Source organism: Artibeus jamaicensis, unplaced genomic scaffold, assembly GCF_021234435.1.
Source record: "Artibeus jamaicensis isolate MK-2021 breed Jamaican fruit bat unplaced genomic scaffold, CSHL_Jam_final contig_467, whole genome shotgun sequence".
In the NCBI taxonomy this organism is placed as follows: Eukaryota; Metazoa; Chordata; class Mammalia; order Chiroptera; family Phyllostomidae; genus Artibeus; species Artibeus jamaicensis.
In genome coordinates this window covers 10,489,538-10,608,492 of record NW_026521845.1, presented here as the reverse complement: position 1 = coordinate 10,608,492, position 118,955 = coordinate 10,489,538, and the positions used below count along the sequence as shown (strand labels likewise).

The 118,955-nt window shown below is 45.8% G+C and overlaps 2 protein-coding genes across 3 annotated transcripts; both read right to left on the bottom strand.

Moving 5' to 3' along the window:
* Window positions 1-11,017: 11,017 nt before the first annotated feature.
* On the bottom strand, window positions 11,018-21,265 carry CUNH1orf115 (chromosome unknown C1orf115 homolog). Its single transcript, XM_037128337.2, has 2 exons — window positions 20,929-21,265; window positions 11,018-13,428 (listed from the first exon to the last, which is right to left on the bottom strand). Exons 1-2 carry the CDS (start codon window positions 21,205-21,207, stop codon window positions 13,309-13,311), a joined length of 399 nt encoding a protein of 132 aa, XP_036984232.1. The 5' UTR covers window positions 21,208-21,265; the 3' UTR covers window positions 11,018-13,308.
* Window positions 21,266-25,423: 4,158 nt separating this feature from the next.
* MARK1 (microtubule affinity regulating kinase 1) lies at window positions 25,424-98,762 on the bottom strand. Of its 2 annotated transcripts, XM_037128348.2 has the most exons (18): window positions 98,320-98,762; window positions 68,863-69,066; window positions 67,630-67,683; window positions 63,345-63,393; window positions 61,713-61,778; window positions 57,832-57,902; window positions 53,871-53,927; window positions 51,663-51,899; window positions 51,449-51,568; window positions 45,339-45,438; window positions 44,222-44,334; window positions 41,598-41,751; window positions 41,082-41,275; window positions 39,684-39,784; window positions 38,334-38,498; window positions 36,709-36,960; window positions 30,768-30,812; window positions 25,424-27,498 (listed from the first exon to the last, which is right to left on the bottom strand). In XM_037128348.2, exons 1-18 carry the CDS (start codon window positions 98,368-98,370, stop codon window positions 27,144-27,146), a joined length of 2,388 nt encoding a protein of 795 aa, XP_036984243.2. In that variant the 5' UTR covers window positions 98,371-98,762; the 3' UTR covers window positions 25,424-27,143. The 2 variants fall into 2 exon arrangements, with proteins under 2 accessions (XP_036984243.2, XP_053523288.1); XM_053667313.1 differs by lacking the exons at window positions 67,630-67,683; window positions 68,863-69,066; window positions 98,320-98,762 and adding an exon at window positions 30,360-30,413.
* Between the last annotated feature and the right edge of the window lie 20,193 nt (window positions 98,763-118,955).

The following is a 118,955-nucleotide window of genomic DNA, read 5'->3' as shown; positions in this document are numbered from 1 at the left end:
TAACATGGGCTTCCCTCTTCCTTCCCGTGGACATGGGAAGAAATACCCCGACTGCCTTGCTTAGAGCATTTACCAGGAAGGACTGACAGTGCCGAGTCCGTGCCTCCTCCCTCGGAGATACGTGTGTATGGCCTGCAACTCGGGAATGGCCTGTCTCAAGGACCTGAAGCAACATCAGCGAGAAGGACGGGGCCTGTTTCCCCATCTCTGTGGGAGGACAGTTGTCCCTTCAGGAATTGCCACCTAGCAGACACAGCTGGCCTTGTGCCTTTTCACAGAGCCCCCGCTCTCTCCTCCTCCTTACTCCCTGATCCTCCTTCTGAAAGGCCCAGTCGTGCCCTGGGCAGTGGTTCAGTTGGTTGAAGCATCTTCTTGTACTCCAAAAGGTTGTGGGTTCAATCCCCAGTCAGGGCACAGACGTAGGTTCCAGGGTATCGATGTTTCTCTCTCAGCACTGATGTCTCTCTCTCTCTCTCACCTCATCTCACCCTCACTTCCCCTCTGTCTCTAAAATCAATAAATACATATCCTTGGGTGAGGATTAAAAAGAAGGCCTGTCACCCGTGAAGAAGGTGGATGGAGCTCAATTACTGTTAGTAATCGCTGAATAAAAAGATTTCACTAATGTCTGGCCCGTTTATCCATTCAGACAGGCTATTTGGTGAACAAGCTAAGGTGCGAGCTCATTTGCTTTGTCATTCTTCAAACAGTGTCCCTTATGTTGTGGCAAAGTTCTTGGAGAGCTTAAGGAAGCAGCCAGAGGGCCACCCTCAAATCCTGATTGGCCCCCGTCCAGATGAGGGGTCTGTCCTCCAGGGGGAAAAGGGACCAGGGGGTGAAGCTCCCTGAGTTTGTTCTTCTATAACGTGGAAGTCAAAACAGGCCTGAGTTTCCCCCGCACGGTTCCATTGGAAAGCCCAGGCCAGTGAAATCTGCCTCTTCAATAAGCACTCGTCCTCCTCACACTCAGTGGTCAAGACTGGGCATTGAATTGAGGTGTGTACGGAGCCCCCTGGGCTCAGGGACAGGAGCGTGGCTCACCATGTTGACCAGAGATTGATGAGAAAGGTGCCCTGGCCGTTTTCCTCATCCACAGTCAGAAGCAACTCTGCACACCCACGCGCTCCTGCGTCTCTGTGACCACTGCCTCCGCTTCCCTGAGCTTTCCTTGAGCTCAGAGGGGGCTCAAGGAGAAAGGTGCAATGGCTGACGACTGTCAACGGGGAGGGCCATGGTCACCCCAGGCCTGCCGTGTGCTGGGTCTTCAGTCTTGAACATTGATTGAGGGACAGTCTCTGATCTCAAGGAGCCTGTGGAGAACCCCATCAGTAAACAGTTAGGTTACAAGGAGAAAAGAGCTGGAGGAGGTAGGGGTGGGAGGGTTCCTGGTACTCACTGGACACTGGGCACCCACTGCGGACAGAGCCACTGAGGCCAGACTGATGAGGGCCATTTGCTAAGTGAAGAGAGAGTGGGGGAGAGGGTGGCCGAGCATGTAGTTAAATGCTGGGCAGACTCAGAAGCAGAGGGCAAAGTCTGGGTGCAGGGTGAGGGCTGGGAAGATAAACAAGCCCAGAGGGGAGGAAGAATTACGCAAAGGAGAAAGGAATGTGGACTTCATCCAGGGGATACAAGAAATAAAATGAGTAACATTATTTACAGATAAGGAGAGACTCTGGGTAGCTGGAAACAGGGGGGAGATGGGCACTATTCAGTCTTACACACATTCATGCCTTTTGCATTTTGAACCATGAAAATTATTATATGTTCCATAAATTCAAAATTAACATTATTTTAAAGTATATTTTTTAATGATCCTATTCAATCCGTCTTGCTAGGTAACTAGGCTCTGGGTGAGCAAAACAAACAGCAAGCATGCCTACCAGCTTCCAATCTACGAGGTGTTTTCAAAGCTTTATATCTTTGGGTAGATTTCAAAAGATGTACAAAGAAATAAATATAACACATGCAAACTGATTGTTATACTAGAGATACCGGCTTAAAACTATGAAAGCACAGGTTGGGGGTGGGTGGTGTGCTATGCCCCCACACTTGGTGGGGGAGGGATTATGTCAGCCAGGTTTTGGTGGGAGGTGACCTGCAAACTGGGAGTTGAAGAACGCATAGTTCGTTTGTTTGTTTTTAATGGAGAAGTGAGGAAGAGCACTTTAAAGGGAAATAGGCTTTTCTGAAAAAATGCTGAGGTGTTCTTGGAAGAAAAGAGTTTAGAATGATAGTCAGGGCAGCCTCGGAAGTTGTAGGAGGCGAGACTATCAGCACCAGGACACCAAACCATCCAGGCCTTGCATGTTGGATTAGGAAATATGAATTTCTTCCCTAAGAAGTTCAAATACACCCATGTGGACATTGGTATTCTGGAAGCTGATGAATGTATACCTTTAGGGTAACTGATTTATTTTTCCAAACAGTGGGGAGGGGGTTGCTGAAACTTAAATAAAAAGAATGTTTTCTATTTTGAGTTTTTCTTCCCATAATTTTTACCAAAACTTCCTAATGTCTGCTGGTTAATATAAGAAATAAAAATATATATCAGTATAACAAGCAAATAAAAATGGGACAATTCAGAGGTGAGTGAATAAGCTTCTTTTTTCTCGTCCACTATGTTTATAGTTGTGACTTTTACGTTTTATATAACATATTTCTGGTCCCAAGACAGTTCCTCATTTATGTGCTGGAATTAACTGTTATTACTGCTTCGTTTCTTCCCCAGAGCAGAAGGCTTGCTGACAGTTCACGCCCTAAACTGTGGACTGTCTTGTTTTCTTTGGCTTGTACTGTTGGTTTTATTTTATTCAACAGGGAAGTTTCTAGCTTGACTTGAAAAACCAAAATATCTGATGAAGCGAGATCTGATTCTACACCACAACCACCAGCTGGAGGGGACAGGAGCATGTCCCCTTTGGGCATCACCCACCCCCACCCTCACGTGACAGCGGGGTTCCTGCTCTACCTGAGTTCAACCCCATCCCTCTCTCTGGGCCTTTCCCAGGCAGTTGCTCCAGGTGTTCACCAGGGGGCGCTGTCACCAGCCTTTTGGAAAGTAGGGCGGGGAGGAAGCGCTTTCTGCTAGTTCATTGGATCCGAGAAAGGAAGCACTCTTTTCCTTCCTGGAGAGTAAATCCTAAGGCACAACTTCCCTTAACCCAGCTCAGTGCAGAGTGGGGAGTAAGGGTCGCAGGGAGGCCGAATATATTGAAAATACACTGGGGAGAAATAAAGCCACACTTTATTCTACTTCCTACATTTGAGGAATTTGTGGTTGCCGCCCCTAAAGGTCTAGGAGACAATGTTATTCGGTCCTCATGGCAATCCTGTGTCAGAAGTAAGATAAGGTGTCTATTCCTGTCTCGGCTGAGACACTTAGAGGCCCTTGTCTCGACTAAAAGCCCCCACCCAGCAAGAAATAGGCAGGTCCTCACCACGGTGGCTTCCTCACACTTGCCCCTTGGGGAAGGAAGGACAGATAAAGCCCTGGCCCACCTAGGGTGCCGAGACCTGTGCCTTGAGGAAGGAAGCAAGAAAGGGACAGGCCAGAAGAAAGAAGCCGATGTGTGTCTGTCGCAGCAAACCTCCTCCCTACAAGGTGACCTCCACCAGCTGGGATCCGTGGGTGCACCTGTGTATCCTCGAACACAGAGAATCTCAGTTTATACTTGATCAACAAACGGATGCTCCAGGGAATTTGTTGGCATGGGAAGGTCACCTAGTGCCCTTTGACAGCAAGGACCAAGTTATGGGGGGCTGAATTTGACAGCCCCGAGGGCCAGGGACCTTCTCAGGCCTTCTTACTGCTGGCCAACTCACCGGGTCCCCCAGGCTCCTTCGATGACCGATGACCGATGACGGTGACCGCCTATCTCTCCAGCTTGACTTTGAGGATGTTATCAGCCAGGATGCAGATTTCTGCTTCCTCTCTCCTTTCAGTTGCTTTTTCTGGGCGATTGTTTTCTTTGGCTGCTGCGGGAGAGGCGCTTTTCATCTTAGCAGTGTGTGCCCTGCTCCGGGGGAAGGAGGGAGGGCTGGGGCTGGATCCCGTGTCTGAGAAGGGAGAGAGTGTCTTTGCCCCACGCAAATATTATACAAAGTGTCCCCTCCCCCAGGCTTACTCACAAAATAACATCCATTGCCCCCGCTCATTTCATTCTATTTATTTTAGCATCTGCCAAAGCCTTGCCCGTATTTCTAAAGGAGGGGGAATTCCATGGAGCCCTCTGAAGAGTTTGGGCCAATTGTCACTGTGGAAGGCACACCAAGTCTAGCGCAGCGACCACCTGGATGCCCAGCATTAGCTACCTGGCGGTGGGGGGGAGGGGTGTTGGGAGTGGGGGGAGGGTTGTGTGAAGGAGGCGGGTCAGAGCAGCAAAAGCAAGTGTGTCGGGTCCACCTAGAAGAAAAGTAAAACCACGGTGGGGCTTGGGATCTTCAGGACTGAGCTGGTCCCTGGAAGGCCCAATGCAGCCAGGAGGCCACTCTGTCTCCGTCTCCACGTGTCAGGAATGGGGACAATGACATCCATGTTGTCGTGGTGTTCGGTGGATCAAACCGCATGCGGGACAGAACAGGGCCTGGATTTTCCCGCAGCAAGTGGGTCCCCCCCCTCCCCACAGCCCTCCTACCTCCCAGGCCCCACCCCCTGACGCCTGGAATGTGCCTTTGAGGGACTCCACTGCCAGCAGAGACAAAGGGGGAGTGTACAGTAAGTTCCCGCCTCCCCCTCCCCCCCAGACCAAGGTCATGGACTGGGCGGGCCACAGAACTGCCCAGGCTCCAAGGTGAAAATGACAACAGCTCAGGAAATACTGTGGCTGCAGCAGAAAACCTGAGGCCTCGGTTTTGTACATTGTATTTCTGGCCAAGCAGAGAGGCATTGTACAAATCAAGTAAACAGCAGTCTTGGCCTGGGACTCAGAAGACTTTTGGCATTCTTCTCCCCACCGTCACCCCCCCACCCCCACTCCCTAGCTCAGGCCGGAATCTGAGGGAATGCTTCGATTCCTCTCTTTCCCTCACCCTGGCACCCTCCTAGGCAAATCCCCTGTCGCCTGGGGTTTTCTCATAGGCTCCAGCAACCCCCCACCCCAGGCCCGGCCTGTCCCCTCTGCAGCTGGGGGTGGTCTTTTCACACCGTGGAATGGATCCCATCGCCACCCCTCCTCCAAGATCCCATCAGAAGGTCCCCCTCACTCTCCCTCATTGCAGGGCGTCTTCTTCTGACCCCATGCGAGGCCTCTGCCTGCACTGAGGCTCCTCCGTGGTGGTGGGGACTGCGACGGCCTGACCACCCACTGGAGGCCCCACGGCACTTGACTCCTGTGTCTTTTCCCTTGGGGGCACTTGACTCCTGTGTCTTTTCCCTTGGGTTCGCCCCTCAGCAGGAGGCAAGCGGGCAGGCCCCGGAACTGGTGACTGTGGACTGTCCCAGCTCAGTGTCAGCACAGAGCGCGTGCTCCGGGAGCACTTGCTGGACTGTCTGAGTGATGGAACTGATCAGGAGGAACTGATAAGGGAATGGCACTGGGTCACCGAGCGTTCACCAAGCGTTCTTCGCTGACACTCCAAGGCACAGCGCCAAGGTGGGGCGGGGACCAGCCCAGGCAGGCTACCCACATATCAGACCTCAAGTCCGCTTAGGGCCCCAGGAATTCCTGGGAACCTTGCGTGCTGAGTGAGCCTTCATGGAGGACGGATGTGGCCTGCAGGGCTGGAGCATCTCCTTCTGGGCTGTCCACTCATCGGAGGTCCACTGAGTTGCTACCATGCGCCAGGCATTGAGGCCGTGCACTGAACGGTCCGTGCTGTCACCAAGCTTACATTCCCATGGGGGAGTGAGGCCCGGAACAAGTGAGGATGGGACTGAGAAGGCAGTGCACAGGGGCACAGAGGGCGCTGGGAGGGAGAACCTTGTGCTCTCGTGGGGGGCGGGGCTGGGCAGGCTCCGCCCCTCCTCTGCTCCAGTCTCCTCCTCTGTGAAATGGGCTGAGGACAGTTCCTCACCATAGGGCACTGATAACACACAACACAGGCAGTGCCCAGGGTGGTGTCACCACTCAATCTGTGTAAGAGCACACAGGCCTGCATGACAGCTGTCCCCAGCCTCATGTCCCCCAGCCCTCAGCTCCCTGAATTTGTCCCCTCCCCACTCTGTCCCCAAACTCCCCCTGGGCAACCTGCTTCTCCTCAGTCAGGCCAGGCAGCACCCAGGACAACCCCCTCCCTTCCAGATGACACCTCGGGCAGCCCCATGGCCAACTGGGCCTCAGAGCTGCCTGGTCAGGGTCCTGCCCTCCCGACCACCCCCACACCCTGTCCATCCCTTCCAGACAGGGGCAGCCAAGGGCAGCAGCAGGTTCATTTCCAGTGACCTTTCTAGTGCTGCCAGTAATCACGCAGGGAGACCTCGCTCACACACCTTCCTGTGTGGCCCTGACCTGTGGAAGTGGCCGGAGCCCACGTGCCGTCCACAGGTGTTTGTTTTCTCTTGGCCGTGAAACAATAAACAGGGACCGATTGTGCCCTAGAAGCACCGCCCAGCTTCCTACAGAAATCTGCAGTTTCTTTTCTTTCTTCTTTGTCGCCCTTGCTTCCTGCCACAGCACCTGCCCCATGCAAACCTCAGGCTGGGGAAGGTATAGAGGGATCTAATTCTAACACAGAGCAGAACAAAAGGAGGCCGGGACTCAGGACATGCATGAGGCCGATCTTTTCCAGGGGCTGAGATCAGGGAAGGGCTCCTGGAGAAGGTGGCCTTGAGCTGAGTCTTGAGAGAGAAGCCTCGTTCCAGGCACGGGGGCTGGGGCACAGGCGGGGGGGTGGACGGTCCTGGCCACTCCTTCTGCCGCGGGGAACCTCGGTCAGGATGGGCAGCAGGGCTGAGGGTGGGAAAAGCAGCAGCTTTGCCAGAAAAGCAGCTTCATGCCTCTGCTGGCCAAGGACAGAGGGCGGAAGGGACTCCTATTGTTCCTGTTTCCTCCCGGGGCCGCTGACCGCCAGTGTCGTGACCTTGAGAGCCCGTGGAGATCAAGAGGGAGGCTGCTAGGAAATTCCTCAGACTCCACAGCAGAGCAAGAAGAGATGAATGCACATCCACCTCCTTGTTTTACAGAAGATGCTGGGCCCAGAGAGGCCGTGTGATTGCGTCAAGGCCACCCAGCGAGGGGCTTTCCTGAGTCCCTGTGTTGTGCTCAGACGGCTTCCGGAGCTGAGAGCCCTTCCCTCTCTGTCCTGTGTTGGCAGAAGTTGGTTCTCGACTCCCCACCAGGCGGGGCAGCCCTGCCCTGCCCCCTACGAAAGTCTCAGGGCCTGGCCTCAGTGGGGCTCCAGGGCAGGGGATCCCAACTGATCTGGTGAGTAAATGAATGAGCACAGATTGAGGTGCCTGGGGTGATTAAAGGAAGGGCAGATGGGCCCTCCTGGATGTCACTGCTGTTATGGTGGAGTCAGCAGGTCCCCCGCATGTTTGCAGGGAGTGAGGGCTGAGCCCCCTGTCAGCCCTCCCAGGAGACCCCGGGGCCTTCCCTTTGGTCCTCAGGCTGCCTGTTGGTCCTCTGGACATTCTGTGCACCAGCAAATGGACAGGACGTCTGAATCCCTATGTCACAGATGAGACACTTCAGGTGCTGGGAAACCAGCCGCCCCAGCAACCTGAGTTCAGGGTAACAGTTCAGAGCCCTTTGGAAGAGACAAAAAGCTACAAACCCTTTCCTGACCCTCCAGCCAAGCCCCGGGGCTAACCTCTTCATCCTCAGTCCTCTCTGCCACCTGGATGCCCCCTCCCTGCTGCTCTCCAGCCCCTCCCCCTGCCCCAGCTCCCCTGCAACAAAGGTACAAGTGCGGTTATTACCCTGACCCTGAACCTGGAAGCCACTCTCAGCAGGTACGGGGTGAATTAGGGGAAGAGGGAAAAGCGTCCATGGGGGATGGTGAGCCTGTTATATCTCCTCTCCTCCCCCACCCGCACCTCTGCCTGGTCCAGTCCTCCCTCTCTCTCCCACACCCTGCTCTCCCAGGGGCAAAGAAAGACTTGACTTTCAGCTACTGTGCAGCTGCGGAAGAAGGGCTCTTGATACCCCCCTGCTGGGCTTTTAGTGCAATCCATATATAATCTTCCAAATAACCCCGGGGGAGCAGGTCCTATTTACTGTGCACACGAAACCAAGCCAGACCTGAAATCCGAAGGGCTTGGGGAACGTGGTCCCAGCCACAGGGCCGGAGGAGTTGACGCCAGGGTATGCCGGCACCCTCCCTATCACCCAGGGTGGCTTCCTGCTCGCCTTGGGGCCTTGGCTTGAGGCTCCTGGGTGCTGGGGTGAGAGGTGGCCCCTTGGGACACAGTCACCAGTCAACGGGCAGAGGAATCACACCAAGGACGTGTGTCAAAATAAATTCGAGTGCAGCGGCTCGGGGGTCACAGGTCCCTTCCCCAGCTCAGGCCTGTGTCCTCCCCTCACACCTTGATCTTGTCAAATCAGCAGCTCAGCAGTCTCGGCATCTCAAACATCCAAAGTATGATGGGCTGGTAAGCACCTCACCTCTTTTTTTTTCTGGAGCGTTTCTAAGTACTCAGATCCCATACTGGAACCAAGAATGCGGCTGGATGCCATTCCACACTCAGCTTCCCTCTTCCTCAGTCCCTGCACTAACGGGGCCTGGGGGTGGGGAACAGAAATGGGAGGGGCTGGAGCCAGCAGGAGAGCGCAGTGGAGGGCTGGTCCCACAGGCCCGGGCCAGAGCCTCGGAGGGGAACCCCCTGCCCTCCCTGCGCTCCAGCTTTCCCGTGCAACCCAGAGAATAAGAACAGCATCTATGGAGGAAAGAGGGAGGAAATCAAAGAGTCCCAGTGGTCACACTGGCAAGTTACTAGAATCAAATAGGTAGGCTGAGGCCTGAGGACATCATTCTACGTTCTCTTGAACTAGCATGGGAACTTAAACTTTTGAACTTGCCAGTTATGTCTGGAGCTATACATACACCTTATAGGTAAAACCTCTGATTAGCCCTGGAAGGGCTAAGGAAGGAACGTTCCTGTGTCCAGACTGCTGCACATCCATTATCCAGGCCAACCTGACATCTGGAAGGTGAACGCCTTGGACCGATTCCGAGGCTAAGAATACGGGACTGAGTCTTCCCAAGAATGTCTGTTTTATCATAAGAACTCTTAGGTTTTCTTCCTTCTTTGGAACACTCTGGGTATGGCCTTGTTATTGATAACAAGATTAAATAATCCAGGCTTCCATCAGCGGATGAATGAATAAAGAAGTTGTGGTACAAATAGACAATGGCCTATTACTCATGAAAGAGAAGGGGGTCATGTCATTGGCGACAGCATGGATGGACCTGGAGCATATCATGCTAAGAGAAATAAGCCAGTCAAAGAAAGACAAAACTTCACTTATCTGTGGACTCTAACGAGTGAAATAAGTGAACAAACAGAACAGGAAAGAAAAAAAAAATGAAGGAGTCTCTGATGCATCGCCATGACAACACTGAAAGAGAAATTCAAGCCTGATTTTGTATGGAAAAATGATGATACTAAAGAAAGTTTGTAAATAACTTACAGGCTTTTTTTCCCCTCAAGTCTGAAGATCTCAAAATCAGCAACTCATCACCTACAACATCAGCCGTCTGTTTCCCAGCTCTGAGCGTGGGTCTGACGAGGACACCCAACTCAGGGTCCTTTTAGTGGTGAAAGATAAGCAAGCCAGTCAGAGAAAGACAAATACCGTACGATCTCACTTATATGTGCAACTTAGTGAACCAAACAAACTCACACGCAAAACAGAAGCAGGAGCACAGACAGCAGGGAACAGGACTGAGAGCTGCGTCTCAGAGGGCAGGGCGGTGGAGTAGGGGCTGGGTGAAAAGAGGAAGGGATGAAGCCCAAACAAAAACAGAAAACAAACACAGACCACAGTAAGGGGATTGCCAGAGGGAAAGGAGGTTTGGGGGGGGAGTGGAAGAGGGCAAAGGGTGGATAAATGGTGGTGGGAAGAGACTTGAGTTTGGTTGGGGAGTGGCCAAGTGCAGACGGCAGATGTGCTGGAGATATGTACGCCTGAGACCTGTATGCTTTTATTAACCAATGTCACCCCAATAAATTCAATTTTTAAAAAGTGAAAAAAAAAAAAACAAAGATAAACGCCTGTAGTGTTTTTCCTCATGGGTGAGTCCCTTGCAAAAAAAAAAAAAAAAGTGTTATCTCACACTTTCTACTTCGGCAGTAATTCTAAACATTTCCCTCAGGAAGGACAGTGAAAGGAGACACAAGCTTTCTCTCCACTGCAGATGGAGAGTAAGCGGTGGAGAAAGCAGCTCTGGATGGAGGCAGTTCACTCTGGAATGCGGAGCCCTGTCGGGAAGGGCCGCCCGCTGGCTCTGCCCGCACTTCCGCCCTCATTTTTATGGCTGCTGTGAACCACACACATTTGTTTCTCGAGCCTGGTCAACATGTTCTGCAAGAGGAGTCACCTGAGAAACGCCTTGAACAAAAGCACTGCCAGTCCTGGGGGTGTTGAATTCCTATCCCAATTCGAGCTTCTAGAGGGAGTTGCGGGGTGCCAGAGCCCTGGGTCCCACCTTGGCGCCCCCTGGCCCTTGAAGAGGGCAGCAGTCCCTAGGGGCCAGCATTTCCCAGCTCGGGGAGAGCAGTACCTCCTTCAGAAGCTACTAGTGAAAAATCTCCCATTCCAAATCAGAGGGGTGTGGAAATTTCCATTCTTAACACAGGGGGAGCTGAGGCTCCTGCACACCAAAACCTCTTCTGGGGGGCTGCTGGGAACTGACCCCACCTGGAACCCCCAAACAGAGTTCTAGGTGAGTCAGGGCCGCTCTCCCTGCCCCTGGGCCTCAGACCAGGACTGGGCCCCTCCTGGCTTGTCCCGCGGAGGTCTCTTGCCTGGCCTTCACCTGCTCTGTGAAGTCCTCAGGGTTGGCTGAACACCACAGACATCTAAGGCAAGGCTAGAACGGGAGGTGGCAAAAGAGCTTCACACACAGAAAATTCAACCAATTGTGGTTTTATTTACCTCATTGGGCAAGGAAGGGATACAAAAGAAGCCTCAAAATCACACACACAGAAAAAAGAAGAAAAAAACCTTTAAATTTCAGTGCTCAGTAGGGTGTGCACCTGGATGTTGAGACGAAATTGAAGAGCCTCCAAGGTCACCTGCAACACGGGTGGCCCATCCTGCAGTCAGTGACCACTCAGGCTGAGCCTCGGTCTGGGGTTCATCGTCTGTCCCATGAATCTGGCTCCCAGGACAATTCCTGTCTGGCTTCGACTTTTGAAATTTCTGGGTTAATTCTTAACCAGGCTTCAAGAAATTCAGAGCCAAATGAACTTGGCCTGATGGTGTCTCCCACATGGGGGGCAGGGTGGAGAAGGTCTCCTCACACGGGTCTCAGTAGGTCTTGTCCCTTCCTGGGCTGACGTTTTCATCCCCCCAGAAACTCAGTGGGCATCTCTGGGGCAGCTCAGCATCTCAGTACCGGGGAGGGGCAGCAGGCTCAGCACTCCCACTAAACTATACTTCACTTCTTCTTCCCCCTACATCTCCCTTCCCCCGACTCCCAGTGTGGCCAGGCAAGCTATAATTATCTCACATGTGTGAAAATGTCCCATTATCAACTTTCATCATTCGAGCTAAAACAAGAACATTTGTTTTCTCTTTTCCTCACAAATATTAATGATGCAGAAACTGGATCCAAATTTTGTCTCCCCACGAGCCTCCGAGACAGGAAGCTGAGTCTAGCTCTACCACTACAGCTTTCTCCTCCACCCATTCCTTTTTCTGTCCATCTGTCTGTCTTCCCACCTTCTCCACGCTCCAGTGCCACTTGGTTGGGCTTGATTTGTGAAACGTGAGTATTGAGGCCTCCTTGGCATGGCCTGGACACTTCTAAGGCTAACAGGTGGGTGCTGCCACTGACCCCACAGACTGGTCAACGATAACTAGGGGGGGCTTTTGGACATTCTGGAAACAAAGTCAGAACAGTGGCCAATCATGGGGCTTGGCAGAGGGCGAGGGATGAGGGGCTTCCTCTTTCTTCCACCTTCCTGTCCAATAGTCCAAAGGTAGTCGATGGCTCATCCTGGGGGAGTGTGAGGACCAGCTCAGCCTGACCTTTGAATCCAGGTGAGACACAGTCAGGGCAGGCAGCACAGAAGAGGAAAGGATGCTACAAAGGCAGACAATGTGAGCTCATGGGCTGCAGACGGTGTCCACCCAGCACCCACAGCACCTCTGGCCATCAAGCTGCCCCAGGCTCCCTCCTGGAGCTAAAGTCCCAGCCCACCGAAGATTCCCAACACTCAGAACCCAGATCTGGGTCCTGTACCTCCACTTCTCTCCTCTAACCGCCCTCTTGTCCCATTTCTACTTCCTTTGCACCTGTCTCCTACTTCCTGGTCCGTTCTGTAAATCACACACTTTCATTTCCAGATGTCGTACCTCCCTTGCACCCAACACAAAGCACCCTTCGGTGGCCTTGGTGTAGGGATGCTGAGCCGAGGCTCCAACATGTGTCTGGGCCAGACTGGGCTGGACCGGGCACATCAGCCTCAGGAGCCCACCCCGACCCAACCTTTCTCACCAAGCAGCCTGCACTTGAACTTGCCCTTCTTCCTCTCCTCACTCCCACCGCACATTCATGTCAGACAAAGGTGACAATGACAAGCTTTTATCTACTTTAAACAGTCACGACACATTGTCAACACAGCTTCAAAGTGTCAGCCTTCAAAGAGAGTTTTCTTCCTTCCTTCTTCTCAAGCCTGTAATTAAACTCCTGGTAACAAAGGGTGGAGGAGGAGGTGGGGGCATATGACTTCAGAAGCAAACTGCTCCTTGGGCACCTTCAGAACTGAGGCTGGGAAGGGCTGTGAGTACCAGTCAGCCTGTGACCTTTCCGGGAGAAGGTCTGAAGTCATCTCTCTCCAGGTATAATTCCTCTTCCCCCCACCGTGATCACCACTCTGCTGCCCACTCAGAGTGCTCACCCCTGGTGGGGTTTGCCTTCCCGTTCACACAGTCTTCAGCGTGAGCAAACTTGACCATGGCCCCAAAGGCAACATCAGCCTCATCCTCTGTGGGATTGTCCGTCACAGCGCCCCGTGTCCAGGAAATGTGAAAACACTCAGCAGATGGGAGAGATGTCCCATTCACAACAGTTGTCCGATTCAACAGAGAAAGACAGTTTGTTCTTCCAAGTGTTTTGTGGCTTCAAGTCTGAAATGCTTCTGGATTTGCACGGCTCCCATCGTTCAGGAGGCATCTGCCCCGGGGGCAGCTGCCACTAGCGGACAAATGACACCACGCTGCTGGCCACTCCGAACGGGGCGGCGTAGGCCGCGGCGAAGCCCTGCAGGCCGAGGACCATGTAGCGGCACCCTTTGACGATGACCTTCCCCACGTTCTGTTTGTAGGAATGAAGACAGAAGCAAACAGTTCAGTTAGGTGACTTCTGCTCCGGGGCGATGCACTCTCCCAGGGCAAACGAGCAAGTAAGTCACCAAGTTCCCACGTTTGTCTCTCACCGACCCCGCCCCCCACTAGGAACATATGGGGGCTCAGGACCGATGTCACTGCTGTGCACAGTGCTCTCAAACACATTTCCAGATACTTCAGAGATTCTGGAGAGAGCCAAGACCCTGCTACCACAAAAACCAGACTGGATTTTTTTACTTTTTAACCAAAGCTGATGCCTCTTCTCTGTCCCAGCTACGTAACAGGTCACCTGAGGGCTGGGCCTGGTTTTCCTTGATTCCCCTTATCCAGAAACCCACCCTGTCTGCTCTCTACCTCTGGGACATGTTCCTGTCCCAGCCACACATTTGTCTCTTTAAACCCTCTGATTGCAGACGCAGTGACAAACTCCTGAAGGGCACGGACGGGCCATGCGTTCCTGACCTCCACTCCCGCTCCGCCTGCCTTCTGCAGGACTTGGTGCCAGACGGGGGCACCCAAGGCCGCAAATCCACAACGGCAAAGGTCCGTCCACTGCCAACGGACCAACACTGACCGTGTGGTTGGCCCCAACCCCCCTCTCCTCATCCCCAACGTCCCTCATCATTCTCGATGATGTCACATTCATGTAGGTGACCTGGACCTCATCACCCACTCCCTCTCTCAGCCCTGTGACCTGTGAAGCTCCAATGACCAAGTGCCCTGGTGTCACTTGGTTAAAATCCCTGATCACAATCGCAAGCCTTGCTCGGACTTCCAACTCGGCCCGGCACGCCTAGCTATCTGCCCAATGGGCCGACCTTCCCTCTCTGCCAGGTAATACTTCTTACCCTTTTCTGTCTCCGCAGGCCCCCCACCTCCAGCAAACACACACACACAGTCTCCACGCCCACAGTGGGTGACCCCACTTTATCTCTCACTGAAAAGGTCAAGGTTACAAGGAACTCTCTCACCTTCCCACCACTGACCTGGCCTCTCCCACCTTGCCTGTGTTCCCCTGCAGAAAGCGGCTCTTGTCCCCCAGGGCCACTCCTGTGACACTTGCTCTCAGTGCCCTCTGTCACCCAGGCCCTGGCTTTTCCTTCTCCAGAATCGTCACCCTCTTCCTCCCATGATCTAGACTCCACATCCTGCCCGGTCTCCGCTGTCCTTCACGCCAAAGCCCCGGGAAAAGTGGTCCTCACATAGGCCTCCCTGTGGCCTCCCACTCCACTCGTGCAGGATGCTGGGCCACGGCCACCTGCCACTGCCACGTTGCCCGACCCAACGGCCCTTCTCTCCCCACCTCGCAGCAGCTTCGGACGCTTCGTGCACAATCGTTTTGCCTCTTTGACGCCCTAGTCCCTGAGTTTCCCCCAACCTGGTGCTCAGCCTTCTTGACTGGATTGTCCCTTCTGCCAACCTGTGTCCTGAGTTATCCGGGACTCAGTCCCAGGTCCCCTCCCTCCCTCTCTTCCTTTCCTTATTTGCCGATACTCTCTCCTTAAGTGGTCTCGTCCACGTGCAGTGACAAGTATTTCCTGAACGCTGAGAACTCCCTTGCATGAGGCTCAACTATTCACTCTCCACGTGAGGTCCCCACTTTCAGAGACGTCCTGATCCCCCTGGCACGCTGTTGCTGCACTGAGCAACTGGACCCAACTTGCTATGGCTACCATGTTCCTGCACCAATATGCTCCCGGCGGCCCTTGGCCAAGAGGCTTCAACAAGCGGACAGTGCAGAGGAGTTAAATTCATCTGTGGTCATACAGCTGGTAAGAGGAGGAGCTGACGCTCAGTCCTGAAGAATCATCTCAGGTCCTGTCCTTAACACCGATGTGGGAGAGAAGCATCGGCTGGCTGCGTCCAGTCTGTGCCCAGACTGGGGATCATACACACCCGGACCTGGGACCGAACCCACCACCTACATGTGTGCTCTGACTGGGAATCAAACCCACTTCCTCTCAGTTATGGGATGATACTCCAACCAACTGAGCCCCACCAGCCAGGGCTGTACTTCCTTCTTAATGAAGGCAGAGTGTAACCTTGTAATTCACTGCTGCAGTCTGGGCTTAAATTCCAGCTCCATTACTGCCTTAAGTTTGCTTGGCCTCAGTTTCCACACCTATAAAATGGGAGTAGGAAATAACCACCCCCTCCTTAAGTTGTTAAGAGGACTAAATGGGCCTGTACCACGAAAGCACTTGGAACGATGCCGGGCACACTGGTGGGCAGTTTATCTGGTCGTAAACTATCATTTGCCTCTTTTTATTCCGTAGTAATTAGGTTTATGGGGCTAATAATAAGATGTATCCGTGTCTGTTCAGGAAAGTTTCTGAAGCGTATACTTCCCTACGACAGTCCACATGACAACGGGACGAAGGTGGGGAGGTCACACTGTGTCCCCCGCACTCAGAAGGGGTTAGAGTGTCTCCCCTGCTCCCTCCGGGGCTAAAGGAGCAGCCGTGGGGGAGAGCCAGGTCACATCAGTGGGTTCTGTATGCATTGATCCCCTCGGGACACTGCCCAGTCGGCTTCTCAATGAGAACCTGGGCTGTGTGCGCATGCGTCTGTGTGTGTGTTAGGGGTGACGTCGCCGAGAGACACAGGTCTACAAAGGTGTGGTAAGGCTCAGCGGGAGAATTTTGCTTACCTGTTTGAAATGACGACAACACAGAATTGTCCCCTGGGAACAAGTCTAATGGCCAAGAGCACCCTGTGTCCGTGATGCCGCTGGCGTTGCAGGCAGCCCGAGTTAACCTCGACATTTGGGGTACTTGTACCCCCATTTCCCTCAACCTGCTATTTTGAAAAACTGCTTGTCACTTCATCTTTGCCACTTAGAAGAAAAGAAAAGCTACTAAAATAGCTCATTAGCGGGAACACTGTCAAAGTGCAGAGCTGAGAAAACGGGAGGAAAAAAATGTAAAACATCTATCCGCGGCCTTTTTTTGTGGCATTTGAGAGACATTGGGAGGTCTCTGATCTGACTAGAGCTTTCGACCCAAATAATGTCAGAGGGGCAGAGGGGCGTGGGGGAACACGGGAGGGTGTGGCTGGTGGAATAACAACCCCCCTGCCCCCGAAGGTGTCCTGTCCTAACTCCCAGAGTAAGGGAATGTGTTCCCTTATATGGAAAAGGGACTTTGCTGATGTGATTAAATTAAAGGTCTTGAGATGAGATTACCCTGGATTATCCAGCCGGGCTCCATCGCTGTAAGGATCCCTTATATCCCTATAAGACTCTGCATAAGGACCATGGTCCTTATCAGAGGGATGTAGGGGAGTCAGATGAGGCAGAGGAACAGGAGTTTGCGGATGCTGTGCCGCTGGCTGTGAAGATGGGGGAAGGGGCCCCTGGAAGCTGGAAATGGCGAAGAAATGGGTTCTCCCCCGGAGCTTCCAGAAGGAAGTGGCCCAGCCAAGGCTGCAGCTCAGGGAGACTGGTTTTGGACTTCTGGCCTCCAGAGTGGGAGAGAGGAAACGTGTGTGGTCAGGACCCGCAGCGTCTATGGTCACTGATGAAGAGACCATCTCCCAGCAAAGCTCACACGCCCCGAAATACAAATATGGAGGGTTCGGTTGTGACGTTTTGTCGGGACTCAGGCACAAAGCCGAGGCGGGCAGTCGGCCACAGAAGCTGACGGTTTCTGAGTCAGAGCTCATGAAAAACAGATCAGAAAAGAAACAGGCCCCTGAGGCCTCTCCTCCACCCCCTGCGCCAAAGCTGCGAGACCCTCATCACTTGCCACATGGGCTCTAAGACAGCCATGCACGTTCCCTCATGTATCCCTCACCAAAGCCCTAGTATTGGCCCCTGTGACAGATGAGGAAACTGAGGCAGAGAGGTGAGCGCAGCCCAAGGTGGCAGGGCAGTCTGGCTTCACGGCCCAAGTCCTGACCGGCTGCTCAGAACATGGGGACATTTGTCTCCCTCTTGAGCTAAAGACTGTTCCACACCCTATGTGTTCCTTCTCCACCTCTCTCCTAACGGCTCAATTAACAAAATTTAATCCCTTTCCTTATCCACGCCTCTTCTGTGGGTCTCCGAGGTGCCCAGGAAAGTCACCTCTTATCTTAAGCTAAGTTTTGGGGTTACTCCCCTCACCCCAACTGCTTCTGCTGCTCTCTGGCTGTGCAGCCCTGAACAACAAGCTTCACTTGCATCAACTTCCTTTGCTGCCAAGTGAGGTCCACAGTTCTCCAAGGTTTTTGTGAGGATTTGGAGATGCCACCAGTGACCAGTGCACACTGCAGGAGGCAGGCACCCTGGGGTGAGGGCACAGCACAAGCACCTCCCTTCCCCCTCCCGGAGCCCAGAAAACAGTCCTGCAACCATGAATTCACCCTGTGAATACCTAAAATCAACGGGGGACACCATCCCACACTACCTCCCTGGGAGGGGCCACAGGGAAGCGTGGGTGTGCGAGCCAGTCCTTTCATAGGTTACAAAGGCCATTTTCTTTACATAGAAGCAGGAAGGGACTTGGGTGAAGGCGTGGAGCAGTTCCACGAATGGGAATTTTAATCACCCTTCCTTGAAGGAAAAGCCAGCCCTCCATGGTAACAACGGAAATACGTCATGTATTCTTAGGGGAGCAACATGCATTCTTAGGGGAGCTCACCCTTGTGCAGACATCCGAGCGTGCACTCGCACACCCTGCATGGTCTAGCCTACTGCACACCTCCGCTACAAGCCTGCACAGAGTGTGATGTACTGCACACTGCGGCGGTTGTTACCCAGTGGTAAGTAAAATACTTTTACAGGCAGCAATCTCTGGGGACCTCCAGTGCTACAATGTAACCACGGCTAGGACCTCTCGAGGTGACTTTTTCAGCTGTTATCATCTTATGGGACCACCATCGTCTACGCAACCTGTGGTTTGCTGAAACGTCATTATGGAGTACAAGGCTGTCATGTGGAACTGTCTGCAGGTCACTCCCTATTCCGCTGGGCCCAAGTACGGTGACGTTTCACCAAGTGATGAAAGCAGGGAAAATCCCCTGCCCACATTTCTAGCTGAGCCGTGGCTGGTCTCGTGTTCTCAGCAAAGATGGGTCAGCTATCATCTCCTTCCTCCAGGTTGGAACTGAACCAGTTACCTTCTTGGTTGCTTTAGGGGGGAAAAACGAAAGGAGAAGCTGCTCTTTTGAAAAACAGAAAGGGCACCAACTCTGGCGTGACAGTGCTGTCTCACCTGGGCTCATCTGCTGAGCTAGTTGGTGTGTGACCCTTTAGGGCTTTCACACACCCTTGTCTCTGCTTGCACTGGTCGCTCCCCCTTGAAGGTCATCCCTTGTCTACCTGGTGAATTTCTTTCCCTTTTCCTTAATGGAGGTGAAATCCACACACCAAAATGTAACCACCGTAAAGTGGACAATTCAGTGGCATCGAGCACATTCACAGTGTTGTGTGCCCAGCACTCCTATCTACTTCCGGGGCATTTGCATCACCCCCAAAGAACACCCACACCCATGAGACAGCTGCTGTCCTGCCCACACCCCCAGACCTTGGCAACCACCAGTCTGTGATCTGCCTCCTTGGATTTACCGATTCTGGATCTTTTACACAAATGGGATCGTGAATACCTGCCACATGTGACCTTGTGTGTGTCTGGCTTCTTTCACTTAGCGCAGTGTTTTAGAGGTTCATCTGTGTTATCCATGTATTAGTGCCTCATTCTTTTTATAGCCAAATAATATTGCATTGTATGTATGCACCACATTTTGTTTATTCATTGATCAGCTGATGAACACTTGGGTTGCTTCTACTTTCTGGCTATTGTAGATACTGTTGCTATGAGTGTGTGTGCATTTGTTTAGTCACCTGTTCTCCAACCTTTGGGGTACACACCTGTACGTGGAATTACTGCATCGTGTGGCAGATCTATACTTAATTTTTCGAGGGACTGCCAAATGGTTTCCCGCAGCACCTGCGTCATTTACCATTTCCACAAGCAATTCACAAGAATTCCAGTTGCTCCACATCCTCGACAACACTTGGTATTTTCTGTGTTGTGTGTGTATGTATGTGTGTGTGTGTGTGTCGATAACATCCATCCTGGTGTGAAGTAGGACCTTGTGGTTAACCTGTGAAACCTTTACTCATCCTTCTGTGTGCAGTTGGTGTGTCACCATGGATTTGAAAATCTCCCCGACTTTACATCCTCATCTCTGAGGACCACCTGCCTGGGCTCTGGACCACCCAGCCCCAGCCATGTGTAGAGGGGCTGTGGAATTCACTAGGACCCCGCTGCATCGTACCCATTTTTATGTCCCTAGTTTTTAGCACAATGCCTGGTGCATAACAAGGACCCCTGAAAGCATCTTCTGAGGCAGCCTCTGAGCTGAGAGTTCCACATGACCGGTTCACCCTTTGCTGAGAGGCAGATGCTGGCTTCCCTCTGCTCACCTGGGACCAGGAGAAAGGATGCTCAGCCCTAGCATGACTCAGCCGGCAGGTCCCAGCCTTATCGTTTTTATTCATGTGTTTTACAGCTGTGCTAATGTGTTTTACAGCTTGTCTACCGCTCCCGAAGCTGCTGACGTACCTTTACAGAGGTTCATTGCAGGTACGGAGACTGGCTGTTTTCAGGTATGATAAGGGCCACTCAAGGACACAGATAATGGGACAATCAGTCAGATGAGGCCCTTGTCCTTTGGCCCCGACACAATTAATTTTGAGATTTTCTTCTGGGCGGCAGAGCCCAGCCCCGGGAGCCGGGCTGCCATAACTTCAAATGCTTCCAGGCGGGTCTCTGAGGAGAAAACTGTCCTTTTTATCCCACAGTCACGTCTACATCTCTTTCTTCTTGTCTGTCTGTCTCTCCACTTCCACACCCCCAATGCAAGCAAATGGCAGTGTGTCTACAGACCTTTGAACACACGGATAACTGTGCATATTTGTGTACATAGGGACCTCCCAGGCCTTTAAAATAGCCTTGGGGACACTTAGGGCAGTAACAATTCTCTGCTGTGTCTGGAAACAGATAAACTGGGCTGCAACTCAGTACTTTACAACTGGGTCACCTTCTACAAGTCACCTGACCATGCCCAGGCCTCAGTGTTCCCATCCGTGAACTGGGGGCACTGAGTTTTGTCTTGCCCACCACACACAAGGGAGTGTAAGACACACCAAGACTAAGAGAGCCACCGTACTGAGCGACCCTTAGGACTGTCGTTAACTAGCCAGCAGCAGGGTAGCAGGTGGCCCGGTGCCCAGAGACACCTCTGCTTCAGTTTCTGTCCCCGAAACTTTCCCCTCACCTTCCAGAACACAGAACAGTCTGGGGGCTTCAGTGCTGGACAGCGGGTGGTTGTGGGGCCTGACTGGGACACCGGGGGAGCTCAGAGAGGCTGAGCGCCGTCACAGGCTGGGGACAGGACTCCAGCGCTCCCTCGGGACAATTGGGAAGCCCGGGCCCCCGGCGCCCCTCACAGCCGACCCGCAGGGCAGTGGGCGGGGGCCTACCTTGCCGTACTTCTTCAGCTTCCGCCGGTACTTCTTCTTGGGCTTGTCGCCGGGAGCGGGCTCCTCCAGCGGCTCGTAGGGCTCGGGGAGGACGGCCAGGTGCACCCGCCGCGCGCTCCGGGCCCCCGGGCGCCCCGCGCTCGCTGCGCTCTCGGCCACCTCGTCTTCCAGCTCCAGGTGCTCCAGGATCGCCGCGGCCTCCTCGACCCCCTGCCCCCGGGGCCCGCGGCGCGGGAGGCTGCGGGCAGCCTTGCTCCGGAGCCTGGATCCCACCGCCATGACGCCGTGGCCCCTCGGGCGAAACTCGGGGTGTGAAGGCACCAACCTTTGCTCCCCGCCCACGGCGCCGCCCCAGCCCGGACGGGGCGGGGGACTTGAGGTCGCAGCGCCCCCTGGCAGTGGGGCCCGGGGTTGCCGCGGCTCCGACGGGGCCCGGCCTCCAGGTGGCCAGTGCGCTCAGCCCCACCCGCCCTAAGTCCCCACCTTGTGGGCGAAGGGGACACCGGAAAAGGGCAATGCACCACGAATTTCTAAACCACGTTCAACCGCACTTGACACGCAATAGATGAACCTCAAATGATGGGACTTCCCGTGCCCACGTGCAAACTGGCAGGGACGATGACGATCAAGACGATCATACTGAATGCTGTCAACGGTACAGCGACATGGTCGTGACAATGCAATATTCATGGGGTGCAAACCGGTGACAAGCTTCTGGGAAGGCCGCCAGAAAATAGTTATCCAGAGTCCTGAAAAACGGCCATACTTTTCCAGGCACCTTTTCTAAGGAGATCGTCAGAAAGGCACCGCAGTGTCTGTGGTGTTAAGCGCAGCTGGACTTCTGTGAAAAAGCGGATCGGACCGAGGCGGTGGGGCAGCCCATTCGAGGAGATGCGCACCCTCTGTGCCTGCGATGTCCACCTGTTCAGGAGGCCTGATTCCGTCTGTGGGCAAATATCTTAGACTTCTTGGCGACTTAGAGTTAAGTACAAAATAGCGAGTTATTATTTCAGTACTATTTAAATATTTTTTAAATGTACGATACATGTAAGAATGATTTGTGTATTGCTATAAATACATAAGACATTTATACTTTGGCATACTAGAATATTAAAAAGTAGCTTTGTGGTTACAATTCTAAAATGTATCATCAATTCATTAATAAGTTAAATCGAAAATACAAAAATGTTTAATGTACTATATTTGTAAGAATTGGTCTTGAATGTAGTTGAAGTACTTGAAAAAAAATCAAATATATATAAAGTCCGTAAAAGCCACTTAAAGTATTTCAGATAATTAAATTAAGTGAATGGTAAAAGCCCCTTGTAGTGATGGCTAAACTTCACTGGATTTGTAAATACAATAGAATCATATACGAGTTGAATTCCAAAGGTTACTGGAAGCTAGATTTGTAGATCTGTGACTTTACTAATGTAACCATCAATTTATAAACTAAAGCCGACCCTGGTGGTCCCTTTTCTGGTTACAAAACTGTGACATTTTGATTGCCGTAAACACATCCATGACAACAAACAATGGAAACTAATTGAGTCCACGAAAAGCCATTGGTCCATCCCAGCATTCTAAGAGAAATAAGTGTGCAGCGAAAAAAGAACAGGGCTATAAAAGATTGTATCATTTCAGAGAGTCATTTTGATTATCTCCATGTTTTTTGGCCCTGCCAGATTTGCACAATATGAAAAAAAAGGCAGAATTTCATCGAGTTCTAGAAAATGAATCAAAGCACTACATTTGGATATGAGGAATACAATGGAACGGAACTAGGTGCCTTTGTAGCCAAATGGAAATACATTTAAATAACCCACGTGGAGGGAAAACAACCGGTAAAATCCACCTGAAGGGATGAAGGATGTTATCCTCCTATCTGTGAGTAGACAGAACGTGACGTGCTGTTCATTCAGGCTCGGGAAGGCGGGCCAAGAGAGCGGGTGCTTTTGTGGGGTGATGGGGTGTCTGTCATAGAGACAGGTCCCGGGGTTTCCACTGTTGTGGGTGGTAGGATCCAGCAATGCTTCCTGAACAGGGTTTTTTCCTGCTCCCCCCGCCCCCCAGTGGTCCTGTCTGGTAATAACAGGAACCAACAATTGCAACGTGTCCAAACGTTTTTAAGAAATGGTAGGGCCCACGAGTGGAACTGTTGGAGCACATGGTAATTCTATTTTTTCCTTTTTTCAGCTTTATTGAGATGTAATGGACAAGTTATAACCCATTTTAAGTTTTCAACCCAGGATTTCATATAAGTATACTTATACTTCATCAATTTATATGTATACCTCATGAGAGTATTCCTACCACGAGTTAATGAACACATCCATCATCTGGTATACTTTTATTGTTGGTGAGAACACTCAGGATCTATTCTCTTAGCAAATCTCAGTCACACAACACAGTGTTACCAATGGCAGTCGCCACGCTGTACATTAGATCCCCAGATCTAACTAATCTTACATATAAAACTTTGTTCCCTTTTACCAACCTCTCCCTCTTTTCCCCACCTCCCAGCCCCTGGACACCATGATTCTGTTTCTCTGAGTTTGACTTTCTTCCCTCCTCACCCCCACCCTTTCTTTTTTTCTTTAATTTCACATATAAGTGATACCCTGCAGTAGTTAGTTGTCTACCTGGCTTATTTCACTTAGCATAGTGCCCCCCAGATTCATTCACATTGTCACAATGGCAAGATTTCTTTTAAGGCTGACTAATATTCCATTGTATGTATAAATGCCAACATCCTTCCTTCCTTCATTCATTGTTGGACACAGCTTGTTTTCCTAGCTTGGCTATTGTAACACTGCAGTGAACACGGGGGTGCAGATCTGCCTTTGAGGTGATCATTTTGTGTCCTTTGGATCTATGTACCCACAAGTGGGATTGCTAGAGCATATGGTAGGTCTATTTCTCGTTTCTTGAGGACAGAAACAGTTTTCTCGAGAGTCTGCACCACTTTACATTCTCAGCAGCAGGGCACAGGGATCGCCTTTCTCCCCATTCCTGTAAGCACTTGTTCTCTCTTCTTTTTTGATGAGTCATTCGAACGATAGGAGGTGGTATCTCACTGAGGTTTTGATTTGCATTTCCCTGATGATTAGTGATGTTCATGTACCTGTTGGCCATTTCCATGCCTTCTTTGAAAAGACGTATGCGAGTCCTGAGCCCATTTTTAAATCGGGTTATGTTATGTGCTGTTGAGCAAAAGGAGTTCCTTGTATATTTTGGACAGGACCCTCTTTTTCAGGTCTGTGCTTGGCAGTATTTGCTCCCGTCTATAGATTGACCTTTCATTTTGTTGATAGTTTCCTCTGCGGGGCAGAAACGTTTCAGGTTGATGTGGTCCCACTGATTTATTTTGGCTTTTGTTTCCTTTGCTTTTGGTGTCAAATTCAGAGTATCATTGTCAAGACCAATGTTAAGGAGCTTACCTCTGTTTGGTTTCTCCAAGAGTTTTAGTTTCAGGTCCTTTTGTCCTTTTTGCATAGATGTGTGTGTGTGTGTGTGTGGTGTGTAAGGTAGAGGTCTACTTTCATGCTTGCGCGTGTGGCTGTCAACACCATTTACTGAGAAGACTGTCCTGTCTCCCCCATGTATTCCGGTCAAAAAATCAATTGACCATGAGTGCATGGGTTTATTACTGGGCTGTCTATTCTGTTCCGTTGATACATGTGTCTGTTTTCATTCCAGTACCAGACTGTTTTGATCACTATTGCTTTGTAATATAGCCTGAAATCCAGGTGTGTGTTGCCTCCAGCTTTGTTCTTCTTTCTGAACTGTTTTAGCTACTTAGGTCTTTTGTGGTTCCATTCTATGTTCAAATTGCTTTTTCTATTTCCGTAAAAAAATGCCATTGGAATTCTGACAGAGATTGCATCGACTCATTGGGTCACCTGGGGCAGTATGGACCTTTTGACAATATTAATTCTTCCAATTCATGTACATGGAACATCTTTCCATTTATTTGCGCCTCCTAATTGCCCCTCAAATAATATTTAAACAGAGACCCAGGACATCCTGATGTCACACAGCCAGTGAACATAAACTGGAATTTCTGTAAACGTATTATAAAATTCTTTTAAATCTTCAAGAACACTTATATGCTGGTGTGAATATATAAACCCGGAAATCTACAACGACTATCAAGATTTCATTTTTAGTTCATAAAAAATATTGAAGTAAATTTCCATGCCACAAACTCTGAAGAGTTGATTGAGTGAGCACAGGTAAAAAAAAAAACAACCAGCTTCTACCTTGGAAAAGGCACGATGTCTGTTTTTATAAAACAACCTCAAAGAGAGGAACTCCTCCAAAAAGATGAACATTTTTTTTGTCATGACGACATCCTGAAAACCTATGTAACTTCACCCGCTGCCAGCTAAATTTAGAATGTGCAACATAAACTCCCCATAGAGAGAACACCTTTGTAGCAGAAAACAGGTAATTCGCATTCTGATAAAGAGCAACAGACAAGCACTTTATTATGAGAACGGTTCAAGTAAAATTTCAGTGTGCACCAGTGAGAGTGAGATTTGCATCAAGTTTTGAGGATGAACACTCGGGGAAAAGGGGGCTACACAGTTGTTCTTGTTTTCCAAACACCACCCTCTGCCAAGGCAAAACGACACTTTGTTTGTGGACAGAACGGGTACAGGAGAGCGCAACGTCACAGCAGAGTACAGAACGCAAGATCCCCCCTCGTCTGGAAGCCCTGGGAACGACCCGGCACCTACACCGAGAGTTCTCCGCCGGAATCATGGGAGTCACCACAGCTTCAGCTTTCTTTACACGGGTAGTATTTGAGTACACTTTCTATTTCCCAGGAGTGTGCAGATGAGGCCCGTATGTAGATATTACAGTAATTACGACGTTAAATAACATGGCACAGCCAGCTTCCGAGGCTAGTTCAGCATAAAATACCAAGTATTAAAATGTACCTTTACTAGTGGCTTTACATCGCAAAGATCACTAATTCTGAGAGGAAAGCGGGCAAACGCCCAATTACAAAGCTGCACCGTAGAGGCATAAATAAATACAGGGGATAAACACAGGAGATCTGGCAAAATAGTCAAAACAAACAGGTTGCATGGGAACCAATCACGTAAGCATTAACCAACCGTATATACTGTTATAAATAGTTACGTTTTGCTCAACCGTCTCTGAAGTACTTACAGATATGACTGGGGTGGGCGTGGATGAAGAGGATGGGAGGAGGAAGAGGAGAACCTTCCCAAGGCCAGCTGATTCCTGAGGGGACATGATTTCCTAACTGCTGGACTGACCAGCACTGTCAAGATGAGTGTGTGCTATGAAACGGTCCTGATATTGTTCTTTTCCCACGATGACACCGAGGTGTCAGTGAACGGAAGTGACAGTGTACATGATCATAGCCAAATAGAGAATTGATTCTTTTTTATTTTGCTGCTACAGTTAGCAGGGGGGTCAGAAAACACGTTCAAGTTCAAAAGAAACTGGATGTAGGTTTCACTCCCCCCGACCCCCAGTGCTTCTTAGCTAGCTCAAGGCAAAGCTGTAATTTGTTTTCATGTACTTTCTTTTAAAATGTCTTAAGTGCCAACACTGTAAACATTGCGTATCTTCCCTACTAAAATCTTGTCTGGTAACAAGGAGAAGAGCAAAGATAAGCAGAAATAATTCTGTGTGTAATAAAGCCGATCTATTCATCGGCTTCTGTTTTTAATTTAAATATGATTTGAAAATCAATTTTGAAAGTCCGTGCTATGATCATAAAGACTATTTCTGTGCACTCTTAATTCTGGACACAATTTTCAAAATCGCATGATGGAGGTAAGAATTGAAAAAACTCACCTGAATGTCAATAACAGGGAAGAATACTTTCAACTCAAAGCATCAAAGGTACATTTATGTGCAGAAATCTAGACAACTATACAAGTTTTTAAGCAATCATCTGTTTTATTATACAACTCTATGAACAGAAAATGAACAGAAATACACAATATACTTACCTGTACATGTGAACCTACTTTTTGTACCTACAGATATTTATTATAGTTCATATTGACTTTAATTTTACAGTTCATAACTATGTATAACCTTATTGCATTAAGGGCAAATTCTACATTGGGGGGGGATTCACAGGCCAATGACGTTGGGCGTTACCAGTACATTCAAAATCTGTACCACATACGGATGTATCTTCCCTGATCCTGCAAATCTGAGCTTCTTTACAGTTTGAGCTCATTTGCTATTTTAGATGCAATGTTCTTAAAGGCAATAGACGTTCCTGATATTCTCTTGAAGCGGACCCCGTTCAGGGACAGCCGTGGCAGTTTGCAGACTTCCATCTCCCACTGCACCAGGCTGTCCTGCCGGGCGTCTCCGTGCACGCAGAAGAGCAAGAACCTCTCTTTCTGTTCATAATCACAGTTGTTGGCATCCAGCACTTTGCGGATCTCTCGCATCATGTCATTGGGGTCCATGGAGCTGGTGGTCTTCATGCTCCAGGTGAAGCGCAAGGAACGTGGCTTGGCGTCTTTCCCTTCTTCCCTGTCTCTTTCTTTCGGTTCCCCTGATGTGCTTCTGGAAGGGGGGGCGCAGGGGAAAAGAAGGCAAACAAGAATTCCACTCAGCAAAGTAGAGACTCGGGTGTACTCTCAGTGGTTATCATGCAGCGCTTAAACAAGCGACCTAATTTGCAGACTACCTTCAGGCAGATACAAAGGTTTACGGCCTCTTGCTAATACAAAAACAGACCCCAGGACACCATCTGTTTTCATTTTCATTAATAAAATCTTCCATCTAACAGAGCATGTTTTCTCTGGGGTGGGGGGTGGGCTGGGATGGGAGTAAAAGACAGAAAGAAAACTATACTTGAACAACAATTAAATTTTAACAATTTTTAAAAAGAGCATGTTTTCTTAACTGTATTTGTTTGTGGGAAACAAGTTTGCAGCCCTAAGTGAAGAACTTAATACTTCTTCGGGTCTCTGTATATTTTTTTTTTAAGTTTGCAAAAGTGGATTCTCCATTTTCTGTGCATTTGCAACACACACAAAAAGCCCACTAGCATTCTGCTTGTAAATACACACTTTTGAAATATAAAGAAAAGTTTCCCCCTTTTCTATCGTTTTTAGGTAGGAGAAAGACTGGGGACAGTGTAGCAGTAACTGCTACAGAGAGGTCATTTATACCTGGTAAGGCTGAAAAACAAAAGGTTGCATTGCGATGAGGCTGCACCACACACAGGGGTGTAGACATCGGGCTTCTCGTGGGGTCAGTGTTCTGCTGCAGACACCCTTAAAATGACCTCCAAGGCTCCACGCGACCTCACCCCAAGCCCCAGCCGTAGCCCCAGCCCCTCTCCACCTACGACTGGCCTACTTGTCACTGCCGTAGATGCACCGCCCCCCTCACTGTTCCTGAACCTACAGTCTGGTCGGGCTGTTCTTCTGGCACAGTGGATGAGAACACATATTTCTTAAATGCATCAGCCTTGCCGAGTTTTCCTCCCACAAATAATACAGAACCTGAGAACCTATTTCACATAATCACATAAAGGCACAATTAAGATTTTATGATTCAGAAGACCCTGTAATTAAATTTAATGAGCAATTACTCAAATGTAGATGTTAAAACTTGAACTGGTTCACCAATCTCACGTAAATGTGATTTAAAGAAATGAAACGCTTTGAAAGGGGTTTATAATCTACTGTATGTATATTTTTAAAACATTTAATATCCATAGTATCCTATAATGTATACTTGGGTATATGTTTATATATGAATTTTCATGGGTACATGTTTCCTTGTTCTCCCCCCCAATCCTAGGTGTGAGCTCTTAAAGCTCTTAAATGCAGGCCTGAAGAAATGAGGAAGGAGAGAAGTAGAGGAAGTACATCTCCAAAGACGAATAGCTGACTATGGAGAGTGTGTATTCAGATGTCTTCCGTCTCACTGTCTTTCCTCCCTGACTCTCAGCCACAGGTCCTGGGAGTGCAGGTCCAGCCAGGGTCACTTATCAGGACCACCGGTACAACGCCGTCCTGGAGTCGTCATGCAAGGGCTGGCAGGGACCCGAAAGGTCACCTGATCCCACACTCACTTTAAAAACAAAACTGATGGCTAGGAAACGTAAATTAGCTTTTTATGGTCATGTGGCTAATGAACTAAAAGAAAGGCTAGAAATTGAGTGTCCTATTCTAAGTCTGATTGACCTTGTATTCCACCAAGGACACCTGGTGACCACAGGCACACACAAGATGTTTTTCTATATGTAGCTCAGAGGCATCGCTGATGACAACATTAATTGCAGAAAGCTCCCGGAAATGCTGATAGTGACCACAGCATCTAACATTCACTGAGCACTTACTCAGTGCCAGGAACTGGGTTATTTCCTTGTTCACCTCTCATAACAACCCTGGGAGGCGGTCTGAGGGAGGAATTGGGGGCCCAGGGTTTGCATCGCTTCCCTGAAGCCACAGAGCTACGGGAGGGACCCACGGTCTGGGCTCAGGAGCCTGGCCGTCATACACAGTCATGCCTGCCATCTGTCTGCGGTGACAGAACCTCATTAAAACTGGTCCCTCCTGTGCTCCTCACTGCTTCTTCTGCAAAATGGGCTACTTTTCTCCCGATGGCTGTGTGGATTAAATGGTGAGCAAGTTGAGAGACAGGAGGGAGTCAATATGTTCGTTCAAAAAACATAAGGGACAAGTAGTCACATTAAAAGGATAGGATGCGTGCAAATGAACCACAATCTTAGCAGCCACGCCACAGGGGGAAATTTAGAAAAGAGAGAGGAGGAGACCCAAGGAGGGGGGCGGAGAGTGATGCTCAGGGAGAGAGGGGCCAACCACAGAAGTCCTTCGTGTTTATTTCACAGGCAGAAATGAGTTACAAATATCTGTCCTGCCTGCCGCTGGCTCCCTTCCACAGTGTGACTCGGGCACCCGACTCAGCACAGAGACACTCCAGCTGCTGTGATGAAGCATAAACGCAGCTCAGTCCGTAGGGAGAGCTAACCACGTGGGAACGCTCTGTAAAGCTCTCCCAAAGCTCATGGCGTTTTACATGTCAAGTCATGTCAAAAAGTAGAAATTAAAATTTGAGGCTTGTGTTCAGTTGTCACAAACCATTCCAGAAGGAACCAGGGCATCTCTCTGCATGCAAAGTAACTGCATGTCCTGTTTCTTAAATTTCCCCCTTGTACATACAAACACAAGCAGTAGCCTGTTATTAACGTGGCCCCAGACCCCCCAGGCTGCCCATCACAAACCACGGGGATGCGGCTCAGCCATCTGCTTTATCAAGTTCAACTGTGCTCAAGTTGGAGACCCATCACACAAGATCCAACACACGACCAGCATTCCATGTCAACAAACCCCGTAAATGTAGCAGGGTGAGCATTTCCAAATGTGGTCAGTCCATCACCGAATACTCACCTAAAATGTATTACCAATATCCACTCTGCCTGCCTGCTCAGGTACCCCGGTATTCTGGGTTATTTAAGACTAATTTCAGTTACAACGTTTTAGTGAGAAAGGGAATGATACATTTTTATCTCTTCATTCTTTTGCCAACGCATCTATTATTACAGGACAGAAAGGCTATTTCTCTACAAAGCATACAATTCAAAGTAACGTTTAGAAAGTACAAACTTACAGTTCATGAACTTGCATGTAACCCAGCGCTAGGCAACATGAGGAAAACCCGTCCCGATACGAAAATCGAAAAGGCACATACTAGCTAGTTATTAGCTCTGTTCGGGCGTGTTAAGTGCTGTCGGTCTTTCAAGGGCACATCTGCGCACACGGGGACCGTGCAGCGAAGGGTTAATAGTGGCTCCTCACCTGGAGGTGTCTGTTCTGCCACTGGCTTCGCCTTCGCTTGGGTCCCTCAAAACAAAGTGAAGGTTGAGATTTAATGATGAGAGGGAAAAAGAGATTGAGAAAACCTACATCTAAAAGGACTTTAAAATTAACTTGTTATGCACAACGTCTATCGCGACCATTTTCCATACTAGTCGGTCTAACACGACGTCTCCTGTTTTTTAACATCACCACACTTGACCGTCACTTATTGAGCGTCTACTGGGTATTGTCACAGAGGAGATGCTAGGTAATGGGTTAGGATTTTTTTTTAATGTGATCTTCCAATTCTCAGATATGATTTCCATGTTATAATTTGTCTTTTGGTTTCATTGAGTTCAATCTCCCACTAAAACTATTTAAGGATGATCAACAGCAAGATTCAAGTTCCCATTTGTTTTGAAACAGAATTCTAGTAGTCGCTCAATTTAGAAGACATATACATGAACCTTGCAGTTAGAAATAAAGCTCATCACACATAATCAGTGTTTCTTAAAATGAATACCAGTTTTTAAATAAGCAATTAACTTACTTCAGAAGTTACACCAAAGCTTCATGCACATGATAAAGTAAACAAACAGCCTCTCCAAACAGATGAGTCTCAAAACATGAACTTAATCTTAAACAGAAACATTCATCTTACCTGGGTATCCACCTGTGAAATAAAACCAGAAAACTCGACTAATTGTCCTTTTGTTGAACGTGATTAACATTTCTAAAGTCTACCCAAATTTTAGCTACTCTGTCATTTTCAAAGGTAATTAAATATCAACACAGAAGTATCAGGTTCTAAACCAGTTTGAATATTTGAAGAGATGGCTTATCATAGAAAAATACTAAGAGATAGCTGGGGAAAATGATAAACTTGAACCTTGAAGTCACTGTTCGTGTTTTAATCATCTCCGAAATGCATGAAATGACTGCAGTAAGGAGAAAATGGGTGCCCCTTTCCTTCCCTGCAAATTTATAAAACATGTCCATCCATCAAGCTCTGAAACCTTACCTGGTGGTTAAAAGTACATCTTTTCAAAATAAATAAATTTTTAAAAGCTATGACTGTCTTTTGCTTCCCAGGGTCTTTACCTACAAGCCTTTCTTGACAAACACACTGTGTAAAAATCGTTTTCCTGTCTGAATTAGAAAGGATAAAAGATGTATCCTCACATTCAAATGCGGTTTCATAACTTCCTATTTTTCGTACCTGCCATTTTCATTGAGACACAGAAAAGTCAATCTCCCCTGCACACACCTACGTTTACGACAGCGCAGGGACACAAATAAGACATGTTTTGAGTGGGCGCTATGTGCGATGTCCGTGTTTGGGAGCATGGGGTTGTGCTGATTGATCCCCAGGGAAGGGCCGTCCGCTGACTTGGCAAGAGTCACGCTGTTGATTCGTGCTGCCAAGCACAACTCCTTTACCAGGAAGGGACCTATGTCTCCCTGAGCTATTGTCCTCTTTCTGTTTTGCCTGACAAATCGCTGTGAGCAGAAACCAATTCCTAGTGTGGGACGTCCCCAGGCTATGGCTGGGGCCAGAGCAACTGGCCTGTCACAGTCTTCCTGTGTTCCTGCCTTTCCCAGATGCCACCAGCAACACCAGGAACAGCGACTGGAAGAACTTCTGCCCTTGGCAATGATCTCAAATAGTCCAGGAAGGCAGCTGTAGGGAGGAGCCATGGTGGGGCAGCTGGGGAGGCAGAGAGCAGGGCTGGCTCGGTAATGGCACCTGAAGTGCCGATGGCTCTCCAACACCTAATGTTTGAGGAAGCTGAAGACTGTATACACAGCAACATGGGGTCAAATAATTAATCAGCTTATTCTCTATGTACGAGTGAGCTAGGGGTAAAAAAAATTCATCAGGGGTGATATAATCCAGCCTACAGAGTAGTTATCTAGAACCTACCCAAAGCAAATGGCTATTTAAATAGTCTAAAGGCTATTTTACAGATTGTTGAAATAATACATGTACATCCTTCCTTGATAGATGATTCTAGAGTAAATCACTTTCCTAAGACCAGAAACCAACTTTCTCCTGTGGTTATTTGAGTGAACAGTCTTCTTACTGGCCAAGAAGAACCACTATCTGGCTGGCTCTTTGTAATAACAGTGTCTGAGTACATGAATGATGAACTTTCAATTAGTCTTCATTCTTCCCTTCTTAAAGCTTAGCAACCCAAATTCCTTTATTTTTTCCCTAATAAAAAGCCCCACTTCTTCATCTTTTTAATCATTTAGTGGCACATCCACTTGTTTGGTCCCAAAGTTTGTGAGCTCTCTCGGCTCCCTAGTCGTACTCTGAGTCAGTCCTGGCCCCGGGCATACTCTGTCCTCAGGGGTCACACAAAGGTGTCAGCATGTGGGTCCCCTTTTCAGGCCTGAGACACAGGGAAGTGAAAAGGGCAGAAGGAACAGAGAGAGGAATAGGACTTGAGCCCATAATGGACTTAAGAAGAAGGGACAAGTGGGAAGAATGGATAACCTGAGAGATGAGTTGAGAATATGAAATACTAAGGCTAGACTACATTCTGAACCTTGAGAAATTCTCTAGTTTCTAATCTGCCAGCCTCCAGCCTTCCACTCCCAACGTTCCATGTGCTGTGAATGCAGCAAGAACAACTGGATGTCTGTCACTTGCTACAGGACGTGGCGGATTCATTCCTGGGACTGAAAACAATGCTTTGATGGTCTTCCTGCACCAAACCACTGGTGGCAGAGGGCACGGCCCAATCTCCAGCTACGAAACACGACAGAAGGGCAGACCTCGCACACTGCAGTGAACCCAGACACACAGTGCAAAGCCGAAGCTGGCCGTCACACAGAGATGCGGGACCTTGGAGGAGAACTGAGAATTTTTCTCTTCTCTAACCGAATCCAGAACGGATGGTAATGTGTACAATAAAGACACCGAAAAACCCTACCAAACTGCTAACAAAGGATGGCAGAGCCCCCCAAATTTCTACTAAAGGACAGAGTTCACAATTCAAGAGCATTGTGGAACTACAGGAACTTTTATGCCAGCTCACATCAGCGGGGGCTCCGAACACTTACTTTTAGTCCCTCAACCTTATCCTCCATTTCAGAGCCTGCCTCCTTTAAGCATTTACTAGAATTTACTATAACCTTATTTTTTCATGTGCTTTTTAAATCGCCTTCCACAGTATTCACCCATTCATTCAGTAACATGTATCGAATACCATATTATGTGTTGCGGTAGGCAGCAGAAGATTTGGCATAAAGGAAAGCAAAGAGACAAGGCCCTGTTCTCCTGGAGCTCATCTTCTGGGAGAGACAGACAGTGAACAAATAAATAAAGCGGATCTATCACTTCAGGGAGCACTGGTGCTACGAAGAGGAATACAGCAGGGGACAGCCGCAGCGCTGGGAGGAAGGGACTGTGATTTTGAACAGGGTGGGTGGAGAAGGCCTCACTGGGGAAGAGGCATTGCAGCAAGGACCTGGAGTGGGTGCAGACGAAGCCAGCCCTGCAGGTATCAGGGGGAGGGGACTGCAGGTAGAAGGAACAGCTGTGTTTGAGGATAGTCAGTGGCCCTTGTGGCTGGTGCAGACTTAGCAAGCAAAGAGCGGGCCCAGGTGAGAAGTCAGAGCAGAAAAGGGAGGCCACCCTCAGGGCTTTGAGTTGTATTCTGAGCAACCTGAAAATGAGCAGAGGGCTTCCAGTCTTGGCCTTACATCTTTGAAAACAGAACAGGAGGGGAGGGCAGGAGCTAGGAGACCTGTTAGGTAGGAGGCGCTAGACTAAACTTCTGGAAATACTGTGCAGCAGCACCAACACGCTCTGCTGATGGAGTCAATGTGCGTTTGAGACAGAGTCAAGGCCAAGTCAAGGCTCATGGCCTAAGCAACTGGCAGGATGGTGTTGCAGTCTCCTACAAGGTGGGGCAAGGAGGAGGGACAGGCTGGGGGAAGAGGAGAGGCAGGTGGCTTTTGGGACGAGTTCTGTTTGAGAGTCTATTATAGATCCCAGTGGAGAGGCTAAGTACGTGACTGGATAGATGGGTCTGTAGTTCAGAGGAGAGATCTGGGCTAAACACACACATTTGGCAGATGGAATGCAGTGCCGTGGGCCTGAACGGGATCCCCAAGAGACTGAGCAGGACCAGAGAAGACAACCAGTCCAGTGATGATGAGCCCTGATATTAGAGGTCAAGAGGTAAAGCCAGGGGACCTGACAATGAGCCACAGAGGAGCCTGGGAAGAATCAGCTTGTTTGAGAGGCAGGAGGAAAACCAGAAGCCGAGTGAGAAAAATGTTTCCACTGTGGAATGCTGTGAGACAGCAAGTTGCTCACAGGGAGGGAGGGAGCATGTCAGTCTCACTGCTGATCAGTAGCATCTGGAGGGCTGAGCACGCAGTAGGTCTTCACCTATCTGTGATATGACTGTATGGCGATCCTCTATCCTAACCTCCCAGCTCTCTGAGCACTTCAGTGCCCTGACACTGTCCCGAATTCTAGTCCACCGCTCCTTGCTGCGTTCTCTCTAGAATCCACATTTGTACTGCAAAGTTAAACATTTTGTACGATGCTCAATGTACGATTACTAATGAAGCATTAAACTCAAAATCTATTTCATTTGCACTTCCCAACTGATCCTGGCTTAACTATGAGGAAGTACTGGCTTTTAAAAATGCCTCTGAACAGTCAGCCATATTCCAGCAACAGAAACAACTGATATTCTCATTGGGGCTCCGCAGATGGTCACCCCGCACTCTGTCTGTGCTGCCGACTCTGTCGCTGAGCTTCTAGCTCTTTCTCTAGCAAGCTGTCATGTTACCAGGGGACGGCCCGAATGGCACAAAAATCACTGATTGATCTGGTTAGAAATGGATGTTGCATTTGAGTGTTTCAATATTGAAATTCTGCCATGTGATCCTGGGCAAACTGACCCATCACCTGAGTCCATAAAGCTCCAGGAACAGGCACGAGACTGAGATCACCTCCTCTCTTGCACCCATTCACTGAAACCCTACGAACACTAGTAACACTAAAGATGAAGTATTTAACTAACATTTTTGAAAACGAGTGTAGTAATTTTACACTCATAATTTCTTACTATATGGTCTGGAGCCTTAACTTTCTCCCTGAGCAGAATGGTGTGCCTTTCTCTGGACACCCCAGCATGGCGCCCGCACGCCCACCTCATACCCATTCTGCTGAAGGCCATGGCTAATGGTCTGCAGGCCTTTTTTTTTTCCTGGTTGGTACGAATCTGGAGGAAACGAATGCTGCCTCACTCGTGTCTGGATCCTGCCGGGCTCCAGCCCCGTGCTTTGCACTCACAGGACTTTGGAAGGCTTTCAGGGGGACCTAATAACAGACAGCATTTGCATCCACCTGCGCTGTGTTCACCAACTTGTGTCATCTGTGGGTACTGCACCTGCATGACTGCTTTCAGGAGAAGAGCACAACCTTACTGTTTTATTAGATTAGAAGTTTGCCGTTCACGTGTCTTGACCGTGTTCTGAGGTTCAGATTTTGTGATGTGAAATTTCATCAGTAATCTATGCGGTTGTAGTGTATTGACTTTTTTCAAGGGAGGAAAAAAAGGGAATGTTATTAGTGAGAAATTTCAAAGTATTCTGAAGATAAAAAATATTTAAAGGATGAATGTAAACTACATAATTGCTTTCCTTAAATCCAGGCTTTTAAGCAGGGGAGAGAGCCTTTTTGTTTAAAACACATTTTGATGTCAGGTTTTGCCCTTCTCACGCTAGAAAAATTTTAAATTCTCATTTTGTCCATTTTCCTTCTTTCTCTAAAAGGAAGAGACTTGACCGCTTCCTGCAAACGTCTGTAGAAGAGCAGTTCTAACAACACAAAATCACTACAGAGACGAAATAATCAAACACACGCATTCCCTTCACAAGCCCTGAGGCCCCGGGGACGTGCGGTGGTACTGACCTGCGGACGAACCTGGAGGTGATCTTGCTTATGATCCCCGTGGACGTGCCCCGCCGGGCGTGGGCAAAGGCCCCCGTCTCGTGGGACGGCGAGGCGGGCGGGCCGGCGTAGGCGGTGCTGCGCCGCTCCCGGAGCTGCTCCCCGTGGAAGGTGCTTCGGCTCGAGCTGCCCCGGGGAAACCGGGTCCGGTCAGGGGTGCTGGCACTAATACTGTGGGCAGATGGGGACGCAGCAGGCACTCTCTGGGTGGCCCTGTGGGACAGGTCACCATACACGATTCAGAATAATGACCAACTCCAGAAGTAGACAAAACTTGCTGTGGCCACTTTTTTTTTAAGGGCAGTAAGACCTTTTATTCCTACTCCTTTTTTTAAAATATATTTTTTCTTTTTTTTAAGCTTTTCTTTCTTTAGTTATTTTTCAAGTACAGTTTTTTTTGTCTATTTCTCCCATCCCAGCCTCCCCCCACCCCATGCTCCCCACCTCCCTCCCATTTCCCACCCCCCCAGTCCTCATCCCTGTGTCCTTCATACTTGTTCCTCCAAATCCCTCCCCCTTTCCCCCTTAAATTCCCTTCCCTCTCCCCTCTGGTCACTGCCCCCTTGTTCTCTATTTCAGTGTCCCTATTCCTTTTCTAAAAATGAAATTTGAGTGACACTAGTTAATAACATTGCATGTGTTTCATGTACAATTCTATAATGCAGCGCCTGTATGTTTGCTGATGGTGCTGTGTGCTCAGCCATGGTGGCTGCTATTCCGCCCGTCCTGTGTTTTACAAGCCCGGTGGGGCAGCGTTTACTGGACGTGTTACTAAACCATCACAGGTAGAGGGATAACATTTCAGTGTGGCGCTGAATGCCCTTTATAAAAACGTAGCTACAAAAGATGAAGATATTACCGATACAAGGATACAAAGAATAGTAGTTTTTAGTGTCAGAAATGCCAAACCCAGGCTGGTGGGGCTGGCTACTGCATATACTTTTTCTTTTTTTAAATTATTACCTTAACCTAATCCATTTGGGAACACAGAATGTGATTTTTACTGGAACTGAATTACTTCCTACCTACAATTCAGGCCTCAGTAACAGCGGAGGCCCCCACGCCACCAGCAGCAAACAAGCCTGCCTGTCACAGATGTTCCAGATTCGAGAGATCCTAACATGGGCACAAACTAGAAACACAGTCACATAATTTTCTGCCTCAAAGGGCTTGTTGAGATCACCAGTTTCACTGACGCGGAAACTAAAAGGCCAGTTTTACTGAGAAGGAGTAACCGGCAGGAGCCGGGACCATGGCCCGGGGATCTCAACCCCCAAGTCTCAGGATGCTTTTGTTTTTAGATCGTGAAATCAATTTGCCTAAATGACCAATCAGGCAGCAATGCTTTTCTCTTAAGAATGGATCTAAAATAAAACCCTTCCAGAAAATGCCGCTAGAAACTGATCTAAATGATCGACAGTGTTCTCAGCGAGGAGGGGGTTGTAAGCTCATGTTCCAGTTCTGCGGTTCACAACTGCACCTTTTCACTGCGCTACCCCTGCCCTGGGGCCCCTCATGGCTCCTCACAGGTGCCCTGTTGTTAAAAACTCCTCTACAAACACAAGGAAACGGCCCCTGCGCCTTACCCGGGTCGGTAAGCTTCAGAGCCGTCTTTAATGGTTGGCAGTGTGACTTTGATAGGGTGGCCAGAAGCGGACATGGACTTCTGGTGGCGAGGTCGTGCGGAGGGGACACCGGAGGCCCCAGCGGAGCCCGTGGAAGAGATGCTGCTGGCCGACATCTCCGAGAGGCTTTTCGCGTAAAGCAGAAACGTGGAAAGGAGAGGAAACCGCAGTTGAGTAGCATTTAAGAATTAGACATTTCGAAGGAAATGGATGAACACCTTTCAAATTAAAACACTTAAAAGAAACTAACATCACTGGCGTTATTAGTGACGGAGAAATCAACGGTCTTGAGAAAGACGTGCAGGGTGACTTCACCGCCACCGTCCACGGGAAACATCTACCCACACCTGCCCTCGTATATATGTGGTTCTGAGGTGGGATGGAATGATTTTTACGGATAGAATGACTGTGACTGGGGACCCTTTTCACTCTCTGCAAATCAGTCTGGTGTGTGATCCATCATTACCGCAAACACACTGTTGCTGAAAACACCATTAAAATATCCCTCAGCTCCTATCCCTGAATCGACAAGGTAACTGTGTAGATTAAAGGAACTCCCGAGTAGGACTTAGGACTAGAAAAATACTAAGCCGGAAATCAATCCCCCACTATTTTAATATCTAGTCTAAAGCATTTTATGTCCAAGGAAGACACCTTTCTATGACTTACAGTCAGTGGGACACAATCTCAATGCGTCTGTCAGCTGAGAGGAAACAAATGTAAGGACAGTCTGTCCAGTCGACCGAAATGACCGGGGGTGAAACCCAGCACACAGTTTTGTTAGAACCAGCTCCCTGCCCTTCTGTGCTACACTGAGGAACGGCCCTGCATTGTCACTCATGATGAAAAGCAGCTCAATTTTTAAAATAAAACTAACGCGGTCGATCATTATTGAAAACGAAACACTCTGAGAACTGGGCTGTTCTCGGCGATTGGTGGAGACGCCCCACTTCTTCAGAGGAAGAAGGGAGCGGCAGGTGTGTGGAGAGAATAAGGTCCGAAGGATGAAGATCCGATGAGGATGGGACCATTGGCTTTGTTACAGGCAAAGAGCAAATAGTTGTAGAAAAGATTTTGCTCAGAAATTCTCAGGGTGAGAGATGCACCTCCTGTTTTCCCTAAATATTTTCCCACCTTTCCCCTCCGGCACAGAAGAGAAGACCACCCCCCCCCGCCCCCCCGTTAGAACGGTTGGCGGAGATCTTTCTGTTCTGTATTTCCTCTCCACTCGACCCATCAGCACAGGGCTTCTGGCGAGAGCACTAATGCAGGACCATCCCCCGGGAGGTCGCCTGGCACTGCGACCTTTACCTGCTGTCTTTGCCGTTCTGCAGGGCCATGTACCGGTCTGTGGTCCTTTCACAGACGTATGTATTCCTCCTTGCCATGCTACCACCAGCATACACGTTGTTCTTTAAGAAACGGGGAAAAAAGGCATTTTAAAATTCCGACTGCAGGTGTGGAAAGTCAAAGAAATAACTGAAGCTGCAGAGGCCTCTGGAAAAAACGCATGTCGATTTTAATTGACCAGAACCTGGTATGAGTGAGCTCTCTGTCATCTCTCTCTCTCTCTCTCTCCTATAGGCTGTAGGAGTAAAAGGCAGAGCACATAAGGTCATTATCGTTTCAGCTCACTGTTCTACAGCAGTAGCGAGCAGTTGCTTGGAAGCAACCAGAAAGATGGGTGTTATTCTCTTCTCTGTGAGCCTGGGGTGGGGACAGGTCGACAGAGCAGCGAGTGGTACAGGAAGCTACATGGAACTAGAAGCTAGAGATGAGTCCATGTAAATATTATCAGAAACTGGAACCCCGAGGCGGTGAAGATGGGGGGGCAGCCAAGGGTAATAATGCTAAGAAGAATAAGGTATATGGTCAAAGGCATGAAGCCACCAAGAAAGGGATGAGCAGGTGCCACTCTGAGAATATTTCCTCATTTCAGGTTTGAGCCGGGAGGCAGGCCAACTCTGAGAAGCTCGGAGAACAAAGAAAGACTAACTGAAAAGCAGCTGGTTCTCCTTACTGTGGGCCAGACCCTCCTCACCCCTCACAGCACCCCCGCCACGCCCTTGATTCATGACTGGCACCAAACTGCATACGAATACTTTTCAAAAGGGATGAATACTCTTCTGTTTAATCCCTACTCCTACAGACAAACATTTCCCTGTTTTTTCCATAATCCAGCTTTCACGATTCTTTAAAAATACTCACTAGCTTAAAATGTGTTCAATCATGAGGCCTAGAAAGTTAACAGATAGATATGTTTTAGTACTCTTTTATATTTTAGTCTCTTTACTCTTTCCTGCTGCCATGGAGAAGATCACAATCTCCTAACTCCCTTTACACAATTTCTTGAGTTTGCCGTTGTAAGTGAATAATGTGAGCTACACTTATAAAGTAATGAACAGTCTGCCCTCACAGAACACCCCATTCGTAAACATACAATTAAATGCACTACTAGAATATTAAGTAAATATTACAGAGGAAAGTTTAATGCACCATTCTGTGGTGAGGTTCAGTGCAATTTAAAGAATTCATATTGTATTCTGTTTTGTCCCTACACTGCATTTATGAGAAAGAGAATCCCTTTTGCATGTTCTCAAAATGCATGACTTATTTTAAGATTTTGCCACACTGAAACAACTCTTCTGACGGAAACTCCTGACGATGGATAACCACCACAAATTGCAGCGGACCGGAGCAGGTACTCACACTTGGAATAGCCGAGGACTTCTTCCTCTCTGGCCCCACGAGCGGGCTGGCGGCCATCTCGCTCTTTGAGCCGACCGTGGTACTGCCAAGTTTACGCACGGTCACACTGTCCCACTCCTCCTTCTGGTCACTTTCCACACTGTTGGCCTGAGACCTCTTTGTATAGGACACAGCAGGGGGAATGGATGGACCAGCTATCATTTAAAAAAAAAAGGAAAAAAAGAGCTTAATGAGCTATAAAACAACTGATATATTTTCTTTTTACGTACAAAACCTCTGTATTAAAAATAGCCTTCTTTGCATGTGTTACACTGTGAAGTCAGCTGAAGGTGTTTCATTACAAAAAATGAGGTCAGTCTCTGAGAAAGGGATTCTGCGTGCCATTCGGTGATAGAATCCGTGGGGACCGGGATGACACAGGCACGTGAAGGGGTGAGTGTATGATGCTGAGAACACGCGGGTTCGAGGGGCGGGGGAAATCGGTCTGGGAGTTCGCTTATCTGACTTGCCCCCCACCATGGTCACTAAAACGCCGCTGCTTCTGGTTGGCGGAGATGCTCCTCTGGACCTTCAGGTGAGCTGGGGACTGCAGGGCGCTGCTGTTTAAGTCACTACTGGGCCGCGACCTCTGACTCAAGTGTCCGCCGGATAATGACTCACCGCCTTCAAACTATAAGAAGAAGAGAGACCACCGGGGTTTCAAAACACAACGGTGTTTATGCAGACAACGCACATTTCCTGACCTGCTCATCTATTCCGAGCTATACAAGGAGTCATCTGAGCTCAGAAAGGATTACTTTGCACCCAGAACTGCAAGTTGGCAAACAGGAAGCGAAGGCAATGGATGTAACGGTTTCCACGAGCACGTGGGATCCTTGCTATCTTGTCCCAATGGCTCTGGTGCCTTAGTTTGCACAAAACACCCAATAACTGCTGCCAACCACCAAGTGGCTGTTATATCCCGTGCGAAGCTTTATACAGGTGACGCTGTTTAATAATCATGACCAAATAACCTGTGACTTGTTCATCCACACTTTACAGATGGACCGCTGAGGTTAAGAGGGTCAAGGGACATCTCTGGATTCAAAGTCAAGACCAAATCTAAAGGTTGACCTTGATACTACATGTGTGCGCACGCATTTTGTTTCGTTTTCTCCACCACACTTACAGAACCACATTGCGTTTATTGGCTCTGATCAAGAAATTGCGTCTCTTTAGAACTAAGCAAGGTACATTGGAGATCAGTACACTATCCCTTGCTCTGTAACATAAAAGATATTTTTTGCCAGCAAACTTTCTACCATATCACTGACGTCCCAATGGGTCATCTGAATTCCTACGCAAAGATGCGGGTAACATTGATGACGAAAACTGTAATAGATAACAGCTTACACAGAACACACAGGAACTGCTCCTAGGACTGCAGAAGTATTAACTCATTGAACCCTCAGTGACCCTACCAGGTAGTAGGTACTATGATTAGCCTCATTGTGTAGACAGGACACCAAGGCACAGAGAAATGAAGTGAATCGCCCTAGTCCCACAGTTAAGCAGCTGGCTGGGGTGGGGGTTCAAGACCAATGGGCCTGGCTCCCAAGTTCAGGCTCTGACCACTTGCAGTAGCCTCATTAGTCTATACTCAGCATAGTTCAAGGTTCCTTTTAATTCACACGTGGGCTGGGCTGTATATTTGTCAAATCAGCGCTTCCTTTATACTTAAATTAATTGGAAAATTAAAGAGCTCATGAGTGAAACCTAAAATCTAAGTAGAAACGGTTCGAAGACTTCAGAAATAAGCATTTGTACTATTTCCCCTTTCTTAAAATTCCCTGGACTTCGCTCCTCTGACACCACCTGCCCAGCAAGCCAAGGCCCCTCCCCTCCACTGTGATGGCGGCGCCTACCCGGTGGGGCCGTTGAGAGGACTGGATGGATTAATACTTGTCCCCACAGCAGTTCCTGGCACGTGGCTGAGGATGATGCCCAAATCTTCAAGTCACGCCCTCTGGACCCAGCTCCCCATGTCCCATCGTCTACAAGACAGCTCCCTGCCCCAGAGACCTCCAATTCAACCTCCCCAAGCGGAATGAACTTTCCATCTTCCCCTGAAACCTACTCTCTTCCTATCTTGGCAAATGCACCACAGAAACCAGTCGCTTGTGCTGGAAATCTGAGGGCCTCTCATCCCTCGTTTCCAGCTGGGGTCCGAGTATTGTTAATCTACCTCTGGCGCATCTTGGCTCACTGTCGGTGCCCATCCTCCGAGAAGCTCCCAGAGCCCCTAGTACCCTCCCCGGATCACACACTGCCCCACACTGTTGGCTGCTCATGTGCCCGCCGGACTGAGGGCTCCCGAGGGCAGACACCCCCACGCCTTTCCATTCACAGTATTGAGCACAGTTTCTGATGCCGAGTAGGTTTGATATATGTCGGCTGAATACACTGCTTCACTATTGGGTACTATCTAATTATTAATAATTTCAGCCTATTCTATAAGACGCTTCCCACAGATGTCAGATTTTCAACACACCGTCAGTGCTCCGGGCTCTGTTCCTGCCTCTCCGTTGATGCTGTGATGGTTCAACTGGCATTTGCAGACAGTGATTTTCCTAAACCTGTCTCACGACAGACCTGGCCTGGCCTTGAGAATCCCAAGTGAATGCATCAAAGCCACTTAACACTCTACAAGGTAAAAAAATACTGCAAACTTTTGCCTGGGTCCCCACCTGTACCAATCTCTGAAGATATACACTTTGTTCTGAACGCTGTCACTTCCTCTTGTTTTGGTCACTGTCTTTTCGGCACACCTGGAACAAGCACACTGGCTTCGGCAGGGCTGTTGCATTTGGGATGCACAACTCTAGGGGGCGCCATTCTCAAAGCCTAGACCATGAATGGTACCTCTTGGAACTCAGGCACCAGGCCTGCTTTTGAGTACTAGAGTCTCTTGGTACTCGGCAATGAAATCAGTGTATAACTTAGCATCTTGAATTTTGAATTCGAATACATAACGATGTTGGGGTTTTTATGTTATTTCTGATTACACCCAGGATCTATTTGCTAACATTGTATCTTAGACTTAGCCATTGCTAGCTCAAGAAATGACTCAGGTGACAAAGCGACAAAGGTGAGAAACTTACTTCAGGTGGTTTTCTACCTAGGAGAATATAAGTAGCCATCACTTCGTCATATTTCTGATTTATTAAGGCGTCATTGATCTCATCTCGCGCAAAACCCATGGTCACCATGACATCTGAAAAGGAAAAAAAATGCACATTTCCTGAAAATGGGTTTTAGGGAACACACGGACAAAAAACAGGCCAAGTCTGCCCACATTATATATGAAAACGAACTTCTGGAATTTTAAAGTGCAGTATCAATCATAAACACTTGTGGATTGCTAACAGATACGGTGTGTCCGGATGCCGTGTGGTCACAGCTTCTCGCGCAGAGATTATCCCCAGCGTGGGCTCGACGTGACCGGGCCTGTTCTGTTCACTGCCCAGCGCATTCCTGAGCTGAATTCCTGCGTCCACCCAGAGACTCAGTATCTATCTGCGTGTGTGTGTGTGTGTGTGTGTGTGAGAGAGAGAGACACACACACACTCCTTTCTCTATCAGCACACCCTCAGCCGCTCACAGAGTAATTTCACAATTTCTGCTTTCTGATCTGGAGGCAGGTTGATGCCTCTCTGGAAGGCTTGGATTCCACAGTTGTTCCGATCAGGTTCCTAACACCCTAGAACGTTCCCCCGTCCGCTCCTAAGCCAGGCAGGAGCACAGTGGAGAGGATCCCGTTTTGAGGTGGTAAAGGCTGTGGATGCAGAATGGGGCTGGGCATGGGAGGATGGACCCCGCTGAGTCGCAGAAAACAGAGAGGAGGAGGCCCTCGTCACTCGAGGCCCCCGCATTTTTGGTTGACATACATGCAATGTCTGGCTGATGTTTATCAGTCTGGTCCCTGCTGATACCTCAGTCATTCTTCCTGCTAGAAATTGCTGAAAAGAAGGAATGAGGCTTGTCTACATTACTTTAGTTTTTATATCACTGTTGCCAACAATCGAATTAGACTATAACATGCATGAGAATAAACTAAGGAACTTGAAATTTGCAATGTTTAGTATACAATCGGGGAAAGAAAAGGTGGTAACTCGGGCACCTGTCAAATAAAACTTGCTTCCTGTTTGCATTCTTGAGCATTACGGGACCCTTGCTTACTGCCTAGGGAGGCACCTCTCAATGTATTTAAATACTTACCTATTCTTTTTGTGTCATTGAAGTCTGGTTCAGGCTCAGAATACGGCTTCAGCTCCTCTTCTTCGTGACCGACATTCATCCACCGATCTTTCATTATTTGCTAGGAAATAAATTCTACATTACGTTTGGCCAACCAGAGCATCCCACCACTTGTTTCAGCTCTATTTTAGCGAACAGGGACCAAGTCATGATGGCGTCTTTCAACCGTGTCAGGAATGTCTTGCCAGAGTGCGCTTTTGAAAGGCCTCCCTGGACAGGAGGGGGTTCGAGACCAGAGGGGTAGGATCCATGAAGGGGCTTTGGCTGGGATGCAGGGGACAGACAATGCTGCTCTGAATGAAAGGGAGGCAGGGGCAACAGAAAACAAGAATTTTCAATGTATAAAAATCAACAAAACCCCATGACGGGCTACTGGGGAAGAAGAGACAGGGCCAGGGCCACAAGAAATGGAAGGCGACGCCCAGAGATGTAGGACTCAGCTCACAGATAAATAGTAACAGCCGATCGATTCTCCAAGAGGAGTGCAGAGAGTGAGAACGCAGGGCAGAGAGCCCAAGGGAGAGCCCCAAGGAACGCGGGCACCTCGGGCCAGGAGGAGAAGGCCTCCGACGAAAGTAAATGGAGGAGGGAAATCTGCTCTGCAGAGAGCAACGTGGAAGATGGCGAGACAGGAGTTTTTCAAAGAGGACGAAGGGGTGACCTGTCAAATAAGGTGATAACTAAAAAAGGAACCAACTGTGTTTAGCAACCCTTTAGTGAGGGCTGTTTCAGTGGGGTGGTGGCCAGAGGGCAAGGCATGCGGGTGGATGGTGACGACCTGGGCCCGTGTCTGAGACGCCTGCCAGCAAGGGAGGTGGCTAGAGGTGGCTCTGGATGGGGGCTGGGGGGGGGGCGGACGCCTGTTTTTCAACGGAGGGTATTTCGGCGTCTGGAAAGGCCGAGGGGAAAGGGGTCAGTAGAGTGGAGCGGGGGCTTGGATGGCACAGAGGAAAGAGCTTCACCGCAGGGTCACGTGTGCTGAATCTGGCACAGGAATGGATGGGTAAGTCTTGGACCGGAGACAAGGCAACTCTCTCCACCATGACCAGGGAAACGAGACGGGGGCCCAAGCAGCAATGTTCAGAGGATGTCCGTGGGAAATGAAGAACTCGTGACCATTGGTGTCTATTTTCCCAGTGGATTACAAGACAAGGACATCTGTCTGGAATGTCCTTTGTTTCCCATCTAAGTTCTTTGTTTTTTCAAGCTCACAAGGTCCATACAGGCTCCAGCTCCTTTTGTTACTGTTTCGGGTGCTCTGATCTTTGCCGGCAATTCAGCGCAAAGTGTCTTCGGCAAATATTTTGTGTTTACCCGTTAATGATCTATGTCCCACCTGACCAGGAAGCCAAACAAAGAATGCCCTGTGTCTGACTTGTTCGATAGGCAGATGCAGCACCAATATATACCCAGTGCTTCAACGCTCAAATTGCGTCTGCAGACTGAATGAAGAGCACGTCTGGTCCGTATTACTCGTCCGCCCTTCCTTTGGGTTCCCCTGGAGCTCTGCTTCCACCCTATTGTTCCTGTTATCACAGTCCTCCTTCCATCACAGCTAGTCGGACAGCGGCCCCTCTCCTTTACTACACTTAACGGCCCGGAGGATCAAGACTGTGCCTCATGCTAGCTTTCTCGGAACAAGGCTTGTTGCCTTTGAACCAGGCGGTGTTTACAAATAGGGCCTGGGTAAAGGAAAAGGCAGAGATTAGTAACATAGGACAGCTGAGGAAGTGGGTGAAACGTCCGGGAGACAGACCGCAGAGGACTGAACTGGACGTGAGGGAATGGAAGGAAGAAGGACCGTAGAGAGATAATCTAAACCACCTAGTGATAAAATTCATTTAAGGAACGAGAGCAAGGATGGAATCCAGCGGGTTTTTAAGGCTTCTAACTCAGGTGCCTGGCAGAACTGGGAATCCGAATTAAGTAAGAAATGCAGGAGCAATACCAGATCTGAGAGTTGGAAGATAAACAATTATAAGCAAACTTACAGTGATAATCTGAATTTTCTAAAATTTCTCAATCAAACTGTGTTTATTTGGTGCTCATTTTGTAACCATTGTCTCTCTGTGCACATGAAGGAAAAACCCCACGCCTATACAAAATTCCTCTGCGGGGACCACAGAGTTAATATTCAAAACCAGAGAAGAAGTGTCCCCAGGAAAAGCAGGTGCTGTGTGATGGGGGGTGGGGGTGGGGGGGTGCTCTCATGTGACCCCGGCTGGGAGGCTTCGGGCAGGGTCGAAATTGCTGGGCCAAAACCCGCCCAGGGCCCGCTGACTGACCTAATCCACTTCGATTTCATCTGAGATCCCAGAACAAGAAACAGTGAAGTCAAACAAGATTCCAAACTTAACAAAAGAAGGTTTGCTCCAGCCACCACTGCCAACCAACGTGAATGACTCCTTCCTGGCAAATTCCAACCAAATAACTGATTCAGACGAATGGTAAGGAATTAAATTAACAACAGAGAGCCACACCTTCCACTCAGGTGCACATAAAAAAATGACGGACTTTAGGATGGCCGGACGGAAAGAATTCGTCTTAGATGGTTTCAACCTTTGTAAAATGACATCATGTGCTTCTGAGTTTGTCCTTAGAAATCTTGGCATTTTTTAAAAAGGCGATTGTTGTCAGCAGGATCATTGGCAGTACTGTCGCTTGTACGGGCCAAACATAAATGAACTGCTGAAGATGATCAGAGCTGAGCCAAGAAAAGGTATTTTTCAGGGGGACCGAAGAGCACAGAGAAAGAGCAGAACGTAGGAGCTTGACTTTAGCTCAAATTCTGCATTATTTTAAAGGTGACACAGTCCATCCTGGTCAAGAACTGGAAATAAAAGAAAAAATAGACATATAGTTTTTCGTGTGTGTGTGTGTGTGTGTGTATGTGTGGAATAGCACAAAAGTTTTGCAGTTTCTTTCTAATAAAAACATCTAGATGCATCAATATTTACATAAACAGGAGATAAAAACTTGGTGCACAACATAAAAACACAAATCCTTTAAAAATCAGGTGATACTATCCCTCCCATTATCAGTGCGATTCGGAAGAGCTGGCAGCATTCATACACACAACCTAAAAAAATTATGTAGCAGTTTCAGATCTAGAAACAACCATGTAAGTCATGCAGACCGACTCTGAAACTAATTTCATTACTTCTATTTTCATGGAGGCAGTTCATTTATAAGGCTTTAAGAAATACTTCAGTGATGTTTGCAGTCATATCTGAGAAGCAACTGGAAGGTGTTAAATAAGTTAAAATAGGTAGCTTAGTAAGAAAATAAGTAGCCACCCAAAATTGTCTAAATCAAATTTCGATGTTAGTAAATTATATGCCGAAGAAAGACTAGCATTTAAGAAATAACTCACGACACACAAGAAACACCAAAAAGAAATACATGAAGTTTCATTTTTTAGAAATATGGGAGATATTTCCTATTAAAATGTACAGAGCAACTACAAATCTCCAAGGCTGATCAGACCTGTTTAGACAAGCAGGAGGAATGGTTAATCTAGTCATTAAAAATATTGAGTGTTATCCTTAGTGAAATAAATAAAAGTTAAAGCAGTTATGGCGAACAACAGTATTACCACAAAGGCATCAAACAGCAGAAATTTTGACAGCCCCTGCTGAATCAGGCTGTGGACAACGGGCACCTTCAAATGCCCCGGCTCGCACAGGGTCTTTGGGCACCAACACACGGAACTGTCGGACCGTTAGCACCCTTTGACCCCATAATTACATTCTGGAGAATTCATCTAAGTATGTATCTCGAAGGGAAATTAGTATATCACCTTAATTTTTAGCAAAAACAATGAAAGCAACGCAAATGTGCAAAAGCAGGGAATAGTTAAATAAAACATGATGCATGATCCAAGAAAGACAACATCGCAATCAACAAGGAACTCACACTCAGGATAAGGCAAAAGCTAGGTACCCAAAGCCTTTGAGTTAAAGAGAAAAAAGACTGCAGCATGATACGCAAAGGGTACAACTCTATAAAAATTTATGTTTACCCACTGTAATTAGTGTTTTGAAAATAGCAGCTTTTTATAGTTTATGGGGTTCTTTTGGTTATAAAATTGACAATAAAATTGGTATGAAAAAATAAAAGTGAAGACTAATTTTTGACATCACTGTCATTTCGAGTTGCTTAAGGTATGGTGTCAGAAATATTTTTTTCTTTAAGTGTCAGGTTTCTCTGGAAAGTCATTTCTGGGACACTCTGAAGCATACCAGGCTTCGTAGGGTGATTTCTGCAATATTCTAATATTTCCAATGTAGACTCCTGGTTCTGTGGCTGGGAAACTTAGTTTTGATAAACTGGAACAGGTTCCAAGTATACATCAATATACTTGATGTATATTCAAATACATCAAGTTGAGTTTCTGATGATCAAATGTTTGCATAATAATGATTCGGCTTTTTAAATTCAACTCAGAGAATTCTAATACTTTAATACTTTGAATTTTAATGCTAAGAATAGATTTAATATTTGGCCACTGGAAATTAATCCTGTTTAAAATACTAAGTATATCTTACATCTTCTCAACTATCCGCGAATATATATATTTGTGACATCTGTCCTACCAAGTAATTTTTGTGTGATCCTTTGCTTGGCTAATGCGCTGGGCCGATGCATCAACTCTGGGCATTTTATGAAGTGACACTCAGGTAAATGAGACTCCTATGATAAAAGTGAGTCATAAAGCAAGATTAGGAGGGACTTACGTTCCCATACCATTTTAGAATGGGAATATGAGCCTCAACCAGTTTAACTGGTTAACAATGTCCCATAACTTTCTATGAATGATGGTTGAAAGGAAGTTTACAAAGGCAGTATGTGGAAGTAGCTTTTCTACCGCACACATTTCTCTATTAAAACATTAACATATTTTTTTACCCCCAAAGGAAAAAAATCACAGGAAGAAACTCATTAGATTTAAACAAATAATTCAGTAAAAAATATCTGATAATTGATTCACTGACAAAGCATTTAAAAATAATCTGGCAATGGAAGTCACCATCTCTTAACTTCCATCAAAACATACTGTATCTTGTAATGAAAAATACTTGTGAAAATAAAATCACAAAGCCCAAACTAATCTGAGATCTCTGTACCCAGAGATGGCTCTCTGAAGGCACGGAGTCCGTGCCAGAAAGTCCCATGGCTACTCCAAAAAAAGTACAGTTTAAAGAGGTTATTTGTTTGAACTGTCTACCCTATCTGCTAAGGCAAATAAATGAAGACAAAAGTATTCTAGTGAACAATACATGCTGAATTAAGTCAGTACAGGTAAAACATCACTCTTGAAAAAAAAAAACACCAGGCAAAATACTTCAGAAATAAGTTGTTCTAAAAATTTTTTTAAATAAAAAAGAAGTAAATTGTTTTGATTTCAGTATCAGAAGGAACAAAGGGGAGACATTTCGGTTAAGAGTCTCTGATGTTCTGCCACTATAACAAACAGTATATTTATAATATCATCTATCATAAATAACCTCACAGGCGGAATGTGAGTAGGTAACACACCAGTCCATTAAGAAATGAAATACCTGTTTCCAATGTTCTACTTGAATATGTGTCAATTTTCTGTACTGATGCTGCGATTTCTATATAAACCTTAAGATACTAATTTCAGATATAGCCACAAAGTATTTACCGGATTCGAATTCCCACTGTCTCCTTTTATCTTCAGAATATTTGTACTTACTAAATACAAGGTTTCTGTATTGGATTGAGCAACATGTGACAAGGCTTAGGTTTGCCTGCTGCTCCAACTAAAACTCCATTTCCTCCTGATTCCTGTTGTGTTAATTTCATACTTCATTTCCGGACAAAGAAGAAACAACAGCCTTTGTAGACACCTACTGTGATACCTCAAATAGTGAAAGAATCACGTTACTCTTCTAGCTCAAAACAAAAGACGAATTAGACGATTTGGCAATTTTCTTTAAGGAAAAAAAAAAAAACACCGCAGGGAAAAAATTATTTGAAAATGCTCTTCAGTTCCCAGACTATTTTAACTGTTGCACGAAAATCCGCAGCACCAAAACCGGACTCACTTCCAAGCTGCCTCTTTTGATGGGATTCAGCACTAGTAACTTCTTCAGAAGGTTTTCACAGTCGGTGGACATATAGAAGGGAATACGGTACTTCCCTCGTAAGACTCGCTCCCGCAGTTCCTGAAAAGAGCGAAAGAAAAGCCCTTGTTCTCAGCTGTCATTCAAACGCACGTGCGCAAGGAGAACCCGGGACTCTCTCGGGGTTAGCGGGTACCTTTAAATTCTGGCCATCGAAAGGCAAGGAGCCACTGACTAACGTGTAGAGGATGACGCCAAGACTCCACACGTCCACCTCGGGCCCGTCGTATTTCTTCCCTTGGAAGAGCTCCGGAGCCGCGTAAGGGGGGCTGCCGCAGAACGTGTCCAATTTGTTCCCGACTGTAAATTCGTTACTAAAACCAAAGTCAGCAATTTTAATATTCATGTCAGCATCAAGGAGAAGGTTTTCAGCCTAAGAGGAAAATAATAAAAAGGAGAATGTAAAGAGCCTACATCACATCAAATCTCCGTTAGAACTGTTTCTGATCCCAACCACCTCTCTTCTGCCTCTCGTTTGTCAGTGGGATAGCTGGTCAGTGGGACCAGCAGGGCGGGTTCAAGTGTATCTGGTCCGAGTTACATCAGCAAAGGACTGATTCAAGCACAACACAAGTGACAGCTCTTGTTTTTATGTGTGTCTGCAACTGTTTAAGAAAGGCTATTTTAAACCCACTTTTCTTCAAGGTCGGTGACATCCTGGTACTGTATTTTAATGTGTTCTTAGCCGGAAGAACATTGGTCATCATAACACAAATCCATTTTGGGCTTAGAGCAACAAAGTTTATCCAACAGTGCCCTATTTTAATAGAGGATCATTGCTTAATGCAAAGCTAATGCCTACAATAACTGCCCATTGGGGCTTCTGGGACTACTGAGTTCAATCCTTTGTCCTCTCCTACGAAATGCTTCCTCAACAAAGTTCTGTGCTTTCACTAAAGCAATGCGATACAATACAGGCTCCATTAGATCTTGTCTGTTAAAGCTTCCTTTTGCTGGTTTGAAACTAGATTCTCTCCTGGAGGTCTATTCTGGGAGAAAGCAGTGATTCGCCGCTCCCTCCCTCCACGTTCTGAGACCCTAGTTTTCCAAAATCCTAAATCAGAATCACTCCAAGAAAAAGTCTAAAATGTGCCCTTGGTAAATGCAAGTGAGTCAAGAAAGTTATTTGCTTTTGTACATTTTTAAAAATCAAACTCTGTTACAACTGATAAGCTAAGAAAGTTTTAGGTTACTTTGTAGATGTGTTTTATCAGGTTCCAAAAAGGAGTAATACTTTGAGCATTAAAAGGCAACCATGGATTATGAGATGGTATCTGTAAGCCACATGCCTGATAAAGGGCTAGTATGCAAAATCCAGGGTGGGGAAAAAATAGGTTTACGTTGTTCGTATGGAAAATAACACAGTACCTAAAAAATAATAACGTAAGACTAAACTCTTGTGTTCTGCATACTCACAACTGTAAACCTACTTTTGCCTATGCTATCTGTAAGGAAGTCACAGAGCTCAATAGGAAGAAAACAAAACAAAACAAAAAACAACTAAAAAACTGGTCAAAGCACCTCAATAGACATTTTTACAAAGCATACAAGTGGCCAACAGGTACAGGAAAAGGTGCTCAACACCCCTCGTTGTCAGGGAAACGCAAATCAGAAATCACAATGAGACAGCAAACACCTGTCAGGATGGCATCAACAGTGTAAGTGCTGGGGAGGATGTGGAGAAAAGGGAACCCTTGAACACTCTCGATGGAAATGTAAATCGGCACAGACAGTATGGAAAATTGTATGGAGGTCCTTGAATGATTAAAATGAGAACTCCTCTGGGATCCAGCAGTCCCTCTTTGGGATACACGCCCCATGGGAACGAAATCGGTGCCCCCAAGAGGGATGGCTGCTCCCATGTTTGTTGCCACAAATGTTTCCTATCATACATGTGTTACATCAAAATACCTCACTTGATACTAATCAGATACATGTGATGTTCACAAAAAAGTTTAACATTTTCCCTTATTTCTTTGAGCCTTAACGTAAAGAATGAGAATTGGCTCTTAAATCTGATCAAACTGGATCTGTGCCCAGACCTTGCTTCTGACTGAATAGGACCTTAAGGCATTTTCACTTTGACACCAAGTCCCACAACTATCTGTCACAATGAGCTTATTAATGGCGAATCAAATCCTCTCGCCTTGAATGCTAGATAACTACTTGCATATTTTCATTTTCTCAGTGAAATATTGCCTTTTATAAAGTTGCTGTGAAGAATAAATGAAAACTAGTTTCCTTGTATGGGGGCCTGGCACAATCAGGCAACCAGAGATGGTTCTAATGTTGTAAACTATCAGTTAAGAATTTACAATTTTCCGTTACAAAACCGGTGGCTTACCTTAAGATCACGGTGAACAATGCACTTTTGATGGCAATACTGCACAGCAGATACAATCTGAAATAAATATTTGGGAAAAAGATTTTTAAAAAGCACCATTTCCCCCAAGTATCAGCTCCACTTTAGATAAATCGCTAACTTGAAGTTTAAAGTAATATTTAATAGCTTCACTGTTCCTTTACTTCACAAAATTATATGTATCGAAGTCAAAGTGCTGAAAACTCACTCTTAAATGCAGAAAATGTGGAAAAGTAGTATTTGCTTGAAACAATATACCAAAATGTTTCTTTGTCGGAGTGGTAAAGATTTTTATGGGCGGTTATATTTCTCTGTTTATACGATCGAATGTGTACAATTTGCAGCTTTGGTTAAATAGTTTGTTTATTCCAGTGTTGGAGTAAGAACTTTGGCAAACGTAAATCAGTATTCCAAAATAGTTGGTTCAAGTTCAAAGAGCAGAACCCTATTTTAGGAATTACATCAAATGTGTTCAACACATGTTTCTTTAGTGAGGCCAACTGACTCAGAACTTATCGGTGGGGTATTTAGCAATATCTTTCATGTGTTCAAGTATGAAAAAGTGGGGAAAAATTGTGCCTTAACAATAGACACCCTTATTAAAAGAAAAGAATAAAAAATAAAATTTCATTTTAAACCTGTCTCTAAGTCAGGTGGGCAAATCTGTCACTAGATTTTAGATGCAATTTCAACCATTACTTCAGGCTCATTGGGGACAAAGTCGAAACTGGGAAAACCCCAGCAGATTAAGAGCCAAAGACACAAATTAGAAATAGGGTGTAGCAATGCTTTCATAATAATGTACCACGGTGAACAGAGAATTGGAAAGAGTTTCCAATTCTTATAGCAATCGAGTGAGAGCTATTGGGTACAAACAGTTATATCTGATGTCTAGGAGGACAACCACTTTAATGCACAACAGAACATTCAATTCTGTGGATTCAGTTAAATGCAAACACAGTCTGGATATTAAATATTGGTTACGCATTGACAAATGGAGAGAGTAATGAGGTTTCTGAAAGCCCAATGATGACATGAGGGATGAACATGTTAAGAGGAGTATGGGTTAAAACAAAACTCCTGGGTTCTCAGGGGTGAAACAGGCAGTTTGGTACTCTAAAATCATCCTGATGTATATTAAAATGGTTCAAAGGACAAAGAAGACATGGATTCAAAACAAAATCAACACATGATGAGTAACACGTAATTCGATTACATTTATTTTGAGTCAATAGTCAGTTTATTGAGTACCTGCTATGTGCAAGAAAATGGGCTGGGGCAAACACCAAAATTAACACTACAGGGAATCTGCCCCTAAGGAGCCGGCAGTTTGATCAGGAGGAGAGGACATGTGTGCGAGGAACCACAACACAAGGCAGAGCTATAGAAGCGGAAGTACAAAGAAGGGAGGAAATACAGAAAACTACACAACTGATTCAGTCCGCAGTGCTTCCTGGAGTGGGCGATACTTGATCTAGGCCATCCTTGAAGGACAGTAAGAGTTTAGGGCGTGGAGGTTTGGTGACGAGGCGGAAGCAGGTGAGAGGGTGCTCAGCACCGATGCTGAGGCCAAATGCTATTTGGAGCTGGTGGGATATGGTAACGGTAAACCTTGACAGACAGGCTGGCAAGTCTCTGAATTCCAGACTAAGCAGGTACTGCATACCTGCTCCATGTTTCTGAGTAAAAAGATTATGAATGACAATGATCGGGCTGAAGCATGAGTCCCCAGAATACGGAAGAACCTCACAATGAATATTTATAGCATGTTTTCTGAAGCAATAGGCTTCAAAATTCTAATATCCAATGTTCACTAAGATAAGGCCATTAGCCAAGAGATCTATATATTTATATACGGATATTAATACTTCTTACTGAACACAACACATGGCTAGAGTATGTTCACACTACAGGGCTATGTTTGTACCATGGATGACAGAAATTTGCTGCTAATATTATCTTTTTCAAGTCTCTTTGTCTTGATACAGTGAAGGGGGCAAGTGATAGATAACGATTTGCTTGCCAAACATGCATTTCACATTGGCCAGAACAATCTCTACGAAGGCAGCTCTGTAGGCACTTCTGAAATAAAACTCCCATGGGCCCCAAGGCTTTAAGAATGGAAAGGTAATTAAGGAGAATGCTCTGTATTAAGCATTCATTCTCCCCAAGCTCTACAACCTCTGACCTCCAGCAGGCAGACATGGTGGTTTACAGTATTACCACACTTCTCTAGCCAGGTACAATCTCTGCCGTGGAAGAAATTCTGAGTCTGACTCACTGCAAGAACCCCAGTCCCAAGTCCAAGTTTCACTGCATTGTTTGATGGCCAGACCCGCCCTTCTCCAAACACCGGTAAGTGGGATGCAGGAATTTCCCTGCAGTCCTTCTGTTACAGGTCGTGAAAACATGAGTCACTGTCAGCCCTACGCTGCCTGTGAGACCAGACATGCTGGCGTGGTGCTGTGAGAGGCCACTGTTAGGGTGCCTTTGCAGTTTGTTAGTAAGTGGGGAAGGAATTCCAAAGCTTGAAGTAGTGGCCTTGCTATTGGAAGAGTTGAGTCAACACTGGGATTTTCTCACAGGCCACCCAATCCTGAGGAGTCCAGAGGCACTGTGGGATTGATGGCTGCTAAAGTGGCCTTGAACTGTCCAGCGCCTCTGCTGTATCTGACACTGGAGTCAAGGGCATAGGGTATGAACCGTTGGAGAAGCTCGGAAGCAGAGGGGAAGAATAAAACCTGTTCAGCTTTGATAGAGCATCCTCTGAACTGATTACAGACTTTGTTTTGGGAGACCTCTGTTGTGACTCTGTCATGGAATCATGACTTTTCAGAACACAGTGTGCAAAAGGCTTTATGTCAAAGACATACCTAGACCTTTCAATCAGGATAGAGTCCTAGAGGCAGGCATCTTAAAACAGCCGACTCTAAAAACAACTGGCAATAAGGAAGCAGCTTGGAGAAACCAAATGGAGTTCAGCCGTGTACCATCAAACTCTCTCCTGTCCTAGCTGCCCAGGTCCAGGCTTACCTGAAGTAAAGTGCAGTGGTCACTTTTAATGTCCCTGTTATGTTATTTCAGTACTGTCACTGTGGTTCTAGTACACAGCTGATGAGCCAGGAAATCCCAATGGGCATGAAATATTCCCACTGGGATCTCAGTGTGTATTTTAAAGACTTACTACTCACTCTTACTTTTGGTCAGCTGGTTTGTGGTATAGTAAGTTGTCTGCTGAAACTTTACTTCAGTAAATGTTTAAAATGAGAATTTATTAATGTGTCATTTTTTACAGTAATTTATACCATATGCTAATTTCAATCCCTTCTTTCCTAAAAATTAAAAATAAAATCCTAGATCAACTTAAAATTGTTTTTTTCTTATTTGGTCATTTCTGTAACAAGTCATATTCAAGTTGAATTGGAAATACAAATATCTTACCATATTCTTCTGCCACATTTGCAAGGTTCTTGTCTACCTGACTAAATAAAATTGACCATAGTCTTTAAATGTATAAAAATATGAGTTCTAATACCAAGGCATCTTTAAGTACAAAAGAAAATAAGACAATAACCCCTTTACACACTGCACATATATGCTGTGTATACAGAGCTAACGATACTTGATAATAATGATTAGATAAAGGCTTAAGTACTTCTTTTCTATCTCAGTCCAGTTTATATCTCCAAGACTATCAATTCATGAGTCTCACCTATAAGCATTTTGCTACTTGTAATCATCTAAAAATAACCATGTGCAACTCTTTTCAATTTAAATTCAGGAAGAAGAGATTTCTTTTTCAGTGTTCCATTCATAAAAAGTATAAGAAAGCAAGACTTTTTCTTTGTAAAACACCATATACCCTGAAGTGCCGTTTGTGATACTATCCAATGCACATCACTAGAAATAGCAGCAAAACAAAGTTGAAAACCACTTTCCGTACCTGCCTAAATTTTGCACGGGCCTCTTTTTCTTTCATCCTTCCATGGGCAACTAAGTAATCAAATACTTCACCTGAATCAGAAAGGTAAAGCAGGCAGTAAAATATACATAAGATTTTCAATTCACAATATATGCAATGTCAAGTTTTGGCCTTGTTTTTTAAAGAAGCTTCTGGCCCACGATTTTCTGAGAGTGCTACATAAATCACAAACTATTCCATGAATAGAGAAAAAAAAAAGGAAAAAAAACTGCATATAGAATGGAGTATTGGTAGCAGCTTAGTGACTCAGCAAAACTCTTTAAAGAATTGTAAAAACATAACCAAGATAACTTGTCTTCTGCTTTTCAAGTATTACGTAAAAAAAAATACAGTCAACTCTTTATTATCCGTTCTAATAAAGGGAAGCCACAGCCTGGGCAATCAGAAATGACATTTGGCTTTGTCTTTGGGGCCTACACTTCAAATAAAATAACAAGAGTCTTATTATGTTGGATCTCTCTCTTTTAAATTCGCGTAGCCTTGGTCCAATTCCATCTCACCATTTCCACGCACATTGATTTCTTTCTTTCCCTTCTTACACTCTGATTACACTTATTCACACCATACTCATCCCATCTACTGTGTGGCTAACTATTATTATACAGAATGAAGTCATCCTTATGTGCGTTTCCTGTGACCCCAGATGAACTTCCACATATTTGAGCACCATCATCCTATCTGTGCTTTCTTTGTATTCCCAGCCTCATGACAGAACACAAGGTGGACAGACACACGTATTTGTTGAAAGAATTTACGGACAACTAAAAACAGGAGAGATTTTCTATTGGATCTACTACTCTATGTGACTTCATTTTTTCTAGTCAATAATAGTAAAAAAAAAAACCCTCAAAGTAATTTTAGTTACAATATTAAAAAATAAAATATCTCCATATAAGGAAGAAATTTATTTTTTGTGTCCTTTTAATTACCATTTGCATCATATAGCTATACACGCATGCCAGAAACTCACCAAATGGCTTAAAGGGTTCTTGTCAATACAGCAAAGTGGCTAAAAACTCAGGCTTTAGAATCAGACCAATTTTGGTGTGAATCCTGGTTCAGCCCAAGGGAGCTTTTGGGAGACCTTAGGAAGAATTCTTCACTTCATTCAGCCCAGTTTCTGCCTACTGCCCATCTCACATGGCTTTTGTGAGGATTAAATGAAATAATGCATGTGCTTTGCACAGTGACTGGCATATAGTAAGCACTCAATAAATTGTATATTTGTATCTAGGTATACAGATATATTACATATACATGGATATGCAATATCAATCTAGGAAATAAGTAAAATATTAAAAAAGCAAATACGTCATGGTGCATGTCAGATGAAACTAACGCATCTACGATGTCAGACAGCAAAGTGCTTAAATGATTGAATGGGATGATGAAAACAGAGACAGGAAGGGATGCTCTCATGGACCCATCAGAATAGGGAATTCTAGATAGGTGAGTTTCAGCTGGGAAAGATATATACACAAGTTCAAAAATCTGGGCTTCTCCTAAGTTCTGCCCAGGACAGTTCGACCCCAAACGTTGACATGACTCCGTCCTTCACATATTATATACTGTCTATGGCTTGCTTCCCCAGCTAGAGTGTCATCTTCTTGAGGGCAGGGACTTAGTCCTAGCTCACCCCTGTGTTCCCAGCACCCAGAATATTACCTAGTACAGAGTAAACACTTAATAGTGTTTGTGCGAAGGAAGAAGGAATACACACACCACTCCAGAGTAGCCCTGATGCCTACGTTGAATAGGCTCTTTTGGACAAAATGTGGTTTGAAATCATGAAGGAGGTCCTTGCCGCCCCCAGCACGAGAAATCTGGTACCCAGCTGGTGAACCAAAAGCAGCCGGTCCATTTCCGGCAAAGAGGTCATTGTCGGGTGTCAGTCCTGTTCCTGCTAGCCTTCTGTGTGCATGTGGGATTCGACCGTAAACTATTAGGACATCTCAGAGGAGAAACAGGCAGTGTGGTATGATTATCCAGTGTAGCCTCGCCACTGTTAGATGGTTAAAATCAAGAAATGGAGTTTAGATTTACTGCCAGAACCAGGCTGGTTTTGTTACAGGATCGTTGAGTGGCAAGACCAAAGAAAACTGGTCACGAGGAATCAGAACTGAATGAGGGACCACCTGGTTGGGGCTGACTCCCAGCACACCATCTCTATGCTGCACGGCCCCCTGCCACTAGCTTCTGAAGGAGGGCAGTGGGGAGGGACACTGTGTGCTCAGCTACCCCAGCCATCGACCCCTTCATTAGCACCAATAGAGAGTTGACTGTACTCACCATTCATTGCTAGAACGGTACACTCATTAACACGGTTTGTGGTGTACCTTCATAAACACAGAATGGTGTCCACAGATTCTTAGCAGTCTACAGTTTTTCCTATCAAAGCCTGTCCAGTCCCTTTTTCTAGACTTTAGATGACTAAAATGAAAAAAAAAAAACCCACCAAAAAACAAAAACAAAAGGTCTGAGCTAAAAATAACACCCAGGGTTCCCATGCTGACAAGATGTTATATAAAGCTAACTAAAGGTTAGAAAAGGAGAGCAATGGTTCACTATGTGTTTTTTGTAGGTTTGTTCATTTTATTATAGACCTTCATCTGATACAAATTTGCACAGCTGAGTAACTGTTTAAAATAAAAAAACATTAAGAGCATGGGTTATCGGGTTAAGTAAAAAAAAAATCCACACTGAGATAATGTTCGTGACAGAAAAAAAGCTTTGTAAAAAAAAAATAAATCTACCAAAACTTTCAATCTGCATTAAAAAAACCTGAAAATGCAATTAAAATGTATTTAATATTTGCAGTAAAATTCCTTTGAAGACTAAGAGACAGCATCTAAACACATAATTTAGATGCTGCAGACTAGCATAAATCCTTTCATTCTAGTTACATAAAATCTGAGTCACCAGGAAAATCTATTTGCTTTGTCAGCTAAAAGGACCCAATGCGGTTTTTCTATTGATTAGCAAAAGAGTTAATTAGCCAAAGTGGTTTAAATACTCAGAGCTGCCCCTCTCTTCTTCAATTGCTTACGTTTTCTGAACTCTTACCACCCGCAAGAACTCCTTTTTTACCTACTGAATGATTTAACCCCATACATTTCAAACCGGTTTCTGAGAAGCTTAAGTCCTGTGCCCGGCAGAACTGTGATTTTCACTCAGGGTGTCTCTCATTTGAGGGAAAGGCAGATGAGAATGGTTTTCTGTATGTATCAGTGTTTTTAAAGAAAACCATTCCTGTTTTTGACACCATGTAGTCAAAATCACGTTATATTCTACTATAAGTGCATCTTACTATTTTCCCGTCAACCCACTCTTTTAACTTAGGAAATATGTAGATCAATATTTGTTTAAAACATTTTATAGATTATCTTGAAAACATAAATATTATTGAGAATCTGTCATACATAAACAATCAGCGAAATAAACATCTGACCTAGAATATGCTTTTGCCATATGCTTATTAAATACGTTCTGAATTTGAGATTTCCTGCTTATAGCCAAGTGCATTTCTAATTATCATAGTAATATAACCTATTATAATATACTATTTAGACAGGAGAATCAAACCATTCACAGGTAACAATGCAAGTTTAGAGTTTTAAAAATGCCCCTAAGAAATTTTTAAATAAGCCAAAAATCCAACTTTTAAATATAGGATCAAGAGGTGTTGAAAGCGAACACAGAACGTTCCTTAAGGTATCATTTAAGGGCATTTTAATAAAACTGCAAACTCATTCCCTACAATGGAGACATGAATGCTCTCATCAGCCCTCGGTGGCGGTGGTTCTGGTCTCACCAACGCTACCTCTCCGAGCCCGCATCCTTACCCCCACTTGCGTACTCCATGACTAAGTACAGGGTCTTCTCTGTCTCAATCACTTCAAACAATTTTACTGGAAGAGAAATGAGAGATAGGACTCTGTCATTGTGGGCACACACAGCACATGTTTTAATAAAACTGAAGGCGACATTCACCCAGGGGAAATTTTGAGTATTTAATCTTTAAAAATAAATTTAATCTTTATTAAAGATTATGAATTACCATTTTAAATTCACAAAGTCTCCCAAGGGCCATTCTACTGTGGAAGAAAACGACCTACTATGAAGTGACATGGAACCACCTGCTGGGTCAGAAGACAGTTAAGTTTTTGGCATTAAAAACCGTTAGTGTTCCTAATCAGAGTAATGGAGTAAAAGGAAAATCTTAAAATCAGAATACTAAATCTTTTTATAGTAATAAAAACTTCACTAAAGCTCTAGAAGATGTTATACTGTACTGAGCATATAAAAAATGTTAAAAAATCTTTAGTACAGATACAACAAATTCTATCAACATGTGATATTATAAAAGTTTCTGGTGAAAAACTACTAAATTATCAAATTAACGTAGTTGAAATTAAATACTACAAATAATTATATTAACATCTCTAACAAACATAAGATTTTTAAGTGTGCAAGAAATAAATGTTTTAAAAACAGATTAAAAGAAGAATTGATGCCCTGGCTGGTGTAGCTCAGTGGACTGATTGCTGGCCTGTGAACCAAAGGATCACAGTTTGATTCCCAGTCAGGGCACATTCCTGGGTTGCAGGCCAGTTCCCAGCAGGGGATGCACAAGAGGCAACCACACATTGATATTTCTCTCCCTCCTTCCTTCCCTTCCCCTCTAAAAAAATAAATAAATAAAATCTTAAAAAAAAAAAAAGAATTGCTTTCTACTTCTTACAGTCCAATGACTTCCTATAATACATGAAATCAATATATTTATTTGTAAATATAAGGGAACCACAATTTACGGAAATAAATTAATAAAAAATGTAATCAGCTCTATTTTTAATTCAAATGAGTTATTTTGCCTATAAATTATGATCAAACCACAATGTAATTATCAAACTGTCTGGAATTCATTTTTTATAAATATCTAAATGGGCCCTGGCTGGTGTAGCTCAGTGGATTGAGCGCGGGCCTGCGACCCAGAGAATCGTGGTTTGATTCCCAGTCAGGGCACATGCCTGGGTTTCAGGCCAGTTCCCAGCAGGGGACGCATGAGAGGCAACCACACATTGATATTTCTCTCCCTCTCTCCTTCCCTTCCCCTCTAAAGATAAATAAAATATTTTAATAAATAAATAAATATCTAAATGGCATGCAAATCTCTCTTTAGAGAAATTAAGTAAGGAGATACAACAAAATATATATATGCATTAACTCCACATCAGATCCATTATTTTAGTGAAAAGCAGAAGATCGCTGGGCAATGCAGAACTAGGACTTCATAGCCTTTAGTTACCGTCTGTATAACCTATTTTTACCCAAGTGTCACCTTCTCAGTTTATCACTCAGGTTTCAGGTTATCACTTTTCTTCCATTTCTATAATAAAATACCCTTAAAATTGTTATCTTTGCAAAGACACTTGAAGGAAAATACTTCATCATGAACGTATATATAAATTTCATACCTATGTTAGGATGATTCAGTATCTTCATTATTCGAACTTCTCGAAACAGCTGTTGAAAAAAACAGGTGGACAGATTCCCGTTAAAAGAGAACGCTCCAGCAGAGAACCAATCGAAACATCCATTCGAAGTCATGCGTCTGCTTGTAACACACTACGGGATCCTGGTAATGAGCTAAGAACCAAGAGACCTGTTTCTCAGTCCCACCTCTACCTTTGCTGAGACTTGGTCCCCACGACAATATTAACTAGATGAATGCAGACGGTGTTCGTTCTCTTTCTTTATCTCTCTCTCCCCTCCTCAACACACACAATAAATCTTAAACTTTTATTTGACTATTCATTACCAAGAATAAAAGAAAAATACTGTGGAATGAAGCTAAATGATTCTTTGCTACATTTTTATCTCTAAACAACCTTCCTTGGGCGGGGGGGGGCGGGGGGGGTTCTAACTCTTTAGTCATCTCTACTGGTCGATCAGATAGTTTATTAAAGATTAAATCATATAAGCCTATACTTAAATTATATTTGAAAATAAAACTATTTTCAGTAGCATTTTAAGGGAGACTTGCATAACATTAAAAAATAATAAAAATATATTTACCACTTGATACAAAAACAAAACAAAATGAAAATAAGTTACCTGAAACGTGAATGTTAAAATTTCCCTCCCTTTTATTTTACTTTTAAACAATGTAAGGCCTGTTTTTCAAGAGCATGATTTAGCTTTTTGTGTGTGTGTGTGTGTGTGTTACCTCTGAGTATTTGTCAGAATCAAAATCAAACAACTAGTTCTACAGAAAAATAGGAAAACCAATAACCAATGATACTCCAGAAAGTCTATATTAGGACATATGTGTTTTGTCAGAATAAAATCTAAAGTTGGTGCTTTCAGAAGTTATTATTTCTCTCAAGATGATACACAAATGGCCAAAAAGAACATGGAAAAAATGCTTGATGTCATTAGTCATCAGGGAAATACAAGTCAAAACCACAGTGAGATGAAAACTCAGGCTCGTTAGAATGGCTACTACAAAAAACCCAACAACCCAGAAAGCAATGTGTTGACGAGAATGTGTAGAAAATATATACATCCCAAAGACGTGGGAGCAGAGACTCTAACGTATACCAGCACACCCGGGTTCACGGCAGCGTGCTCCACAATAGCTGAAAGATAGAAGAAGCCCAAGTGTCCACTGATGGGCGAATGAACCAACAAATGGGATAAATACATGCAACAAAATGCCGTTCAGCCCTGACAAGGGTGAACATTCTGACATGTAACATGAACAAACCTTGAAAACATTACACTACGTGAAATCAGCTAGTCACATAAAGACAAATATTGTATGACTCCATTTCTACACAAAGTGAAAACAAGATATCGCTTTGCATCCATAAGGTTGGCAAAAATTAAGAGATCTGAGAATACAAAGTGCAAGAAAGTGGAGCAACAATCTTATACTGTGTTAGCAAAAAGTTCATGGGGGTTCATCCACTGTGAACACCAATTTGACAGTGTTTAGTGAAGGTGAGCACAGGCACGCCCTTTCACCTAGCAACTCCACCTGAAGAGATACTTCCTTCTGCACATCTTCACAAGAAGGTATACACAGGAATGATCATTGCAGCACCAGACATACCACGAAAACAAAAAGTTAACTAACTAGAAAAATAGGACAGTAAAACACAAAACCATCAGGAACGACTTAAATATCCACCAAGAGAAAAAGGGACAAACTATTAGTATACCTATTCCTAAGAGAATGAGTGAGAGTGTCATAGTCATACTATGGCACGCAATAACAGTAGTGAAAATAAATGAGCTAAACTATGTAGACAAACGTGGATACAATGGAAAGACAATGTTATAGGAAAAAAAGCAAGTTGCAAAAGCATAGGGAGTTTAAAAATAAATACATAGTATTTTTATGTACGAATATAGACATTTGAACATTTTTTAAAAATTTGAATGGGACTCAGAAAGACCAAATTCAGAACAGTGGTTCTTTTCTAGGTAGGAAAAGACAGAAATAGAACCAAGAAATGACACATAGGGCTTCCACTGTATCTGCAATGTTTCATTTCTTAAAAAACAAAAAAAAAGAAAAGAAACAATTTAGTTCAATAAAAAAACACCATGAGAAAGCAACTTTGTTTTTCAAATGGGAAAGACACGTTGAAGTCCAAAAATTAAAAATAGACTTGTTTACTATGTCAACAGACTGCCCAACTTAGGGAAAAAAATAGAAGTATGACTCTTCAGATAACTAAATGAGAGTATGACTTTTAAAAGAACCAGATGGTTAGTCTAAAATTCATAGGTGATTTACAGATTCGTAGCTCTCTCTGTTTCTAAGAAAAAAATTTTCCATATCTATTCCAGTACATCTCACATAGTTTCTTGAGAATATAGAAATGGTTGTGTGTGTTACCACCACTAAAAACCAAGCAATGACAGCAGAGGTTTTAAAAGTCGAGCGGCAGAATACAAGTCACAAAAACAAGAAACAAAGCCAAACAAATAAAAACTGAAGTGATTCTTCACGATCAGTTTTTGGTTAGGAGAGCCTCACTTAAGGAGGACCGGGGGGGATTTGACATCGTTATGGAGACAGGAAGGGTTTCCCTGCTGAAATAAATGGCTCCAGTAACGAAAGGTTTAGAAAAGTCAGATTTTGGTCAGTTTGGTCTTTTCAGAAAATCTAGTATTCTTACATTTAAGCCATTGGTGTTTTAGCTAGATGATAGTATTGGTGTCACCTTTTAAAAGACATTTGTTTCAACCCCTTCTTCCTTCCAAATCCATCATATTTCATTGTTAAAGACACACTTCCCACTAGATGCTAAGGAGACACATCTTTTAATAGCCATGATTTTCTGATGATCTCTGTTTTCAGTATTTCCTTCAGAACCAAATGGAGACCAGAGGCGCACAGCTGACCACTCATTCCCTGGAGGATGAAGCAATGGAAATGGGCAACTGGGGGGATCTCGTTTCATCACCAGGCTCTACGGTTCCTTCATGAAGAAAGAAAAGGCCTTGCTGGTATTCCATCATTACTCATTAAAGGACTCTTCCAGTGCACCCTGCCCAGCTCACAAAATGCTGGCTCTCAGCACTTAGGTTCTCATTTGACCCACAAAAGAAATGCACGAGGCCCTTCCTCCAAATGACCTGCACACGTGAAAAGAACGGGACCTGGCATCTCAGCGGGTTTGTTCCACCATGAAGCGAAACCTGCCGTAAAGCCGGTATGTGTGAGTGACTGATATTCCGACACATGTTCAACAGAGGGATGGTTAAGGAGTACCGTCAAAGAGCCTTCCTGCTTTCTCCTCCACCAAAGTATTTGCCAATAATTTTGACTGGTCGCACAAGTTTGGTGTCTTGATCATTTGCTAAATTGTTCATTCTTAACATCGCTTGCCATGGTTTTGTCCTCTTTCTCCACCTTGAGGGACCAAATCGTCTTCACGACAAAAATGATTTTGCAGATATTCTGGAAAACTTAACTGGCTTTGCCAGAGAGGCTGACTGGCTTTATGTGTAAGATTCTCTCTGTTTTAGAAATCCAAAGTTATTTATGTGACATTTACATATGTGACTATGATCCCTTTATATTCTAATAAAAATCACAACGGATATTGTCTCACTCTATACAAAATTAATGCACATGGCACCAATGCTAAAATATCTGTTTCATTTTTAAAGCAGTAAAATGTGTATCTGAGAGAATTTCCCCACAAAAGCAAGCACAAAAGCAACATAAAACAGCTTTGCCAGGATGGTCTCCATTCTAACCGCTTTGTATTCTTTCCCCTATTTTTTTTTTTTTTGTATTTTTGCCCTTTGAAGCAATGCTCATATCTTTTACTGTAAGTCAGCTGAAACATTAGTTCTTACGAAAGGAGGAAGAAAAGCAAGTGAAGCAACAGAAGGAACCCCACCTACTTGGCAATATTAACCCATAAATAGATGTTTCAGGGAACAGAATCCTGAATGCCTCAAAATATCGGGCACCAAGTTTTATCCCACAGAATTAAACGCATAAATTCCTTTCCTACAGCACATGCATTGGAGAAGTAGATATTTTTCAAACAACCACTTGAAAAATATGATTTAAATGTAAAATATAAATGTTTTTATATCATGTCCGTCCTTAATATATCGAGGAGATGCAATTTTGCACCTAGTCAAAAAATGTAGGATAACTGACTTCACAGAACTCATATATTAATGAACAAACTCACATTCTAATTACTTACTATTAAAATTATTAAATACCTTTTGTAGACTGGTAGGATTTAGCTGAGTTTTATCTATTATTTTCACAGCGACCTAAAAGAAGAGAATCATTAAACTATATTTGAGAATATACATTTTCATGAATAAAATCTTATAAAGAAAACATCTTTTGTTTCATTTCTAACTAGATATAATTTAGGGCTCACACAACTGGATGGCCATGTTTCGACAATTTGGCAGCGAAAGACTATATACCATTGACCCAAGTCTAGCTTGTCTGATTCTGACTCAATGAAATGTCACTTTTCATATTTCTTCCAAGTTTCCTCTTCTTAAATAAAAGTCATCTGTAACTTAAATCTTTTACTCAAGGACCTGGATAAGTTCCAATGATCAAAAGGGAGGGGCTTATAAATTTTCAGGTACTTAAGTTTTATGTGAGTAAAATGGTTAGGTGGGCAGAGAACCTGGGTACCCAGGCTTAGTTATAGCCGACCAATGAAGTGGATCTGCATGTCCTCCAAGTCTCTGCCCAACACGCCTCTGCCGGAATGGCACCTGGGTCAGAATGGACTCAGAGAAGTAAACTCAAGTTAACAGTGACAGCAATATTAAGCACGAAACAAAAGCAAAATGGACTAAAAACATTTTGTGACTGAGATTTTTCACAACACTATGTAATATAGACTGTTAGATGCTTAACTGTTTTAATCTTTCACATATAAAATTTTTAATATATTCATATTAATATTATTAAATATATAAATCTTTGTTATATAAACACACATAATTTAAAACACACGGGATTTTAAAACCCAATTTCCTTATAAAAGATCTACATAACCACACTTGTTCAATGGTCTCTAGGTAGATAAAAATTAGTGGGCTACTTTCTGTACATTTATACCTGATTTTTAATAAAAACGTATCCTTGCTCAGCTCCTACAGTTGGGTAACCAAGGTAATCCAAAATATTTCCAGAAACCTTGTAGCGAAAGACAGAAGTCTGAGAAAAGCTTGTTGGCACCCGACTCCTCGATCTTTGAGATGCTCCTGCAGAGCAGGGGTGTGTCTTTTCTACGCCTTAAAGGCCAGCTTCTTCCACTATGATACTTCTCTGCCCAGTGTGTTCCACTCACTCACACCAGCATCTACCACACTGCATGTGCCATTTACTCCCAGCACGAGCTCCAGAGAAGCTGTCTAACAAGCCGCTAGAGAGGTGAATACTTAACATCCACGCAACTATTAAAAGGCCTCCTGAACACTCACCTCTCTCCCAGTTAGAACATGTCTTGCCAATTTCACTTTGGCAAAGTTCCCCTTCCCTATGGTCTTCTGTAAACGGTAATTTCCAATGTGAGGCTGCTCGTCTGTTGCGGACGTGATGGAGTTTCTGCACCGGGGGAAGTTCTGTCTGCTGCTGGATTTGGGAGGCTGCACGTGGGGTTCGGTGTGTCCATCCACAGATGTGTGCTAAGAAAAAGGTTGCAAGATTCCACTGGTCATTCCGTTATAAAAGGACAATCAAAAACACCACAGATGCTTTTCATTGATGATCCATCGTCGAGGAAAATACATTGCGGCGCCCGATTTTAAAGTCTGGGCATTCTCCTTGTAATTTTGATTGCACATTAGCTCCTTTTGCCAGGGGGAGTACAACTGTTTACAATGAAATGTTCTGCAGAGCTTTAGACACAAGTGTAGGATGGAAAAACCCAGGTGGTTAGATACACTGGGGCCCCAGGCAACTGATCACTCCTCTAAGGGTGTGTTCATTTAGTTCAGATGGTATCACAGTCCAGGACTGCTTCATTAAAATGTCTTTAATGCCAAGACCAAAGACCCTCACGAGCACAGCTCTATTTCTCTAAACTTGTCGTGTTCACACGTTCACTTGCTGGGCATATAACTCGGCCAGCTGACCACCCAGCTCCGCGCTTCGGGTATACTCTAATCAATTCCAGTCCAATCTGCCTCTTGGCTCACCACGCCCAAGCAAGAGCTGCAGACAGACCTGCTGAGCTGTGTGACCTAATAGCTGCGGCCTTCCTCCCCAGGGCGGATCCGGATCTTAGCTCTCCCTTTGTCTCAGTCCCACCAGCCTAAGATTGCCCTGCATCCTTCTCGCCTGCAAGTTCTGCCCCCGGGGTCCCAGGTCCGGCCACCTAACGCACTCTGTTTCACCAGCCCCAACTGTTCCTGCTCGTGTCTAATTGTCTGCATTCCTACACATATAAAACTTCTAGCTGGTTTTGGGAAAACACAGAATCACACATAAACATAACACCCTTTCCCCCATTAGCTTCGTAAAAATAGCTGAGTAGAACAAATTAGCAAAAGAAGAGATACCTTTTATTGGTGGAGTAACTAAATCAGACTTCTGTCATCCGACCTACAGGACCAAAGCTTGTCTAAAAGTTTTTGATCAGAAAGATCATAAAGGCAATTCCATTGACCAGTTTCAGGCAAAGCAGGACTCAAAGTCAGTCATTTTTCTGTTACTACTTTCTGATTTTTTTTTGAAAGCTCAAGATTAAATTAGGTATATGACCAGAAGGCAAGGTTAACTCTATGCAAGAAAAATATTACAGTGTATCGCCTCAATTTGAAAAACATGGAATAGCACTGAGTGATGAGCCAAAAGAACAGAAACAAGATGAGCCCATCCCATCAGAGCCTTCATTCAAAGTCAGGTAATGCTAGACCCGCCAGGCATGCTTAGGAGGACTTCCGTGTATCACCCTTCCACAAGCGGCACACATGTAAACTAGAAAATGCAAGTAATCAATATAATATTTTGGAAGCACTACCTGGATTCAACAGCTAGAAGAGAGAGGAAACATCCTTAATAATCAGTTACATCCAGAAAGAGTCATTCAGTGAACTCAACTCATCCTTTCAAATTCAGCTCAGACACGACCACCAAGGAAAAGCCAGACATCAAATCACAGCGTCTGTTCCCTGCCTCGGCTATGCTGGCTTCAACGCCCATTTTTGGTCTTTCTATAGTTATTTCTAACACTTCGATGCCCCCGATTTTTAAATTATTTTTATTAAAATGATACAGACATGGTCAAATATGTCAAGTGCCTGTAATAGGCTACAGACAAAAATATCAGGCCCCTGCACCACCTTTCCAGACTTCAAGCCTGCTCCCCCGACTGTTTTCCTTGAGCTTTTTCTTCTAGTATTTGCTAATTCTTGGTCCATTGGTCTTAGAAATTCTCTCAATTTCCTACTATGGCAAATTAAGATGTTTTAGTGCCCCCTCTTCTCATCCTCCTAATGTAATATGATCAAATGTTCCATTCAAAAGTGTGGTGCTTCTATGATTACTACTTGTAAATACCAGCTCAGTGGAAGCCAAGTGGTACAGTGTGAGGCTCCCATTAAACTTTGTTTTTGCCAGCTGCACTGGGGTATGAATAACACGCAGTGAGATTCACCAACGTTCAGTACACAGTATGAGTTCTGAGAAACACATAAAGCCATGAAACACGGTCACAGTGTAAATATGTAAAACTCTTCATCCTGCCAAAATGTTCCCCGAGCCCCACTGCTATCAATGCTCCCCTCTCTCATACTACACTTTTGCTTTTCTAGAACGGTAGAGAAATAAGATCACACCCTACAGAGCTGAGCCTGTTTCGTTCATTGTAATTCCTGACATACTTGGACTTACTTCTGCATTTTGTTTTGTGGTTAAGTGTTTTTTCTTTTCTTTATTTTTCCTGTTCATTAGATTTCTGTGTTCCTTTTTTCTCCTCCTTAAGTGTACTGGGAGCTCTGCCTCCAAGTGTCTATTCAATTGGTGGTTATTTAAAATTTTTAAGGGTAAAAGTCATGCTGCGGTGGGCTGGGGAAACGTGGATAAGAAGTAAATGGAGGCAGCGAGGGCAGACGATGCCCCTGAGAAGTGTGACTTTGATGAAGAGGGTCCAGGACAGAGGGGCGGTTGGGGAAGTTAAGCATTCGTTTGCTTGTTTTAAGATGGGAGAGATGGGAGCGGGTTGAAATCCCAAGGGCAGGATCCAGTGGAGAGAGAGAAGTGGCTGAGACGAGAGAACAAAAAGATAAGTCAAGTTCCTGGTAAGGTGGAAAGTGAGAAGAGGCAGGGCGCCGATGGAGAGATGGCCCTTCTGCGGGAAGAAAGACATCACTTCTCCTGTGACAAGCAGAAAGGAAGAGAAATCAGGTCTGGGTGCAGAAAAGTACGTACACCTGAGAGTAGGAAGTGGAGGGAGTTCCGATCTGATGGCTCTGCCTCTCTCTCTGTGTGGCTGGAGGTAAGGTAACTTGCTAAGAGTGAAGAGAGGCCACAGGTTTGCGGAGCGGAGATGAGGTCTGAAAAGGTTTCTGCAGAGAAAACACGCATTAATCAAAGAAGCCGAGTAGGCCCACGGGGCAGAAATGACCACCTAGTTGACACTGGTGGCCACACATTTATTGTGGTTCTCATCTGTCCGGCTGTGTCATTTTCCTTGGCAATATTCAAACGCCCCCAAGACAGGGCTAAGGGAGCAGGTGTATGAGTTCAACCTCGTCTGGAGTTTGCCAAACAGGCCCCAACGAAGAGAGTGTGGCGAGATGAGTTACGTGACGGGCGAGTTATTGAAACGACGGATTGTAAAATCCAACTGGATAGTGAAGGAAGTGAAGACAAAGAGAGCTGGTGGATAGAGAGAAGTACAGGCCATACACTGGAGGGCCCGTAGGTTCGCAGGTTCCGGGTCATAGAATAACCACAGCAAGACAAGCTGAGAAGGCTGCGCGAGGCCAAGGTTATGGTCAGAGAGGGGGGAGGGGGGACTGGACCAGGGATCAGCAGATGTTATCAGCACAGGATGTTTGGTAAAACCACCAAGAATCGTTCTGCATTTTCTCAGACTTTAAAAACATGCGCCTATTCTGTTGTTTTGATGTTTTAAAGATTAGCATTCAACCTCAAGGCCAGGTGATTAGAAATGACTTTAATCGTCTATCATTTTCACCAATTACACTGTTCACAATAGTTTTGTACACCCCTGCATTTTCCTCTTTGAGATTCACTTTTTCCAGTTTGAGAAGAAATTTTTAGATAGCTGTGTGGTATAGGTGATATACTGTCTAAGTCATTGCAGTTAATTTTTCTTTAACTTCACATCTAAAAGATAATTCGGTTGGATACAGAGCAGGTACAAAGGAACATTTTCCCACTTGTTTCTGGATTTGGTCCAGAAGGTTGAATTTTTTTAGGATTGTGACTTAGTGAAAACCAGAAAGTCATTACAATTGAATAGTGACTCATGAGTGACGAAGCAATAAAAGAGAGGAACGCTTATAGAATTTCCAGGTGACAGAAGTTTTACAGAAGTTTATCTAAATAATAGACTCAAACACCAAGGAGAATTAGTGACAGGCTGATGTGAATGTCGTTACTACCTCCTACCAATGGGGGAAATGATAAATTATTCAACAAATGCTTTTGTAACGAGTGGAAAAAAAGTGAGTTGGACCTCACTCCTTACAACAGAATTAATTCCCAATGCATTAAGGATATTAAGGTTAAAAAAACGTAAAAACTAAGAAGCCATAAAAATAAGCACTAGAGAAAATAAAAGAGGGGCTAGCAACTGCTTTTATGTGCTCAGAAGCAGAGTGTTACATAGCAGGCAAATGGTTAATGTTCTGATACTAAAACCTTTGCTAAATTGGTGACAATCGATGAGAAGAATAAGCAAAGGTAGGTGCAGTCGGTTCACACGCCCTCTTGCTCTACTTACATATATATGTACAGATATACACATGAAAAGGCATATGTTTATGTCTTACATCCCCTCCCCCTAGCCACTGGTCCCTCATTTTCTCTCTCTCTGACACACAACCCTCGACAACAACTTCTAATCCTCGGAAACTGGAATGTGTCACCTTGGCCCAACAAGAGTAACAGCAGCCACCACTTCCTGGATGCTGCCGACGTCCTCCATGATGAGTGCTTTTGTAAGCCATGACTTCCTTTAATCCTTCCGGTAAACTTGAGAAGCTATAGCATCGCCCACTCCAGGGCTGAGAAGTCAGAAGCTTGGCAAGTGAACATAGTGTGGGCAGCCACACCGTCCAGGGCAGCTCCCGGAGTCAAAGCCAGGTCTGCCTTACTGGAAAGCCCACGCCATGCACTAGGATGCCACAGGGCGTCCCCAGCCCTGCCCCCCTGTCCAACACCATGGGGTCTGCAACGATCAGAAGCTGTTCTTTCCTTCGGGACCCCTGTTGGATCCGAGTATCCACAGAGAACACAAGCCCTTCCTGTGTCCCATTGCTGGGGGCTCCACTGGAACTAGAGGCCCGTGAGGGTCCCAGCTGTGCACATCACCAAACACAAGAAGGGGACAGGCAGAGAGCAAGTCAGACGAGAGAGCTTGAAGGACATGCACAAGGAGAAAGGGCACAGGGGTAGGTTCTGCGGGCCATGACGTCTTGGGCAGTTTCCCTTCGCCAGAGTTTCTGGGCTCAGGAGAACTCTGCCTGCACCTGTTCCCATCTACACTCTGTGGCTCCAAGTGCCCCCTTGGTAGTAGGCCCAGGGGCTCACTGAGGAGCCAGACCTTGCAGAATAGTACAAGCACAGCAGGCTGGCACCTTTTAGCATCTCCTTCTGTCCCTCCAAAACACTGAAGATGATTTCAGCAAGTTGAGACTATGGGCCAGTTTACCCTGGCAAGTGCTCACAGAAAATTCTGTGGCTCTTACTATCAGGATATGGAAGGCTTCCACTGGGAGCTCACTATTGTGGCATCACCTGAAATCAGGTGCCAGCTGATTAAAGATACTACAGGCTCCAACTGACGGTCACTGCTGAGAAAACTGGTCACCCATGCGACAGTGAGAACAGAATGGAAGAATTTCTGACGGATGCGGTGTAAGTGCACTCAATTCCCCCTTAAATTATAGTCATTTTTCATACCCGTTACCACATTCTGAGTGCAAGAGCTGGCGTGAACAATGCCCTACTTGACCAGGAAAGCAGAAAGGCTCACTGAGTTTCTATTTCCTTTTGCATTAAAATAGGTAGCTTCAGACTGTCCTAAGGTGCAAGGAGAACTCTCCTGCCTCAGAAAAATAAAAAGGATGAGAAACAAGGAGAAAGTATCATCTTCTAAAGAACAGAATGAAAATGAAGAGGAAATTACTTTGGATAATTTTTCTCTTTGGTGTTTGAATAAACTCTCTTAGGTAAAAAAAAAAAGGGTATTATTTCAGGAGTAAGATGAAATCACTACCCTTCGGCATCACATGGTTTAGTTTAATTTTTTTTTGCTTAGTTTAGTTGAACAGATACTCACCGGGAGCTGAAAACTGCTGAGGAATAAGCCTGAATATAAGACATGACCCTAATTATTACAGGTGAGAGAGGAAAACAAACACCAAGAACGGTTTGGATGTGAAATGGTCACTGAGAAGGCAGGTGTTCTCAGGGTGCTGCTCCTCGGTCCACTGGGGTCGTTGGCCAGCCTGGAGCAGTCATGCCCAGGCCCCCCAAGTTGTAATTCCGTAGACCTCTTCCCGACCTGGTTCCCTGGGGGGACCTATCTGGATAATATACAGAGGAAAAAGTCTGCATATATGGCTGGTCTTTTGCCTTTCTGGCCAGCATCACTACCATGAAATAATTAGTTGTCTGTCTCCGCTGGGCAGAAAAAGTGCTGATTTGTTTGTTCTGTGATAAGCAAAACACCTCATACAAGGCAGCCACCTGCCCTGTGACAGGCTCAGGCGTGGAATGAAGGAGTAAGTGTGCACAGACCTATGAATGGGCACCTTGATTCTGTCTGTCTCAAACACTCACCGGGTCAGACACAGCCTTCGGCTCAACACGGTTTCACTCCAAGCCACAAAAGGAACTTGCAAACCAAACAATCATAAAGCAAAACAAAAAACCCCTCTAAAGTATGTGTATGAAAATGAAAAATAATAGAGAAGAGAGAGAAATGAAATCCACAGGCTATTTAAAAGCCATTTAATGCAACAGTTTCTACGTTGTCCTTCCCCAAACCGGTGTTTTTAATGAATAAGCATGGAACCCATTTTAACTTGGCAGACTTTCTCTCTTCCACTTCTGTCCCCTGACAAAGGTGCTGATTTACAGTGGAACAGCCAAAGGGAAGATCAGCACACTGCAAGAGGCCATTCAGCCCAAACAGGTTATCTGGTTTTTCATGCAAAAAAAAAAAAAAAAGGCTGGGTTCAAATAAAACATTTCCACGGAAAATGTGATTTAATTATTCATGCACACAGACCTCGCACAGCGGTGAAGAGAAATGGGCCTGGAGCCCTGCAGCCCGGCCTGAGCACGGGCACCGCGGCAGCTGTGTGACCTTGGGCGGGCACTGGACTTGGGCCTGCCCACCGTACCACAGCGGGAAGCGGGGTGATAATAGCACCTACTTAAAAAAGCTCCATTCGACTGCCCACCCGCCGCACGGCGGGGCCTTCTCTGACCATCTCCTCCTGAAGAGTCTCCTGCTATTTCCTTTCCATCCTCTCTACCACCTTTATTTTGTTCCCACTGCTTTCTACCACTTAATGTTCTTGTGATTTTAAAAAATGACCTGTTCTCCTATGATTTCCCCTGTAAGAGCACAACTCTTCTCTGTCTTATTGGCCTCTACGCCCTGGGTGCCCCGCAGCAGTGCCTAACACGTTCCAAGTAGGAACGGAATAAATGTCTCTCCCGCCAGTGGATACAACACACACAGCAGAGTGAGGCGTGCTTTGTAAATAGTCAATGCGCATCAGGTAACTAATTCAGGTAAATAATTCAAGCTTTCGAGTTACCCCTTCAAACGCTTTCCCTATTGTCTTTGCAGGTTTTACCAAAACCAAGCATTATGTTCATTTACTTACTACTTGAAAGGACTTTTTCCTTCCTCCAGGGAGGGGCTGCCTTTGGCATAGACTGCATTTCATTCAAGTTCATCTCAGACATTCATAAAGCACCACACTGTGAACCTCATTCTGTAGACCGGCGAGGACACCCATTGAGTCAGGACATTTGTGTCTCAGTCCAGTGCTGCCTCTGCCCGAGTCACCTGTGTGACCTGGAGAGCCACTCAGGGTCCGACCTGAGTTAAGGAACACGCACAAAACGTTGCTGGGTCTGGGGAGGTGGGGGCTGGGAAAGGGCCCCGACCATTTATCGGAATTCCTCAGGTGGTTCTGCGTGGACTTCCAAATTCCTTAACTCAGCGAAGCGAATATTCTACCTTGGGTACTGTTTTTGGCAAAGACAGTATCCCCGACAGGCAAGCGTCGTTACTGCCCAGCTTCTCTAACACGCCACGTTCCATGTTTCTGAAACATTCCCGAGGAAATGGCCGTTTACACGGGTCCCCGGGACACAAGGAAAACACATCTGGGTACGTGTGTAAATGTATATGTAGATGTTAGGATAATGTAGCCAAACGTTCTGTCTTCCAAGGCCCGCTCCTCCCTTGGAGGCCGCGCCCCACCCGCGTGGCGCTCAGCTGCCCTCTCTGGTCTGCGGTCACGTTGCTGAAGTCTGTTCCCCACTTCGTTGACAAAAAGTTGGCCTTCTCGTCCCAAGGTTTTTAGTCTTATTTGTTTATTTCCTTTCTCTTACAAATTTTATCAGGGAAATTCTGAAATCTGGAACGTAGAGAATGAACTTGGTCGTTCATTCATTCGCACGCCGCCCCTTCCTTCACCAAGTCTGATTTTCATTGACCGTTGTCTATGTTTTGCCGCAGATTGTAATGACAGCTGAGACAACACTAAGAGCACTTTCCTGACCGTAGGTTTGAGAATGGTATGGGCCCTTCCACAAAATGCTTACATCTTGTCACACGTGGATATAAATAACCTATGATCAAACTGTGCTCCTGACTCTGTTCTCTATGACTTTGTTACCGCGTATTTTCTCTATGTAAGTTTTGTGCTAGAGTAGCTCAGAGCACGCAGGGGTGTCCCACCTTTTGGCGTCTCTGGGCCACACTGGAAGAAGCAGAATTGTTTTGGGCCACCCATGAAATACACTGTGACGCGTAGTCACAAAAAAAAATCTCACGATGTTTTAAGTAATTTATGATTCTGTGTTGGGTGGCACTCACAGCCACCCTGGGTGGCAGGCAGCCTGTGGTCTGCACACCCTGGAGCATTTATCTCATGCAGTTAATGCTTGTCCCCAGTACCTGGCAGGGGACGAGTGACAGCTTCCTTCCACTTCCACTGACACAACCTCTCATCCACTGACCCTTCCCTGTTCCGTCATTCATTCCTGTCCTGTCCTCACTCACCTCCTCACCCGGGAGAGATGCCTTGATCTTGCACTACAGCCACCCCCTTGCAAACGCCCCTCACCTGTCTTTCCCATTTGTTTGGCAAACCCTCCCCATGGTGACCCTCAAGCACGTTCCTCCTCCTCCTCTTCCTCCCCTGCCCATGACCAGTTCGAAATCCTCAGGGACTCATAGCCCGGCCACCTGGTTTCACTTATACTTTGGCTGCAGATCCCAATGAGGACCCGACCCCACCCCACCCGACCCTTGAGTACTTCCACGTCATAGCTTCTTCCCCCTCCTCCCGTGGTCTCACGTGCCAACTGATGTCTTGCTTGTAGATCATCAATAACATCAGTGATTGGAAGACCACTGGGTGTCTGACCCACATTGAAGCCACAGCCTATCCACAACCTTCATGAAGTGGCCCTGCTGTTACCAAAAGCCAACACCCCACCCCACCCTGGCCCCATGCTGCGGATGCCATTCCGCCTCACCTTCCCCAGGGCTTTGCTCCTGGGCTGATGGACTCCCCTGAATGAGCAATTTCTTCCCCTCAAATGGCTCCTCCAACAGCTCACAACACACCCATGTATCTCCTCTGAGAAGGGGAAATGCTGCCATGACCACCTGCCCCTTTCCAACAACAAGTCAACCTTTCTGCTTCTTCAAACGTACACTTCATAAAAGCTCGTGTCATCATCTGTGAGCTACTGTTTGTCATCACCTCTCAATTTCTGCCTCGACCCACTCCAGCCAAGGCTCCTGTCTGCCACCCCACTGGGACTAGCCTTGCCAGCACCAGCAGTTACCTCTGTGTGGAGAAATCCAACAGTTGTGCCCCGCACAGCTGACCCCTCTTCATTCTCTTGGCTTCTGCAAAACACCAAGCCCCAGCTTGTCCTCCTAACCTACTACTGGCAGCTACTCAGGGCCCATTGCCCCTCTGTTCTAGGGCCAGATGTCGGCCTGCACCAGGGCCCTGCCTGGGCACCCCTTTCTGTTTATCCTTCTTTGCAAAGAGCCAGCTTTGGAGGATGCAGATTTCTCTCTTTTTCCCTTGTTTTTCTGCTTCATTCATGTCTCCTCTGAATTTCATCCTTCCCTTCCTCTACTTTTCCTATGTTCAACCTGTTCTTTAAATTACAAAGCCGATCTGGACTTATGTAGTTTTAATTCATTCTTAACCTTTTATTTTCTAATGTGGGCATTCAATTTTCCTCTTAATTGTACTGCAGCTGAAATACTTTATAAATGTCAAAAAAGTATATTCTGGTTTGAGTATAGAATTCTATATATGTCCACTCAATAAAACTTCTTTTGCTTGTTCAAATTTTATTTACTCTAATTGTATTTGTTTTTTCAACATTAAAATGTTTTTAACTGTTATTAATTTCTGTAAGATATCAAAATTTTGTTTAATATTTGGGGGTCATGTTGTTATATACTTACAGATTCAGGAATACAGCTCCTTGTGAATAACATTTTTTACTGTTTGGGATAAACACCTTAATCTTCTCTACCTCTAACAAGGTCCTTTATCTATTGGTCTGATAGTGACTTGGCAGGTTTTTATTTTTTATCACCTTTTTCTACTTCCATTATGATTAAGCTTTAGTCCACTTTTAAATAACTGAAGTCAGGTTTTATTAGTTTTGATACAAGCTGAGAAACCTTCGTTTTGAGAGGAGACTTTAATGGTCTTATATGTATTTCATGATTATTTTACCTAAATCTTTTTTCTTTTCTCCCCCCCCACTGGATTTGGCTTACTTTACTTTTCCTCCCCACTCCAACTGATATACATTATGTTTCTTTTGGTTAAACTTAAATGGCATCCTATGCCTAAAAAAATTGAAAAATAATCCATTTTCCACCTCCTTCCCCCATAACTCGAGACCTTAGAAGTTTGGGCTCCAGTGCTTCTCGTGCCATTTTCCATGTTATTTTTAACTGGCATCTGTCATCTTTCCTTTCCCCCCAACATCCTAAAAATAAGTGATTGCTCATTTCTTGTTACTTTAAGAGTCAGTGTTTACTGCAGAAAACTACACAACGCTGAAGAAAGAAATCAAGGAAGACACAAACAAATGGAAACATATACCGTTTTCATGGATTGGAAGAAATAACATCATCAAAATGTCCATACTACCCAAAGCAATTTACAGATTCAATGCAATACCGATTAAAATACCATAGAACAAACACTTCAAAAATTTATATGGAACCATAAACGAGCCCGAATAGCAGCTGCTATTTTGAGGAAGAAGAACAAAGTAGGAGGGATCACAATACCTGATATCAAACTGTATTACAAAGCCACTGTAATCAAAACAGCCTGGTACTGGCATAAAAACAGGCACATAGACCAATGGAACAGAACAGAGAGCCCAGAAATCAACCCAACCCTCTACAGTCAATTAATATTCGACAAAGGGGGCAGTAACATAAAATGGAGTAAAGATAGCCTCTTTGACAAATGGTGTTGGGAGAACTGGACAGCTACGTGCAAAAAAATGAAACGAGCACAAACTTATACCATACACCAAAATAAATTCAAGGTGGATAAAAGACTTAAATATAAGCCGTGAAACCATTAAAGTCCTAGAGGAGAACATTGGCAGGAAAATCTCAGATATTTTACGTAGCAGCGTATTTACGGATATGTCCCCTAGAGCAAGGAATATAAAGGAAAGAATAAACAAATGGGATCTCATCAAAATAAAAAGCTTCTGCATGGCTAAAAGAAAACAGTATTAAATTAGCAAGATAACCAACTGTATGGGAAAACATATTTGCCAAGGATACCACAGACAAAGGTTTAATCTCCAAAATATACAAAGAACTTACACGACTCCTCTCTAAGAAGACAACCAACCCAATTAAAAAATGGGAAAGGGACTTGAACAGACACTTCTCCAAGGAGGACATACAGAGGATCCAGAGACACATGAAGAGATGCTCAATATCGCTAGCCATCAGAGAGATGCAAATTAAAACCACAATGAGATATCACTTTACACCGGTCAGAATGGCCATCATAAACAAAGCAACAAACAACAAATGTTGGAGAGGTTGTGGGGAAAAGGGGTCCCTACTTCACTGTTGGTGGGATTGCAGGCTGGTGCAACCACTATGGAAAACAGTATGGAATTTTCTCAGAAAAATAAAAATCGACCTGCCTTTTGACCCAGCAATTCCACTGCTGGGATTATATCCTAAGAATCCTAAAACATCAATTTCAAAGAACCTATGCACCACAATGTTCATAGCAGCACAATTTACAATATCCAAGAGTTGGAAGCAACCTAGGTGCCCCTTGGTAAATGAATGGATCAAAAAATTGTGGTACATATACACAATGGAATTCTATGCAGCAGAGAGAAAGAAGGAGCTCCTACCCTTTGCAATGACATGGATGGAACTGGAAAGCATTATGCTGAGTGAAATAGGCCAGGGGTTGAAAGACAAATACCATATGATCTCACCTTTAACAGGAAGCTAAACAACAAAACAAACAAGTAAGCAGAATAAAAACAAAGACACTGAAATAGAGAACAAGGGGACAGTGACCAGAGGGGAGAGGGAATGGAAATTAAGGGGAAAAGGGGGGAGGGATTTGGAGGAACAAGTATGAAGGACGCAAGGACAAGAACTAAGGGGGGTGGAAATGGGAGGGAGGTGGGGAGCATGGGGCGGGGCGGGGCTGGGAAGGGAGAAACAGACAGAAAACTGTACTTGAAAAATAAGTAAATAAAAATTTTTTAAAAAGAGTCAGTGTTTATTTTATCAACCTGAAATATCTTCACTACAATTTCTTGCACCCAAACACTTTCTTCTAGATTCTATTTCTTTCTTCGTAAACTACATTATTTGGTAGTTCCAGATGTAAGAAATGTAGGCAGGAAAAGCTCAATCTTTCTTGCTCTGGAAATACCTTTACTTTTTGTCGTTTACTCTTAAAGGATTGTTTAATTAAGAAGAGAATTTGAGGTTGATGGTTATATTCTCTTGCATTGTGGAAAGATACTACCCATTGTTTCATGCATTTATTACTGCTTAATGAGAACTCTACGGTTCATCGAACTGTTGTTACTTTGGAAATCGTGTTTCTCTTTGACTGCTATGCAGATTTTGTTTCTATTTGAGTTTGCAATTCTACCAGGCATGGGTTTTGTTTTTAATTTATTCTCCTAGGTATCTGGCATGCATCAATCTGAAGGCGTATATCTCTTCAATTCTAGGTAATTCTCAGTCATCATATTTGCAAGTATTGCCTCGCAAAGATTTCTTTTGTTGTCTTTTTCTGCAAATGTCTGTTTAATGTATGTTATGCTTTTTCATTATGCTCCAAATTTCCTAACTGCCCGTTAATGTTCTCAGTGTCTATTTCTCTGTGATTCATTCTAAGTCATTTCCTCAGATGAGCGTCCCGGTCCAGCAAGCCTGTCTTTGGCTCGGAAGAATCTGCTGACCATTCTACTGAGTTTTCAACTTCAAGGACTATGGGTTTCTAGAATTTCCATTTAGCTCTCTTTCTAGTTAGCTTATTCCTTTCACTCATTCATTATGGCTTTTATGCCTGCCTTCGAAAAGTTATTTTTAAAAATTGTATACATTCTCATCCATTTCGGATTGTTCCATTATTTCTTGGAGCTCATTTCTCTGGGTTATTTGTCATTGTTGTTTGCTTTGCCCTTATTAACACACCTCAAAGATGGTTGGTGCCCTCATGTAATCTGTCAAAAATAATTTTTTTGATGATAGTCTAATGAGCTCCAGAGTTGACAGTCATTCTCCTAAGCGCTTTGTCATCTGTTACCAGAATCTGACACAGTCGTGAAACCACACTTATGTTAGTTTCTTACATTCATGTTAATCGCTCGGTTTGGGGTTTCCGCCCCACACCTAGCAGCAGAGTTGGAGTCCTGCTTCTTTCGAGGAAGCTCTGCCCCTCAGACTTAAGGCATGGAGGAGACGGCGTGCTCCTTGTCAACTCCCCCAGCTAAGGAGCAGAGTGTTGCTTAGTTTTCTTTGCAGGGCGATGCACCTCTGGAGGCTCTGAGCTTCGTACAGGAGGCTCGTTTCCAGTCCCCGCAGCACAGGTGGCGCTGACGCCACACCTCCTGTCCCAGGAGGGCACGGAGTCGAAGCTACCTGCTCACATGGGCCCCCTAGCCCTGAGGACAATCCCGCTGCTGCCTTGCACTCACCACTCTGGCCGAGCTTTCTCTTCGTTTTTGCCTCCTTTATATCTCACTCATGCCATTAATGAACGTTTTGAAATTATATTTAAGCCTGTCCGTGTGTCTGCAGCAAGAAGGGAGGAGCCGTACCCACTCAGTGCGCTATAGTATTGGTACTCCCCTCTTTTTCCTAGCAATACATTTCCCTAGGTGCATTTCTTCACTCATGTGACTCCCTGTTACCTCCAACTGTGACCCTTCCTTGAATTTTAGGCACAGTTTCTGATAAAGAACTTGCATACAAAGCCTATTTTTAAGAAAACTCTTAGAAATCAAGAACCAAAAACAGCCAACCCAATTTTAAAAGGGGTAGAAGACTTGTACATAGACATCACGATAGAAAATAGACCCATGGCCAATAAGCACACTAGAAAGTGCACATCGTCCTTAGTCAGTAACAGGTGTGAGGCTGTTGTCACACTGTGCTGTCATCACACGGTTCTGTCACCGGAACCAGGACACCCCCTCACTGGAGCTGAGAGCATCAGTGGCGACAGAAACCAAGTACTGGGCCCTCGGCAGGTCCCTATGAGTGAACCACGGGGCAGATTTTCAGGATTTGGCAGTGAGGCTGTGCCTTCTCTGTAGATAACTATTCTCTTTGGGGAAAACAGCACCTGGCTGGCTATGGGGCCCCAGGAGAGACTGAGGAGTGGACCACAGGCCACCCGGTCACCATTCCACAAGAGTTTCCCATGGTGGCTAGGTGTCCTCTGACTCTCCTGGCCAGAAAGTCGGGCACACACAGCAACACTCCACCGTCAGACGGCAGCAGGACATATGAGAGGTGGCAAGTCCCAGAGGGACAAGTTGCCCGTCGTGCCTGAGACGCCCCTGACCACATTCCCACCCCATGGCTTGGTCTGTCTCAGTCCGCAGCACTGCTGCCCCAGAGGGGTCCCTGCAACCTGCTGATACAGGGGTAGGAAACTTCAAGTCCAGCACACAGTTGGCTCTGCACGACATGCCCATCCCGCCCCAGAGAGGACGGCTGTGGCACCATGGGCCCACTCTGGGGTGGCCCTGGAGAGAGGGTGACAAAGAGAAAATTCCTCAGTGGGTGGAACTTCAAGCAGGGCACCTGGTTGTTTATTTTGTCTAGAAAGAGAAAGAGGGTGAAGTAGGGATTCTGTAGACATTTGCAGGCTGGTGCTCAGGGCCTGGCTGCGTGATCAAGGACTCAGAAGGAACGCGCTCTGAAAATCCACGCCCAGGAGGAAAGCGGTGACGGGCTCTCCCTGCGGGAGCACGGCTCTCGGGGACAGGCGTGCCCCGTGCGGACGCCCGCCACAGAGGGCTGGCGCTGCAGGTGCGGTCAGCCTCCTCCACCCCCCGTCTTCCCAGCCACACAGACCGAGGCTCAGCGGCCAAATGCAGGGAACACTACTGAGCTCCCCAAATGACACCAGGGTTCCAGGAGGCGGGGGTGAGGTTCGCCAGTTCCCTGGTGGCAGGCTGATCCTATTGGACTGCTTTCATCACGGGAGGGGCAGGGGTCCGATGTCTGAAATGAACACTGGCTGCTAATATGGCTTTGCCCTCCCTGTCCACAATGCTTATGCCAACCCCCGGGTAGATTTACAGAATATACTTTTCACCCTCATGTATTCTGCGTAGCCCTGCTTCTAAGAAAGGATTTGATTCTATGGCAAACGAAGCCTGGTGATGGGCTAGTGCTTGAAGAATTCATCGGTCTTCTTTCACATTCCCCAACCCCCAGAAGCTGCTGGAATGGCCTTTTAAAGATTCTGTGCGACAGCACCTTGCAGAGATGGGGTCTCACCCTCCGGGAAGTGATACGCCCTCTGCATCGGGGACTATTGTGCTATTTCCCCTCAACCCGGATGCACAGGTCCAGGAATCAAGAGAGAGAAATGGCAGTGGCTCCTGTCACCCTTGTACCCTGGTGACCCACCGTGACTGTGTTCCTTCTGGTCTCTGCAACTTCAGGTTCCGCTAGCACAGAAGTCTCAGTACCGGAGGGAGCTACGCTCCCACCAGGGGACCACAGCAGTGCCCCATGAAATGGCACAGTGCTACCGCTCCATGGCAGTGAGTCACTAGGCAAAGAAGAGGGTCACCACGCAGGCCAGGGGGCTGATCCCGATCACCAAGGGGAACCCGGCTGCTATGACACCTAATAACTTACAGCTGACAACCCCACCCACCAGCTGTGTGTTATGCTCATTTGTAGGGAACAAAAGACACCGAAGTTACACACTTTATAAATGACGAAAGCTGGTAAAACACTAACCCCAGGGATGTCTTGTCTACAAAGTCCGTGCCCATAAACACCACACAGGTCTACAGACAGGTAGGTCCATTCCCACTGACGACACCCATGTCACAGAACAACCACGGTCCTTGGCACATGGCTCTTGCTCCTCATTCACCAAGTCACCTGCACGGGACTCGGCTTCCCACGGGGCTTTCTTACACTGTGTGTAGCAAACCAGAGAGTACACTTCGCATGGTAAGTTCAGTACGGCTTTTGTGTGAAAATGTAAGACAATTTTCCAATTGGCTTTGGTATAAAAAGGAATACAAACCTACGACTTAAAGCACAGAAGTTTTTCAAAGTGAAAGTTGTGTTATAATCTAGTGACCCTGGGGTAAGCACTTAAAACCGGGGCCTATGTATTTCCTTAAGCTCAATGTAGTAATAATAGTAGTAGTAGTGGTAGTGATGATAATATCGGCAGTAGCTAATACCGCCAGAGCACCTACTAGGTGCTGGGCACTGTTCCAAGGGCATCCTCCCATGTGTTCAGTCATGTAAACCTCACGGCAACCCCAGAAGGTGAGCACAACTGTTACTCCTTTTTCCAGATAAAGTGCGTGAGGCACACACAAAAAAATCCCTTGGCTTTCCAACGCCACAGAACTAATAATACACAGCAGAGCTGGGATCTGAACCCACAGCTCACTTCCAAGCCTGGGGCTTCACCCAGAAGTTATGCTGAGCCTGGGTTTTATTGTCAGAAGCACTCCTCCCTAAGATATTCTGCTCTGCACCCCAAAATCCTCGGGGAGGTCATTCACTCCTGCTCACCAGAAGCCAGCCACTGAGTCCCCAGGGGATAAGAGAAAATATTTGCTTAAACTATATCTAAAAATAATGATGGTATTAAATTCTTTGAGAAACGTCCCAGTTCTTTCACTCCCACAAGTACAAAAACCCTACAGCCAACTCGGGCCAAAAATGACAACGCATGTTTGTTCTTGAATTGTTAGATGTGATTTCATTTAACACTCCTGTAGGCAAGGCTCTTTTCTAAGACCTTCAGTTCAGATACAGTGAGTAAATCTAACGAAATCCAGTAATTATTCCCTAATATCAGCTAATAACCATGTCAACTTTAAAGGTCCATACACCTTCTGAGTAAACTTACGTAAGTGCGGGGAAATTTTCACTGATGGCTTTGACTCGTGAACATGAAATACAGGGGTTTGGGGGGTCATCCGTCCCCCAAAACACCTCAGAAGTTCATTTGTTTAAAACATGACCAGAACTTAAAAAAGCAAATACTGCATCTACAGAACACCACCTCGGATTCTTAAAGTACTTCAAGCTTTTCCAGCGAACGAGGGAATCTTTATTGCCTACGGTTACCAAACATCCCTCTGGTAGCTGCCGTGTGCACAGCACTGTGCTGAAGTACTTCAGAGGGTGGGCGCATTTCACTGACTTATTCTTGCTGTTTTTAACACAACGCAGCAGGCAATTCCGAAAACATCCAGAAGCCAGGCCTGCCAGGTGCCTTTGCCTGATAAACAGTAACCGGCACCTGGTCTCAAGGAGGGGCAGCATTAGACATGGCCGGTTTAAGAAAAATACATACAGTCCAGTCTGAAAACACGACTACAAAATGCACACAAGGTAGAATCAGCAGCATAATAACTACTCAATTCTGGTTGGTTTTGCCCTCTCCTGGAGGGGAAGGTAAAAGAGAAAAGCAGAAGAAATCCACCAAGCTCCTGCCAGCCTTCTGTATTCCAGGCTTTTTCCTCCTTAGCATGTTCTTTGGACACACGTAGTTAAGAATTTACTAGTGAGTCAATGCCCCAGGTTCAAACAAGCGGCCACTGGTATATAATTCATTTCTCTCTGGTTTTTGGCATTTCAACATCAAACCGAAAGAACCTAGAGTGGCCAGAAGGATCAATGGCATGAATTAGCAATGCTATTCGGTCAATAAGTAATTTCTATGGAGACAAGTCCGCCAGACAGTTTGTAGGAGGGTACCAAAATGAGAAGCACTGTGAGTGCCGAAAGCAAGAAGGGTCAAATGACTTACCCAAGATAAACTAGCTAGTGACTCAACAGCTAAACAATTCCCCCCTTGGGTCAACTGTGTTGACCACTGATTAAAATCACAAAGGCAGGATGCCATAAAAAGGTAATGAATTACCAGTCCTAGCATTTGCTAATTCCTTGTACCAAGCCCTTCGGGCCACCCTGTTCTCCTGCCCTGAGTCCGGAGAGGCTCTCCTTTCTGGTCTACTAATAATTGTTTGGTTACTATAGGCTTCTCTAAATTCTCTCCCAATACGGACCCCCCGCCCCCCGGGAACTATGTAGGGAATTTCATTATGAGATGCGAGTCTTAACTGGTGCTCAAGAAACAGTTATTCTCTGACACTTGTTAAAATGGGAAGACCGTAGCCAAGATCATTGCAATAAGCGTGTTATGATGGGAAGAGAGATCAATCCTGAACTCGGCAATGACAGCTGGGGATTTATAGCCAAGGTGCAGAGTGAGGGGGTCAGGGGCTGGAAAACTACTAAGAGGAGACAGCCAGGGTAGAGGGGATTCTTGCTAAACCAGCCTAACAGGATTCTTGCTGAAGGCAGGTCAAGAACTTAGACATCAAAGGTAGGGAGGGGATGAGGAACTTGATTAGCTACCCAGGGTGGTCAGATACCAAGGGTGGGTAATTCTCACTACACCGACTTCACGGAAGCCCTTGCTTAGATTGGTGTGCAGGCCCTGCAGAGACAGGAAAGACAGACGTGAAGCCCAAGGTCAAAGCCTACTTAAGAAGACTCAGAGGAGCCAACCTGAGGTTTGGTCAAGGACAGTCTTCATCACTGGCACTGAAATCTCCCTTTTACCTCCCCCTTCCCCCAATGTGCGAAGTACGGTTCTTATAAATACTATCTTAAAAGCTTTTTCACGGGTCATGAGAAAGCAGCCACTCATTTCAAAAACAGGAGTGCCTCTAAAAACGTGGGCATACCCAGAATACAAATCTAATCATGCTGACCCCTCTATGTATACCACGTCCAATGGTGACCGGGGTCTGCAGGACCAGCGCTTGCTCAGGCACACAGGACTCTGCGGATTCTCCTGCCTGGCCCTCGAGCTAATTAACTGTCCCCACCCTCAAGAGGCTATTACCCTCCTCCTCCCAACTGCATGCACAGGACCTCTGTTCCTCTTGCTCCTTCAGCCCAATAGTCCTTTTCTTCTTCCCTACAACTCAGTTTTCCTGAGCCACTCGGCGGTGGCGGAGGGCTGATCTCTGAGGCCTACCTAGTTCAAAGGCGGTGAACCTTTCTTGAGCACCCGCCCCCCATTCTGTGTTCCGATCTCTCAGATGACAAGGGACTGGAACTTTGTACTGCACTTGTTTGTCTCCGCGTCGGCCTCCCTCCTCCGCGGCTTTGAGTCGCTCCCGAGCAGGGGACGGTTTCGTTTGCCCTGGTATCTCTATCGTCTCCAACTGAGATGAAACAAAGGGAAAAGGAAACAAAAGCGAACCCTCTTTTGAAAGGCTGAAAGCAGCACTGTTGATCCCAGAGAAAGGTGCTCCCATCAGAGGTTTAAGATCCACCTGTCACTATACTCTTTGCAGGGAGTTCCGTGAAAACTCGGGACCGTTTCGGAGCTTCCGATTTGCTTATGGCTGGAACGACATGGATCCAGCGATCTAAACAATATTAGATAATATTTCCGCAGGAAAAAAAAAAAAACACTTGGCCTATAACTAGAAGCACTGACGGTGAATGCCTGTAGTCTGTCGTCACCTACGACTCCCAATACGGTTGAGCCCATAAAGCTGGGAGAAGGAAGGGAAGAACACGAGACTCCTTACCCATCCCCACGCACACACCACACGCGTGTTCAGGCCAGACGACTGAGCCAGGCCAGACAACTAACTCCCTGCTATTTTCTACTGTGCTTTTCACCTATCAGGATTGATTCATCATTTTCCCACCCCCCCTTCTACGATAAACATCGACTGCCATTCATTTTCATCAAAAGATAAGATTCAGTACAATGTAATCATCATCACATAACTCAGTGCTTTTCAGAAGCTAGCCAGTGGGTACCTACATCAGAATTGCCCAGGGGTTTTTGAGAACAGAGATTCCAGCCTCACAGGGTGAGAACACAGAGTGGGGGCGAGCAGAGTTAGGGAATGTGAATTTGAAGCAATTCCTCAGTTGCTTCATAAGTGCACTGTATTTGAGAATAAACGACCTTGACTTAGTATTACATTGTTGAGTGCCCCCAAATACAGAGGCTGTACAGAGGTAACATTGCAGGTGATGCCTGATCTCAAGTACTTTCAACAGAGTTAGGAAGATAAAGTTTGTACGCACTGGAACTGTAGACCAACGCTAAACTCTGTGGTGTAGAACGGTCTTCAAAATTTAGATCAAGTACCCCACCTACCTTTAAATTTTTTAAGTATGGACAACTTTAGAAATGCTGACTGTATATGGACGTTTAAAAACAGTACAAAAAAGATGAAAGTTTGTGCAAACATTAAATTTTCACGATACCAAGTTTTGGTAATTAGGAGGACATTACTGATGATGCAATGTAAGTGTTTTTCTTGATGTTTTCAGTCACAGTTTTACAATCCGTGGTACAGAGGTGTCTGCAGGGCTGATGGTAAGTTCAGTTTACACGGGCACCTGACTTCAATGATCGTCGTGGCTAAAGAGGGCGCCGGGCACAAATGCACATTCGCATAGCTGGGCACATGTATTTAAATACAACACCCATATTTTAATCTGTCTGCCAATTATGTGGACACTTTTAATAAAAATGTGAGTACACACTTTCCCTGATGACAATGAAGTGTTCTTGAAAATGAATCATTTTAACAGTGATAACAAATGGCTTCCAAAATGCACTAAGATTTTTTGATCTGGAAGATTTATACATTGGTTAGGAAATCACCCACATGCGTAAGTGCACAGATATGACAATTTCAGAAGTAACGTAAGTATGGAAATTCCTGGACACCGTTTTCAAAAAGCATATTCCAGCCTTTCTGTAGCAGGCAAAATACTGTGAGGTGTACTCTCAGATAAAACATGCTTTTAAAAAATGCACTGCTGAGCTTGAAAAAAAAACAAAATCCCGGGGGGAAAAAAAACAAAACAAATGAATAAACACACAAACACACACACACAAAGCAAACTCCCACTGGAAGTGGCCACAAACAGTGGCAGAGGGCTGCCCTCGGGTAACAAGGGCAGATGTATTGCCCTGGGCTTATATACTAAGCCCTGGTCACGCTACAAAGTGGGAGAGCTGAACCTGAAACTCTCACTGGGCCAGGATCCCTAGAGAAGACGGAGTGTACCAGGTCAGCAGGGGGCGCCGGGGGGGGGGCAAACACAACCCTTCTCTGGAAGAACTCATCTTTGATTTAGACTCCCAAATTTCACACAGAGAGAAATCGGGCAAATAGGAGTTCATCAGCAAAACCCAGCAAATTCAAAAAGAAACAAGCCACAGTAAATGAGAATCCATGGACACAACCAATAGCTCAATCTCCAGGAATTTTATATAACATTTCCAAACACAGCCTGTACATAACTATACATTAAATGTTTAAGAAAATGAAGATGACTGGCTGTTAGCTAGTGGATTGCCCTAGAGCGAAGGCAACATTGATATTTCTTCTCTTTCTCTCCTTGAGATGAATTGCAAAAATAAGTGAAAAACAAAAGACTATTTAAAAGGCCAGACTGCTTTGGGAAGAAAAACCTTAGAACTTTTAAAAAGACAGAACTAATAAAATTAAAAAATTCAACAGATGGGTGAAGAGAAGAGTAGCATCTGCGCCCAACACGCTGGCTTTGCAGGGAGGTACCTGCCCAGGGACTGCCGTCTGCCCAGCTGTGCTCATGGTGCTGGTAGGAATCGGCAAACGCCAGATGCCTACTGAAAACAAAAACAGCTGCTCACTGCACTGATGCTTCAGAGGAGCCAAGGTCCAGCAGATAGACACCAGAGGGAGCAACAGAATGTGGGGAGCTAAGAAAATGAGGCCTCAAGTCCCACTAACCAAGAATCTACTACCCACATGAGTTGAGAAGACATGTCTAACAGAAAAGTCTTGGGAGCCCTGAGCATCTCCAGCTACAATGAATGGAGAAGATCTTTCCACGCATCAAGCCAATCTAGAAAGTGTTGCAGAGGTAGTCAATTTTTAAAAGGTGTGGATACAAACACAAAGTTATAAGGCAAAATGGTGAAATCAAGGGAAGAAATTAAATCTCCATAAACCAATCCTAAACAAAGAATTTCAAAATAACTGGCTTAAAGATACTCGATAAGCTCATGAAAATAATGCATGAATGAGACGAGAATTTCATCAAAGAGAGAGAAGATCTGAAAGAGAATCAAACAGAAATTTGGGAGCTGAAGAATACAACTAAACTGAAAACTTCATTAGAGGGGTTTGACTACAGACCTGACACCAAGCAGGAAAAAAAGGCAGCCAACTCGAACACAGATTGTTTTGAAATTATCTATAGTCAGAGAAGGAAAAAGAAAAAATAATAAAAAAGAGTGAAGAAAGCCTAAGGGATATCAATAAATGGAACAATATACCCATTATGGGAGTCCCAAAAGGAGAACAGAAAAAGGGCAAAAAAATTTATTTAAAAAATGAAGTGTCTGAAAGTTCTTAAATATGGGGAAGGAAATGGACAACCATATTCAAGAAATCCAAAAGAACTTAAAGAGAAGGACCTCAAAGATGTCCACTTGTCAAAAGTCGAAGGTAACATTCTGAAGGCAACAAGAAAGAAGCAACTCATCACACACAAAGTAAACCCATAAGCCCATCAGTGGATTTCTCAGCAGACAACTTGGAGACCAGGAAAGAATGCAAAAATATATTTTTTGCATTCTGCTGAAGAATGCTGCTGAAAGAAAACACAACTTTCCAGTCAAGACACTACTTACATTCAACATAGTGCCTTTTCAAAGTCCTAGTTTGAGCAGTTTGGCAAGAAAAAGAAACAAGAGACACCCAAACTGAAAAGGGAAAAATAAAAGGAACCCTGTTCACAAATGACCATGATCTTATATGTAGAAAATCATACAGATTTCACATATACACACATTAAAACTACAGACAAATTCAGTTACGTTGCAGGATACAAAATCAACAAACAAAAATAATGTGTATTTCCATACCATAAGAAACAATGATACAAAAAGGAAATTTCAAAAATAATACCATTTACAATAGCATCAAAAACAATAAAATACTTAGGAATAAACTTTAACCAAGGGGGGGGAGAAAGACTTGTACACTGAAAATGACAAACTCTCGCTTGAAGAAATTAAAGAGGGCACAAGTAAATGGGAAGACACCCTGTGTTCATAGTTTGGAAGTTTTCATAGTTAAGGTAAAATGTCTATACTACCCAAAGAGATCGACAGATTCTATATAAACCTTGTCAAAACCCCAACAGCGTTTTTTTACAGAAACAGAAAAAAAATTCACCTGGGACCACAAGGACCCTCAATAGTTAAAACAATCTTGAGAAAGATCCAAAAAGCTGTGGGCCTCACAATTTACAGCTTCAAAACATACTGCAAAGTAATCAAAACAGTATGGTACTGATATAAAGACACACATACAGACCAGTGAAACAGAACCAAGAGCCCAGAAATTAACCTACGTACGTAGAGTCAAATGACCATCAACAGAAGTGCCAGGTATACACAAGGGGGGAAGGACAGTCTTTTCAACAAATGGTACTGGGAAAACTGGGCATCCAGAAATGGACCTTTCATGTCTACACCAAAATCGATTCAGAATGATTAATGACTTAAATATAACACCTAAAACTATAAAGCTCCTAGAAGAAAACATAGCGGAAAAGCTTCTGTTCGTTGTTCTTAGAAATGATCTCATGGATATGATACCAAGGCATAGGCAGCCAAGGCAAAAACAGACAGGTGGCCCTACCTTAAATGAAAAGCTTCTGCACAGCGAGGTGAATAATCAATAGAGTGAAAAGGCAATCTGTACAGTGGAAGAAATATTTGCAAAGCATTTTTCTGAAAGGGGGTTAATCTAAAAAAATATATAAGGAACTCCTACCATTCAATTAAAAAAAACGATTAAAAAAAAGTGGACGATGGACTTGAATAGATGTTTCTCCAAAGAAAACATAACAATGGCCTACAGATACATGAAAAGATGCTGGACACCACTATGAGACAAATGCAAATGAGAATCACAGGGAGACATCACCTCACACCTGCCAGGATGGCCATCATCAAAAACCAGAATGAAACAACACAGATGGTAAAAGATGTTGGTGAGGATGTGGAGAAATTGGAACCAATGCTGCAGCCACTATGGAGTTCCTCAAAAAATTAAAAATAGATCTAGCAATCCCCGCTGCTAGGTATTTATTGAAAAAAAAATAGAAAGCAGGATCCAGAAGAGACATCTGCACTCCATGTTCATAATAGATATCCAGTTCATAATGATACTGCAGCATCATTCATAATAGTCAAGATATGGAAACAGCCCAAATGTCCATCAGCACATTAGTGGGTGAAAAAAATGTGTCCTATACATTCAATAGACTATTTCTCCACCATAAAAAGGAAGGAAGTTCCATTATACACATGGCTATATATCGAGGACATTATGCTAAGTAAAATTAGCCAGTCATAGAATGATTCATACTGCACGATTCCTCTTAAATGAGGTATCGAAAGCCACCAATCCAGCAGAAGCAGAAAGTAGAACCGTGGTTACCACGGGCTGGGGAGAGAGGAAAATGGGGCTTGTTCAGTGGGTATAAAGCTGCAGTCACGTGAGATGAAAAGGGACCAGACAGCTGCCGTACAATGTATGCCTATAGTTGACGATTCTGTACCGTGCACCCAGAAATGGGTTACAAAGGTAGCCCTCCCGCCATCTGTTTTTAGCTACACTAAGAAGCAAGTTCAACAAAGGGGCTAACAGTGACTTAAATACTGCCAAGGAGACTCAGCTTACTGAGACATATTACATACAGTAACTGCATGGTAGATTTTTCTATAAATTGTAGCTGAGACATCGTAACACAGGGGAAGAAATGGATGAGAGTTGAAGGCATATGTAGGGTAGAATAAAAACTTTTAGCATCTCTAATCAGACCACCAGAAACACTGGAGAGAACAGAGGGATACGGCAATAATCAAAGAGATAATGGTGGCTGCATTTCTAAAATTAATGAAAGAGACAAATCCACAGAGTCTAGAGCTAAACAAATCACACAGACTGTGGTACAGAAAGGCAGTGAACTCCTGGGAAAAGTGAATGACAAGTTAAGGCGCACAGAGAGTTAAGGCCTGACATAATCCAACCAGGATCCCAAAGTCAGCCATTGTGATGTTTTGAAAAACAATGACAAATGAAAAAATTCACAGGGGAACATTAAAGCACTGACCTCTTATGTATTGCTCCTACTTCCTGTCCTGGCCATCGGCAAGCACAGAATTAAGGAGGCAAAGCGAATCCACAACATGGTGCTGAGCAAACCAAGGGAAGTGGTTATTAGCAGTGATTCCCAGTGACACACTAACGACGGCCACCTTCGTTACAGCCATCACAGCGAATTTCAGATCTACGGAAAGAATCGCCATCCAGAGCGGCGCTGTTAAACGTTTCAAAGTAGCTTTAACCAAAGTCCACTTGAAAATACCCCTGAAAGGAATCAAATTTTCTTCTCACTGATCAAAACTGTACATAGAAAGCTTAGTGTGGACATTTTGTATCCGTAAAAATTACTATCATTACAATTTTTCCAACACACACAAAACAATTCTTCTTGTTTCATTTAAAAGTGCCCAAGAGGAATGGTAATATATTATCTATATCTGTGCTGGAATTATCCAAGTAATCTAACAGAAGAAAAAAAAGGAAATATTTCTAATTCTTTATCCAGACTTACCCTTTACAAGCTAAATTTGAGACGACTCTGCATAAATTAATTGTATTATCTGTGACAAATCTTTTCTATTTCACTATAAAAGTATTTCTTCCATTCAAGTGAATCATTGGTTGCACTGGTGCATTCAGCCATCTGAGGCCTGCTAACAACCACGCGGACCCAAATCCTTCAGAAAATAATTCTGAAAAAGTACACAAAGAATGCTTCCAAAGAAACCACTTCTTTATCACTCTACTAAAGACAGTAGTAGCAGAGAGAAGCTCGGGGGCCTAACATTCCTTTTCTGAATTTTAAAATTTAGCCTCAGATAATAGCAATGATGTGAGAAAGGATATATATTACATACACCCAAGGATACAAAAATGCAAATACATTCGTGTATGACTAGACAAATTTTTATGTAAACCGCAAGTGATTTCAATGAAATGCCAAGATGTTTTTTTTTAAATGACCATATTTGCTTATTTTCATTTCTAGCGGTCATGAAATGTTTTCAGCTATGACCTTAATATTCCAAAAGACTGTGTGCGAAGCCTTTCATTATCATATGAATGTAAATTTTCAGAACCAGTTTTTAAAATAGGTCCCCTGAACTGGAAACACTACACAAACAAGTGTATACTCTTTTGATTGCCACATTGGCCTTAATCGATTAGCTATCAGGCAGGTTTGTCACTTTATTACATTGATGAGGGATAAAGTAAGAAAGGATAGTGACGTATACCACCAATGGGAGAATAGAGAGACGCTGATTGGTGATTTAAATAACCATCACTACGGCCCCTATGTTAAACACCTAAGGCACTTACACACCAACTTACCCTATTCACACTGGGTTTTCCACTGCACACTGTTGGGGGTTATATTTCCCTTTTCTGTAGGTTTCTTGAGGGGAAGAGGCCTTGTCATAAATACCACTATTATTGCCCATCCAGCTCAAAACCAAAGTTGAGTGTATACTTATTGATAAATTAACAGCATTGACATAATACCTATTTTCCACGACAATTAGGAGGCAATCAGGATGTGAGTCAAATAATTGTAGGTATGGTTACGCACATCGCAAGGACAACAAGGGACAAGACCATGAAAGTGACTTTGAACTAACACGTTCAGAAACAGCAAAGGAGTTTATACAGCAAAATCCTTTTTAGAGGTACAAGAAAATTTTCCACGTGATTACTGCTTAGCTTAAAGATGCTTTCATGGGGGTGGTAGGTGTGATTAGAAATTATATTTCTATAATGCTATCTCAGGTATGTATAAAGTACCTCATTCATACAGGTATGGAAAGAGCTATATGTACTCCTCAGAATCCCAAAGAAAATCTTAAAAATGTGTTTTCTCACCCTTCTGAGGTTAATTAACACACACACACACACACACATACACACACACAGTGTGTTGCTAATTAAAACAAAGGTCTTTCTTTTCATACGCACCGAAATGACACACCACACGACTGGAATCTTTACAGAGTCCCTGCTAGGGAAATTCTGCACCAACTTGACTTAGAAATCAACTCCTCTCAAATTTCTCCTCTTTTCCCCCTGACCTTCTTCAACCCCTCAATCAAAATCATGTATCAACAGTCATGAGGCCAATTCGGTGATAACGCATGAGAGCAGCAGACTTCCGCTATCTTGACGGTTTTACACACACCACATCCAGAGAGGACAGAAGCACATTCTGACACGTCCTCCTGGGTCTTCTAACAATAGCCTGTTCCTGGAATGTCTTCTGCCTTCACACAATCACGTTAAATCTCTGTGGTCCCCTACTCTCCAAGGTCAAAGAATCTGTTCACACCTCCCCGGAATGCTTCGGAAGTCAGTCTGCATCTCCTTTAGCTCCTATCTCTTGTCTGAGAACTTACTGCCCAAGCATTTGCTTTATTTTAAAAAAACCCTGTGAAGGCGAGGGTGCCTTGAGGCCTGGGGAGCCCACCCGTTCACTGGACAGCAGGGAGATCTGACAGCCCCTCAAAACCTGCTACCCTTCCAGCTCCTCAAAACAAGTCAGAAAATCAACCCAGGCTCTGTTTACAGGCCACGCGAGTTGTTTTTAAAACGTCTCTCCCACGAGAGAACTCACACGTACACACACACACACACACACACACGCACACACACAACTGTACTTTCCAGAAGGTGGAAATACAACCTGATCTTGTCCCTCTGGTTTCCCAGAGGGGAAACGCCAGCGACCTCTGCATCTGGAGGAAAAACTCCTGAGGGTAAGTGGATCAAAGACACAGAGAACCCTACCTTCAAAGAAATGTACCTTGTGACACTGGAAGGAGGAGGAGAGATATTTAAAGTAAAGCCTGCCCTGATTTATCACCGCTGACTGGAGGAAGAGAATAAAAAGCGCTTGGTTTCCTGGGGCTTTTCAGCATTTTGCTGTGACCCGGGGGCCACAGAAGCCGTTTGGGAAATTCCTGCACTCATCACTACTGAGGAGTACCGCGGCACGATAATAAACTCCTCTGCACAAACGCACACATCGCCTCTACTACATTCTCGCCCCTTCCATCCCTGACCCCCGCGTGGACACGATGCTCCAAAAAGCAGCGTCATGGGGCAGAGCGGGGCGCGGGAGGCGCGGGGTGGGGGTGCCAGGGGTTCAAAGAGCCCGAAATGCGCGGGGGGAGGAAAGAGCGAGCGGGCTGCTCTGTGACCCGGAGCCAGCCCGGCGCTGCAGACCCGCAGGGCGCAGTCCGACCGCCGGGTGCCCACTCTGCCTGGCCCGCCCCTCTGCCCTCCGCCGCCCCGTCCCCGCCGGCAGGACCACCTCCGCGGGGAGCGCTCGGCGCACAGCCCCCGGCCTCCCGCCGGAGGCTCGGGTGCAGCCCGGGGGCTGAGCAGGGGGCGAGGGGCGGGCGGGCGCGCGCGAGGCGGTCGGCGACCGCGGCGGCCCGGGCCCAGGGGGTCGCGGGGGTCGCAGCAGGGTCGGCTCGCGCCGCTGCGGGGGGCGGCCCGATACTCACGTTCTCCGTGTCCCGCTCGTTCACCGTCGGCAATGGCGTCCGGGCCGACATTTTGTGCGGGCGGCGGGGTCGGGCCGGGGTCTCGCGGGCCGGGCCGGGGTGCGGGCTCCGGGGGCGCAGGCGCGGGCCGAGGCCGGGCGCAGCGCTCCCGCAGGCCGCGGGCGGTGCCACCAGCGGCCCCGGCGCGGAGAGCGGACGAGGCCGCGGAGGGCGGGGAGGGGGCGGCGGCCCGCGGCGGCGCCGGGGACGCGGGTGGCGGCGAGGGAGGGCTCCGCGCGGGCGGGCGGCGGCGGCGCCGCGGGGTAGAGGCGCCGGGGCGGCGTCCGGGCCCCGCTAAGCTCCCGGGGCCATGGCTGAAGGCGAACTCGCGCCTCGGATCGCGGCCGGGCGAGCGCGGCTGGGGGCCTGGAGCCGCGGCCCTGACAGCGCCCCGCGCCCCGCCTGCGTGAGCGGCGCCCGCCGGCCGTGCCGCAGCCGCGCGCGGGGCCCCTTCCCGGCTCAGTCCGCGCTTACCGCCGCCGCGGAGCCGGGAGGAGCGGCGGGCGCGGCGCGCGGCGCCCAGAGGCACTTGGCGGCGGCCGGCGGGTGGGCGGGCGCCAGCCGCGGGGCCGCTCCATTCATTCCCTCATTAGGGATGCGGGGCGCCTCCTCCTCCCCTCCCGCGCTCGCTAGTGCGCGGTCCCCGTTTATTTTCGTCCCGCGCGCCCCACCCGCCGAGTACGGGCGTCTCAGTGCCTCGGGTGCCTTTCCTTTTTCTTGGTGTTTGGGTTTTGCGGGGAAGAGGCGGGACGCTGGCCCCTTTTTTGTCGCTGGGGAAGATTTGGGTGCATCGGACCCCGGCTCCTGCACCGCCGACCTGCTACCCCGGGACTCCCATCCTTAAACCTTCCTCCGACCCCGTGCCCAGCTTTCTGAACCCCTGCCGTCCCCGAGTCCTCGCTCGGTCCCCTTCTGCAGGGAGCCGGTGATGTCAGGGCCACCCTAATAGTTGGGCACAGGGCACAAAAGACCCTAGAGACGCCGGCAGGGGCTCAGGCCAGGCAGCTCGCCCAGGTGGCCCGGACGGCGCGGCCTCCCTGGGAATGGGGGCCGTGGAAGAGGTCACCCGGTGCCCACCGCGGCGCCCCCGGAGTAGGTGACAGCCGGGAGCCACAGCGTCTACACGGCTGATCGTCACTTCCTGGGACACAAGGAAGTGTCACTTAGCGAAGCTTGTTTAGGGACAGAGGAGAGCAGTGTCTGATTTGGGCCCCGTCCCACCTTTCTGGTGGCTTCCTCACCCTCCCACCCACCTGCCGCCTCCCACATTCTGCTACGTCCCTGTGTAAGGGGCCCGGCTGCCCCTTCAAAAGCTGTGCTGCTGCCTCTGTCTTATTCGAGAGCTTACGTGTTGCACACTCAGCCTCTAGGACAAAAGCCTTCCTATCATCTTCCCCCATCTTTCCGATATTTCTTTTTCACTTCCTTTCGTGGATGGGCAGGCAGATAAAAGGGGTAACAGACAGAAGGGGATAGATTCCGTTTATAAGCTTCCAGTGCAATTCTCGAGATGGGCAATTCCACCTCTCCCCTGAAGTTCACCCATTTGTGAATAAGAAGCCCTACATCAGATGGCTTTTATCCTGACTTATTAAAGGTGGTTTCTGAGAAAATAACACTTGACCCTTACATCATGTTCTGAAAGACCCAAAAATAGCAGATACAGAGATCCTTTAAGAAAAAAAACCCCTCTCATTTAGTATGTATTTACTTCTAGAATACCATCTATACATTTATTTCTGTAGCGTTGTATCTTGAAACATTTCCTAGTTTCACAAAGCAAATGAAATCAGCAGATCCCTTTGGTGCTGAGCACTCCTCCTCAAACACAGTTCAGGCTTTGGAACCGCCCGGCCGCAAACTGAATTGCAGTGTGCGGCTGGGAATGCCAGGCTCCTGCAGCTCCGCGGGCACCCCGAATCGTCAGCATGCGCAGGGGTTGCCAGGGCAGAGCCGGTGCTTTTCTGATGAACTGGAGCCATGCCAGCCCACAGGGGCTGCTCACGGAGTCGGCAGCAGGGTTGCCCGCTTGCAGCTGACCCAGGGCACTGTGGGTGACAACAGTGCCCGTCCTACCCTGGGAATAAATAGGCGACAGTGCAAGGGTGTTCCACCCCTTTGGAAAGTAAATCACTGCTTCAGCTGATAGCTTGGATTTTGCTTTTCAGGGCCCATGGGCATATCCTGCTATGTCTGTGTGAGTCAGGCAAGCATAGTTACCTTTACGAAAGTCCACTCAGTTGACTTACTCACGATCACAGATGCACCAGGACAATGGTGTACAGAAGGTCACTGTGATGTGCACCTGTAAGATCTGTTGGCTAATCAGAGACAGGGCTCAAGGGGAAGCCCAGAATCCGGGCACGGTGGTTCCCAAGACTTTAGGGCATACAGTAAAAGTCAAGGGCAAATTCCTTACCTGTATGTGTGACACTGTGTTCACACAGCAAACCTTAACTGAAAATTACCTAACAACAGTAAGGGGGACTTATTTTTTAAATCAACCCATTAAAAAGGTTCTATGACCGTGGAGCTCCATTCAAAAAGAGTCTTCATCGGATCTATCTTTATTGCATGGGTACCTCAAATCCACGATTGTGGGTAACAAAACAGATTAGAAACAAATTTATCCCCCCCAAAGGCATTTAAATAATTCATGCCTGCCACTGGGGGCTTGTTCTACAATGAAAATTCCCTCTGCCTAGGTTAAAGCCAGTCACTGTGTTTCTGAAAAGGCATGTGTGCCCCCAGGTGAGCTGTCCTCCCCTGGAAACAGCAGGGGTCAGGGCTGCGAGGGAGTCAGAGCAGCGTGGTCACAACCCTGCTCACCTGTGAGACCACTGAGAAGCCCCGTTTTCTCATGTCACCACAGACAGCTCCTTGTGCCTGGGACTAGGAAGAAATGACAGAAGGGATACTTTAAGGCTTTGGGTAATTTTCTTTATGACTATTAGCCAAGTGTGGCATGTTTGATTTAGAGACTTCTAAGCAAAGATGCTGGGGTAATAACGGTTTCGGGGAAAATGAAATATTGAGAAAAGAGAAGAAAAATAAGAGCTGTGGGAGCGGAACACACACTGAAATGCACTCAAACAGCCTTGCCTGCCCCCAGCCCTGTGACGCAGAGTTCTCCAGAACTGCTCTGGCCTGTACAGGAGCTGCCTGCAGCCGTCCAGCTCTTGATAATGTCAATAGTGCCACCAGGGAACTGAATTTTTTCTTTGATTTGATTTTAAACAATTTACAAGCTGATGTTTTTTTTATTCAGTTCTCGAAAAATTTTAAATTACGTTGGAAAAAAAAACTTGGATCTGTAACTCTACCTTCTCAACTATAAATATTCTGAAATCTCAGTGCAGATCAAGTACTTCTGATGAAAATGAATCATCTGAATTGAGACACATGGGAAGTATAACATGCACGCCAGAATTTTGAAGACTTAGGAGGAAGAACGTGTAAGATTTCTCTTTAACATCATATTGGTTACATATTGAAATGCTAACATTTTGCTATGTTGGGTTAAATGAAATAGAGTATTAAAATTAATTTCAACAGTTTCTTCTTATTGTTTCAAAGGTGCATACGGACAGGTATAAACTTACACGTGGGAGAAATCATCTCTCTACTGGGCAGCACTTCTCATAAGGTAATGGTCGAGAATAAAGGCGTTTAGTTGCTGAAGAAGCAAAGGCCTTGACTAGAAGCTATTAATAAGCCCTTCTTTGACTCTGTATTTATTAAGTATCCCTCTACCGCATGCCAAGCACTGTGCTGTTCAAAGAGAATGTTCTTCACCTAATAGTTACCAGCAGTTAGCACTAAAATATTCTTTTCACAAAACAAAAAACATGGTGGATTCTTATAAATGAAGGTTGACAGAGTGTAAGCTCGGAGCTACAGACTCTCGAATGTGTCAGATTCAGTGGACTTCGTAATAAACTCATAAAACTTTGAGCTTCTTATATCCCCGTCCTTTAAATGTATCAAATGTCTGATAGACTCGGCCAGTCAGTAACTATTTATTGAGGGCATACTTTGTTTCAGAAGGATACAAGGCCAGCTGCCATCTTCCGTTTAACCCGCACAAGGAAACTTACAAGATGGGCAATTCTGTAAGGTAACAAAGGGTTGTCCCAGCTAAAGAGAAACGTGGTTAATGTCCTTCAGGAAAAGAACAATCAGTTCTTTTCATAAAATAAATTGGGTCCTGATTGCTTTCCCCGTCGTTAACAAGGTACATTTTTTTTTTTTTTGCATGTCAACAGTCACCACTTAAAATGCAGAATCACTGAAACAGAAAGGGGCCTCAAGAGGAAAGATTTTTTAGTGTTAAAAACTGGGTAAGGCTGCTGCCTTTCACGGTGTGTACGTGGGTGGCGACAGAAGCACTGGAAGGTCCTTGTGGTTATATGCCCTACACGTGTCTGCTTCATAGCTGCCGGTGGCACCCAAGGTCAGCTCACTGGGGTTGTCCAGCCTGGGCTACTGCCCACCTCACAACACACTCTCTGTCTGAGTGATATTGAATCCCTCCCCGTCCACTCCCACCAGTGCCCCAGACTCTGCAGAGTTGCCCTGTTGGAATTCCCCAAGCACACCATTCTGCTGACTCCTGTGCGTTTGAGTCATCTCTTCTTCTCTCTTCCTGGAATGTCCTCCCCTGTCTTCTGTCTGATGGCCTCAGCGTTGGTCTTTTAAAACCTCCTGGAATGTTTCCCCGACTCCCCTGCTCCTCCCGACACCCAAAGAGTTAATCAGTCACTGTGCCGGCCCGACCTCTGTGCCCTGGACACACTGTGTGCCTGGCTGGTTGCCCGCCAGACTGGGCACTGGGACAGGGAAGGGAGCGTCTTATTTCCAACTGAGCACAGTGCCTAGCAATTTGTAGCCACCCAGTTTCCTAAATGAGCATTATTGATCTGTTTCATGTAGTAAAATTTCCTGTGCCTCCACATTCTTTTGAGTTTCTATAAAGCATCGTATAGGAACTGAAAATATAGGAGAATCATTAAAATTTGCAAGTGGGGACTATAGAAGCAGGTAAGATTTCACACAGTAGACAAACTATTTTCCCAATAAATATTATTGATTGAGTGGCAACGTGACTCTTTCAGTAGCTTCACAGAGTGCTGCTAATTTTACTGTAATCATTCATTTTTACCCATACGGAGAAATTGCCCATCAGGGATAGTTCATAAGACAGTGTTTTAAGTGAGCCTGTCCAAAGACCAGTGTGCAGGAACAGCAAGCACTTCCGTGGTCCGAAGGAAGCTCTGCAAAGGCAGGATGAGAAATCAGGAGTGGAGTGACGTGATGACGGAGGGCTGAGAGCCCCCGGAGCTGGCAGGTCCACCTCACGGAGGAGCCCTCAGGAATTGGGTGGCTCTTCCTGGGCAAAAGCCTCTCCGCATCCCTTGCCAGAGCAGACCAGGACAGTGAAACAAAGGACGAGACACGTGGCGTGACCACGGGTGGTGAGTTACACACTGGTCTTTGGCAACGAGGAAAAATGCAGATGAAAAGGAGCATGAATAGCATCATCTTCCAGCAGAGAGACTGGCTATGTGTGGACTCATGTAGGTGTAGCTGCACCCACACCACCGTACCTTCCAAACTGTTGTTGTGCCGTGTTGCTTACGAAGCAAAACAGCCCTTTGAAAGCCTCATGGTAGCCACCCCAAAGAAGGAGTTTGGTTACCTTTCCCTGAGCACTGACAGAGTAAACACCATGTAATTCAACACCCTTTTAAACAACCTAGTAATTTGATTATCTGATTTCACGGACCATGTTCTGGGGGAACCGTTCCCTTATGTTTTTATACTTATTTTGTTAGTATGCAGTCATCACTTTTGTAGCTCCTTTCCATGCACTCAATTTATTTAATCCCTTCAAATTGTTTTTTCTATGTTAAGTGTTGTTACATTACTTACCCTTTCATGAGTTTCTTCCTTCCTACATAAGTATTGACACCATTTGTTACTTGGCCGTTCATTTATTTATTCATTTACGAACACTGAGCCCTGCTCAGGCCACGCACTACTCAAAGCTCTTCAGAAAGAGCAGTAGACAAGCCCTGGCTGGTGTAGCTCAGGGATTGAGCGTGGGCCTGCAAACCAAAGGATTGTGGTTTGATTCCCAGTCAGGGCACATGCCTGGGTTGCAGGCCAGTTCCCAGCACGGGACCCACGAGAAGCAGCCACACATTGATACTTCTCTCTCCCTCTCTCCTTCCCCTCCCCTCTAAAGATAAATAAATATTTATTTTTTAAAAAAGAGCAGTAGACAAAATAGACAAAAATCCCACCCACATGAAGTTTACATTTTGATAGGCACTTTCAGCGACTACACAGTTCAAAAACCCTGGTACAAATAACCTTTTATGTTACGAGTTGGTTATTTTTCTCTTTTAACAAACAGAAGCACCCAGGTTTAATTTTTTTTTTAAGTAATAAATTGCAGTAGCTAGATCTTTTCTCCAATCTAAAGGTAACTGCTCTCTCTCTTGATACTTTGGCCTTTCTCCAATCAGCTTTTGTCTGAACGGCTTCAACTGGTTCCACAAGTAGCTTGGGTACTTTAAAACCATAACAAAGACGCTTTCCTGACCAGGTGACTTGTATTTGATCTACGTGTTGTAATATTATCTCGGCTTTATTACACTGACACAGGGACACTTCTACATTTCATCATTGTAAATTGTTTTATCTTCAATCACTGCTACTTCCCTGTTTCCACTGGCCCCAGATAAACTCTCCGCACTTTAGCAGTTCTGCAAGAATCATGGAATACGTAAGAATCTATGTTTATAGCCAATTTAGAAATACTCTCTTTTTTTTCCAGATAAAGAAACCGTGTTGGCAGGTGCTTCCCTGTTTGCCCCATAAAACCTGTGCCCCCTGCTTCTCACTCAGGTGCTAGAGTCCACTTTGCCTTCATCTCTCTCCAATCATGACCAACGGGGAGATACCAAGAGCGATCTTTCCAGCACAAATCTCCAATGCCCACCGCAGGGCCCAGAATACGGAGTCACTCGGTCAGCGCTGCCCGGAGGAATGAATCATACACGCATCGTGTAACTTCCTGAGTTTCAGCACGCGTTTCTAGGTCCCGCATTGCTTTCAGACAGCCTTAGTATGTTGTCACTCCTGCAGAAGGACCCCAGTGTGTCCCTTCATTTTGCAGACTGGCTCTCCACAGTCACCCCTTGGGTACTTGCCAGACATTTGCTCAATATCTCAGCTGACAAGTCTTCATTTTAATATATTTTTTTGCTACTTGCCTTATCTTCTTTTTCTAATTCTAAAACAAGGGAATTCCTAAAGTTATAAATGCTGCTTTTTAAAAGCACGACAATCATGGAATACGCATCTCAAAAGATCGCTCTGGCTAGAATCCAGGTTTACTTGCATGTGAAAAAATGTACTTCCTCTGTAATCTTTTTAACCATTCTTTTGCTATCTACTTGTCCCACAGCAAATCTTAATCCCACCTTTACACTAAGCCACAAACTAACTGCATACTATTGAGCGCCTACTGTGTGCTAAGTGCTATTCTAGGACTAATTTTTTACATAAACGCAGCAAGACTTATAGCCTAAAAGGAGAGCTGAACCTTCCCTCCAGAAAGGAAATCCTCTTTCATGTTTGCATCTGGAGCTTTGTGGCTGATGCTTTTGTGTAATCTCTGTGGTGCGAGCGGTCGTCTTCTGAGGGTTTACTTTCAATGTTGAGTCATTCCAAATCAGCTTTGATGAGTAGCATGGATGATTAAATTGGATAATCTCACATTCAATTACATGTTAGAAAGTGTGAGAGTTTCAACAATATTTTCCTGTATTCATCCAGTTGGATCATGCTTTAAAAAAGCATTTAAAACACTGAACAATGGAGCCTTTTCGAAATAGGCATAAAACTGTGAAAACCATTTTAAAGAGATTTCCTCATTGTTTTAGAATCACTTCTACACATGGGCACATGACTCACGCAGTTCAAGAACGAGAAATCTTGCTGGAATGACATGAGAAGTGAAAGAATAAGTTAGCGTTAATTGCTAGTCCAAAGGGTAGTAGAGGCAAATGAAGGTAAAGAAGGATCTTCAGAGAGGACTATCAATACTCATCTTCATCTTCATTAAGAGCCAATGTTTACAGATGGCCGCTTGCTACATGAAAAGATGCTCGCCGTCACTCATCAGCAGGGAGATGCAAATAAAAACCACCTCACACCTGTCAGAATGGCGTTCACCAAAAAGGCAAGAAATAACAAGTGTTGGTGAGGATGCGGAGAATTGGAGAAGCCTTGGGCAGTGCTGGTGGGAATGTACATTGGCGTGGTCACCATGGAAAACAGTATGGAGGTCCCTCAAAACAATTAAAAATGGGAGTACCACATAATCTGGCAATTGCCCTTTTGGATACATACCCAAAGAAAGTGAAAATACTTATTTGAAAATATGTCTGCACCATACGTACCGCAACATTGTTTACAATAGCCGAGACATGGAAACAACCTAAGGGTCCACCAAAGGACTCGTGAATAAAGAAAGAATAATGTATTCATTGCTTAGCCATAAAAAAGAATGACATGCTGCCATTTTTAACAACATGAATGGATATTGAGGGCATTGTGCTGAGTGAAATAAGTCAGAGAGAGAAAGATAAATACCCTAAGATCTCCTTTATATGTGGAATCTCAAAAAAACACCCCATAACAAGCTAACAGATACAGAGAACAGACTGGTCGTTGTCAGAGGCAGGGGGTGGGGGGTGGGCAAAGTGGGTGAAGAGGGTCAAAGTTGCAAACTTTCAGTTATAAAATAAATAAGTCATAAGGATGCAATGTACATAATACTGACTGTAGTTAATAATACTGTATTGCATATTTAGAAGTGGCCAAGAGAATAGATCTTAAAAGTTCTCACCAGAAGAAAAACATTTTGCAACTACGTAGACTGACGAATGTTAACCAGACTTGTGGCGATCATTTGACAACATATACAAATATTGAATCATTGCACTGTATACCTAAAACTATACCTCAATAAAAATAATAAGATAAAATTAAAAAGAGCCAATGTGTATATGTATTTTCTAAAGCCTTTGTTTATAGTATCTCCTGTAAGCCCCACTAAAAGTTTGGTAAGCAGACAAATATTCTTGATTCATTCTCCAGGAACGAAACCAAGCGTTGAAGGAGAACTGATGGCTGAGTGGCATACGTTTCGTGACAAACTCGTCTGGAAAACTGGGTCTTCCAGCCCGGAAGCCAGGCTCTTTTCATTCGTTTCTGGCTCTCTGCCCCGGACACCTGGACAGCCACAGAGGCATTGCTGACTTCACACCCACCTTCCGTGTCTCTCGTCCCTTCCACCCGTCCGGAAACCCACCGTCAGCACGCTGAATCTGAGACCATAGGTGCAACTGAGACACGGAGGTGAGTGCTCAGAACAGAGAACCGTGTGAGTAGCTGTGTGAACTTACCTGCTACAAATGGGAAATAAAATCAGGTCTGGCCCTGGAGGCCAAGGTGGATTACGTAGCTTGTTTGATGTTTTTATAGGGATGAAATCAGATTAGAGTTAAAACCAAGAGCAAATTGGAATTAGGAAATAAATCATGAAAAGATGTAACTTACAGCCTGGAGAGTATGTGTTTGTGAGTCAGGGGGCGGAGAAGGATGGGGGAGCACGCTTATGGAGAAACCGAGAGAAACTTGGCTTCAATGGCGACTAGGAGAGAGCTTGTGGAGTAATTATAACTTTAATGATCTAGATATTTTCTTTCAGTGGAAGGAGGTCAAATTTCTTAAGCCAACTAACACGCTAAAAATTACTCTAAGTGTGTTCAATGAGTGTACACTTAAGAATAGGTACAGGATATAAAGATTCGCGAAGGGCCACGTGGTGGTTTGAGCAGGGGCCAGAGTTGGGCCTGAAAGAGTCTGCCGATGAAGTGGGCGGGCCCTCACAACAGGAAGGAGCCCTCCGATCCTCTCTGCCTATTGGACAAAATGGAAGAAACTGCACCCAATAGGAAGTAAGTGCCGTTCCTGCAGGCCAGGCTGGCCTTGGGGCGGGCACCCTGCGCAGTCACACCGTGCTTGCATGGCACTCATAACCCTGAGCTCGGTGTCATGCTCCGTTTTGGCTCTCTTGAAATTCTGAATGATTTTTTAAACAGGAGGCCCTACACTGGGCCTGCAAGTTGTGTAGCCATTCCGTAAATTGCCTAATATAATTCGAAGCATCATAATGATCTCTTGGTAATAATATTTTATTGTCATTGTTTCTTTTATTATTATTGCTACTACTATCATTATTAGTTTACTATTATTAGCTAGGCTCGAGAAACCTCAGTCCGTGCAAGCTGCACTAACCTCATAAGCACCGGCCCAAGAAGGATGAGTAGTTAGTGAAAGACAAGGCGTGTCAGCTTTAACACCATCTCTCTGTCTCAGAGGAGAAAATGTGGGTCATAGCCACGAAGCAACTACGACAGCAACGGCAACAAAACCCACCAGCAGTCGGGGAGCGGCACACCAAGCCTGGCGCTAGAGTCACAAAAACATGGACGCCTCCTGTGATGTGACACCTACTGAGCGCCCTGCAGTTGCTATTTGTCATTTTGTTTCATCTCCGCAGCGACCCTATGGGCATTCCCCAAAGTCACACAGTTATGGAATATGCCAGACTCCACCATACTCTGATGGCTGCCCCTCCAGTCAAGGAACTCGAGTTGAATCAGTTACACCAGGATCCCTACTCACCACGTCTCACCGCTGTATCACCAAGATCGGAACACATGCACGCCCCCCAAAGCCAAAAGCACCCATAAAAGAAAGCAACTCATAGACACGTGGTGTTGAGTGCGCCTCTCAGGGCCATGAGGACATAACTGTGGGTCTGAGCTATGTGGGGTTGAGCAGAGCAGAGCGTGGAGCTGCATTTTGAAAGATGGAAAAAACCAGTCTACGTGAGGAGGCCTGAGTCATCCGTTCTCCGATGAGAATGTAACCGGCCAAAGCGTGGCGGCCAGATGGGGCTTGCTGGGGGCAGGAGAAGACGAGCAGGTCTGCTTGATGGAAACGAAGTATTAAGCAGTCCCAAGGAATCCATTACCCACCAACACATTTAAGAACACGGCTAAGCTATGCGTGCTTATACGTGAAAACCATCTTTCCTAGAATAGAACCATGGGTTTCTGCTGAGATGGCTTTAAAATAATGCTGGGAACCGTGGCTTGCTCTTTGCTACTCCTTAATAGTTCTCTCCCAACGGGCCCATTCCGTTCTCCCTGGCTTTGGGCAGCTCTGAATTCAAGCAGCATTCACTCCCCTGGGTCCACAGACCCAGAAAAAGAAAAGTCACAAAACTTTCTCTTTCCCTGAGTGCGGCATACAATGTTAATTGAGAGCTGAGATGTGTTATTGTAGGCTTGCTGACATTCTTTCCCAAGACGAGACCACAACTATTTGTACTGCAGAAATTCTTTAGCAGGTCGACATGGGGAAACCCATTCTGGTAAGATGCTTCAGTGCATTACTAAAGAAGTGTGTTTGCCTTGGTTTGCTTTTCTGCTATTTTTATGACCATTTGTTTGTGAGAGCAAGAGGTTTGAACAACAAACAATGTATGCACATAATCCTGGCCCCCCAGAACCTCCTCTGGGGAGGAAGTGAGGTCTGGATGTTAAGCCGTCCCAGATGAAGGGAATGATCGGAACTCTGGGTCTCGTTCTTCGCTTCAGCACGTCCCAGGGGTGTCTATTCTCTGTGCCTCATTTTCTCTACTGAGCAAATGGAGACAGCCTTTTGACCCCACAGTCAATGCCTACAAGAGGTGTTCGAAGCCTGGTGAGGTACGAATATAAACAAATAATGTAAATAAGGAAGTATGTCAATACTGGCTTTAAAGGACTCTCTTCCATTTATGGCAAATCTCTGTGATGCCACCGGAAAAGTCTCCAGTAGAGAGCACCGACCACCCACCTTAGCCCTCTCAAATGGCGACCAAAATACTACCGAAAATTGTATTCACTCATGTAAGGCCGGGTTCCGAGGGAGGGGTTTACCGCTTGGGTCTTTGATTTACTCTCCGAGGCTTCTGGACACGCATGCGTTGTTCTGGATGGCGCTTCTCAGACTCTGTACACTGAAAAGCCAGGTATTTTCCCCTCCAGACTTCAAATGTGGCCAAAACTGACACTGCAGCAAAACACACTAAGAATGAATTTGTAGAAAAATGTAAGAGTTTTAAACATAGATGTACACATGTAAAAGCGTAAATTTACTATGATTTTCACCAGACATAAAATGACTCTGTTGAATTCCATGTTCTAAACGCTCTCCATTTCTCCTTAGCCCATTTCCGAGCAGCAGTGAACGGGGCGGGGCTCGGCCCTGGTGAGTGGAATGACCAGGCTCAGAGCACCTGATCTGAAGCCCTCTCCCCAAAGTGTCCATCACCCTCCCCCTGCGCTCCCCCAACCTCTTCTTAGTGCTGACGGCCTGATGAAGCATGGGGGTGTCTGCAGCCGGTGCTGGGCACTCTTGGACAGCGTCTTCTCAGCAATTGTTTTTCCATTTCGAATTCAGATGTGTATCTGAATAGCTCCTTAATCACTGGGACTAGACATAACCTTCTTGTAAAAAAAGCTAAATATTCTAGGCTTGCCCAAACAACCCCAAGGTCGCACACCACTCCTGGGCCACCCCGGGGATGCCTGAGACATGCTGTGGGTGTGCTTAGAGCTGAACAGAACACATCCCAGGGGAACGCCAGGTACCCGCTCCTGTCCCAATTCCTGACCCAGAGCGAGCGGGGCCCAAGCGAGTCAGGAACCACGGACGTCCTTTCTCCTTCTCACCCTTTGTTTTTACTGATGTGTGCCACGTCCATGAATGCCCTCTGAGTCCTTAAAAAACGCATTCGCTCAGCCATCCTTGTCCTTTGGCAACATTCTTCTCTAATGACTGCATTCCTGTGATATCAGATAAGTAGAAAATAAAAAAGAACAACCGTTGGGCTGCAGGCTTTATGGCTTTCAGACTGAAAGGAAATAAATCCCTGGAACTTCAAGCCCCGCCCCCGCGATGACGTAATGGTGGGAGGTCGCATTCTCGTTAGTCTTGCTTCTGCACAGAGCTACTCTTCAGTTAGGGATTATTTATCTGGAGACTGAGAAAGAGGAAGGTCCCGAGGCTCCCTGAAAAGATACGAGATAGTCCGTGTGTATGTGAATTTTTCTGTAAAATGCGGTCTTTGTTTTAATCTGATTTTCAAGAATTGCACAAAAGTATGTAAAACCTCTCATTAAGGCAATTCTAAATGGAGGAGGAGATCTGTTTCCCCTTTGAGTCTCCCCAGCGTTAGATTCAAGCCCTGCGACACCGAGTTTCCCAAATTACAAGTTGCGATCTGTGCTGTGAGTCACGGCGGGCGTGAAAAGGAACTGGAACAGGAGCGCAGGGCCTCGCAGGCAGTCTGGGCGAGAACAGCCTCCGGATACTGCGGTCATGTGGGGGTGCTGGGTCCAGGTGTGAATTGTCGTCTTTCCCACATGGTGGGGCCAGAAGGGTGGGAACCCCTGACATCGAGATTTAGTTCTCAGGCTCCAGTGCAGGCAAGAAAAACCTAGGCAGTGAACTGAAATGCATACTCCCAGGTCCCCGTCCACAGAGCCTGCTCATTAAAAATCTGCACATCCTAAGTTCCCCAGGGTGAATCTGTTGGAGGTCGGCTAGGAGAGCACACTCAGATAAACACTTACCTGGAAGGGAGGGTTGAGAACAAAGGCTTGGGAGTCACAGAGGCCAGAGTGGAAAGACCAGCCCAGCCACGGCGGGGATCGTGGCAAACCACTCTGTGCGAGGCACCTTCCTGATCCGTGAAACCGCCTTGACCATCCTGCCACACAGAGTGGTTGTAAGGATTACAGGAAATTGCGTGTGTACAGCACCACTCACAGAGTAGGTGAGGCTCAGCGTTAAAGAATTAAGTGTGGGGCCCTTGTTCAAAAATTACTCCCTTGCAAGATGGTGACCGCAGAGACCTAAGCCAAGCGTGGGGTCTGACTCCGTGGTACTGCACAGGGACACCGATGAAGCCAGCCCTGTGTGCGTGAAGGCTATAATACAGTGCGTAACGTACAGAGGGTGCTCACCAAAGAGTGGCTTTATCTGGCTACAGCACATGTAAGTATAATATGAGGCACTGTAGAGAAAAGCATTTTAAACAGAAGAACTCCACCACGAGTAGGCCAAGGCATTATTAGTAGCGCTTAAGCTAATTGTTATGGCCCTGATACCGGCTGATCTGAACTTTCTTAATTAGGTCCCAGGATGCTTTGTTCTATAGTTTGATTGTTTGATAGAAGAACTATTCTGCCAGTAAAACTGCTGGGTTGTTTTGGACATGTCCTCCATGTGACACCTCCATTGGTTTCCTCCAATAAGGTCGTAGTCAGGCCAGGGGCCACCTCCTTTCAGCTGTCGTGCCCTGAGTGTGAGGGGCAGTAGCTTCCTGCCCCCTTCCCTCTATTAAAACCTCCCAGGAACTTCTCAGTGGCCAGAGGAAAGCCCATCCCCTCGGTCAGTCAGTCAGTGCCAGTTAAACAAAGCACTTTCAAGATCTAAGAATAACTCCCAGAACTTCACAGGGAGTGGAATCAAGTGTTATCAACAATGACTTAAAGATGAAAAAAATAGCATGTACGGAAGCTCACAATGCCTGATGACTCCTCTACCTGCTTCCATTGTTATCTTCATGCCCCTCCCCAACTTTCCAAATTACCACCCCAGCAAGGCCACCCCCATTTCTGATCTATCTCCATTGACACTAAGTACGTGTCTACTTCAATGTCTTCATTTCAAACGGACTCGAGACCACACTTTGCACCTGTGTCCTTCCCCGATGGCTCCTTTTCCTGACTTCCCATGTTGGTTCAGCATCCCAGACCGAGATCCCAGAATGTGTGCATCCCTACACACACCTCTTACCCCCGACACACTGTTTGTGTTGTCGTTACGTGTGTGATTCCTCCATTGCCCTCCCGGATTCAAGTGCCCAGAGGGCGGCAATGGTGATTCATTCTCTATGCATGTCATGTCAGCATCAAAAATAAAAATCCATCTTTATTTCCTTTGTGACAGAGGGTGAGGGCTCTTGAAGAGGCCCCAGCTGCATCCCAGCGCCAGCTGGGACCTCTGCCTCTTCTTGCTCGCTGCTCACTTGGGCTGCCAAGTCAAGCCCCATTCATCCAACGACCTCAGTGTCAGAGACCCTCCCTTGCTTGGCACCCACAGCAAATGTCTCGGTGTGAAGTCCACGTGCTCCCATTAGAAAATATTGGCCTGGGATGGAGTTCAGGTGTATAGGACTTTTGCTTATTCTTTGGATACCAAGATAATGGTTCATTTGAAAGTACTTACATTTAAGTACCTTAAATCATTCTTGTATGACTTTTTTTTTTTTTTTTGGATGTCCTAATACCTGGGACTACTTCTCTGGGATACCGATCAGTGAGCAGTATACATTAAGAATAATGTATCAATTGATCTCACATGCTAGGTTAGGTTCTGATATACTATTTCCAGGCACAATTTTTGACTCTTATCATCTTAAAATTGAGTTGAGGAAATTGTCTATGAAATTGGAAACAAATAAGAGCATCCTAATGCTTTATAACTGGCAATGGAGTTCAGAGATGGTGATAAAGCTACAAGATTCATGCATGCATGAATGGCTGAAAGAAGACTTCTTGGAGGGTGGGCTTTGAAGGATGAGAAGGGTTTGCAAACAAAGAAGAAAAACAAGAGAAGTTGGGGGAATAGCAAAGAGCAAACAAGGTCAGCCTGGTATGGGAGATCGGTAAGGAAATCAGCCTGTCTTGGTTTAAGAGTTTGTATCAGGTATAGAAGGTACCTGAGTTTGTCTGTTCAAGTTGTATGTCAGCAAGCTTTTTTTAATTGATTATGCCATTACAGTTGTTCTATTCCCCCCTTCATTCCCCTCCACCCTTCACCCCCCCACCATTCAGCATTTTCCCCCTTTAGTTTATGACCATGTGTCTAAAGTTCTTTGGATTCTATATTTCCCATACTATTCTTGCCCTCCCCCTATCTATTTTCTACCTACCGTCTATGCTACTTATTTTCTGTACCTTCTCCCCCCTTCTCCTCCCATTCCCCTGTTGCTAACCCTCCATGAGATCTTCATTTCTATGGTTCTGCTCCTGATCTAGCTGTCCTTTTAGCTTGCTTTTGTTCCAGCGACCCCGCCCTGGAGGCCCTGCTCCGCCCCTAAGGCTCCACTCCTCATACGTCAGCAAGTTTTGATGTGAGCACTGGGAAGTGACGTGTGCTGGGTCCCCATCGGCCAGTCCATTCATCACGCTGCTGCCACAGAGCTTGGATGGTCAATGGCACGGGTCCTTCAGTCCTTTGAAGGGACATGGACCGGGACACAAAAGAGCAGTACATAAGCCCCCACGCAAGCCCACCCTTCGATTTTCTTTTAGATTTAACATCCCCCATTTTACACCGCATCTCCCAAGAAGCATTTATTTCTCATGTTGTAAAGCGTTATAAAATGTGCCAGGAGCCATGCTTTTTCCTGATGAAATTTATTTTTATGCTGTCCCCAAGGTTTCATGATGACTTTCAGTGAGAGGAAATGGGAGTTCAAGTGGAAGCAGAGGAACCCTAGGTGGTCCAAGTGCCTATTTAGGATGGGGTGAGGGGTGGGGCTTACTAGGGAGCATAGAGAGTAGATAGATGGATGGTGTATAATTTACTCTGTACCAGGTACTGGGCAAAATCCACTTCAAAGATTACCCCATGGGTTCAATATATTATTATGTTATAGGTAGCAAAACTGAGAGTCACAGAGGCTAAGTAAACTGCTCAAGGTCAACATCTACAGATGGTCTGGTTCATAATCTTAATGCTTCATGTTCTTTTGAGTATAAAGTGGAAGTTCAAGTCTACAAAATTCTTGCTATGTTTTCACTTTATTATCAGTAAACTACCCGAAAACACCTGACAAGTTCTTTCTCAAGGATGTTGCAAAGGAAATTTGGCCACCGGAGAGGAGGATTGTGAGTAAATGGTCTCTGGCAGGTCCTCCAGCCTTGAGACTTATCCTAAAGACGTACTGCATGAGGAGTCCAAGTCTCGAGAGTATTTAACTCTCAGACTGAGAGCAAGCTGGATGGGATCCCCCTGGAATTAGGTTTTAAGGACTAGGTAGTTAGATTGTACTCAGTGCTTGAAGAAATAGCACAGCAAAACGGGTGCATTCAGAAGACTTTTAAACAAATCTCCTTCCCCCGCCTCTAACACCTGTGTGCACGCATCCACCCAGCTAACTTCTCTGCCTCCTTCCAAGTCTCTGTGCAAGGACTGTCTCCTCCAGGACCCTCTCCGACCCTCCTACATGGCAGCCCTCAGCCCTGTCTGTTCAGTGTGTGCTTTTGCTACAGGATTTACAACCCTCGCCTGCCCTCATTGAATTCCTCGTTTGTCTCTCCTGCTGAACCGCACGGGTCTCAGGGATGCCACTGTGCCATCTTTGGACAGTACTTTCTAGTCTAGTGCACGGCACTAGAAAGACACATGGTACATGCAAATAATGAATGAATAAATATGCACTAGTAGGATAGAGCCTTGGAAAGGGACGCTGGCCTGGGTGTAGAGAGCTCATGGTCAAGTGAGCTCCCACTTCCACGGTGCCGGCAGGAACAGCCCGTGCGAGAGCCCAGTGCAGTCACAGAAAAATCCCCGATTTGCAAACCCTCATGGTTTTCGGAGTAGAAAACCGCAGACGGCCATGTTCTCACTTGTCACTTCAAGTACAAAAAGGAAAATGTGTGTGTGTGTGTGTCACCAGATGTCCCGGGCCCGCCGCTGTTGACAAGCACCGTGGGTGACTGCTCCTCTGGTCTTCTCGCTTGCTAGAGGGGTCCGAGGACAGAAAGGTCCGAGAAAGGAGGGTGCCTTTGCTTTTCTCTGTGCTCTGAAATTAGGCTTTCTCGCCACGTTTGGTTTTGTAGACAGATTTTAGAGCAAGGCCATCTGTGTGATGTTGCTGGGTGCGGGACACAGGTCTCCTGCCCGCAGACAATGATCCTTCTACCAGCTGATTCTGATTCGTCCTTCAGAACGAGCTCCAGCCTCACCTCCTCTGAGCAGCATTCCAGGATTTGCTACACAGTCACATTTTAATGCCCTCCTCTGTGCTTTCATTGCCCCTGGAAAGCTTCTAAAACAGCAATTATCACCCTGTTCAGCTGGGAGTTGCGGATGCCAGAGCCATGCCCCTAACCCGGTGCCTAGCATGTAACTTCTCTTTGTTTCTCCCTGGTGGTGGCAAAGCGGGGTGGGGGGAGCAGGGGCGGGAATAAATGTCCTTTGAGGTCCTTCCTTACCCTAAATGTCTGTGCTTTTGGTGAGTCCTGTGTTTGCATGTCCCAGGGCTGCAGGCAGAAGAGAGAAAGATTTCAGTGTGGCCTTATCATGGGAAGATGAAGACAAATGATGCAGCTAACCTAGACCAACTCCGAGAGCCCGTCCAGAGCCCCACACCTACAATGTCATTTCATCAGATGTCACCTGCCTCCCTCCGGCACAAAGCCCTGATCTCTGCCCAGCCCACCGCAGGGAAAACGGGGCTGTCCCCCTCCCACCGCCCGGGCCCCGAGCTGAGCGGCCATGGGAAGCTGGTGCCACACACACTCGCTGGCACTCCGTGACAGTGGGGAGGGCCGAACGGCTGTCCATTCAAAGGGGAGTTCGGCTGCCATCCCGGGACAGAGGAGCAGGAGAAGATGCTGAAGCAGCTGTCATGGATCTTCCCTGCAGTGGCTTTCGACAGGCTGCAATCAAAACTGTAACAGGTGTAGAGGTCACGGAGGCTGCCAGTGAAAGGAGAGAGTTCTCTGGCCTTCTGTAATAGCCCCAGCCTGAGCTGGGTAATGACCTGGAGGAGGGTAGCTCAAAAGATGAATTCACGAGGAGAAAAAGCCTGGGAACGTCTCTGAATAGCAGCTTACAGCCTTTCAGAGACAAGGGCTGTCATGGGAGCAAAGTAGTTCTCTTTGAAAGATTCTTTGGCGCCAATTAACAGCCAAATAAATGCAGCCCTGTTTTATCAGGAAATACACCTCCTAAATGAACGCGTAAGCCAAAGTCATTATCAAATAGTTCCAGTCATGAACGTACGTTTTCTTAGTGAAGTAGGACACAGAAGTTAGCATCTCCTTCCTGGCTGCAGATGACCTTTAGTCACTGTTAAATAATAAATGTCCATTAAACTAGTCCTGAGATCATTTCATTTAACCAACCTCATGATCATGTAGAACCGCGTTTTATGTCACAGTGCAGCAAGATAAAAGGGCTCTATGCAACCGATATTAGCCAACAACGGAGGCAGCCTTGTGAGCGGGATTAACACTCAGGGAATCAAGAGACCAAGTGTCCCCAAATATGGCCTCACTAGCCTGCGGCACCAGCCTCCTCTTCTCCTGTCAAGAGATGAATTAGGCACAAGTTCAGAGAGGTGAGAAAGTTGTTAAAAAGGTCACTCTTCAGAAGCAAATGTGTGACTGTGCAGAGGAAGCGGGCTCTTTCTGTAGCCTCCACCACAAGTGTGGGTTTTTCCGATTAGCTATTCATCACCTTAGAAGGCAGAGGGAGTCTGCCAATATTTACCGACAACCCGGCGTGTCAAGGATGTGCATTGTAGAAATACAGGATATTATTTTGTCCTCCATAAGTCTGTTAGCATCTTCTCTTTGCACCTCACTGAACATGCCTGTCATGGTCATCATTGTCTGTGTGTTTACGTGCACACTGCTGTGTCCTAACACTGGGGTCGTGCTTATGATGGGGAACTAGACAGAGAGGCCTGACCTTCCTATGCCCTCCCCTCGCTGCTTGGGGGCTGGGAGACAGAGAAAAGAGAGAGCGACTTCCTTCTCAAAATAAAACAATTCTAATGTACAGTACTCAGTAAGAAAATTCTTAGGTTTCTTAAGAGATGCAGGGGAAAAGTCGTTAGGGATAAAATTAGCATGTCATGAAACTGCAGATAGTCCTATAAAGAGTTCAAATGAAGAACTTGTGGCAGGTATCACCAAACAGGGACACAAATTTAAATATGTCAGTCGCTGCGATGATAGGTAGGTAGGTAGCCCAGGTAGGTACAGAGCATGCTTGACAGCCATGTGATGCTCTCTGTCTTGGTGGCTCAGCATTAGGGCAGGTAGATGTCCACTGTGTGATTCTGTTGTGCTATGCGAGATAAAGGCTCACTCTACGCTGAAAGTATGTGAGTGTATTATCTTACCGTTTCTGTGGGCTGAGAACCCAGGCCCAGCTGGTCTGGGTCCTCTGGTTCCGAGTCTCTCACACTGCCATTGACCGAGAAGTCTGTCATGGCTGGAGTCTCGTACGAAGGCTCAGCTGGAGAAGGGTCTGTTTCCAAGCTTACGTGGGAGTTTGCAGGGTTCAATCCCCTGTTAGCTTGGCCACGCTTGGCCCCTTGGGCTTCTCCAACACAGTAGCTTTTTCCATTAAAACCAGCAAGGGAGAGAGCCTGCTGT

Excerpts from the sequence above, each read along its gene's own strand:
- MARK1 (XM_037128348.2), bottom strand. The coding sequence starts at position 98,370 with ATGTCGGCCCGGACGCCATTGCCGACGGTGAACGAGCGGGACACGGAG. Across the intron at positions 41,752-44,221 it reads TAGGTAGAAAACCACCTGAA|TTTGAAGGCGGTGAGTCATT; the intron begins GTAAGTTTCTCA and ends TTCTTCTTATAG. Across the intron at positions 30,813-36,708 it reads ACCTCCAGGTTCGTCCGCAG|GGACCCAAGCGAAGGCGAAG; the intron begins GTCAGTACCACC and ends CTTTGTTTTGAG.
- CUNH1orf115 (XM_037128337.2), bottom strand. The coding sequence starts at position 21,207 with ATGGCGGTGGGATCCAGGCTCCGGAGCAAGGCTGCCCGCAGCCTCCCG. Across the intron at positions 13,429-20,928 it reads AGCTGAAGAAGTACGGCAAG|AACGTGGGGAAGGTCATCGT; the intron begins GTAGGCCCCCGC and ends TCCTACAAACAG.